Consider the following 144,179-nt stretch of genomic DNA (forward strand, 5'->3'; position numbering starts at 1 on the left):
TTCAATACGACTAAGCTTTTAGCTTTTTATAAGCCAAATGACTGCTGAGACTAAGAGGTAACTGGTGTAAATATAAGTGAGGCATGGGGCTCTCTTAGGGTCCTGACAGAAAAGGAAACTGATATGGAACTTTCTTCTCCAGGTGGTGAAGCTCAGGGGTGAGGACGAGAGGGTGGTGGATCCTAGAAGGAACTTGACAATCAGAGATATCTGGCCCCAACGTAAGCATATTACATCTTTTTTAAGCCCCAAAGGAACGAAATGGGTAGACTGAATCCTCCCTGCCCTACACACTGAGAGATTACAGAGGCCTGAGAGATATCAGGGATGTCCTTCAGGTACCTCAGCAAGGGACTGTCACTTCACTTTTCACTACTTGGAAGACTATTAACATGTAGGATATCCTGATATCTCAACAAACAGATCTGAATCCAACGAGCTGAAAAAGAAAAAATAACTCCTTTAAGGCATTTCAGCAACTAGAGAGGAAATCAGCAAAATAATTAAATACATACTCAGTAAAACAGAAATACTAGAGAAGATGAAAACATGAATGAAAATAAATCATATCATTTGAGATTCAACTGCAGTGCACACACACACATTTCTGAAAGCTTAGTAACATTTTTGAAACAAAATTTTATTTTATTATTGAAATAAAATTTTCAATGAATTGAAGAGGAGGTTGGTCACTGTAAGTGCAAGAAATATTTCAAAGTACAAAGCAAACACATAAATAGAAATCATGAGGGAGAAGATTTGAAAAATAGGTCAAGGAAATACAAAATGCAGATAATAGGAATTCTGAAAGGAGGAAAAAAAATGGAAAAGATAAAACTATTCAACAGAGAATAGTAAAAAATTTTACCTGAGTTATAGACCCTGAATTCTGCTATGTTCCAGGTTGTACCAATGAGAAAAGCACAAATTTGGGTATACTTGGCAAGTTCCTGAACTCTAAGGATAAAGAGACAATCTTATAAACAGAAAGAACAAGTTACTTAAAAGGAAAAAACTCAGACTGGCAATGAAATAGCTGGTCTATGCACCCTGAGACAAATAGCACCTACCACCCTGAAAGGAGAGGACTGTCTTCGAGGATCCTTTGCTCAGTAAACTTATTATTCACCTTTCAGAGCAAAAGTAAAAAAACAAACTAGAAAAGAGACCTCAAGATGGAATAAGAGAAACAGAAACACTGGTTAGCCATGTGAAATTAAATATAAATGGATGAGGATAGAGTCCTCAGTGTTGTGAAAATAGAGAATTTTCTGAAACAGAAGAGAAAGGTAGTAAAATCACTCTAAAGATCTTACAGTAAAGAAAGCTAAGTACAGTTTATTCTAAAGAGGGACAGGGAATTTTTCTCTGCCAGTTACCAGAACCCAGCATTAAAAAAGACACCCTCCCCCACTCCCACCCGCCGACAAAAAGTTAAACAGAACAGAGATTCCAGATGCAGATTGCAGAATACCTGAAATTTGATATATGACAAAAGTAGTATTCAGTTCTGTTGGACAAAGTATAGAATAATAAATTGGTGTTGGTATAACTGGCTATCCACTCTGGAAGAAGAGAGACACAGACTCCTACACTATAACATAAGCAAAAACAAATTTCAAGTGGATTAAAGATTTAATTAAATTGAAGTCTTAGTCCATTCCACAAAAAAATACCGCAGACTGGGTAGCTTATAAACTAACATTTATTGTTCATGGGTCTGGAGGCTAGAAGTCCAAGATCAGGATGCCAACCAACATGGTCAGATTGGAGTGGGGGGCCCTCTCACACGTCACAGATATTTCACGCTGTGGAAGGGGCTAGAGATCTTTTTGCAAAAGCACTAATCCTGTTCACGAGGGCTCCATCCTCATGACCTAATCAGCCCCAAAGGTCTCACCTACTCATACCATCGCCATCGGACGTTAGGATTTCAAAGTAAGAATTTGGTGGCAGGGGAGAGGAGGGGTACACAAAATAGAGACCATAGCAAAGACTTAATTTGAAAAAAATATATATTCCAAGAAAATCTAGAAAACTACCTGTATTAAAGGAAAGAGAGATTTTTCTTTGTCCTATATGACCTCAATACAAATATATATGTATAAAAAAATGAACAAAGTGGGGCGCCTGGGTAGCTTGGGCAGGTAAGCCTCCTCCTCTTGATTTTGGTTCAGGTCATCTCACAGTGGTGAGAATGAGCCCCAAGTTGGGCTTTGAGCTGGCAGCACAGAACGTGTTTGGGATTCTCTCTCTTCCTCTCTCTCTGCCCCTTCTGGACTTATGTGTTCTCTTTCTCTCAAAATAAATAAGTAAACTTAAAAAAATTAACAAAGAAAACTCAATTCAATAAAAGATAGGAAAGGAAAAGAAACATCAAGAAAGCACAATACATAGAAAGCGTAAGATAATATGGCAAGAATAAGTATAAATATATACATAAGCACAAAAATATGAATGGTTATATTCACCTATTCATCTCAAACTAGGTGTATTAGATAAGAAAATCCAGCTATATGTCATTGACGAGAGGAAAATCTAAAATAAAATGACATTAGAAAGGAGGGGGAAAATGCCTATCAGGTAAATAACAGAAATTAAAAATAGGGCTTTTTTCGTGCTTCTATTGAATCCAAGTAGATTCAGTAGTCATCGTGAACCTTCATATACTTAAGAACAATGACTGGAAACACAGGAAGCAAAAACTGAGGGTGAAGAGAAACAGGCACTGTGGCAACCATACTGGGATGCTAACATATCTTTCAGAGAATATGAAAGGTGAAGTACATATGAGTAAGATATAACTTAAATAGCATCATTTAAATCCTGAATATATATTTATCTATATAATTTATGTACATAGCATGTTTAATATATGATTTATATCACAAATATATCTATCTATAAAATTCTGTACCCCAAAACTCAGATTACACATTGTTTTTTCACACTTGAGACATTGCCAACAAGTAACCATGTATCTCAGGCCACACAAAATTTCAACAAATTCCCAAAAGGTAGAAATTGGCTAAAAAGGAAATCAAAGTTGGAATGTAAGGTAATAAACAAACGATAGCTCTATATACCTAAATCCATGGGAAATGGTCAAATCTGATATACATGTAAAAACATGTAGTCTTACATGTAGTTATTAGAAAACCAAAAGGCTGAAAATAAGCCTTAAATTGTGGAAGGTAGAAAAATAGAGTTGATGAAAAAAATACCAAGTGCGAGTTCCTGAAAAGACTAACAAAAACATAAAACCTTCAGTAAGTTTATGGAAAAAAGCTAATACAAGCTTGAAGTAAACATTAGTAATGTGAGGAAACAATAACTTGAAGGGAATAGTATGTACAAATTTTTCCAAAATTTTAGAAAATCTAGGAGAAACACATACTCTTGTAAGAGAATAAACTAAAATTGGTTCAGAGAGGGGGGAAAAAAAAATCTAACAACCTACGATTATAAAATAAATAGTGAAAGTAGTCAAAAGATGCGTCTCTCCAAGGCAACAGGCTCCTGAGTTTATGGATGAGGACTACCAAATCTTTAAGAAAGCAAAACTGTCCATGTTATGAAAACTCTTTCAGAGCATAGGTAAATTTAAACTTCCCAAATCATTTTATGAGGTTAACGTAATTTGGATACCAAATCCAGAGAGATATAGAAGAAAAGTCCATGATCACTAATAGGCATACATGAAAAAATTCTTTAATGAAATAAAAGCAAATTAAGTTCACAGTATGAAGAATCCATCAAGACTAAGGAAAAATTTAAGGATGGTTCAATGTTTAAAAGTCTATTAATGTTTTTTACTAACATCAATAGATTAAATGAGAAAAAGCACATTCAAATCTCAACAGAGGCTGGAGAAATGTGCTAATATTGAGAGTCTATTTTTTATTTAAAAGAAAATAAAGGGGCACCTGGGTGGCTCAGTTGTTAAAGCATCCAACTTCGGCTCAGGTCATGATTTCACAGTTCATGAATTCGAGCCCAGCGTGGAACTCTGTGCTGACAGCTCAGAGCCTGGAGCTTGCTTTGGATTCTGTGTCTCCCTCTTTCTCTGCCCCTCCCCCGCTCATGCTATCTCTCTCAAAAAAAAAAAAAAAAAAGTTGAAAAAAAATTTTTAAAGAAAATGAAAAACCCTTATCCAATAAGAAACAAACTCTTTTTAATTCAATAAACTGTGTCTACAAGTAACTCCCAGCAAATTATATTTAATGATGAAACAAAAGTTTCCATTATATGATCAGGAGCAGGAGAGCAATGCAAGCTATCACCATTAATATTCAATACTGTACTGGATATTCTTGATAATATAAGATCACAAGAAAAAGACTAAGAATAAGTATTGGAGAGCAAGAGACAAATATCACAATTTGCAGAGGATATGACTGGCTACATAAATTTCAAAAAATTAACCAAAAAAAGTATTAAAATAAGAGAGTTCAGCAATGTGACAGGATATAAATGACTGCTACACAGAGAATCCATAATTTCCCTTTATATCAGTAACGTTCAACTAAAAATTTTGGGAAAAATCTGTTCACAACAGCAGCAAAACTAAAATACAGAGAAATAAATTTTAAATGTGCAATTCTTCATAAAGAAAACTATAAGACTTACCTGTAAGACATGAAGATAAATGGAAAAACATACCATATCCCTAAAAGAGAAGACTCATATTTCCCATTTTCCACAATTTATAAATTCAGTGAAGTTCTAAAAACAAGATCTCAGAGTTCAAAGAGATTTTGACAAAGTAATCCTAAAATAGATCAGGAAGAGCAAAACACAAGAATACCATATGATTTCTCTCCTATGTGGAATTTAAGAAACAAAACAAATGAGGAAAGGGAAAAATAGAGAGGCAAACCAAGAAACAGACTTTTAACTATAGAGAACAAACTGATGGTTACCAGAGAGAAAGTGGGGGGCGGGGGAGGATGGGTTAAGTAGGTGGTGGGGATTAAGGAAGCACTCCGAGTGTTATATGGAAGTGTTCAATCACTCTACTGTACATCTGAACCTAATATTACACTGTATGTTAACTAACTAGAATTTAAATAAAAACTAAAAAAAAAAAGAACAACCACAATTTATTTTTAAGAAGAAAAACAAGGGGAACATATCCCATAAAGTATTTAAATAAGCTTTAAAATAATAGCTTATTCACTTAATCATTCAGTGAATATTGACTAGATGCATACTATATAACAGAACTCTTATAGGAAAATAGAACTGAACAAAACATATAAAATCCCCTCTCTCGAAAATTTATGTAAGGACTTTGGATTCTGATAATGGTGGACTACATAATCTCAATAATTTCTCTTACTGTGGTCAACTAAAAAGGTTGGGTTAATAAAAACAAAAACATCATATAAGCAGCAAAGAAATAACAAGATAGTAAAGAATTATCTGGTGAAACTCTTAAGAGAAGACAAGAAACCTTATGGGGTCACCCTGTAATAAAACCTTTTACTTTTGCAGAGGACACAGCGTATCTGGAAGAAATAGCTATGAAACTAAGTTGCAATTTCAATGGTCGCAGGGAACTTGTACAAAAAAAATTACATTCACAGGGTAAAACATGAACTAGGGGTGTATGGACCTTCCCATGATGTAGCTTTCATAGCCTGATTTGGGTCATCTGGTAGACCAGGAAAATATAAATCTTGAATTTGGAATTACAGTGTTACTGGTAGAACCCCTACTCATCTGGCAGAAGTAAATACTATGATACTATGATACCCTACTCTCTGGCAGAGAAAGATACTATGATACTACCCTAGGCTTCAAAATAGTTCTATTAACAGCTTCCAAATATAATATCTAGCATATTGTTAGATGTCTAGGCATGTAAGAAAACAAGATACCATGAACAAGATGCAGGGAAAACATCAGTAAGCTCAGACACGTAATTATTTGGAATTATCAGAAGAATATATAAATAACTATACAGACCACATTCAAAGAAATAACAGCCACATAGGCTACTGGAAACAATAAAAAGTGTATCCAAAAAAAGAACCAATGTAAATTCTAGATCTGAAAAATATTACAACCAAAATTAAGCCTTCAGTAAATGGGATTTAGTATACTGGAGCTTAGAAAATTAGTAAACTGGAAGATGGGTCAAAAGAAATTATTTGAAATGTAGCAAACACCAACAGAGAAAACTGAGAAGAAATGGTAAAAAACCTAGAGGACACAGTGAGAAGGATTTAAAACAGATTTGGTTGGGAGTTACAAAGGAAAGAGAGAATGAGGCGGAAGAAACAGCTGGGAGACAACAGCTAGGAAATTTCCAAAAGCCCATCAGAGATCCTAAACTTGACAATAATAAAAAAGAAATTCCCATCGGGGCGCCTGGGTGGCGCAGTCAGTTAAGCGTCCGACTTCAGCCAGGTCACGATCTCACGGTCCGTGAGTTCGAGCCCCGCGTCGGGCTCTGGGCTGATGGCTCAGAGCCTGGAGCCTGTTTCCGATTCTGTGTCTCCCTCTCTCTCTGCCCCTCCCCCGTTCATGCTCTGTCTCTCTCTGTCCCAAAAATAAATAAACGTTGAAAAAAAAAATTAAAAAAAAAAAAAAAAGAAAGAAAAAAAAATAATAAAAAAGAAATTCCCATCTAGAAATATGATAGTAAAACTTTAGAAAACTGGAGATAAAATTAAATATGTTAAAAAGGAGCCAGAACTACAGAACAGCTTATTTTAAAAGGAGCAACAGCTAAACTTGCAGGAATAATGAGATGAAACGGTGGCTTGGGACCCCTAAATAGCTTCAGGATGGGTACTGGTCACCAGAAAACCCAAAGCATGATTAAAGGATTGGAACTTTCAGCACCCCTTCTGACCCCGACCCCACCCTGGTCCCACCAACTCCTCCAGGGATGGGGAAAAGAGCTGGAGATTGAGCTAATCATCAGCATCCAATGATTAAAACAACCATACCTATGTAATGAAACTTCTATAATAACTTCTAAGCAATGGAGTTCAAAAAGCCTCCAGGTTGGTGAACACATCAAGATGCTGGGAGGCTGGTGCACTCAGAGAGGACATGGAAGTTCCATGCCACCCTCTTCCATGCATACCTTGCCCTATGCATCCCTTTCCATTTGTCTGTTTCTGAGTTACATCCTTTAAAATGAACTGGCAAAGTCAAGTATTTTCCTGAGTTCTATAAGGTTCTTCTAGCAAATCACTGAACTTGAACAGGATGTTGCAGGAACCCCCATTTATAGCCAGATTGTGAGAAGTACAAGTGAGCTGATACTTGTGACTGGCATCTGAAGTGTGGGTGTTGTGAGACTGAGCCTGAGGAGTCTGATGCTAACTCTAGGTAGTTAACGTTAGAATTGCATCAAATTCTTGGATACCCAGTTGATGTCTCAAGAATCAGAGAACTGGTTGTTTGTACTAGAAAATGCTCCAGATCTAATATTCAAAGGTTAGTCTACACAATGCACCACTCAAATTTAAAACTGAGAAAACATGGGGTGCCTGTGTGGTTCACTCAGTTAAGGGTCTGACTTGATTTCGGCTCAGGTCATGATTTCACTTTTGGGCCCACGTGGGGCTCTGTGCTGACAGCAGGAGTCTGCTCGGGATTCTATCTCTTGCAAAATAAGTAAATAAATAAGTAAATAAACATTGGAAAAAATTTGGAAAACAGTATACGTTATATAATACATAGAATCACAAGCTCACTGAAACAGTAAGAGAAAGAAATATAACAAGCTGTAAAAGTAAATGTCTTTGAGTGATTATACCAAGGTTATTTCCCCTTTTTACTGTTGCATTTTCATAATATTTCTAAAATGAGCATATATTACACTTTCTTAGTAAGGGGAAAAAGAAATCAAAGCTATTGTTTAGACTAATATGTTTTAACTGTATAGTTCCTGAGAGGTTATATGTATGTCCATAAGAAAAGTCTATCTATTAAATCACTACTGATGGGGAGTCTGGGCGGCTTAGTTGGTTGAGTGTCTGACTTTGGCTCAGGTCATGATCTCGCAGTTTATGAGTTCGAGCCCCACACTGGGCTCGCTGCTGTCAGCGCAGAGCCGGCTTCAGATCCTCTGTCCCTCTCTCTCTGCCCCTCCCCCACTTGTACTCTCAAAAATAAATAACACATTTAATAAATAAGTAAATTATTACTGAAAAACTATCATCTCCTTAACCCATAATTAAATACGTGAAATCCAAAATAGAGATATTAGCTACACCATTGTTCTAATATTCTAAAGAAGCATAGTAGAAAGTACTACTTTTAGAGAAGTTAACTTTTTTGTCTTGATGCTGTTAAATAAATAAACACTTTTCACCAGATTTTTAAAAAAAGAAAGTAAAGCTCTAATACTAAAGAAGCTCAAATATTTTAGGTAACAACAACAACAAAAAGAGTTAAAAGAAAATACGCAATACTCAATATTGAATCAGGCTATATTGTGATACCATAATTTGAGACAATATGAATTTTTTTTCTAGTAGAAGCCAAATGAAAATTATGTCTTAATTTCCTAGTTGTCAAATAATGGATAAACTTGGCTTCCTAAAGAATTTTTCAAATTTTGAAACCCAAATATCTTTACCATGAAAAATATTTTTTGTTTAATTTACTTTTTAGGAATCCCTATAGTTTACTGTTTTTAATTTGAATTACTCTGCTTAGATTGAATTCTATGTACATTAAGAAAAAGAAGTATTTATTTTAAATATAGCTTAACATAAAAATTATAATCCAGGTTTGCTTATAAAATTTGTGGTCAAACCACTTGTATTCTTACATCTTGACAGTTTGCTTAATAAGATAAAATCAGAGAACTATAAAAATGAGAGCTGAAAGAGACTCAACTCTAGTGATGCTAGTCTTCCCTTGAGGAATCCTCATTTTTTTAAATTTGTGAATTCTGCAGGCTATGTAATATGTCTTCCAATTTAAAAAAATATATTCATTTATAACTATCAATGAAACATGCTCAGTAAGAGTTGTCTCTCAGTAAGAGACAACTGGTATACACAGACTTGGTATATTTTGAGTCAGAAGTAAAGGAATCTGAAATTTTAGCTAGCCTCATCTTTACAGAGAAATACACAGTTTCTATCAGGGATTTCAAAGAACAAAAATAACTTGAAAGTACTTTCCCTCTATCTAGTACCCCAGAGATAAGGAGACCCTTGGTTGAAAATGTTCCACCTAAGCCCACTTCCTAATTTCACATATAAGGTATGTGAATAAAGTAGCCTGCTCAGTATAAACAATTTAAACAACATAAAACACAACCTCAAGTGGACTATTTCCACCAGTGATAAAAATAAGAAATGCTTCACAATATAGACGTTATAATTTTCTTTAAGTCTTTTTTTATTTAGAGATTTTTCTGGTAAGGAGATATACCATAGGAAAGCAATTCACTGGCAGTGAGGTATGTATATACTCTACCAAAATACTCCTTATTTTAACTGTTTTTAACTTTATTTACATACGAAGAAAATTATCAATGCATATCCTTGTTTCAACTATAGTATTAGCCATACTACATGAAATAAAATGAAATGGTGCTTGCATACAAAAACTGTTATTTGTAAAGGAATCTGATTGCAGGTTAAAAGAACTAATTTGTTTTTGGAAAGAGTTTAAAAGAATCACAATTTATCATGACCAAGACATCTGCACCATATTTTCCATTCCTCACAGCACATTTATTTCAGTAATTCCGTTATGTCGGTTCTTAGCATGAGCATAGTGTTACACGATTTTCGTACATATAGTCACATCCAAAACAAGTTCTAAAATTTAAATTGTAAACATTCTCATCATATGTAGAAATATTTCAATTGGTGTATTAAGTTTTGCTAACTGATCAAATTTGGGATATAAATGAGAAAGCCTATTCTAAATTGTGTAGTGAGCATTGTTCATTAATTACATTTCTACAATGTTAAATAAAGTAAGAGGCAAACCTGTCCTGTAAGCATGTCAAAATTTAAGTAAAACATTAAAAAGAAACAAATCTGTTAACAAAAGGGATGTCTTGCAATAAAGAACATTAGATTTTTTAAATCTATTATGATACAAAAATGTAAAGGGTAAATAGCATCTTTGTTGACAAAGTAGGAGGTAGCATGGATGCACCACTTTATTGTCTGAGAAATGCAACTGGAGTAAAGAATATTTCCTTACCACAAATAATTTCCAGGACTATGTACATATTTCTTTTAGAAATACTTGTTTAAACAAATCTCCCTCCACTTTTTAGTATAAAAAAAACCGTTCCATGTGATTTTAAAAAAACACTTACACATCTAGATAGAATAGTACTCTGCCCTATTTGAGTGAACAGTCTCAAACTATGAAGTACATGATATTTAATGCCCTAAGTTGAGTAAATTTAGTTTAGCGGTTCCTGGTATTATACAAAACACTAAATACATACAAACAAAATATAATATCTTATTTTTCAATGCAAGTCTTGTGGGGAATAAACAGAACTTTGATTCTGGTAACACTGCAGAAAATGTAATTTTCCAGTAAGTCTGTCTTTAAGTTATTCATGTGCAACAGTTTATTAATGACTGCTTACATGTCCTGATCTTTCATCGAGTGAACACCATTAACTGACAAAACTTAGTAAACCTTAAAAACACAGCTTCCGTCCTATATAAAATATATAGACTACTTACTGTTTGAAGTACTCAGTTTGCTCTGATGTCACTGTAATTCACTTTTCCCCATATTCCTGCTTTAGTATTTATAAACGGATAATTTAACGTGGCTTTAAAAAAAAAAGACAAAGAATTTCAAATGTACATCCAATTTAAATTTGCTATTTAAAAGGTTTCCTTGTTCTATGAAGCTGCTTCTGCCATTAGTAGAGAAAATGAAGTTTCTGTAATGGAGGCAGGCTTTTTAAGTAGTGACGTGACTTCCACCATGCCAGCTCCAGTCCGTGGAAGATTAGCGTTTACAATGTGTCGTTGTAAGTGCTTAATCCAGTCTTCCTGAACAGACAATGGTCCACGAAAGACTAGGCCACAAAACCTATAGAAGAAGTTGATAACAGTTCTCTTAACATGACCAATTCCCTTTATTTAAAACCAAGTCACATAAAATCCATACACATAGGAGGTAGAGTTTACCATAGCCTGGAGAAGCTACCATATACTGGAGCACTTGACAACAGTTTTTAAATACATACAAAGTCAAAATGATTTAATACAATATAAAACTGCCAATTCATAAGTTTAACAGCTATATTACCTCTAGTAATATTTGTAGAGGTGGGAACATTACTACTAAATTAAATTAATTAAAAGGTCTTAATGCCTATACATCTCAATACATTTAAAACAACTATAATTCCAAAATGGACCACTGTTTTCAAAAGACCCTTCCCCAATTCAGAACTCCTTAAACTGCATGAGGATGAGTATAGAAGGAGGTGGGAATGAGTTTGTATAGCTATACTTAGTTAGAAGTATGAGTGGAGAGAAAACGCATTCCCAAGAAGCAGAAACTCAAGACAATTAAGGAGAAAAAAAATCAAACCAAATCAAATTAAACCCAACAAAGCAAATAAATACCACAACAAAAAAAAGCTACTTTCATAAATCAACAGTATCACTGAGACTCTGAGATAAATATAAAAAATTTATTCATCAGTTGTTGAAATATAGTGTATTATGAGAAATACAGTGTATTATTCAGCCTGTCTCCAAAAGTTCATTTAGAACTTGATTGTTGAGAATGCACCTTCTGCCACAAATTAAAAATCCCAAATAAGTCAGCTAATATGTCTCAAAGCAAGTCTGAAGAAACTGAGCAGACTTGGCAAAATAGGCATATACCTGCATCGGAGAATGTAAACCTCGTCAGCACCATGAGGTAACGTTAGCATTTTCTTCTTACTTCCAGATCTTGACCTTGATTTCTTTTGCTTACAATCTAAGGCTAAAAAAGGGAAGAGAAAGACTTAACGTTTCTTATATATTCCAAAACATAAATACATACTTCTAGAGAGGTCAAGACCATCTAAATCAAGTTAGAAAAAGTCTACATCCTTTTGTGTACCCTGAAGCATGCACTAACTTGCAGTGGGGTCTTTAATTACAGTGATATTACCTGCATACATTCTTCTTGTACTACTTTTTCAAATAATGCTTTATCATACCAAACTAGAACTGAGAAAATGTAACTAAACTTAAAATTACTGAATTGGTCAATTATTACAATAGTAATCTTTCCTCTTATGGCCATAAGTCCATTATTTTAATATCTCATTGATCTTCCTTATTTTCAGGAAAATTATAATCTTTTACTTAATTAAGATCATGATATTAAATTTCCATTTGATTACTATTCCATTAAGTAGGTCTCACATGCTTTGAAAACCTAGTAAAAGATCATCACCAACAAATAAAAAGCTCAATGAGAAATCAATTTTAGGGCAAATACACTTTGAATTCTATTAATAGCAAATAGCTCTTAAAATTATATGCTGGCCCTATACATGAAAGGGCAAAAAAAGCTCAACTCTCAAATTTTAACTCAACCTGTATTGTATGTACAATAATATATGTTTAATTTTACTAAGAAATATAAATCCAGATTATCTCACAAAAGTTTACAAATGGACCAGAAATGTAATGCTAACTATTCTTCACATTTTTTTTCAATGTACATTATCTCCTATCTATATTTTTAAAACGTGACTAAAATGGGAAAAAAGATTTTTATATTAAAGTCGATCAAAATTGTAGTGCTGTTTTAAAAATTTTTCAATTACTTGACTTCTCCTTCAATCACTTATTCTATAAAATCTAACTTAATAAGGGGAAAAAAGGTATTTTTTATAGGGGGAATAGACAGAACGTAACATTTTATTGGTCTTTGAATACAACTACACCATTCCTTTGGACAAAGGGATGACAGTATTCCAGGGTGCTGCTGGTCAATTAGCAGGAAGAGAAGGTAAGAGTTATCTCTAGGGATCCAAGGGGAAGGGAAACAAATGTAACAGAAGAGTTACACAAATGGCTTTTCTTCTGTTAACCTGCCATGTGAAATCCCCTGGAAAAATTCTAGGTAAGAAAGAATAGGAACTGGCTATCCAATGACTCTGTGAAATGAGTTGTTCAAAGTCCAGATTCCAAAAGAATAGATGCTACTATTACAAAACCAGTAAACACAGTTCCTTACAGTCAAGTAGCAATGCTAACAGAAATGTCATATAGAAAATTAAAATCCATGAGAAGCCTAGACAAATCTCATTCAAGCCACTGGTTTCTGCTTCTTGTCACCTGCCTTTTAAAAAGTAAAATCCTGCTTGGGCCCAGAGTCTTCCTTTGCTTATGCTCAGAAGAAGAATCTAGTAAGTAAAGAACTGTAGGAAATCAAGTTAAGTATTAAAGAATGGCTAATTCAAAACTAAACAACCAAAATCTGGAATAGAAAAATCTCATTAGTTTTCTCAGTCAAGAGCCTGGCACATAGTAGAAACTCAACAAATACTCAAAGGAAAACCCAATAATTGAACCTTTGACATTTAGACAGCATATGAATGGAAATTTGTTCTACTATGCCATACAGATAGCATCCGGTAGCACACTTCTGCATCATTTGTTTAAATGAATATGTTGCTAGCAGTCATATTCTTCATTGATCAGTCTAGCTTATATGTTGAAACTAAGTTCTTCACAACCAGCAGAAAGAGTGAGGTATCAAGTGCTTTGCAAGTAGCACCTTTTTCCCCCTAGTTGCATTGGTGAACAATCTGAATTTAAATGGATTTTAAAGCAATTCATACACTAGACAGAAGTGAAGAGTTTAGGAAACTCAAAGGGCTAAGTGTTACTAGATGTCAGCTTTTCTTTCCCTATCTATAAGGTAAACCACACACAATCCCTGTCTTTGTTATGTGCAACAGAGTAAGCATTTGGTTTATCATGAGATTATAGGTAGAATCTTACTTTGATGAGCTTGCTGGTTGTCAAAATTGCCACACTGTATTCAAATTCCTTTTAAAATGTAAATAAATTACTGTAGGATACAAACAGAATGCATTATAACAATCCTTTACAAATTTGTTCACAGAATGCTAACGTTAAGGGTGTAAAGCAAATTGAGGGATAAGGGCAGAGGGTGATAGGCAAGTATGCAATACAATGTTTTATTATATATTTAGATGCTGTGGTTCTTTAAAAATGGAACTGGACATGTTTGCTTTGAGGTGTAGAAAGAATTTTGACTTTAATACAGGAAAAAGAATTTTTCTGACTTTTGATGTTATATGGACTCTAGAAACTGAGGTTCAGGCTATTTTATGAATGATCAGATCTAAATTTTAAATGAAAATGCCATAGTTTTTATAGTAATTAATATTTAAAGGAATTATGACTTCAGAAAGGACAACTCTCCCAGCATATGACAGAATCTCCATTACCCAGTGTTCTAAGTAAGTTCAGAGAACACATGCACTGAGCATCCCTTGGAAAACTTGTCCATAAAGTAAGTATATTAAAAAACCTAGGGCCTTTGGTAATTATACCTAAATACCTTGGTGTCTTAATATCTCCATGATCACTTTTACTCTTGTTTTTTCAAAAATTTATATTTGAGAGGGAGACAGCGCGAGTGGGAGAGGGGCAGAGAGAGAGGGAGGCACAGAATCCAAAGCAGGCTCCAGACTCTGAGTTGTCAGCACAGAGCTGGACACAAGGCTCGAACTCACAAACCATGAGATCATGACCTGAGCCAAAATCAGACGCTTAACCGAATGAGCCACCCAGATGCCCCTCCATGATCACTTTTAAATTTCTTATCCCTTGAAATGTCACTTATTTATCTTAGATGATAAAACATGAATACATTTTACAGGAATAGTTTTTTCTAATACCAACATCCAAACTTCACACCTGCATTACAGCCCAAACATTTTAGAAAAATCTGCAAAAAAAAAAAAAAATGAGTATTTAACATATTAATATGCACACAAAAGGGACACCCATATGGTATTCTCTACATGAAAAAGATGATTTACACAAAATGTTCCACTAAATGAAATAGATGATGTACAAACATATCTATTACACAAATGTTCTCATTCAACAGTTTTTATTATATCTAGAGGGAAAAGCAGTTTTATTCTGGACTGTACCAGGAGTCACTGGAACATTAAAACACAACACTAACACATTCAGTTTTAGTATAATGGGGCTTATCAATATTTGTGATAAATAGTCAAAAGTTTAACAAAGTTATTTACATTAATAATCTGCCAAATACATAAACTTACACAAAGTTTTTCTTTGTAATAGGATTTAAATTTTTTTTAATGTTTATTTATTATTGAGAGACAGAGACAGAGTATGAGCATGGGAGGGGCAGAGAGAGGGGAGACACAGAATCCGAAGCAGGCTCCAGGCTCTGAACTGTCTGCACAGAGCCCGACATGGGGCTCGAACCCACAAACCATGAGATTATAACCTGAGCCAAAGTCAGATGCCCAACCGACTGAGCCACCCAGGCACCCCTGTAATAGGATTTTATGTGTGTACTTACTTGTTAGTGTCAAAAAATAAAAACACAAACACTTTTATCTCTTCCAAAGTATTTTAAATCTAACATTGTTTCTGTACTTGAAATGTATTTACACAAAATACTACATTGGTTTTAGAAATTCTTAATTTTCTTCTCTTGAGTAAAACTGCATCTTCAGAAAGGAACAAATTCAGTCATTCAAACCTTCCTAAGGTTCCTATTCAGGGTGGTAAAAATTGTTTAAGTGATTGATTTTAACCAGAAAACTGTTAAAAACACCTTTGCAGTTATCTGATTTATAAAGGATCTAATTTGCTACTGGGAGTATTTAACTTACTTGTAAAGAGAGTGAATTATACTGTAAGGCCATATACAAAGTTTTAGAATATACCTTTCAGTATATAACAGAACAGCTGTTTGATCAAATAGGAATGAAAGAGAAATACAATAGATTTATGAACCCTCAAAAAGAACACCAAACTGCTATGCTACAAAATATAACAACAACAGCAACAATAGCAACAACAGCAACAACAACAACAACAGTGTGTCTAAAGCACTAAACCAAATCAGTGAGAAACAAATTAATAAATAACACAAGAGATACAAATTCAAGTTTGTTTTCTTGAGCATTATTTAGTTTTATACCCAGAAGAAAAAGAATTTACTTTAGGCTCTAACATTAAGGCTCTAACATTATTAAGTAAGTACTTTTGCCCTTTCCACCTTACTGCCCATTAAATACAATTGTTTCAATGAATTTCATGTTCTTTTTAGTTCACTACACAAATGATCTCAAAAAATGAGGATTTATTTCTTAGAAACATCTGAAGTTCAGTGTGGTAAAGGAGCACATTATAACTAAACTAAATTAACATTCACCTCCAAAATATTTTCATTTGCAATCATCCTCCCCTGCCCGTTTATTTAAAAGTCCCATTTCATCAGTTTTGCTCCTAACTGGTTGTTGGTATCTCTGGGGTAAAGTGAAACTTAATATAATGGCCAGGCTATACCTATCCAAAATAAGAGGTATGGTATAGCCCTACTAGAGGGAAGAAAAATTTCTTCTCCATCTAGTTGGTCTGTATAAGATGGGTAGGCAATAGCAGCTATGAGCTCATTCAGGAAGACAGGAGGGATAAAAAAAGACATAAATAGTTTAAATCATCATTCTACCACCATTAACACACTGGTAGTGGAGGAGGTAGGTAATGGCAGTGGAGAGGTGGGAGGAGAATGCATATGCCTGTCCCAAGGGATACACAAGTGTGAGCTGATAAACTCAATGCTAGTTGCCGTCATTAATCTTTCACAGTTCGTAAGTCCCAAGCACATAACAGACTGTGCAAAGAACATTTTCTTTCCCTCAGTCCCAACTGAAAAAGGAACATAGCATTTTGGGGGGGGGGGGGGGGAAGAATCGGGGAAGAAACCTGTTACCTTGGATAAAGTAGGGATGGGGGATAGAGAGAGCCAAATTCTTATTTCTTCAGTGTACACTCTTATCTTTGCATAAAGTACCTACAAAACAGCCTTCATGGGTATATGACTTGAGCAGTCACAAAGCAACCCACACTCAGTTTAACGCTCTTGTCGTATACAGTCTTAAAATTCTTAATTTTTTAACACAAGGCGCTACATCTGCATTTTGCACGGGACCCTACAAATTGTGTAACCAGTTCTGGGTCCTGAGTACCTACCACTCTAAATGAGAAAGGCAGCCCTCAGCTCCACTTCTTAATATCTTGGCTCATAAAAAAAAATAGCTATTAAGAGAAGAATTGTTAAATCTTACTCTCTACAACCCATTAAAATGGAAAAGGACTTCCCTACTCCCAATACCAATTTTTTTGTTTTTAGGTGTACTGCCATCATCAAACCAATCATTATTCCCAAGATACATATAAAGCAGTTTAAGTGGTTTATTTTTATGAAAAGCAATGTTCCCCTTCTAATCAGAATTAAGCATATAGATAAGATATACAATTAGCAACCTCTGAAGTGTATTTTCACCATTATTTTCTCCTGACATTTTCCCTCCAAAATTGGATATTTTTTCAGTACTCTAAGTTACTTTCACCAATTTTTAGAGTTTCCATTCTCAATGACTAAAAACAGTAACTAACATAGAATCACAGAACAATCATAGCAAAGTTAATTAGATCCTGCATGATTTAACATTTTGCCTAGAAGAGGATGGAATGCAAAAATACTTGAAAAGCAGATTTCCTTTGCTTTAAGTATGAGGTTTATTGCTTAAAGTATTAGTCTAGAAAAGGTAGGTACCTTGAGTTTGCCCTACAAATTAAGAGGTATATTAAGGGCAGCAATAGCCAGGCATCTATGTTTGGCCCAGAGAATGAGTGCAAGCAAATGAAGATAGCCTTTATTTAAACTTGGGTCTACTTGGAAGAAAAAAAGTATATTCAACTTGTAGAAGTCTCTGCTATTTCAAAGTAGAGGGGATATTAGTAAAAGAATATTTTGAGTACTATGTCCCTAAAACATAAAGGGAAAAGCTATACCTAAGTATGATACTTTATCACAGATTTCTATAAATAGAGAAACTGCAGGCATACAAGTTTTTCTAGCATGTCAAAAGTTACACACTAACAATACTCTGGCTACGAGTAGCTTACTAGTCAGTTAGGAGTTAAAGATAGCAAATTTATTATTTCTCTGTGGCAACAGGTAAAGAAAAAAACATTTAAAATTCCTCCTTAACGTGGGTTGAACTTGCATGCTGTTTTACTAAAGCCAAATAGGCACTTACCAACACTGACCACTTTCCTAAGACTAAGACACACCTGAAATTGGAATAGACATTAAAATACATAACTAATCTGCTATAAATCACTTTTGTTTAGAATTATTTGAATATAGCCACACTCCCTGACATCTGAAAGTCTCAGTATTTCCAAAATATCATTTCATATTTAGTAGGAGTAATTAACTGCTTCTGACTATAAAGTAAATTAGGTAAGGAATCTACCTTACTTTAATATTGCCACTAAATTATTTTCAACATAATCATGTTCAACTTACATAGGGCACACAATAATTATAATGGTAAATCTAAAGGTCACAAACACACAAACCCCAACAGATCTCTGATTCAGTTTTCTTATAATTTTCACATGTTTACACATTCCAGCCAAAATCCAAACTAAAATCATACATGGTGCTAACCAGGTATCCTCTACTTTGAGTTAACTTCCAGCTAAGGCCACAATTAAACAGACGCTCTAAACACTGCAGAGCAAGAATTAACCTTATCCCTTACATCCCAGACACAACAAAGAAATAGTGAGACCTATTTTTTCCAGTTCTTAGACACATGAGGGACCAGCAGAGTCTCCACAAGTCATCCTCTCACCTTAACCTCCAAAAGAGAGAGTCTGTGTATTGTTTTACTATTTCTATAAAGCCATTTAATGCTGATTACCTACATTCAGCTCTGCCTAGAACATGCCCTGTTACTCTAAGGTCTAACTATATCTTAACCCAGATTATAAACAGCATTAAAAAATTCATGTTAGAATGGAAATCATAACGAACACAAAAGATTATAACAAAGTTATGATATAAAGATATTAGACATGTTAAAAAATCCCAAAACATAACAGTCCAGGTTAGTTCAATTGTTAAAAAGATCAAAACAAGATATAAAAAGCAAAACTCAGAAAATTAGTAACAGCACCAATAGGAATGGTAGGGGGACTCGTTAGGATTTTTATGAAAAACAAGTGGCTGGACAAAAAAGATTATCAATCAAGGAGAATCCTAAAATTTATAACTAATGACATCTAAAGAGGGCATCGTAAAATGTAAATATTTTGTGCTACAAGGGTACAACATTTTTCGGGGTTCCATTTTCCTAACCACAAACTTAACCGATTCAGTACGTGTGGTTATTTGCTTTATTACAGTGGATAGCTGGATGATTAGGTGTTGCTGGATGAGTAATGAAGCCTAACCTTTTAGGAAACCCCCCACCGCAGCAGATTCATTAACTGTTTTAGTACAACCATCCTCCTAGTAACAAGATTTAAAACCTAAGCCATTTCTGTCTCTGTCCTCTTCTTCTACTTCTAATTAATCTGCCAAGTTCTGCTTACTTTACTTCCATAGTATTATCTGTGCATCTATTATCTTTCCTTTACATTCCTATTGTCATTGTCCTGGTTCAAGACTCCTAAAATGACCTCACTTATAATTTCTCCACCTCCCCACCAAATCCTTTAACGTTTCTCAAATTCTTAAAAAAAAAAAAAAAAAAAAAAAAAAAAAAAGAACAAAAACAAAAACAAAAAAAATCCTCCCTTGTTCCTCATTACAAAGCTAATTCCATCACCATAAGATTGGCATTCCATGTCCTTTACCTGTTCACCTCTACTCCTGTTATCTCCTACTTCTAAGTATTTGCAATAAACTTCCACACTGTCCCAAGCTGCTCCCTCCTATAGGTATGCTCCTTCCCTACCCCTAACCCCATTTCCATTTCAATTAGCTATCCTCAGGGTCCAAATCAAATGTGACTTCCTAAAACCTTGCTGAGTCTTGGTCTAGCCAAAAGTACCAATGGCACTTACGATTTGCCTTGTATTAAAGTTATATATTATGTGGTTCTACTCTAAGATGCAATTTATCTCTGCAGTAGTTACCACAATGCATAAACCACAGCATGAGCTAAAAGAACTGCTTGTTGAATTACTGAATCAATCAATTTTTTGTATTGTGGGCAAATGGCCAATCAATTTTTCGTATTGTGGGCAAATGGCCAATCAATTTTTCGTATTGTGGGCAAATAGCCCATTTCTTGTTGGCATAATAAAACACTTAGTATCCATAAGGATGACACTTATGTACTCAAATGGTTAAATTATACTCAGTCTACAGTTTCACAAGGCAGAAATAAGAACAACATTTTAGAAACATAACCATCAAAATGGTTAGGGTAAAATCAAGTTTGATACTAGTCTTCAATTACCTGGAAAATTTACTCAACTTGAACAATTTATTACTGTGCTAATCCCAAATAACGATACATTACTGTGCACATAAATATGTACAGATACAGACTTTTAATGAAGAATGGTACTACAGAGATAAGTTATAACCAAGAAAACACAGAAACCCATCTGTCTGACCACATTATTCCCTTATTTAAAAAAATTCTTCAATGATTTCCTAAATTTTTTAGCAAGCATCCAAAAGTATCAACCTTACCTTTCTGACATTACCATTTTCCCAAACACCCGCAACTGAATCTTTCAGTACCTCTTGAACTCGAAATTTCATCCCTTCGTGCCTAGACTACATTCTTTTCTCTACCGAGAACGTTCCACTTTGTCTCTTCTTCCTAAAACTACCCATCCTTCAAGCTCAGGGTCTAGCTGAAACCTTATAAAGTTTTTCCACCATAATAGTACCTTTGTACCTATCCCACAGGATCCTAAGTATGTTTATGCAGCTGAAGCGCAGTCTTTACAGCCTCTAGCACCGTCCTGGTATGATCAAAGAACTAAAAATTTTGTTGAATGAATGAAAATTTTCTTTGACTACTAGGTTTTACTTTCTCTCACTTCAAACATAATGACAAGAAACATATGTGCATGAACTATTCTCATTTTCCCCTTTTTCCTTCTTTTTGAGGCTCTATTTAGTAACGAGACAAATTATAATGGCAGCAGGAAAAAAGGACCCAACTTAATTCCCAGCTCCCCTCAAAAGAAGGTCTAGACTAAAATAAACACCTTTATCTCCTACAGCACTTAATACTTATTTCCATTTACTTGTATACTATCTCGCATAGGTCTCTAACTTTGATAGTTTTGTATGTGTTGCAATAATGCTTTCCTAAGTTCTTTGATGACAGGGACATGTTTCATGCTTCCCAGGTATCTTCCAGATAGCCTACTCTGGAGTAATTATCAAGGTATTTGCTTTAACTAGAAGCTAGTTTGCTCCTTTAAAGTTTAATCATAATAAGAAGATACAAATGTTCTCTTTGTACTCTTTCAGCCTCAATGCATCACTATAAGAGCATGCAATTTCCTCAAGATGCAACATTACAAAAATGTTTTAAAAGACACTGCAGAGACACTCATGAAAAGACAAGTAATTTAATGCATCTTGAGAGGCTTTCACAATACTATTTTTTTCTTTCCACCGCAGGAGAAAAGTGTTCCTATAGCACATTCCACAATATAAGAATTACTTTTCTGGTGGCTTATACACCCGCTCAGCACCTGGCACTGTGTTACACATTCATTAGCACTTGTTGTTGCAGGCCTCTGTGGCCAATTAGATCATTAAAGCTGAAAACAGGCAAAAGATCCTATTAAGTAACATGCAATCTACTATTCTATTTAAAAGTGGGTGGTATGAAAAAGAAAACACTGACTTTACTAAAAAAAGAATGTAGACATATTGCACTGGTAGTATTGACTGAAAGACTCTAGTGCCAAGTTTTTAAGTTCTCTTTTTCTCACTGGAAAAGTTATGCATTAATTATGATGGTGGTGAGTCTGTTGGTGTAGAATAGTAATAATTTTACTACTGCTTTACTTCTAAAATGCTTCACGGAAGTGTTCTGAAGATAATGAAATGAAACCCCTTCCCCAAATACATTTGCATATAAAAATGTTTTTCTTGCATTACTTTTTTAAATAACTAGGAATCTCTAATTTACTTTAAATATTACAGGTCAGCATTTTATTTAAAAAATATGATCTACTGATAAACACCTGAATACAGTGAGTAAAATAATTTTACATGCTGCCACAGAAGTAGTATTATGATTTCTAACATGTTACTATTGTTGATTCTGGTCAATACCAGTCCCTAAGCAAAAGAGTCACTTGAGGGGAGTGTTTCCAATCTGTGGGAAGTAACTTCTTGGTAAGTAGTAAATCAATTTACTGGGTCATGACCAGCATTATTTTTAATGAAAAAGAATAAAATAGAAATTATTAGAGTACATCACAATCACTTCAGGTGAGTAATGAGTGAGACCAAGTGAGTATGTGTATTAATGTGCATTTGTATTACAGGGTCAAGATGTAAAATGGAATTCCAATAAAAATGCTGAACACCACTGTTATTCTTTCTGCTTTTTAAGAGATAACATGGCTCTGCACCACTGTGCACCATTGGGCAAACATGCTTTCCTCTTAACTGATACATTTCCTTTCACAACAACCTACTCGGACTTTAATTATTTCCCCTTTCTTCACCTGTTGGAATTCACTTGCTTTGACCTCAAAATATTTTTCTTTTTTGGTTCCTAACTGCAGATTAAGTTGATAGAATATACTCTGCCTTAAATAATTTTAAATATTTTAGAAATTTTAATAACCAAGGTACCATATAACTTATCGTCCAATCCAGGACACCTATGAAAGAGGCACTTGTCTATTACTCGGCCGCTACAAAAGGGCTAACCCAGTCAGTACAGTTGCTCTATTAATAACTTAGTGATACTGTGTTTTTAATACTGCCAGTATAAAAAGGGCATCACTTAATTTAAATATTATTAAACACAAAAAAGTCAATAGTAAAATTAGAAGTCCAAAAGCATTTAATACGAACTACATGAAATTTCTGATTTTTAATGAAAATTATGCAATGTTCTTATTATTAGACTATGTAAAGAATTACCCAGGAAAAAGTCTGTATGACCACATAAAAAGTTAACCTAAAGAGAATAAATCTTGAAAAAGAAGTCTACCAATAGTGCAGTCTATGTTAACTATAATAAATTCTTAATAGGTATGCCTTAAAAAATAATAAGTATGCCTTGAATTTACAATACAGAATATAAAGTAAATCCTTTGGCACTAGCTTCTTTAGACAAAAATTCATTTTAAAAAAGGTAAAAAAAAAGTTTCATAAATGAGCATCTACCATGGAAGGCACATGGAAATTATTAAACAATTATTGGAACCTGCCCAATGGATGACAAACTGGGTCAGTTCTGGGCAAAATTTTAATCTGTGAAGTTTATTCTTTTTTGTCAACTGAACTCTGTCCCAGGTATGGCTACCCTTCTATGTCTTTAATTCCAAGCTTTCCTATTTTATTATTCATCATTTCCTTTTACTAAAGTTAGGAAGCATGTTGTTTATTTAATTAATTTATTTATTTATGTTTGTGACCATATACATTAGTTTTGGTGTTACACAGTTCTGGCATATTAAGCATTTTCTAACTCTTAGGGCTTAGATTTCTTAGATTTCCTGATTCCCAGTTCTGTCTGCTTCATTTTTATTTTGTCATCTCCCCTTTCTCAGCTTTCTGCTAGAGGAAGTGTCCACAGATGATAACCTTTAGGGGATATACCTAAATACAGAAACATATATATAGAAAACTTTTTATCTGTGGATGAAATAAGTGCATGTTTCTGGGATGGGGTCCACAGCTTTCATAAGACAGCTATTTGGGGAAGCAGAGGAGTATTCTTTTGGGTCTATTCAGGCTAGCTAGAATATTTCTCTCCCTCCAAAGACCACTAGTTCTCACAGAAGAGGCCAGGAGCCGGTGTCTTCTAAGGAAGCTTTGGGGTTTATTTGGGGTTTATCATAACCAAGCCGGCCTTTAGCATACTGTAGGGATACCTAAGCTTTTTCTTCAAGAGTAGGCCACATAAATAAAATCCACATGAATGAAGACTACTTGAATTAAGAACATGGGTACCGGACATTCTTATGGAGGCTTTAGTCCTACCTATTTTCCTTTTACATTGCTTCAGTCTTGTGATATACTTAGATTAAGGTAAAGATTTTTTCAAATGATTCTGTACTTTTTTCATGAAAACAACATCTACCTATTTTTGAGAAGTAATGCTTGTTACTCATATGAACTGATGAATCTCTTACAATAACCTGGTGGAACCCTCCAGAAACTACAGGTTGGGACCACTGACTTACACCACTGCAACTGATACGGAGGAAGAAAACAGGCATGTGGACTTTATAAATATAATACAGAATGTTTCATTTGGAAAACAAAAAATAAGAAAGCTTATTAAAAAAACTTTGTAGTTGGCATGAGCAAGCAGCAAAGACATCTTCTGTATAGCTCTACTGGTCAAGAAGCTTCCAAAAACGCGGGGGGATGTTTCAGAATTTCTAAGAAAAGGTGCATGAGTTTTTTATTTTTGTTAAAAGTGGTTATGTGCTGTGGAAAATACCACCCTAAGACTTTCTTCAGCTTTTCATTTCCCTTCTCTTTGCCTTAGGACTGCCAAACACACACCTTTTATTTTCTAACTCTTCTGACATTTTGGTTAGTATTTAATGATATTTAAAAAGTAATGTTTTCTTTTTTTTCTTGATGACCAAAGAAATCTATCCCCATTCATCCTATATGAACTTTTTCTTTAATAATGAAATTGTTTAGACAATAAAGTGTTCATTAGAATGCACCCCTGGTCAGTGGAGGGCTACAATTAGTTATTTATAAAGAATTAATCCTATGTTTTAAAAGATTTTCAGACGAAATAAAAGCATTTTTTAATGGCCTACAAAACCTGTACTGGAGAGATGCGCCTCACTGAATATTTGCAATTATCTGTCTGAATTGTCAGACTGAAATATTTTTTAAAGTCCTCGAAAATCTAATCCAGGCCTGTTTCTTGGGTCCTTGGCTCTTTGTAAGACTCATTTATTCAGTCTTCACCAGAATGCTCCCCACTTTAAACCTAACCTCTTTTAGGATTTTCAACGGCTTTTGTTCTGTATGTGGCAGACCATCGTGATTAAAAACAAAAGTCTAGGATAAGAAATCCTTGATTTTTCCACTCTGCTATTAATAACTACATAAATCTGGGTAACTTCACCTTAAGTCTTGACTTGTCTAAGACCTAGTGTTCTGTAAAACTGAGAGAATTACTGCACTTACAACTCATATGGCAGTGTGAAGGTTAAATGTTACGCAATTCGGCTGCACAGCACAGAGCCTGACACATAGTAAGTGTACAGTGAACGTCAGTGACTGTGGTAGCAATAATTATGAAGTTCTGTTTCTACAGTCTTTTATTTTCACTGCCTCCCTGCCGCTAATGTCTGCAATCCCCTTTCAAGCCTGATGAAGGTAGGAGTAATATTATAAAAACTAAAACCTCACCGTAGGAGGTTACTAATCCAGTAAAGTAAAACTCACTCTATTCTTCTTTTAATGCAGTCAACAGTCATCCCTGCTCATTTGTATATCAAGTCAAAGGATAAAGCAAAGAAGCAGAAGAAAGACATTAGTATGAATACAAGTGTTTCTTTGGTAGCAAGAACATATTGGATGTAAGCCAAGGGAAGACATGAGGAAGAACAAAAAAGTTGGGAAAACAGCAACTAGAAGGAAGCAGAAGGCAGTGATCTAAAAGAGCAAGAGAAATAAAAAGACTGGAAGGAGAGTTTTAGGCAAAAGGATTTATGTAGATATATTTAGAAAAGAGTATATTTTAAGACATGAGAGAAATGGGATTTGCTAAAGCAGGGTAGCTTGAAAGGCTACAAATGAAAAGAGCAAGGCGTTTTGTAGGGTAAGAAGCAGTATTACATATGAGTAAGCTAATACAATTTTTCACAGGCTGGCAATATGAAGAGTATCTGCAAGGCTGGGCTAACCAACCAAAAATAACACAGAAATGTGCATGTTGAGATTTATGTGTTGGCTGTATTTATTAATCCTAAACATAGTTTAGGAGTATTAAAAGAAAAATCTATTCAGTTGTCAACATGGGCCATTTTTAAGGCTTATCCCTTTAAAGATGTGATCTACAGACTAATGAAAACTCCTTAGTTTTAAGGTACATATTTGAAATTTCACAATAATTTTCTTTCCTAATAAAGCATTTCGTTAGGCTAGAACTACAATCCTTTTTACTAAAGAGAGGTTGCCTTACTGGAATCTACTCACAAAAATAAATTTAAAAATCAAAAAATAGTGTAATTTAAAAATCAATGGGAATTAGGCAGACTCAAAAGTCCCACACTTCTATTGGGTTATTTATTTATTTTTCCCAAATCAAGTCAATAGAAGCCAAATGAAAAAGAAGAACTTGCTTAAAATGGTATCTAACAGTTTACAAGTTGCTGAAATTTAATGTATATTCAGACTCAACTGTGCTTACCAAAGAAAGCTATAAATATCATCTGAATTAGCACCAGTCTGGTGGGAAAAAAAGTGTACTGAATCAAGCAGACTTGCTGTGTTATCTGTTCAAACATACCTGTACCAGTCAAAAGTCCAGCACTCTTCTTTCGTGCATAAGCGCGTAAGTGGTTGGACAGGCTAACAGCACTTGTAAACGTCGTATTGCAATGCACACATGTTCTAAGCTTCACAGGCATACCTATCATTCAAAAGAAAACTATAATCCAGTTCTCACTTCAAAAAGTGAAATTTTCTTAGCTAAAAGCGTGAAGAAAAGTACCACAATAAAGATGGTTTAAAAAACGTTCATTGAATTAGCTTAACTTAAAATAAGGAGGGGGGGGGGTTAAGTTAAATGTTATTAGTTTGTAGTTAGTATTTAGAGCCAACCCATGCTCTTTGGAAAGGTGGAAGAGGAGTGCCTTGAACCTCTAAGCTCCTCTGGATTTAACACCTATTATCACTTTCTTGCAGATTTCTGTGTTACGCAGATCATTTCCTAAACCTAAATACAATCCTGTGATTTGAAGAGCACTGTTCAGTTGAGAAGTTTCAAAGCTTGCAACTTACCAATACAAAGAATTAAAAAGTCTAGTTGACAAAGTGGTAATTAAAGTGTTTTACCCACAAAACCGTAAAAGGCTCAATACTAAATTAGGCTTTCTGATGAAGGCTGGGAGAAAAGGTGGTAAAACACACCACTGAGCAGCTGTTAGACACAACATTTTATTCAGGGCATTTTATGTTCATTACTCTGAATGCGCAATCAATAATGAAAGTTAATGATTTGAAGTTTTTTGCTAAAATCTTTGTGCTAAATAAATGATCAACAAGCTAACATCTTAATCATCACAGGAAAGAAAACATGTTGAAAACAATAAGAAACTCCTAACTTCTAAGACAATTCTCACTCCCCCAACTCGTGTCAGTTGGTTTCTTCAACATGAGCTATGATAGCCACAAATACGGTTTCCATCTCTCAAGTGTACTACACCTCAGTCAACACAGCTGACACACCTTTCTTACATTTTCTTCTTCTGAAAAATGTTCAAAATTTGATTTTGAAAGACTCTCTTCGTACAAAAGAACCGTATTAACCAGAAATTCATACAGGACCATTTTTCAGACCACTTACAACACAAGGTAATCTTTCCTTAAATCAAAACTGCAAACAAATATCTGGGCTGTCCCAAGTAAACAAATCAACATTATAGTAATTGTATTCATTATTAACCCACTGACCAGTTACTTTTACCTCAGACACGTTCAACTCAGGGCTAAAATTACGAGACCACAAAGTTAATCAATCATCGACATTCTTAACCTCCAAAAGAAACCGACAAAGACACTTAAAATTTCTCTAATCTAAAAGTATAAACCAGACTTAGCAATAACAAATATAGTTAGGCTATTTTATCTGCTACATCATTTGCCAATACAAACTGTTCTTTTGAAAAGGAAAAACTATTGGTGCACAAGCACTAACCTCAACATCTGTTCTGTTCCATTAGACCACCGCTGCAAAACCCCAAACAAATATTTTATACTCACAACAGTTCTCCAAAACCGAACTATCCCACAATACAACGAGGAACTGGAGGAGAAGTTTCTTTGGGTTAATCACAACACACAACAGACACCAATCCATTTTTGTTTGTTTGTTTGACCTAAGCAGAAGGAAAACCAATAGCTAAATCTTGAAACCATTATAATCTTGGAGCACTGGCAAATAGAGAACAGGTTTGCCATTCCAGTAATGCTATGCTTCTGAACAACGTCAACCTCCCATCCATAGGACCATTCCCCAGCCATAGCAGATTTTATTTTTACAGATCAGCTTTTTGGTTTTTATTTTGTTTTTTTGTTCTCACCTTACATTCTGACCAAGAAATGAGGCACAGAGAATTCAGTGCTGATGAGCATCAACTGATGATTTATATAGAAATGACAGTATAACCAATCTCTGCTCTGCAAAAAAAGCAGCTTAAGTAAAAACATTCTAAGAAGTATTTCCTACAAATATTCCATAAAAGTAAGCATAATTAAACTGTTTAAATTATACACAATAGTCATAAACATCCTCTTACCTGAGTGCATAGTCAAGTCCATTCTTTGTGGCTGATACATCAACGGACTGTCTTCACTTAATGGAAGAACACACTTCTGAACAAATCTCTTTCTTGCAGTTTGATTATGAATTTTTTGAGGAGAAATAGCAGAATTCCTTTCTTCTCCCATCCTTTTATTTTTAAGTAGTTCTATCAGTGTAAGAGACTGATTCTTTTTTCCACTGGGCAGTTCTGGTTTTGTTTCATCATATTCATTTAAGAAACTCAGCCCTTCCTCTTCTGATGCAGACACTGATAAAGCTTCAGTCTTTAGGCCATTACGGTATGCTTCAAGAGGTATAACATTTTGAGATAGAAAGTCATCACTTGATGCAAGTTTTTGAGCTACAAATGGTCTGGGAATAATACGACGACTGTTCAATGCTTTTAAGATTTTTTCATATTTTTCTTCATTTTGCATCATTTCATTCAAAACACAGATTGGAGATTTATGAGCATCCCATTTGGTCTTTCCAAGTCTTTTCAGATGGCCTCTAACATGATTCGATAATCCAATTTTAGTATCAAACCAACCACCACAGAGCTGACAAGTGTGTTCAGAAGTGGTTTCAGACTTCTCTATAGCTAAAAAAAAATTTTTTAAGAGTAACATCAGAATTTTTTGTAAAGTGATCATCTTAAAGCCAATTAACTCTGAAAAATAAAATTATTTTTTCTTTATTCTAATAAAGACCAAATTTGAACAAAACCTTCAAATTCTTTCAATCTGAATAGACATAGTAACCCAAATTATCCACGTGGAAACTTACCTTTTCTAACTCGCTTAACAGGTGTCCCTGTGCCAGTTCTTTTGAAATGTTGCATTTTGTCGCTTGTGGCTATTTGTTCCGGTGATACAACATGACGGGCTTCATAGCTTAATCCAGCTCTGTGAAGATGTCCTCGAACATGATTTGATAACCCAACACCTGTTTCAAATGTTGCTGGGCAGTAAGGACATGATTTCTTCTCAAGAGACAGATCAGTCCAGTGAAAAACAGAACTATGCTTTGACAATGAAGTTTCTGCATTTTCTAAATGCTGAGGATCATGTATCTCATGCAAAAAGTTATTAGTTCCAGCATCTTCATAATATTCAAAATAAAAGCCATCATTCTGGTCATAACTGAGGGTAGCATTTTCTCCAGGCTCTTGACCTTCTACCTTGCTTTTAAAAAGCGGGAATAAGTTTACATGTTCTTGATTAATATCATTATAGGTTTCATCTTCTATGGCCTGTGTAGTGTAGTCACCTAGCTCAACATTATCCCAGGAACTTTCATCTTCTGTTTCATAGCTATCTTTCTTTTCAGCAGAATTAAGTTTCTGCAAAACAACAACAGTCATTTTATGCAAGAAATCTGGATAGCTATCCAAGTCTTCTCCTCCAACAGAACTTTCCTTCTTGGATTCCTTAACTACTCTCTTTACAGCTACACGCCTGTGTTCTCTGAAGCTTTCTGGCCTTTTCGTGTCAGAGTTTTGAGGGTCTGAAATAAAACTATTGTTGTGAGAATTACTTGATGATGAGAACAGATGTAAAGAGTTTAGTGAACTGGCTTCTTCTTTTTTGAAATGTAGAGGATATGATTCACCTGATTTTTTGATCATTCTGTAGTTTTCATATTTGTGTCTATATAAATAGTTGCTATTCGCCTTGGCATTAGATTTTTCTTTTGCTGTTTGATGGAAATACTTAGGTTTTTGGTCAGTGCTGCTTTTAATCATAACAGTCTTGTGAGAATTGTTTTGATTGCACACATTTACACCTGACTGGGCAATGCTTTTCCGAGCTTTTTGTACTCTGTGTGGCCGCTTATGGAATTTGGAAAAATTACCTGATTGTGAGGATGATCCAAATGTTCGCTTTACATCTTGTTTTAAAGCAGAGTTCTTTGGAAATGTGGTTGACTGTTGTTTAATTAAAGGTTTAGTGCTATCAATATCTATAGGTTCTTCAAGAATGTCACTTTTTCTTTTATCAAGTCCAAGTGGACTACCATATGAATCAACACATGATGATGAATGCAAGTACTCCATGTGTTTTTTTAAAATACTTCTGGCTGAAGTCGTAAAAGGACACATCTTACATATGTAGGTAGCTGATTTTTTGGATGATCCTATAACAGAGTCTTTCATGAAAGTCTTTTTTTGCGTTTTTCTCTGGGCTATATCAGAACTGACAATAGGGCATTTTACCACCGCTCCATGGGCAATGCCTCGATGGCATTCTAATTCATTTTCTGTCACTGCCATGAAGTTACACTCTTCACAGCAGTAGTACCTTTTATCTTTTTCATGGGTTTTAGCATGCTGCACAAATGTTTTAGGGCAATTGGTACCAAACACACACTGAGGGCACTGTAATCGTGCACTTCTTCCTTCATCCTGAAGTTCTTTCAATTCGCGAATTTCCTCCATCAACTTCTGTCTTCTTTCTTGGTGAATAATCATATGCTTTAGAAGTGAGTTACGATCTCGAAATGTCCGTCCACATTCTCTACAAGCATATGGCCTTGGGACATTAAGATGACGAAAGTGGCTATTCCCATCTAAATGATACATCATATGCCTGTGGAGGTGCTTCTTCTCCCTAAAATTCACATTGCACTTTGTACAGGGGTAAAATGATGGCTCTTCGGTGCTGAAAGTAGCAGGTGACTCGGAATCACTTTCTTCACATTTCTTTTTTAAGGTATTAGAAAGAAAAGTGCTAGTATGAACGGGTGAACTGTCTTCGCCACACTTATCTGGGTTATAAATTAGATGCTGAAAAGCATCCACAGATTCCAAGTCTTCATCAGTTGATTCAGGCTTCACTTTTGATAATGCATATTTCTGTGAGTCTATTGCTTGTAGTTCTTCATTCTGTTCTAGAAAGTCTACTTCTAGCATTTTTGACTTATTGGGTACACAATTTGAATCACTAAAGCAATCTTCAGTGTAACGAGTTATCTTGCTTACATCCATTTTCCGCTTTCTCTTTTTTTCTAGACCTACTTTGGAGTGAACTGGAGCTTTATCCGCTGTGTCTTCATTAGTCATAAGAAACTGAATAAACTCTTTTTGGGGATCCCAGTTTGTCTCATTTTCTGACCTAAATTCATCTGTACCTGAGGAGATTCCTGTTAATGTATCGACACAATCATCTTTTACCAATAAATCATCACTATCCTCACCCACCTCTACTTGGTTTATTAAAGTGCTATCTGACTTTATACTACTCCCTACTGAATTCTGAATGTCACAACCAACGGAAGCAGAGGTAGGTAGTTTTTTAATGGAATGGGTTGGATTCTTAGCATGTGCTACATCTGATAACAAAAATAAAACTTGGTGTTGATTTGCTTTCTGTGGTGTAGATAGCTGAAGATCAGGTGCCACCTTCAAAGCTGAACAAGATTCTGTTGTTGGCTGATCCACAGGTTGTCCAGTGGTTAATGAAACACTGCCTTTATTCATACTGGAAGTCTTAGCTAAGGAGGAGTGTGAAACTGGTCCATTAACAGCAGCTCCTTTAGGCAAGATAAAGTTTTCACTAGAAACAGTAGGAGCACCAGCATGTATAAATAGAGTAGACTGGCCTCCACTTAAGGCTTTTTCAGATTTGTCCTTTGACAGTTCTTCAGGCAGAGTGAGTGTATTATTTTTCTGAAATGATGTCTGACAATCTTTTGGTTTATGAACTCCACTCTCTTTGTCTGAGATAAAACTGTTGTTATCTAGGAGTTCTTCTTTAGCACCAGTAATATCGGTGTTTGTCTTCAAATCATCCATATTGTTGGCAAGCCCATTTAACACATTTAGTCTAGAAAATGGAAGAAAAAAAATTTAGATTTGCATGAAAAAAAATTCTAGTAGAATGTATGGAGAGTTCAAAGTACACATTTTTATTAGCATAATTCCATTCTTTTTATGTGGAGGTCCTAATAATTTTCCAAGAATGAAGAAAAACTTTAAAAAAGGTTAGGTAAATTTTTTTCTTTGTGCTAAGCAACAACAACCAATATTGAATATATACAAAACATCTAGAGAAGAGCAATATTAGAAATGGGCACATTATACTGGAACTACCTGTCTCCCTGGTAGGGAGGATGTAAACTCTTTGAGGGCAGGGACTATACCTAGTCACCTTCATATCTTTAGAAGCTAGCACAGTGCTTGGCAAAGGTGCTCAGGCAGTATTTGGTGAATAAAGGACTAACATGTTGAGTGAATAAAAACATAGCTGTAAAATCAAAGCAAAAGTGTGTAGGAGGAGACAATTTTCTTCCCATGAAACTTAGATACCCCATTCAACTAATGCAAATTCCACCATGGTTCTGACTTCTTGACTCGGCAATTATAGCAAGGCCTTCAAAATATCCAATAATCCTCAAGTACAATTTAAAGAATCTGAAATTCGGCAACCCTAGGTATGAACTATCTGAAGTACTGGCATAAAATTCCATTATTTCTCTTCCTTTTGCACATGGTAGTAAGTACAGTTTATTCATTCTCCAAATATTTATTGAGCCCTTACCATGTGCCAGGAACTGCTCTATTATTCGGAAAACCGCAAACAAGACATGCTAGGTTTCTGCTCTCTTCTTCTCCTTCATAGTACTTAAATTTGTACTTGTATATTACTTGAATGACAAGTAATAATACTATTTTAAGACAGCATGAACTTAATCTGATATTTAGAAATTAAAACATTTTCAATACAGTTCATTATTTCTAATCTCTTACGGTACCAACTACATGGGCTGTAAAACATTAAGTCTAGTTAAAGAATAAAAGAATTATTTCTAATTACTTTCATATTTCACAACTGAGAACAAGCGCTTATAACGAGCTTATTCTTTCCACAAGATGTGTTCTTTAATACAACAAATATTATAAATAATACTGCAAATATCTTTTCTTTGGCATTATTATGTATACCAACAATTTTTCTGCCCCTCATAGGTCTCAGAATTCTGTTCTGAGATTGGCAGACATCCACAGCAATAAAAATAGACTTCCAATAAGATCATATTCAATGCTATCACCCCAAAATGGTGCTAATGCAGCACCCAGCAGGAGTCTCTACATCACATACACAGAAGTTAAAAATGGGCAGCACATAAACATGTGTTAGGGAAGAGTGTGTAAATGTCAATGAAAAGAAAAGCAAATCTTGACGCTATACTATTACCCATTCCTGACATTTCTCATTAAACTACATAAAAAGGTAAAATGTCCAAATAGGAACGATCTCATAAATCTGAAATGGACAACAGAATTTTTAAAAAACTAGCCTGAAAGACACTTAGTGTTCCTACTTATTATAATCACAGGGGTAGACAAATATATGCTCAGTCAATTTGAAAGCCTATATTAGCTTTTCTCAACAGGAAGCAATGTTGCTAACGAAGTGGTAAATTCAGTGTTAATGAGTGGCTTCACTGTTACCACCTCAGAGGTACAACCTTCTATGTTCCATGTTCCACCCATCTGTTCTGGTGTTAGAGGTTCAGAGATGGAACAGACGCTTCCCATTTAAAGCAACTTCATTGGTACCCCCTGAACAGCAGGGTGACAAACTATGAGAATATCATGTCTGCTTGGAGACTGCATTCTCATTACCAGAATGGCCTTAATATGAGCCTTCCATAAGTTCACATTCTAAAGATACCAAACTGTTTTGCCACAAAAACACGGGAAGAATATATGTATGTGATATATCCTCTATCTCTAAACACATCTAGCGGAAGGAAAAAAACAAAAGATCAGATTAGATATTGTTAAAATATAAAATGAAGACTTCAACAAAGTTTTCCTTCACACCTAAAGAAATATGCCTAACGTGTCCCCAAATTAATGATCTCTCTACTCAAAAACAGAGGTTGTTCTTTTTTAGAAAATTTCTTTTTAGCACATTGATATTAAAAAATCTACTCCATCAGTTTAAAAAATATGCTATAAGAAACTGTTTCAGTAAGCTAGTATTTTAGCAATAATAAAAAAATTTTCCTGGTTTAATTTTCAGAATATATCTTAACCAAAACATGTTCCAAGTACATTTTTTCTTAACAATATTCTAAAATCATAGCTGTTGCATTGAGATATAATGCAGAGCGCTGAATCATCAAAATCTGTTACAGTGAATAATGGATCTAGAATTTTGACACCAAAATTTATTTCCGTACATTCACGGATGGTTATCTGGCATCTAGGCAAGAAAGCATTTGACCAATAACCTAATTTCACACTGTTTCAAAGTTCTTCCAACTATCTTTGTATAGTCAAATATATGTAACAGAGCCATCAACACCAGTTTATGTTAATGTAACTAAGTAGGGGACACATTTGAAGGTAGACATCATTCATAAAGTTCAAAAAAGGGAAGCTAATAAATTAAAATAATCAAACTAATGTTATATTGTTTGGACTCCTCAAATTTCAGTGAATTTGCTATTATCAAATAGGATATTTTAATAAAATGCTTAGACAGTATTACTATGTCCTCCTCCATGTCATCATATAACCACAGAATTTTTCTTTTAAATGAATTTTAAAATGTTCTTGAAAAAAATTCACACACTTATAAAAAGCTGCAAATGGAACTTTAAATCTACATAAAACATATTTCGGTTTCTGGAAAATCATAATGAGTTCTACAGCTATAACTGCCTGTAGTTATACACTGTGAGCATTAAAAAAAAAAACAGTACAAAGGTCAGATCTGTCTTCAAGATGACAGATCATCACTTTTATGCCTCAAGCTAGACTTATTGTCTTAGAAATTTCAAACATCAGTATTTTTGCAAACTATCAGCACTTGCTATAACACCCTCACTACACTACATCTTGAGGTTACTACAGAAGAAATGAGGTGATAATTGCATATTAACATAATTATTCTGTAATCCCTCTAAGCAAGCTTCCTAGGTCACTCAGTAATTCAGATTAGATACAACCTTCCTGTCATCAAATCTATGCTGTCCACTTTCTGTTCATGAATAATTTTTGATAAAATTAGCTTAATTTCATTCTTTTATGTACATTATTAATTGTATTTATTGCAAATAGGTTAATACTTTGTGGGTACTTATTACATAATACCAACCTTTGTCATGTAGTATAATTTCATACAAAGATATAATACGATTTGCCCTCATTCTACATTAGCTCATTAATAGCTATATTACACAGCTATAAATAAATTATAATGTTGCCCACTAGCTGAGTTATAGTTAAGATCTGTCAGATTTTCACAAACCCCATGTTCATTTAAATTATCCTTGAGAACACATGACAACTTCAGTTAGTCATATAGGAGATTGGGTCAAGAAGAAAAAAACATTCACAACTGTCATTCTAATTGCAAAAACAAATCTTAATTAACTGAAATACTACATCTACAATTACTGTGATAGTTAAGTCTATATATACCGTACACAATGTTCAAACATATATATATACCCAAGCCTCACCTAGTATACAATGCAAGTGAAGACAGAGTATACTGTATAACCATACCACCCCAGTAGTATCCTACTCTGGATGTCACTGAGAGGAAACACTAAAAAAATACAGAAATTCATAAGGGTATCCAGCACACCATGTAATGAAATAAAGAGAAAATTTGGTATGCTTAATCTAATAATTAGTCAATACAATTAATAGTCTTCTAATGTTTGAAGACATGCCATACAAAAGATGGTATGTTTGAATTATAAAGATATGGATTTCAACTCAAGATTAAGAAAAAACTAAAAACAGGAACCACTCAACTCAACAATGCAAAGGGTTGTCTCACACAACAGTGAACTGAATGGCTCAGCAGGTTGGACTATTGTCAAGAACACAGTAGAAGGAACTATGGCACTGGAGATTGGGTAAGATTTTTTTTTTTTTTTTAATGTCTCTTGAACAAATCCTTTTCTTTTTTTTTTTCAACGTTTATTTATTTTGGGGACAGAGAGAGACAGAGCATGAACGGGGGAGGGGCAGACAGAGAGGGAGACACAGAATCGGAAACAGGCTCCAGGCTCTGAGCCATCAGCCCAGAGCCTGACGCGGGGCTCGAACTCCCGGACCGCGAGATCGTGACCTGGCTGAAGTCGGACGCTTAACCGACTGCGCCACCCAGGCGCCCCGGGTAAGATGTTTTCTAACATCCTCTCTGATATCTACTCTATATGTTAAATGCTTGGTTATTATATTATTAACATTTAATGTTATTTGAAATAATGAGCTAAAAATGGGAGTGCAAATTATACTACTGGGACTTTAATTTAAAAAAGATTCTCTAAATCAAAAATTACTTCAAATAATCCTTTGGGTGGGGCTCCTGGGTGGCTTAGTTGGTTAAGCATCTGACTTTGGCTCAGGTCATGATCTCACAGCTCCTGAGTCTGAGCCCCTCGTCAGGCTCTGTGCTGACAACTCCAGAGCCTGGAGCCTATTTTTGGATTCTGCCTCCCTCTCTCTCTGCTCTTCCCTTGCATGCACTCTTGATCCCTCTCAAAAATAAACAAACATTTAAAAAAATTAAAAAAGAAAAGAAATAATCCTTTAGTTAACTTGTAGTATGTTGATAAGCTGATTCTTGAACAATGAAAATATGGCATTAAATGACTAACACACAGGCCACAGAGCTATCTGCATCATGAAAACTACATACAAAGGTTTTTTGTATGGGTAATATCCCCCTCAAAAATTTTCAATGAGTTCAAACAAACAGAAAATACATAAATAATGAGCAGAAAAATAAAACGAGAATAAAATACATTCGGCACATAATGATTTCTTCCAGCAGCATGTGGCCATCATTACTGTCATTACAAACCAAGATCTGTATGTGATTTTACCACCTACCATAAAATTATATTGAACTTGTCCAGTAGTTTTATTCCTGATGCCATATATGATCCTCATTATTTAATAGGAAGATGTTACAAATAGTAAGATCATAAACACCTAATAACACAAAGTGATTCTTACTGCCGGATATACTAAATAGTAAACATAATCTAACCTACCTCAAGAGGCAGGTAACTACAAGAAGGACAAAAGGTGGTGGGGAAGTTATAAAGGCCTAACTTTAACAACATGGCAAAATTATAAAATAATGAAAACCAACAGTAGTAGAAAAACAAATGGATATTCACTAATCAAAGGCTAATTTCCTAACGAAGAGTTTGTAACAGAAGAGGCAACGCAATAAATTACAGTTGCAACCAAACGAGAATGCTAAATCCTACTCAGCTACGGAATGACTGCTTGCTGCATTGTTTACACGTTCATATAGTGAGAACAAGATAAGAGTGACCATCACAGCTTTGAAAGGATATATGATGTGCATATGCACATAGCTCCAACAAGAACGATTCATGTTTTTTTTTAAAAAAAATTAAAATGAGTGATAACCTCTTTATATATTTTTTCAAACAGACCAAATTTTTGACCACAATTGTATAATTAACATGAACATAAATGTGTCAGCTCTACACTCCAAAGGTAGTGTGTCAACTCTGCTCTCAACCAATTAACTGCCATTAATCGTTATTTTACTTTGGCTTTTCTAGTGTTCTTCAGTCTGTGATGAATTTACTCCTTGCGCTTAGTTTTTAGTTATTTTATAAACATTAACCCATCGTGTCCAATAAATGCAAAAGAAGTGCAAGTGTTAAAAGTCTTAGGAAGACAAAACACAATTGTATTAGAAGTGAAGATAGATAATAAAAACACCTAAAGTGGTAATATAAATATTATATATGCATATGAAATGAACTGCTTGAGAGCTGAAATAATTCTGAAGAGCAAAGAAATTTTGCCATTAAGAAATTACTGTGCTTACACATTTAACAATAATCAGCAAGAGATACAAAGAAATGTGACAAAGGAAGTTTTTAAGTACAAAATCAGCATCAATGTCTACTTGCCTAATGGTTTTCAGAAAAGGCTAGGAATTTGTTCAAGCACTTAAAAGATAAGAATGTTCAAAGTGCTGTGGATAAAACTTCTTCCCCAAACACATGACGATTCCACAGGACCAAGGTCCAGTAGAATACGCACATCAAAGTAAGTGACAGGACAGCAAATGCAAACAACTGGGCTTTGAAGGAATTCCTTACAACAGTTGAAGAGATAATCTGGCCTTAGAAGACTGCGTGAAACATAATAAATGGTTCCTTCTAATACTCACACAATTTTGCTCTTTCAAATTCAAAACTTTACGTACTGAATTGTATGTACATTTATTTTAATTTTTAAAAATGTTTATTTATTTTTGAGAGAGACAGACAGAATGTGAGCAGGGGAGAGGCAGAGAGAGGAGACACAGAATCTGAAGCAGGCTCCAGGCTCCGAGCTGTCAGCACAAAGCCCGACGTAGGGCCAGGACTCACAAACCATGAGATCATGACCTGAGCCAAAGTTGGTCGTTTAACCGACTAAGCCACTCAGGCGCCCTGAAACTATGTACGTTAAAAAAAAATTTGGTAGATTTTATAGTTAAAGTAAAACTCTTATTATAAAGGTGCCATTAATTCATTTGGTAGTCATATTATTAGTCATATTTTGAAAATACGAAATTGTCTATAGTCTAATGAGAAATAAACTTGAACATTATGACATCAAGAAAACAAATTGTTTCACTGAGCGAGCTATAATTTTATTGAAAACGGCTCAGATTGTAGAAAGAAAAATTCTGTAATTCTACAATAATCTGTAACAAGTACTTAACCATTTACCTGTATTATGTACATTTAAACTGTAGTATGTAAATTTAAACTTCTATATATTTAGATGGATAAGTTTGATACTCATTGAGAACTAGAAAACTGAAACAAAACCAGTTTTATTTTCTGTAAAATATTTTCATTATATGTGAACCCTCTTACTGCTATCATTTACTCAACTTACCTTTTTTTCTTTCTCTAAAATCAGCCTCCCAAATACAATTATCTCCTAAGACAAATATTCCAAAGTAATCACTATTGTACAATTATCTTCATTCAGGAAGGTAAAAATTCAAATACAAGAAATCTGCTCTCCTTGAAGCAAATCACACAGGAAGATGCATCTCTCTTGCACCAATGTCTTAAAAACAACAACAACAACAACAACAGCAACAAAAAGGAACATATTTTTGTGATGGAAAATCACAAACCAGCCACTACTTTTTTCTGATTTAACAAGTTTTCCTTATTAAATATTCAATTCTGGAGTTTCATTTATAAAACCAAAGATATTTATCTGTTGTGAATTTAAATAATTACAAAATTTCACCAAAATGTTAAACACTATGTAATATTTAGAAAATGCAAATACTTATTAATAATCAAATGTACACAGCTCTATTCAAACAAGTGTCATTTAAAAGTAGCAATTTTGAACCATAAGAGACTTATAGAACACATACTTTACAATTTACCCAATATCTGTAAAACCAAATTGTTATGAATATTATACTATTGTTTTATAAAAGGAGACTAAAGCTATTTAAAACTGAGATCATTTCAGGGAAAATTTTAATTATTCTTAAGATTAATAAAATGGTATTGCTGGTAGTTTTTTTTTTAATTGTATTTCTACCTAAAATACAGGACACATATGTATAAAAAACTGCTATCAATAAAAAGCAATACATTATGTCCCAAGTGAGTAATATGGATTATAAATTCTATAGTTCAGAGAAAGTAGAAGGTCCTATAAAATACCATGGATAAGAAAAGCCTCAGAAAAATGAGGGTTTTAGCTAAATTTTATAGTGCACTATGCCAAGATAATCACTTTTTGGTCGCACACATGCCTGGGTTTGAAAAATGGTTCCACAGCTTCCACCTGGGGGCAAAGTTATTCCAACTTTCCTTAAATTTCAGTTGCTTCATCAATAAAATATGTATGAAACCTACTAAGAGGATTGTGTGGATTAAATAAGACAACATAAAACATATAGCACAGGGCCTAGCATTTAGTAATGACTCATGAAATGTTAATTCTTTATGATGCTTGCCATTAACTTGTTTCATTTATGGAATGATGATGCTGAGTTTGTATACTGCTCCTACTGAATGAAGCAGGAGACCCTTACAAGCAGAAATTTATTCTGGTACCTGGTACCTTACTACCACTCCTAAGGTATAAACAGGATAAACAGGCAGAAGCTAAAGAGTCAGAAAGAAGCAGTATGTCTTAAGAGTTGCTGGGGCTTTAAGAATAACACTCTTGCAGGGATAAAGCAGGGTTTCAGTAAAACAATATTAAATGAGCAATAAAGAGGGGAATCACAGTGCTTGACCCAGTGCGCCAAGGAAAAAGGACATGAAGTGGCCACTCAGGATTTAAGAGTTTCTGATTCCTTAGGGTCTATCAGGGACATGCATTTATTTTTCCTCTCTCATAAAATGCCAATGAAATGAAAAGAGATGAACAAGAACAGAGAGGCACACCAAGGTGGATAAAACCATAAATGAGAACGGTAATAGGTGAGGACTGCTGGAAAGAATGGAGATGACAATCCCCCCCCACCAAAAAAAACAACATCAAAAAAAAAAAAAAACCACCAAAGACTAAAAATAGGTTTTATGCCAAAAAATATGAATCAGAAAAGCAACAGACTTTTTAGTGTCAAGACTTAAATGTTCAGTGAAAGGTGGTATAACTTCAAAGTTTGGGGTTAAAATTATTTTGACTGTAGAATCTTATACAGAGACAGATAACATAGTATTCAAGAGTAAAGGCATACAGTCCATAAGTTTACCACTTACTCACCACTCAGAAAAGTTTTTCCAAAGGCTGAATGTGGAGGGGAGGTATGTCCTAAAAATGGCTAAAATTGGTGTGGTAAGTGTGTTTCTTATTATTTTATACAAGTGATTGAAATATATAAATTTAAATGTATTATAAGGTTAATCACTAGAATAAAAAGAAGTAAATATTCATAATATCTTCAATTTCTATAAACTATTGCGGCTTCTTTTTATGATTTTAAGTAATCTCTACATCCAACGTGGGGCTCAAACTCACAACCCCAACATCAAGAGTTGTGCGCTCCACCAAACTGAGCCAGCCAGGTGCCCCTAAACTATTGTGTCTGAAGTATAGAAGTCCAATATGCTCTAAGTGAAAGGGTGACAAAGAACTCTGAAATAAAAAAAAAAATACTAAGCAACAACAACTATTAACAACAAAACAACTCTCAATAGAGGAGTTGAAGAGCAGAGTGAATATGGCTAATGAAATGGGAGGTATTCTTAAAGAACAAAGACTTCTTAAAAAGAGAGCAAGAAGAGAAAATAAATATGAAACCTACATCCATAAATTATATCATGTAGGAACTATAGAAAAGCACCCCAGGGGAATGAAGAAGAGGACACAATAGAAAAAAAAAAATGTCAGAGCTCAAGAAATGCAGTAATCTTCAGATTAACAGGGCTCAATCAGTGCTCAGCGGATGAAGAAAAAGACATGCTTCTTGACAAGTCCTGGGGAAATTTCAGATCTCTAGGAATAAGAGGTAGAACTCTGCTCATTTTCAGAAAACAAGACAAAAACAAAAACTAGACTATCTACAAAAACAAGAATACACAATTCCTCATCACTGTCATCAGATTTTTGAGGAAAAATGGTATTTTAAAATCAAATCTGTCTGAAAATATTGCCTCCTCTACGTTTCCCACTCTCTCCCACTTCAGTTACCAATGTAAGAGTCTGGTATATCCTTCCACTCCTTTTTCTTATTCATACAAGCATACACATATATGTATTTGTTTTGTGATTATCTTTATAGAAATGGGATCATACAATATACATGTTACAGTAAATAACCTTGAATAGACAGCCTTATAGTACTGTTTTTATCTCAATAGTATAGATTTTTCAAAGCTGCATGTGTATTTTGGCTTAATACACATTTCTAGATCATTTCCCCAAATTTCTATCAATATGCATATCTACTTCTAGTCTGTAAGAATGCCTATTTCCTTATAGTCTTACCATTTTTGCCAGCATCATGGTGAAAGATGTGAAAATACTTTTCAACCCAGAATTCTATAGCTACCACTCAAGCATAACAACAACAAAAAAGACATTTTGGACAAACAAGGATTCCAAAAGTTTACCATGCACAGATTACTCATAGAGTAATTCTCAGGCATAGAGACACAAGAACATATAAAAAGAAAGAGCTAAGAATCAATAAGCATTAATGAGCAACCAAACCACTGAAAATGGCAACTAAACGTCTTAACTGTTGATAATTGTTCAAAAAGGATTCCTAAGAAAAGAGGGTTATATGGTATTTAATAATATGGGAACAAAGAAGCCTAAAAGAGTTCAAACTGGTAGATACTGATTCAAAGAAAACCTTTTTTTTTTTTAATGTTTATTTACTTTTGAGAGAGAGAGAGAGAGTGCAAGCAGGGGAGGGGCAGAGAGAGAGGGGAATAGAGGATCCGAAGTGGGCTCTGTGCTGACAGCAGAGAGCCCAATGTGGGGCTCGAACTCACAAACCATGAGATCATGACCTAAGCTGAAGTCAGATGCTTAATTGACTGAGCTACCCAGGTGCCCCTCAAAGAAAAAAAATTTTTTAATGTATTAAAATGTTAAGGGTAACCAAGTAAAATGGTGAAATAAAATATATAATTTCAAATCTGGAATTGTAAAGAAAATTTGACTGATTAAATTAAAAAGTAACAATAAAAGATAGCAAAGAGAAAGTAACAAGAAAGCAGAATGAAGTCCAAACACATCAATCCTCTTAATAAATATAAAAAGTTTATGGGGGACCTGGGTGGCTCAGTCAGTTAAGTGTCTGACTTTGGCTCAGGTCATGATCTTGCAGTCCATGAGTTCGAGACCCGCGCTGGGCTCTGTGCTGACAGTTTGGGAGCCTGGAACCTGCTTCAGAGCCTGTCCCTCTCTTTCTGCTCCTCCCCCGCTCGCACTCTGTCTCTCCCTCAAAAATAAACGTTAAAAAAAATTCTTAAATACTTTGTTTAAAAAGAAAGTTTGTAAGTTAAGAAAAAGGTATTTGTATTTGTTTTGTTTTAAAGTATGCTATATATGGCACAAAAACAGACACATAGACCAATGGAATAGAATAGAAACCCCAGAACTAGACCCACAAACGTATGGCCAACTCATCTTTGACAAAGCAGGAAAGAACACCCAATGGAAAAAAGACAGCCTCTTTAACAAATGGTGCTGGGAGAACTGGACAGCAACATGCAGAAGGTTGAAACTAGACCACTTTCTCACACCATTCACAAAAATAAACTCAAAATGGATAAAGGACCTAAATGTGAGACAGGAAACCATCAAAACCTTAGAGGAGAAAGCAGGAAAAGACCTCTCTGACCTCAGCCGTAGCAATCTCTTACTCGACACATCCCCAAAGGCAAGGGAATTAAAAGCAAAAGTGAATTACTGGGACCTTATGAAGATAAAAAGCTTCTGCACAGCAAAGGAAACAACCAACAAAACTAAAAGGCAACCAACGGAATGGGAAAAGATATTCGCAAATGACATATCGGACAAAGGGCTAGTATCCAAAATCTATAAAGAGCTCACCAAACTCCACACCCGAAAAACAAATAACCCAGTGAAGAAATGGGCAGAAAACATGAATAGACACTTCTCTAAAGAAGACATCCGGATGGCCAACAGGCACATGAAAAGATGTTCAGCGTCGCTCCTTATCAGGGAAATACAAATCAAAACCACACTCAGGTATCACCTCACGCCAGTCAGAGTGGCCAAAATGAACAAATCAGGAGACTATAGATGCTGGCGAGGATGTGGAGAAACGGGAACCCTCTTGCACTGTTGGTGGGAATGCAAATTGGTGCAGCCGCTCTGGAAAGCAGTGTGGAGGTTCCTCAGAAAATTAAAAATAGACCTACCCTATGACCCAGCAATAGCACTGCTAGGAATTTATCCAAGGGATACAGGAGCACTGATGCATAGGGCCACTTGTACCCCAATGTTCATAGCAGCACTCTCAACAATCGCCAAATTATGGAAAGAGCCTAAATGTCCATCAACTGATGAATGGATAAAGAAATTGTGGTTTATATACACAATGGAATATTACATGGCAATGAGAAAAAATGAAATATGGCCTTTTGTAGCAACGTGGATGGAACTGGAGAGTGTGATGCTAAGTGAAATAAGCCATACAGAGAAAGACAGATACCATATGGTCTCACTCTTATGTGGATCCTGAGAAACTTAACAGGAACCCATGGGGGAGGGGAAGGAAAAAAAAAAAAAAAAAGAGGTTAGAATGGGAGAGAGCCAAAGCATAAGAGACTGTTAAAAACTGAGAACAAACTGAGGGTTGATGGGGGGTGGGAGGGAGGAGAGGGTGGGTGATGGGTATTGAGGAGGGCACCTTTTGGGATGAGCACTGGGTGTTGTATGGAAACCAATTTGTCAATAAATTTCAGAAAAAAAAAATAAATAAAGTATGCTATATATTGTTTATAAAGGAAATGTTAAGGTTAAAAATAAGATGATGAAAAGATAAACTAAGCAAATGTTAATAATAAGAAAATAGATGTCTTCACTATCAGAAAAATCAAATGGAATTTAAGGCAAAAAAGCACTACACCTGCTAAATATGAATATTGTATATAATAAAGTATACAAGTCACCGAGAAGATATAATGTTCACAAACCCCTTTGCACACAACAAAATGGCTACAAAATACATAAATTGTGAACATCTACAAGTATTAAAAGAAACTGACCGTCACAGAGGGAGGCTTGAAACACTTCTCCCCAAAAGTCAACACACCGAGAATATTCCAGTTTTCTTTGCCCATCTCCTCTTTCAAGATCACCCTTCTCTCGCTTTACAAAAGAAAGGTTACCAAATACAAATCTGCAACCTTCCCCACCTCCATCACTTGTTCAGCTCAATAACCTTGGGTCAATCTTCCTTATTCATTTATGCATACTTCATATCAAAACCATCAAGAAATCCTACAGCCACCATCTTTAAATTGCATCCAGAATCCAATCACTTCTCACTACTGCTACATCCAGCTCCACTATTATCTCTCCCCTATACTCATTCAACAGCCTCCTAATCTGGTCTTAGGGCATCTACCCTTGCCCAGCTACTGTCTATTCTCAACACCACAACCAGAGGGATCGTTTTAAAACTTAAGACAGATAATGCTCCTCAAAATCCTTCAATGGCTCCCTGTCTTTCCCTCTTAGAGAAAAAACCAATGTCATTATAATAGCCTGTAATGCCCTACGAAGATCCTTTTCAGCAACATTTTGACCTCATTCCTTACTCCCCTCCCCAATTCACTCAGTTCTAGTCACGTTGGCTTCCTTACTATTTCCTGAACACATTCTCTCCCATGCTAAGGTCTTAGTATTATTAACCATTCCCCAGCTGGAATACTCTGTCTCCCAGATACTCATGACAAATTCCCTAATTCAAGCCTTTGATCAACCATTTTCTTTTGAATAATGCCTACCTGGACCACTTTGATTAAGATTACATCCCAAACTCCCTCACTTTCTCTATTCTGCTGGCACTCTCAAGTAAACTTACACTGGTTCACCCCTTTTTACTCCAAAACACTTACACCTTCTAACATACTGTGTAATGTATTTATTTATTATGGTTATCGTTTGTGTATCCCTCCTGTAGAACTAAGTCACAAGGGCATAGATCATTGTATTTATTAACTGAATCTCTCAAAGGTCTAGAAGAATGCCATCATCCAGAACCTTGGTATCGTACACTGCTCTGGTAATACTCTGTGTAAAAGCCTCTGGCAACCAAATAAAAGGAAGTTTGGGAAATACGAATTTCCTTGCTATGGCAGCAAAGCAAACAATATAGAAAGGCTACATAGTCTTAGTTCATTGAAAAACAACTCAAGATTCCAGTGTCTTGTCTCTCTCACTATGCCTTCAACCTCTCTATACCTACTTTCCTTTCTCTCATACCCCTCTCATTCCATTTCTCAGTTTTAGAATTAAAATTCAGAAATGAAAAGGTTGTCAACAGTGGCAGGTCTGATAGTTAAATCTAAAAAAGTGAAGCCACCTTGTTACTGACACTTTGATTTAGCTATGAAGACTTGGCTTCGTTAAATTGTTATACGGCCAACATTTTCTGTAAGCTAATGAATTAAATCAATAGTAGAAAGGTTTTGAAGAAATTAGATTTACAGCATGTACACACGTATAAATGCTGATAATTATTTTCACTCATGACAAAAAATCCAAATGCCAGTTTTCCAAAATTCTCTTAGGAGATACAAAAGATAAATGTCTGTAAAGACAATGATCAAATAGCCCTATACAACAAGAAATAGACATTCTTATTTTATAACGTAAGTGGAACATTATATAAAGTCTGACTATATATTATAATGACCATGGAGAAATTTCCAACAGAGACAGAAATCATGTAGACCATATTCTCTGGTCACCATGCAATAAAACTAAAAATTAGATACAATTAAAGAGTTAAAATGTCAATTATATCTCAGTAAAACTGGGAGAAAAAGAGTATCTACAAAAACAAAACAAAGAGTGAACTGGAAAGGGTCAGAACAAAGAAAAAATGAAGAAAGGAGATACAAAAGGATAGAAAATGGAGGAAAGAACAGAGCCAAAAGAGGACCCAGGAAAAAGATCTAGCATATATTTAATGGGAATCCCAGAAGTAAAGGAGAGAGAAAACAGGACAGAAGCAATACTAGAAGAGATAATGGCTGAGAATTTTCTAAAACTGACAAAAAACATCGAACCACAGTTTCTGGAAGCACCAGGAACTCTTAAGATGGATATAATAAAAAGAAAAATACACTTAGATACATCACAGTAAAAGTGATGACAATGCAAAACAATGAGAAAATCTTAAAAATTGCAGCAGCAAAAAGGATACAAAAAGACAATAATTAGACTGGGGGGGGGGGGGAAGCAGCTAGCTCCTGAAGTCCAAGAACTACTCTGATGCTTTCAGCTAAATCATACTGTTCTCTTGTTGAACATAAAAATATCTTAGAATAATCACTTCGGACAAGGTTACTGTGTAACACAAAGTAATCAAATATGACCTTCTGCCACTAAATGAATTGACTGCTATTATCAATTCTTTACCAATTATAAGTTTATCCCAGCTTCAATGTGCCTTCCCTATTAATTAGTTAATAATTAATTTATTAAGATGGCAATCCTGAGATGAATGAAAACAAAACACAACATACAAAAACATGGAATGCAGCAAAAGCATACTGAGAAGGAAATTTATAGCTATAAATGCTTACATTAAAAAGGACAGCAAATCAATAACTTAATTTTACACCTTAAGGAACTAGAAAAATGAAGAGCAAACTAAACCCAAAGCCAGCAGAAGGAAGGAATAAGTATTAGAGCACAGATAAGCAAATATAAAAATAGAATAAAACAAATAAAAAGTTGATTCTTTTAAAAAATCAACAAAATTAACAAGTTGACTAAGAAGAAAAAAAGAGACGATGCAAATAATTACAATCAGAAACAAAGGTAAGGACATTAATACAGACCTTAGAGAAATTAAAAGGATTTTAAGAGAATACCATGAACAACTAGATATCAACAAATCAGATAATCTAGATGAAATGGACAAATTCCTAGAAACACAAACCTGACTCAAAAATAAATAGAAAATCTGAACATATCTGTAACAGGTAAAGAAACTGAATCAGTAATCAAAAACCTCTCAAAAAGGAAAAGTCCAGGATCAGATGGTTTCACTAATAAATTCTACCATGTGGAGAATTAACACAAATCCTTCACAAACTTCCAAATGTGGAAGAGGAGACACTTCTTTTTTTTTCCTTTAATGTTTATTTATTTTTTGAGACAGACAGAATGTGAGCTGGGAGGGGCAAAGTGGGAGACAAAGAATCTGAAGCGGGCTCTGCATTGACAGCAGACAGTCCAGTGTGGGGCTCGAACTCATAGAACCATGAGATCGTGACCTGAGCTAAAGTCACTCAACTGACTGAGCCACCTAGGTGCCCCGTGGAAGAAGAAACACTTTTTAACACATTTTATAAGTCAGCATTACCCTAAAATCAAAACCAGACAAAGATACTGAAAGAAAATTACACCCCCTTATGAATACAGATGTAAAAATTTCAACAAAATGCTACCAAACTGAATCCAATGGCACATTAAAGGGATTATATATTATAACCAAGTGGGATTTATCCCAGGAATGCAAAGACAGTTCAATATAAGAAAAGCAACCAATGTAATACATCATATTAACAGGCCAAAGGGAAAAAAAAAAAAATACATGAAGATTTCAACAGACACAGACCACTTACTAAAATCCAACACTGTTTCATGACAAAATCACTCAGCAAACTAGGAAAAGAAAGGAGTTTCCCTAAATAATAAAAGGCATCCATGAAAAACCCAGAGTTAACATCACAGTCATCAAAGGTGAAAACCAAACTTTCACTCCGAGTAAAAGACTGCCTGTTTTCACCACTGCTATTTAACACTGTACTGGAAGTCCCAGCCACAACAATTATACACGAAAAATAAATAAAAAGCATCCAAATTGGAAAGGGAGAAATAAAACTATCTCTATTTACAGATGACATGATTTTATATGTTTGGAAAATACCACAGACTCCACATACACACACACAAAAACCCTACCAGAGATAATATAATAAACAAAATCAAGCAAATTTGCAGTTGTAAGATCAACACACAAAAATCCGTTGTGTTTCTCTAAGCCATCAATGAATGATCTGATGAATGATCTCAAAAGAAACTAAAATCCCATCTACAAAAGCATCCAAAATAAAATACCTAAGAATAAATGTAACTATGGAGGTAAAAGGCTTACATACTTAAAACGACAAAACAATGGTGAAAGAAATTAAAGGAGGTATAAATAAATGAAAAGACATCCCATGTTCATGGATTTGAAGATGAAATATTGTTAAAATGACAAAACTTCCCAAAGTGAACGACAGATTCAGTACGATCACTATGAAAATTCTAACGGCCTTTTTTTTCTTTCAGAAATGGATAAGCTGATACTCAAATTCATATGGAACTGCAAAAGTTTCTGAAAAGCAAAGGCAATATTGAAAAGAAATAAAGTAGGGGTACTCCCTCTGATTTAAAAACTTATTACAAAGCTAGTAACCAGTGTGGTACTGGCATTAGGGTAGACATAGAGACCAATGGAATAGATTTGAGAATCCAGAAATAAACCCAAACAGCTGTGGCCAACCGATTTTCAACAAAGGTGCCAACACCATTCAATGGGGAAAGAACAGTCTTTTCAACAAATGGTGCTGGGACAAATGGACAATCACACGCAAAATAATGAAGTTGGATCCCTGCCTCATATCACATACAAATACAAAAACTAAATCAAAATCGATCAACACTATATATATAACAGCTGAAAACAATAAAGCTCTTTGAAGAAGGCCTAGGGATGGATCTTCATGATGTTGGATTTGGCAATAAATTCTTAGATTTCACACCAAAAGCATGATGAACAAAAGAAAAAAACAGATAATCTGGACTCATTAAAATAAAAGTTTTGTCCATCAAAGGACATTATTGAGATATATTTAATACGGGTTTAGAATACAGAATACAGGGGCGCCTGGGTGGCGCAGTCGGTTAAGCGTCCGACTTCAGCCAGGTCACGATCTCGCGGTCCGTGAGTTCGAGCCCCGCGTCGGGCTCTGGGCTGATGGCTCAGAGCCTGGAGCCTGTTTCCGATTCTGTGTCTCCCTCTCTCTCTGCCCCTCCCCCGTTCATGCTCTGCCTCTCTCTGTCCCAAAAATAAATAAACGTTGAAAAAAAATAATTAAAAAAAAAAAAAGAATACAGAATACATAAACAACCGGACAACAAAAAGACAACCCAGTTTTAAAAATGGACAAAGGCTCAGCCAAGAACTAAGGTGTTAAGATGGCAAAGGAGGAGGATCCTAGGGTCACTGTGTCCAATGCATACAACTAGATAACACCCACATCAGTGTAGATAACCCAAAAAATTATCCGAAGACTAGCAGAACAGACTCTCCACAGCTAAATATAGAGAAGAGGGTAGGTAGGGTGGAGACACAATTGGGAGCCAAACTGACCAATCTGAGGGATCCATGCATGGGAGGGATGTTGCAGGCATGAGGAAAAGACCCTATGCCAAGCACTCCAGACACTGGGGGACTTGTACTGGAAAGATGAATCTCTGTAACATTTGGCTTTGAAAACCAGAAGGACTGGAACTTTAAAACTCAGCAGGCTTGGTGCTGAGAGAGCTGGAGGACAAAAGGGAACTGAGTCCCTTCCCTAAAAGAGACAGCACAACAAACAGTCCTGATAGGATACAACATAGAACCAGCAGTTTGAAAAATGCCTAGGGCATACAGGAAAGAGATTTGTTTACTAATTTCAAAGAATGTCTTGGAGGAGCAGGGATCTTTGGGAGACTTCTCCAGCAACAAAAGAGCTGGCAGGCACCATTTCCCTCTTCCCTCCCCCGACTCCCAGCCTGGAAAGTAAACCTGTGGGGACCAGTGTAGCACAAATACTCTCAACCTAAGCTTGCTAACAGGGTGCCCTACCCCTGCATTCTTCTCTAGACTCGGCCCCTCCATCCCAGCCTGGACAAGTGTTTTCCTTGGCAGCTGTTAAGTTCTCTCCTGCAGTAGACTGGCATGGACCTGGCTGGCACCCCTGTCCCCACGCTCTCCTGCAGACCTGAAGGAGTCCATCCAAAGCAATACCACAAGGGTGGCAGTGTGCAAGCAGCCCCGCCAGGGACAAGCACCACTCTAAAATGACTCATGACCCAGGGAGAGGGGAAGATAAACCACACATACCAGTCTGTCTGTGGCCCCAGCATGGGCTGCCAGCAGACATCTGGTCTGACTGTAGGCTCCTCCCACCAATGAAAGCTTCTCAGGGGCAACACAGGGAAACCCCGCAGATTGGTGCTCCCACAGCTCTGGCAAACACCTGGTCGGACTCAACTCAAGTGCAAGGTGGCCGAGACTGGCCCACTAACACCACAGGGACCAAACCCTGCCCAAAACAGGCAAAGAGCAATATTGCAGATGACTGGACTGAAGGCAAACGTGGCTCAGCCACAGTAGGATGCAAGCAACACACACAGGAGACATTCCTCAAGTGTCAGCTTCTGGTGAACTGGGGACACTGCACTGCAGGACACAAGACCTCTTCTTCATAATGCCACTACTTTTAAGAGCAGAAGATATAGATCACTTTCCTAACACACAGAAACATATACAGAAGTTAATCAAAATGAGGAGACAGAGGACTATGACCCAAATGAAAAAATAGGACAGAATCCCAGCAAGAAAGATAAACAAAAGAGAGATAATATGCTTGATAGAGAATTTAAAGTAATGGTCATAAAGACAGTCACTGGACTTGAGAAAAGAGTGGAAGACCTCAGTGAAAGCTTCAACAAACAGAAAACATAAAGAACAATCAGAGATGACTAACTCTATTAGCTGAAATTCAAAATACCCTAGAGGGAATAAATAGACTAAAAAAAGCAGAAGAATAGATCAGCAATCTGGAGAAGAGAGTAAGGGAAAGCAATCAAGTGGAAAAATGTGACGAGATTAAGGGAACTCCACAACACCCAGTGTAATAACATTCATATTATAGGGATCCCAGAAGGACAGAGAAAAAAGGAGGCAGAAAATTTATATGAAGAAATAATAAAGCTTCATGAATCTAGGGAAGGATACAGAAATACAGATCCAGGAAGCACAGAGTCCCCAACAAAATCAACCCAAGGAGGTCCATACCAAGAAAAAGCATAGTAATTAAAATGGCAGAGTGATAAAGAGAGAATTTTAAAAGAAGCAAGAGAAAAGAAAACAGTTACATACAAGGGAAACCCCAAAAAGCTATCAGTGTATTCTTCAGCACAAATTTTGCAGACCAGAAGGGAGAGGCAGGATCTATTCAAAATGCTGAAAGAAAAAAACTCTGCAACCAAGAATACTCTATCCAGCAATCCATCATTCACAACAGAAGGAGAGTTAGGCAAAAGTTCCCTGACACGCAAAAGTTAAAGCAATTTATCACCACTACACCAGCCTTACAAAAAATGTTAAAGGGGACTCTTTGAGTGGAAAGGAAAGAATATAAGCAAGAGTAAGAAAAGTAAGAAGCATAAGAAAATGGACAAACGATGTGAACAGACAGTTCTCAAAAGATATACAAAGGGCCAAGAAATCTGTGAGAAGATGTTCAACATCTTGGTCATTAAGAAAATACAAATGCAAACCACAAACAGATACCACTTCACACCCATTAGGATTTTTTTTTTTTAAAGTAGGCTTCACACCCAGTATGGAGCCCAACATGGGGCTTGAACTCATGACCCTAAGATTAAGAACTGAGAGGAGATTAAGAGTCAGATGGTTAACTGACTGAGTCACCAGGCACCCCCATTAAGATATTTTTAATTAAAAAAAGAAAAACATGAAAAATAACAAGTGTTGATGAGAATATGGAAAAATAGAGACCCTTATCAATTGTGGTAAGACTGTAAAATGGTGCATCCACTATGGAAAACCAGTTTGGTGTTTCCTAAAAATAGGTAACAGAGAATTACCAATCGACCCAGCGACTCAACTTCTAGATATATACACAGGAAAAATGAAAACTTATGTATACACAGAAACTGGTACATGAGTGTTTACAGCATCATTATTCATAATAGCAAAAAAGAAACAAAGTACATGCTACAACTTGGATGAACCTTGAAAACATTATGCTCAGTAAAAGAAGTCAGACATGAAGGTCATGTATTGCATGATTCCTTTCATATGAAATATCCAGAATAGGCAAACTGATGCAGATAGTAAGTAAAGAGTATCAGGTGATAGTGGAAGGAGAAAATAGGAAATATTACATAATAGCTACAGGATACTGAAAAAGTTCTGAAACAAGAGAGCTGGAGGTTGTGTAATATTATGAATATACTACCACTGAACTGTGCATTTAAAATGATTGTGTGCTACATAAATTTCACCTGAATTTAAAAAAAGATAGCAATATTAAAATGTTCCCATGTTCTGACAACAATCAATTCACAGCAAACCTCTACTTCCTTAGACTCTCAAACCAAAGTCCAAATCCTATAATAGGTTCTTTCTAATACCCTCTTAAAAAAAACACCCAAAGGTTTCCTATAAATACGTGTAGAATCCTTCACTGCAACAAGTATAAAAAACTGTGTTCTTACTGGTCTTTTTGGCTGGAAGGCATTGACAGGAGTAACAACCAATTTCTCAACAGAAATAAAAGAAGCCCAAACACAAAGGGATAATATTGTAGTTAGAAGAAAACAACTGCCTACCCTGAATTCTAACTAGTAAAAAAACTATCATTCAAAAGTGAAGGTGAAATACAGAACATAACAAGACAACAAAAACTGACAATTTCTCAGTACAAGTGTTCTTCAAAAAAAGGAAGTGATTATAGATGGGAGAACTGAAGATGCAGGAAAGAATAAAAAGCAACAAAAATGGTTACTATGTGGGTAAATCTAAAATAATGACATAAAACAATGATGATTTTTTATGGGGCTTAAAACACATATGCAGTCAAAAATACGTATTCTAGGAAATAAACTGAGAAGGGGAGGAAGTTAATGGAATCTTCAATGTTTTAGTTTCCTTGTATTGTCTAAAAAATATAAAATAACTTAATTAGACTTACAGGTCAACAGTGCATGTTGCAAACTCTAGGGCAGCTGTTCCCAAAAGTGCAATCTACAAGCCTCTAGGGATCCCTGGGACCTTATTAGGGGATCTTTAAAATCACAATTATTTTCATAATAACACGAAGACCTTATCTGTCTTTTTCACTCCCATTTTCTCAAAATTGTAAAATGGAGTTGTCCAGAGTCTACAGGACTCATGCTATTCCAACAGATTAAAGCAGAAGCACGTGTAAGAATCCAGCTGTTTTCTATTAAGTGAGATATTAAAGAAATGTGCAAAAATGTAAAAAACAATGCTACTCTTCCCACTAAGTTTTGTTTTGGAAAGTATGCTCTTCACAAAATTATGTTATTTATAATGGCATTTAATGGGAAACTCTTCCTCCAAACAATAAATTATCTGACCCAAAGTGTCAACTGTGCTAAGGCTGAGAAACACTGATATAACCAAATAAAGTTCTTTTTAAGAGTTTAAATGGGGGGCGCCTGGGTGGCTCAGTTGGCTAAGCGTCCGACTTCAGCTCAGGTCACGATCTCGGGGTCCGTGAGTTCGAGCCCCGCATCGGGCTCTGGGCTGATGGCTCAGAGCCTGGAGCCTGTTTCCGATTCTGTGTCTCCCTCTCTCTCTGCCCCTCCCCCGTTCATGCTCTGTCTCTCTCTGTCTCAAAAATAAATAAACGTTAAAAAAAATAAAAAAAATAAAAAAGAGTATAAATGGGTCTTGAGAATGCAGAATTTGAGACTCCTGACCTAAATAAATGAAAGGATAATATGACATTCATGGACTGGAAGACATTACCATAAAGATGTCAACTCTATCTCAAATTAATGAATAAATTCAATTTTTGTAAAACTGACCACGTGACTACAAAAATTTATATGGAAGCGCAAAGAGTCAAGAAGAACAAGGTGGAAAGATCTGTCTTACTAAATACAAAGACTTGCTATAATGCCACATAAATTAAAGCAGCATGATTTTGGTGTAAGGGTAGATACAGTAAACCAACAAAATAAAATAGAGCCCCAAAGCAGACCCAAGTATATATGGTCACCTGATTTATGACAAAGGTGATCCTGTAGAGCAGAGGCAAGACAATCTTTTCAATAAATGGTGCCTCATAAAATGCGTACCCTTAAGAAAAAAAAAAGGTGACCTCTATACTTTACATTTAGTTGGCCCCTGAACAACATGGATTTGAATGGCAAAGAGGTCCACTCATTACATGGATTTTTTTCAGTAAATATACTACAGTACTATGAATGTATTTTTCTTATGATTTTCTTATTAACATTTTCTTTTCTCTAGCTAACTTTTAATATAAGAATGCAGTATATAATACATATATAAAATGTGTGTTAATTGACTATCTTATTTTATTAAGGCTTCCAATCAACAGTAGGCTATTAGTAGCTAAGTTTTTTGGGAGTCAAAAGTTATATAGCAATTTTCAACAATGCAGGGGTCAGTGCCCCAAACTCCCATGTTGTTCAAGGGTCAAGTGTACATAGAATCAGTTTTAGGTAATAAAGTCTCTAGCACAGTGTCTTAACAACCTCAGCACTAGTGACGCTCTGGGCTACGTAACTGTTTTGTGCATTGCTGGACGTTTAGCATTCTGCGCACTGTAAGATGCTTAGCAAGCATCCCTAGCCAACCCACTAGACACCAGGAATACCCCAGTCACCTAGCTGTGAAAACTAAAAATGTGAATGTTACCAAATTTCCTGCACAGGTAGGGAAGGTGTGGGGTGAGGGAAGGGAGAATTGCCTTAGTTAAGAACCACTGTTCTAGAAGGTAACGTAAGAGATGTCTTCACCTCCTTGCAGCAGGGAAAGATTTCTTAAACAGAACGCAAGAAACATTGACTATAAAGGAAAACAATGATAAACTGAACTACATTAAAATTTAGACCTTCCTTTCATCAAAAGATATTAACAGTAAAGATCAAGTCAAAGTGGGTATATATTTTTCTAACAAACCTAACTAAATGAAGGTCTTATATCTACCACATATGAAAACAGGGGTGTGCCTAGGTGGCTCAGTTGGTTATGTGTCTGACTTTGGCTCAGGTCATGATCTCACAATTTGTTGAGTTCAGGCCCCACGTCACGCTCTGTGCTGACAGCTCAGAGCCTAGAGCCTGCTTCAAATTCTGTGTCTCCCTCTCTCTCTGTCCCTCTTCCACTTGTGCTTGCTCTCTCTCTCTCTTTCTCTCAAAAATAAACATTAATAAAATTTTTAAATTAAAAAAAAAAAACTCTTAAAAAGGACAGAAACTCCAAAAGGAAAAAAAAAAAGGGCTCATATCCATAAACCATGTAACTCGTATAAATTAGGAATATATTAGGAATATAATAATAATAATTATAGTAATAATAAAAAGATGGGGGAAAGAAGAAGCCTCACAACAAAGGATATACGAACAGCCAAAAAATTTGTGAAAAAGTACTCAATCTTATTTGAAATCAGGGAAATACACCCACCAGAAGGGCTAAAATTAAAGAGGCTATTGATACCAGATGCTGGTGAAAATTCAGAGCAACATGAACACTCATATCCTACTAACAGGACAGGTACAACTATGTTGAAAACAATTCTCATGTTATCTTCTAAATTTAAACACACATACACCAATCACCCAGCTAATCTACCCCTGGTATGTACTCAACATAAATGTACATGTGCCCCAAGAAACACATACAAGAATGTTATGACAGTATTATTCAATCCAAATGTCCAAAAGTAAAAAAGATACTGATGAAATACAAGTGAGCTATAACTACATCTGATAATGAAAACATCCATGAACCTCCCAAATATAATGTTAAGCAAAATAAGCAAAAACAAAATAATACTATTATATAATTCTATTTATATAAAAGCACAAAGGCGGGGTTAAAAAAACAAAAACACAAACATATTCTTTGAAGTCAAGCCAGTGGTTACTCCAAGTAAGAGTGATCGGGAAAGGAAACACAGGCTGCTGGGTTGCTGGCAGTATTCTATTTCTTGATCTCTGGTGGCTGTGGGGTGTTTACTTTGTAATTCACTGAGCTGTATACTTACACTTTGTGCACTTTCTTGATGTATCATATTTGAATTTTAAAGACCTGGATCACCATCTTTTATATGCTGTATATGCAACTTAGAACACAATAATTACACAAATATCTTAGCTACTAAGATATTAGGTATCAATTGCTTAGGAGAAAAGTCATGTCTGGGGTGTAATAACTTTCCACATCTTACATTTCTAGATCCTCTGCATATTGGCTGCAGAAAGACATAATGAAACACCTTTATATTTTCTGTTTTCCTATACATTTAATTTACCTTGATCACCTGAAAAAAAAATCCAATTTCATAGCTTTATATAAGACAAAATAAAATACACATCTTAGAAAATGCTAACACTAGGGGCACCTGGGTGGCTCAGTCGGTTAAGCGGCCGACTTCGGCTCAGGTCATGATCTCGCGGTCCGTGAGTTCGAGCCCTGCGTCGGGCTCTGTGCTGACAGCTCAGAGCCTGGAGCCTGTTTCAGATTCTGTGTCTCCCTCTCTCTCTGCCCCTCCCCTGTTCAAGCTTTGTCTCTCTCTGTCTCAAAAATAAATAAATGTAAAAACAGAAAATGCTAACACTAAAGAAAAGTTGAAGATGTTTGTTTCTAATATTAAAAATATTTTTCTGACATTTAGACACAAAGATGATTAAGGCAAAAAATAAAGATGATGCCTGAACTAAAAGACAATCCTATCAAAAATTCGTAGGCTTCCCTCTCTACCAAACTAAGCCTTGGTTTATATTTTTATATTCCATATGACATTTTAATACAATTCAATTTTACAACACCTATTATTATTTTGTTTACAAAATAAGAATCAAATATTTATAATATTAAGTTGCTTAATATCAAGCTGCTCCCCTCTGAATTTAATGATTTATGCAGAACAGCAGTTAATAGCAGAAGCAGACCATCTGATTCATTTTTAAGCCAAGTAGTGCCACCAAGTGGTGGCAATTTTTTTTCATAAAACACCACTCTGAAGCAACAGAAAGTTACATTGAAATACATTATTAGAATGGAAAAAAAAATCAATCTGAGAATAAATTTTAAGTAAATAAGTTTGTGAAATATTTTGGTACAAAGTCTGAAAACAAACCGAAAAGGCCAATCTTTTTGGAAAACAGCTGTATGTATTACCCTAAAGAAACCTACAGTTTCAAAGTTAAGTTTTTTTTAGAAAGCAAACAATGAATATAATGCCACATTGTTTACTTTTCGTTGCTTGTTTTTTAGTTCCAGATTTTCTTAAAAAGACTTACATTGCTTTAGAAATTAATGAAACACATGCAGGGGAGGCACCTGAGTTTTACAACAGTATTACCCTCATTAAAGACAGGGAGACAGTAAGGAGAGTAGTAAATGATCTGTTTCAGGCCTCTCCTTGGCTTGTGGATCATCTTCCTATGTCTCTTCAAACTGTCTTCCTCTATATGCATGTCTGCGTCGAAATATCCCTTTTTTATTTATTTTTATTTATTTATTTTTAATTTTTTTTTCAACGTTTATTTATTTTTGGGACAGAGAGAGACAGAGCATGAACGGGGGAGGGGCAGAGAGAGAGGGAGACACAGAATCGGAAACAGGCTCCAGGCTCTGAGCCATCAGCCCAGAGCCCGATGCGGGGCTGGAACTCACGGACCACGAGATCGTGACCTGGCTGAAGTCGGACGCTTAACCGACTGCGCCACCCAGGCGCCCCGAAATATCCCTTTTTTAATAAGGACATCAGTTATAAGTGGATTTGCGCCATCCTCCTTAGTGACCTACCTTTAACTTGATTCCCCCTGTAAATACCCTATCACCAAATAAGGTTTACTCTGAGGTATTCCGAGATACCTACCTCAGGTCCTACTCTGCAGTGATGGGGATTAGGACTTCAAAAGTGAACTGGGGATTGGGAGAGCAGTAACACTAACCCTTTGTATTTGAATATTTTTGATGACTATTTTTCTTACTTAAAAAGAAGAAAAATAGCTCTTAGAAATTATTAAATGATGAATACCTGTGATATTGTGATATATGAGAAACATTTGGTCTTCCTCCCAGTTTCTGGCACTCCTAAAACCCTTAGGAATTTCCTAAGTATAAGGAGTTATAAAAAAATTCTTTCGTTATGTTAATGAGGTGACTTTTGGAAATCACCTAAGACTGGGGACTGCTTGCCAGAGGTTGCCATGCTAACCATGTGTCCCACCTACCTGACCTCTGGAGGGGAGAAGGGTTAGAGGTTAGATCAATTGCTGATGATTTAATCAATCCTGTAAATATAATGAAGCTGTCATAAAACCTCAAAAGGATGGGGCTCAGAGAGTTTGTGGGTTCGTGAACACAGGGATGTGCTGCGAGGGTGGTGTGCCTGGAGAGGACAATGGAAACTGCACACTTCTTCCTGAGTTATTTCCTTTTATAATAAACTGGAAATCTAGTAAGTAAACTGGTTTCCTGAGTTCTGTGAGCTGCTCTAGCAAATTAATCAACCCCAAAGAGGGGATCATGGGAACTTGTGATTTAGAGCCAGTAGGTTTGAAGTACAAGTAACAAGGTAACAACCCAGACTTGTAACTTGCATCCTAAATTCAAGGAGAGGGTCATGGGAACCTCTAACTAGTAACCAGTTGATCAGAAGCAGCCCACAACCTGGGCTTGCAACTGGCACCTGAAGTTTAGGGGTGGGGGGAGTCTTAGAGGGCTGTAACACTAACCTGTGAAATAGTATCAGAATTGAGCTGAATTGTTTTTTTAATGTTTATTATTTTTTAGAGAGAGAAAGAGAAGGTGGGAGAGAAAGAGAAAGAGAGAGAGAGCACGCATGAGCAGACAGGGGAGGGGCAGAAGGAGAGAAAGAATTGCCAAGCATGCTCCATGCTGTCAGTGCAGAGCCTGACACAGGGCCCTATCTCACAAACCATGAGGTCATGACCTGAGCTGAAATCAAGTCTATCTAATGCTTAACCAACTGAACCACCCAGGCGCCCCAGAATGAGCTGAATTGTAGGACACGAAGCTGATATCTGGAGAACTGCATGGTGGTGTGCATAGAAATCAACCCTCCATATACTGGAAATGGTTCCAGAACCTAATAATACTATTTTACTTTGGTAAACTATTACCAGCAAAATAAATGGCTAAATTTTAGTAGAAAGCTATACACGCGCGTGCGCGCGCACGCGCACACACATACACACACATACACACACACTCTTTGATATTAGTAGTAAGTGTCATTTGGTTAATGTACAACCCAATTATAATGTACACAGTCCTAGGCCTCATCTCCTAACACTCTTCTTATCACTGTACCCCAACCATGCTGGCCTCCTTGCTATTTCTTGACCAGGCCCCACACACTTTGTATTTAATGTTTTCTGCCTAGAGTTCTTCCTCCACAGATTCTTCGGTTCCAGTGATCTTCTCAGTTCCTAAATAAAACAGCACCCTTAGTCACTCTTCATCCCCCTCTCTGGTCTTATTTGTCTTCACATTACTTATTAGTAGCTGACAGATTATATAGTTATATGATTATCTGTTTCCTCTCCCCTACCACAAAGTAAGCTTGAGAGCAGAGACTAACGTTTCGTTCACTGATGCACCTCTAGCACCTAATACAGTACCAGTGTGACTGCTTTTTTGTGTATGATCATAAGCAGAAATAATTTTTAAAAATTAATCCATCTGCTTTCTCATTGGATCTGTTGGTTTCTTTCTAATCACTTCTTCATGCCTAGAGGCAGAGTGACCTTTTCAAGCTTACCCTCCTCTATGTAACACAACATTTTCCTCTATTTCAGGACAAAGTCCCAAATCTTTATCACAGCTGAAAAGGCTTTTTTTAAAAAAAATGTTTTTATTTATTTTTGAAGGAGAGAGAGACAGAGCATGAGCTAGGGAGGACCAGAGAGAGAGGGAGACATAGAATTTGAAGCAGGCTCCAGGCTCTGAGCTGCCAGTACAGAGCCCGACGCGGGGCTCGAACTCACGAACTGTGAGATCATGACCTGAGCCGAAGTCGGACGCTCAACCGACTGAGCCACCCAGGCGCCCCTGAAAAGGCTTTTTGCTGGGCCCTGCCTACCTTCCCATCTCTTTACTCCTCACAGTTCTCAGGGAATTCAACTACTCAGGCCCTCTCTCAAATTCCCCATTGTGTTCCTTCTCATCACAGGGACTCTGCACATGCAGTTCTTTTGGTCTGGAATCCTCTGTTCCCCTCCATCACATAAATTAGCTAACCTTAACTCCTAAGCTTCCTTCAGATCACAGCTCTAAATGTCACTTACTCTGGGAAGCCCTCCTTGAAAACTCTGTGTCAAGTTCCTCTGTCATATGCTTTTGTTTCTTTCAGAGCTCTGTCTTTCAAATATTTGATATAATTTTTGAAAAACGTATTTCTCCCAATGAATAGGAACCATGTTTTTGCTGTATATACTGTGTTTTAAGCAACTAGAAGGTGCTTGAATACCTAAATGAAGGGACACAGACAAAGCAGGCTAACTATAAGTGAATAATAAAGCCTGCAATTATTATGGGAATTCAACAAAGCAAACTTTCTTTTTTATTAACGTTAACTGTTTTATCCAGACACACTTCTTATTTCTGGGTAACTGCCTCTCCCTAGCCATCAGTGTGTACACAAAAGATAAAAACTTATTTAATATTTCCACTAATTGGAAAGTAAGAGTAATATAAATCTTTGCAACATTTATCATTATATCATTAGCTTTCAGGTGCTTTAAACAACAGAAGAACACACTTTTACTGTTTCTATACTGTTAATTATTAATATCACAGTAATTAAAATGGGTCATAATGAATTTTTCAAACAAATTCATATCATAAATGATATAAAGTAAGGCTACAATATCCTCCCAGATTTATGACATTTTTTCTAAATACTTTAAAATACCTTCAGATGGCAAAGGTGCACACCTACCTGCCACAGTAAACCAAAGTTGTTTATTGGACTTGGTTGGTATTGCACTCTAAGGATATGGTAAAATGTTGACTGCAAAAAACAATTCCAAATAATTTCATTCAACTCACTAATTCATTCAGTTACACAGAACATCTTGAACCCACTTAATGTTACAGACTGAATTGTGCCCTCACCCCCATCATATACTGAAGCCCTAACCCCAAGTATTCAGACTGTGACTCTATTTAGAGACAAGGCCTTTAAACAGGTAACTAAAATGAGGCAGTTAGGGTAAGTCTTAATCCAAGTTGACTGGTGTCCTTAAAAGGAGGGATTAGGACATACAGAGAGACAACAAGGATGTATGCACACAGAGAAAACGCCACATAAGGACACAGCAAGAAAATGGCCATCTAAAGCCAAGGAGAGAGGCGTCGGGAGAAACCAAACCTGCCTTGGACTTCCAGCCCTCAAAACTGTAAGAAAATAAATTTCTGTTGTTTAAGCCACCCAGTCCATGATATGTTCTTATGGCAGCCCTAGTAGACGAATACACTTATACTGTATTTGAAGGATCTATTGCAATATATGTGAATAACTAGTTATTTTTGCCCTATGAATACACCAAACTGAGGTTACCTCCGCCATGCTTTACACTAAATGTTGGGGCTTAAAAAAAAGAATATCTGTTTGGGCATATGAGCACCCTTGCCTAAGAAAAAATTTGGTCCTGCCTACTCATATTATTGCACCCCATGCAGCAGAGATACATTTCTACCTAGATATCGACAGCAATTTCCTTAATGGTCAGAAGAGAACAACTTAGTTATTATTACCTGATATATTAAACATATGGATCTCTTTTGAGTCCATAATATAAAAAGCTTTACATAAGAAGTCCCTGTAAATGACCTTAATTAAAACAGTTTGCTAACTGTCCTTTTCTATGGCTGAGAAAATTGTGAACTAGTGGTCAAAACCGTAAACGTGCTTTGGAAAAATTGAGACTTTTCAAAAACAGACTGCCAGAACTTCTTCCCTAGAGTTTCTGATTCAACTTTGCTATAGTTTTCCATTTTTCATAGTAGCTCTAATATGTAGTCAGAATCATCTAAAACAGGTTTCTCAACCACGTCTGCACCTGGAGACCTTTTAAAAATTACTGACACTTAGTCTCCTTCTGAAGAATTTAGGAATGTGGCTCTGGCACTGTTAGTTTTAAATATATATATTTAAAGAATTATTAAAAGAATACACATATGTATTAAAGAAACTCCTAGGGAGCTAAAGGTGCAACCATGATTGAAAAACATAGTGTGGAATCCAGGTAGCATATGACTATATGTTGTGATTAATGTGAGGCATGTGCAACAGAATATTGGTATGTATGAATGATTATTGAAAGATATATTATCACATTCCACTGAACATATTTTCCTTAATAGTAAAGACAGAGTAAATAATACTATATACTGTAGCATGTCTTCATTATGAAAGGCAACTGTGTGCCTTCAATTATCTAAGTAGAAAAGGAAATGAGAACATCAACAAAACACAGCAAACAGAATTCAACAATACATTAAAAAGTATACACACCGTGACCACGGGGAGGGGGCAGGGGATGGTTTATTTCTGGAATGCAAGGATAGTTTAACATAAGACAATCAATCAATGTAATATACATTAACAAAAAATGAGGATGAAAACAACATGATCATCTCAGTTGATGCAGAAAAAAACATTTGAAAAAATTCAACATTATTTCATGATAAAAACATTCAATGAACTAGGAATAGAATGAAATCACCTCAACATAATAAAGGCAATATATGGAAAGCCCAGAATTCACATTGCACTCAAGGGCAAAAGACAGAAACCTTTCCTCGAAGATCAGAAACAGGACAAGGATGCCCATTTTTATTGTATCTATTTACACAGTACTGAAATTCGTATCCAGAGCAACTAGGCAAGACACAGAAATAAAAGGCATTCAATTTAGAATGAAAGGGAGTTATCTTTGTTTGCAGATGACATGATCTTATAGGCAGAAAATTCTAAAGATGCCACAAAAAACCTGTCAGAAATAAATAAATTCAGCAAAGTTGCAGCATTCAAAAATCAACATACCCCCTACCTTACACCACTTAACAACAATTAACTCAAAATGGATTTAAGACTTGAATGTAAACATGAAACTCCTAGAAATAAACATGGTATTGACATGGGTATTGGCAAAGGCTTTTTTTTTTTTTTAATTTTTTTTTAATGTTTATTTATGTTTGACAGAGAGAGAGAGACAGGGCACGAGTTGGGGAGGGGCAGAGAGAGGGAGACAGAATCTGAAGTAGGCTCCAGGCTCCGGGCTGTTAGCACAGAGCCCAACACGGGGCTCGAACCCACAGACTGCGAGATCATGACCTGAGCCAAAGTCAGACGCTCAACCGACTGAGCCACCCAGGCGCCCCAAGGGCTTTTTGAATATGACACCTTAACAAGCAACAAAATAGTAAGAGGGATTATATAAAATTAAAAGGCTTCTGTAAACCAAAGGAAACAATCAGAAAGTAAAAAGACACCCTACAGAATGGGAAAAAAATATTTCCAAACCATAAATATAAAAAGGGATTAACACCTCAAACGTATAAACGTACAACTGAATAGCTGGAAAACAAATAATACAATTAGAAATGGTGCAAAGGATCTGAATAGACACTTTTCTTAAAAGATGTATAAATGGCCAACAGGTACATGAAAAGATGCTCAATACCACTAGTGAGTAGAGGTATGCAAATCAAAACCACAATGAGAGAGGGGTGCCTGGATGGTTCAGTCAGTTACGTCTCTGACTTCGGCTCAGGTCATGATCTCCTGGTTAGAGGGTTCGAGCCCCATGTCGGGCTCTCTTCTGTCAGCATGAAGCCCACTTTGAATCCTCTGTCTCCCCCTCTCTCTGCCCCTACCCCATGCACACGCATGTGCTCTCTCTCAAGAATAAATGAACATTAAACAAAAAATTTAAAAACCACATGAGGTATCACCTCACTCCTGTTAGGATGGTCATGATCAAAAAGACAAGTAACAAATGCTGATAAAGACATAGAGAAAAGGAACCCCTGTATACTGGTGGTGGAAATGTAACTGGCCTAGCCACTACGGAAAACAGCATTTTGGTCCTCAAAAAATAGACCTACCCTAGGATCCAGCAATTCCTGGGCATTTACCCAAAGAAAACAAAAACACTAACTTGAAAAGCTATCTGCTACCTATGTTCATAGCAGATTATTTACAATAACTAACACATAGAAACAACCTAAGTGTCCAATGACAGATGAACAGATGAAGAAGTTGTGGTAAATATATACAACAGAATATTATTCAGCTGTAAAAAATGAGGAAATCCTGCCATTTACAACATGGGTGGACCCTGAAGGCATTATACTACGTGAAGTAAGTCAGAGAAAGGCAAATAATGTATGACCTCATCTACATGTGGAATCTAAAAGGAGAAGAAACCCCACAAATTCATGAAGAGACCAAATTTATGGTTACCACAGGTGAGGTGGTGGTGGGAGGAGGGTACTGGAGAAAGGTGGCTAAAAAATACAACTTCCAGTTACAAGATAAATAAGTACTACAGACAGAAGGTACAACATGACGACTATAATTAACACCACCTTAAGACATACAGGAATGGTGTTAAGAGAGTAAAAAAAAAAAAAAAAAAAAAAAAAGAGGTTAGAATGGGAGAGAGCCAAAGCATAAGAGACTGTTAAAAACTGAGAACAAACTGAGGGTTGATGGGGGGTGGGAGGGAGGAGAGGGTGGGTGATGGGTATTGAGGAGGGCACCTTTTGGGATGAGCACTGGGTGTTGTATGGAAACCAATTTGTCAATAAATTTCATAAAAATAAATAAATAAATTAATTAATTAATTAAAAAAAAATAAAATAAAATTTCAAAAAAAAAAGAGAGTAAACCCTAAGAGTTCTCATCACAAGGAAAAAAATTCTTTCTCATGTTTTGCTTTTTCTATTTTATCTATATGATGATGGACACTAACTAAACTAATGGCAGTAATCATTTGACAATGCAGCTGACCCTTGAACAACAGAGGTTTGAACTGTGTGGGCCCAGTTATAAGCAGATTTTTCACAGTACAATACTGTAAATGTATTTTCTCTTCCTCATGATTTTCCTAATAACATTCTCTTTTCTCTAGCTTATTTTATTGCAAGAATGGTACCTAACACATGTCACACAAAATGTGTGTTAATCAACTCTCCATGTTATCGGTAAGTCTTCTGATCAACAGTTGGCTATTAGAATTAAGTTGCTGGGGAGTCAAAAGGTATATATGTGGATTTCTACTGTGGACAGGGTCAGCACCCCTCACTCCCATGTTATTCAAGGATCAACTGGATATGTAAGTAAAACCATTATGCTGCACACCTTAAGTTTATATAGTGATGCATGCAAATTATATCTCAATAAAACTAAGAAAAAATTAAAAATAACAATAGAGGGGGGAAAAACAACATGCAAAGGTTGACTGCATTTCTCAAAATAAACAATGACCAATCTGAAAAAAAAAACCACTTAAAATGATACCATTTAAAAAACCATCAAAAAGAATACAGTATTTAGGAATAAACCTAATCAAAGAGGCTAAAGACTTACTACTGAAAAAACTACATTGCCAAAAGAAATTGAAGATGATAAAAATAAAAGACATCCAGTATTCATGGATTAGGAGACTTAATAACATTAAAATATTAATACTACTCAAGGTAGATTTAATCCAATCCTTATCAATATCCCAATGGCATTTTTGCAGACAAAAAATTTCATTCTAAAACTTACATGGAATTTCAAGGGACCTTAAATAGCAAAAACAATCTTGAAAAAGAACAAAGTTACAAGTCACACTTACTGATTTTAAAACTTACACAAAGCTACAGTAATCAAAACAGTGTGGTAGTGGTACAGACTACAGACTACACTCCCACATATAAGATCATACGATTTTTTGACAAGGATGTCAAGAACATTCCAAAGGGATAGACAGTCTTCCCAAAAAATAATGCTGAGAAATCTGAATTAACGTGAAAAAGGATGAACTCTTGGACTCTTACTTTCAAATGTTCAATCAACATCATATACCTGGAATAAATACCACCTGCTTGTACTATGTAATTGTTTTTACACATTATTTGGTTCAATTTGCTAATATTTTCTTGAGAATTTTTTGTGTCTAAGGTTAGAGATGTTAAGTCTACAGTTTTCTTGTTTTTGTACTTTCTCTGCCTAGTTTTGGTATCAGTGTAATACTAGCTTCATAAAATGAAATGGAAAGTGTTCCCTCTTCCATTTTCTGGAAAAGATTAGATATAATTGGTGTTAATTCTTCTTAAATTTGTTTAAAATAATTCTCCAGTTTGGAATTTTCCAGTTAAACTTCCATCTTGGCCTAAAAATTTCTTTTCTGGAAGTTTCACAATTCTAAATTCAATGTCCTTACTAGTTATTGGTCTATTAAACATTAATTGTGTATTGAGTAAGTTGCAGTTGGTTGTGTTTTTAAGATATTGGGCCATTTCATACTAATTGTTAAATTTATGTCCGTAAAATTGTTCATAGTAAGCTCTTATCATCCCTGTAATATCTATAGGGTCTACAGTGATATCCACCATTACATTATTAAATAGGTAATTTTTATCTACTTTCTATCTTTACCAGTCCTGCTAGTTTATCAAGCTTATTGATTTTTCATATAAGTAGCTTTCCATTTCAGTGATTTTTCTCTCTTTAATTTCATTTATTTCTACTCTTAAATTTATTATTTTCATCTTCTGTTTACTTTGGGCTTAGTTTGCTTTTCATTCTCTATTATATGAAATCTTTCCCTTTTCAAATGTAACATTTTAACACTATAAATTTCTCAACATTGCTTCAGCTGCATTCCTTGTATTTTGTTATGTCGTATTTTCATTTCCATTAAATTTCTTTTTCTGAGAATTTTTAAGCCATGGATTATTTAGAAGCAGGTTTAATTTTCAATAGACAGATATTCTCCTATTACTGACCTCTAATTTGATTCCATTATGGTCACAGAACACTCTCTATGATTTAGATTCTTATACATTTCTTCAGGCTTGTTTCATTGCTGAAAGGGGTTGTCTATCTTCATGAGTGTTTCATGGGCACTTGATTAAAATGTGTATTCCTATGTGGTTAGGTAGAATGTTCTATATGTGTCATTTAGATCCTGTTGGTTTATCGTATTCAGATTTTTTATATTCTTGCTGGTTTTAGGTCTAATAGTTTTATCAGTTGCTGAGAGGAGAATGTTAAAGTGTTCAATTATAACTGTGGATTTATCTCTTCCTTTTTCAACTTTATCTTCTTTTTTATTTTATTTTTTTAGTGTAGATTAGGGCTCTATCATTTGGTATATACACATTTAGGATCATTATGTCTTCCTGGTAGATTGATGCTTTTATCATTATTTAATGTACCTCTTGGTCTCTAGTAATTTTTTCTATTCTGAAGTCAACTTAACAGAAATTAATGTAACCATTCTTGCCTCTTTATTAAGTTAATATTTCCATGGTATATCCTTTTTCATCTTTTTGTTTCCAGCCTACTTATGTCATTGAATTTGAAGTAAATTTCTCGTAAGCTACATATAATAGAGTTGTGTCTTTTATCTACTCTGTCATTTTCTTTTTTTTGATTGATATATTTATACCATTGACATTTAAAGTAATTTCCAACCTGCAAATTAAATGTTCCTATTTACTTGTGGCAGGCATGACAGTGTTAGAAGAGCCACTTAAAAACCAGAAGAATAATGACTCAATATAGAGAACCTCACTAAACAGATATAAAAGGGATCAGACAAAACTTTATAAAACACAACCAAATAAATATTCTGGTGCTGAACAACAATTAAAATGAAAAATTCATTAGTGTATTTCAAAAGGAGATCTGAGCAAGTAGAAGAGACTATCAGTGAACATGAAAGTAGATCAATTGAAATTACACAGTCTGAGAAGTAGAAAGACTACAGAATGAAACAAAATGAGGCTAAGAGACCTGTGGACACCATCAAATGTACCAATCTATTTATAATGAGAGATGAAGAAAGAGAGAAAGAGGTAGAAAGAATATTTCAACAAATAATGGACATATATATCCAAAATCTGATTAAAGACATGAAACTGAACAGCCAACAAATTTAACAAACTCCAAGAAAGATAAACTCCAAACAGATCCAGACTAAGTCACATTAACATAAAATGGTCAAAACACAAACACAATGAATGAATAATTAAAGAAACAGGAGAGAAGTCATATACATTGGGCTGTAAGTAAGATTACAAGCTAATTTCTCAGGGTACCTGGGTGGCTCAGTCAGTTAAGTATTGGACTCTTGATTTCGGCTCAGGTCATGATCTCATTAGATCTCATTAGATCAAACCCTATGTAGGGCTCCACACTGGGCACGGAGCCTGCTTAAGATATTCTCTCTCTCGGGGGCTCCTGGGTGGCTCAGTCGGTTAAGCGTCCGACTTCAGCTCAGGTCATGATCTCACAGTCTGTGAGTTCGAGCCCCACGTCGGGCTCTGTGCTGACGGCTCAGAGCCTGGAGCCTGCTTCAGATGCTGTGTCTCCCTCTCTCTCTGCCCCTCCCCTGCTCATGCTCTGTCTCTCTCTGTCTCAAAAATAAATAAAAACATTTAAAAAAATAAAATTAAATTAAAAAAAAATCATATTATAAAAAAAAAAGATATTCTCTCTCTCTCCCCCCCACCCTTGCCGCTCCCCTGCTTGAACATGCTCTCCTCCTCTCTCTCTAAAAAAAAAAAAAAAAAAAAAAAAAAAAAAAGCTAGTTTCTCATCCTATACCATGGAGGCCACAAAGCACTGACATAATAAAGTAGAGAAAGAAAGAGGGGCACCTGGGTGGCTAGTTGGTTAAGCATCTTACTCTCGATTTTGGCTCAGGTCATAATCTCATGGTTTGTGAGATGGAGCCTCTTGTTGGGCTCTGCACTGACAGAGTAGAGCCTGCTTAGGATTCACTCTCTTCCTCCCTCCCTCTCTGCCTCTCCCCTGCTCACACTCTCCCACTCTCTCTCAAAATAAATAAACTTAAAAAAAAAAGTGCTGAAAGAAAAAAAATTGACCAAAAATTCTATACCCAGCAAAATTATCCTTAAAAAAAAAAAAAAAAAAAAAGGAGGATTACAACAGTCTCAGACAAATAAAAGCTGAAGATAGTTGACCACTAGTAGACCTGCCCCACAAGAAATGTTAAAGGGAATCATTCAGCTACAATGAAAGGACATTATATCATAACTCAAAGCTATCAAAAAAATAACAATGATAAAGGCAACTACATGTGTAAACATAAAAGCCAGTACTACTGTATAAAGTAACTTAGGACAGTAACAACAAAACAGAAGAACGATGGAGCTGTATAAGAACAGTTTTTACACTACTGATACAGAGCTGGTATTAATTCAAACTAGAATGTTATAATCTTAAGATATTAATTGAAATTGCCAAAGTAAACACAAGAGAACAACTAAAAAATACACATAAAAGGAAATGAGAGGAAATGAAAATGATGCACAACACAAAGACCAATTAACACAAAAAAGGCAATAATGGACAGAACTACACAGATTATCAATAAGACGAATTGGACGTACCAGACATATACAGAATAATCTACCCAACAACAGCAGAATATACATTCTTTTCAAGTACATATGGAACATTCTTCAGGACAGACCACGTGTTAGGCCACAAAACAAGTCATAAATATTCAAGAATGAAATGATACAAATACCTTTTCTGACCAAAATGGAATGAAACTAGAAATCAATAGCACAAAGAAAACTGGAAATCCACAAATCTGTGAAAATTTAACAACACCCAAACCACCAAAGGGTCAAAACAAAGAGAAAAAGGGAAATTAGAAAATACCTTGAGACAAAGAAAAATGAAAACACAACATAACAAAACTTGTGGAACACAATGAAAGCAATGCTAACAGGGGAAATGTATAGTTGTAAATAAGTTTAAAAAAAGAAAAAATCTTAAATCAACAACCTCACTTTACAACTCTAGAAATTATAAATGGAAAACATTAACACAAAGCTAGAAGAAAGAAGGAAATAATACACATTACAGCAGAGATAAGTGGATAGAGAACACAAAAACAACAGTAAAAACAATGAAACAAAAGGTCGGCTTTATGAAAAGATCAACAAAATTGACAAGTCCTCAGCGAGCTAATTAAGGAAAAACAGAAGACTCGAATTAACATCAATTCTCTTAAAACTCTTCCAAAAAATTGAAGAGGGGGAACATTTCCAATCTCATTCAATGAGGCCAACATTACTTATTCTGGTACCGAAGCTAGACAAAGACACAAGAAAACTACAGACCAGTATCTCTGATGAATACAGATACAAAAAATCCTGAACATAATAAAAGCAAACTGATTCAATAGCACACTGAAAGGATTATTACACCATGACCAAGTGGGATTTATTCCCAGAAGGCAAAGATGATTGAACACAAGAAATCAATCAGTGTAATATACCACATTAACACAATGAACAAACACTATATAACCACTCAATTGATGCAGAAGAAACATTTAACAAAATGCAACACCATTTCATGATATAAAAACATGGTAAAAAACTAGGAATAGAAGAAAACTACCTCAATATAATAAGGCCCATTTATGAAAAGCACACAAGTAAAAATCCCACTTAATGGAAAAGAAAGCTTTTCCTCTAACATCAGGAATAAGACAAGGTTGTATGCTCTTGCTACTCCCATCAAACATAGTACTAGAAATCCTCACAAGAGCAGTTAGGCAAGAAAAAAATAAAGCCATTCAAATTGGAAAGGAAAAAATAAAACTATCTCTCTTCATAGACAACCTTATGCAGAAAACCCAAAAGACACCAAAAAAAAAAAAAACAAAAAAAAAAAACAACCCCAAAACTATTATAACTAAATAAACAAATTCACCAATGTTGTAGGATATAAAATTAACGCACAAAAATCAGTTGTGTTGGGGCGCCTGGGTGGTTCAGTCGGCTAAGTGTCCAACTTCAGCTCAGGTCATGATCTCATGGTTCGTGGGTTCAAGCCCCACATCGGGCTCTGTGCTGACAGCTCAGAGCCTGGAGCCTGCTTCAGATTTTGTGTCTCCCTCTTTTTCTGCCCCTCCCCCACTCATGCTCTGTCTTTCTCTCTCTTAAAAATAAATAAATGCTTAAAAAAATCAGTTGTGTCTATACATTAACAATAAACAACCTTGAAACAAATTAACAATCTCATTTACAAAAGCATCAATAAGAATAAAAAAACAGGAATAAACTTAACCAAGGAGATGAAAGACTTGTGCACTGAAAATCATAATACATTGCTGAAGAAAATTAGGGAAAACACAAACGGAAAAATAACCAGTGTTCAAGGACTGGGAGACTTAATATTAATAAGTCCATATTATCCATATTATCCAAAGCAATCAACAGATTCAACATAATGACTATCAAATTCCCAATGGCATTTTTTGGGGGAAAAGTTGATAAATTTACCCTAAATTTCATATGAAATCTCAAGGGATCTCAAAAGTCAAAGCAATTTTGAAAAGGAAGAACAAAATTGCATGTCTTACATTTCTTAATTTCAAAATAAATTTGCAAAGCTATAGTAATCAAAACATTCTGGTACTGGCATAAAGACAAACAGACCAAAGGAACTGAAAAGAGAGTCTGGAAATACACTCACAAAACAGTGAAATGATCTCTGCCAAGGATGCCAAAACCTTTCCACAAAAACTGGATACTCTCTTCAACAAATGATGCTGGGAAAATGGGATAAACACATACAAAAGGGTGAAGCTGGATCCTTATTTTATACCATAAACAAAAATTAAACTCAAAATGAGCCACAGACCTAAATGTAGGATCTAAAACTATAAAACTCTTAGGAGAAAACATAGAGGAAAAGTCTTCGTGACATTTAACTTGACAATAATTTCTTGAATATGATACCAAAAACACAGACAACAAAAGCAAAAACAGACAAATGGAAGTACATCAAACTTAAAAACTTCCATGCATCAAAAGGCACAATCAGCAGAGTGAACAGGCAGGTAATCTACAGGATGGGAGAAAATATTACCAAATGTAGACATGGTAACTAGTTAATGTCTAAAATGTATTTTAAAAATTCTTGCAGAACAAAAAAACAAATAATTAAAAAATGGGCAAAGGACTTGAAAAGATGTTTCTCTAAATATAATCTACAAATGCCAACAAGCATATGAAAAAAATGCTCATCATCATTAATCATCAGAGAAAAGCAAATCAAAACCATAATGAAGTATCACTGCCATCCATTAGGATAGTTCCCTCAAAGAAATGACAGAAAATGACAAATGTTGGTGAAGATGTGGACAACCTAGAACCCTGTGAACTATTTGGGGGACTGTAAAGTGGTGCAAAAACAGGATGGAGGCTCCTAGAAAACTTAGAAATAAAACTATCATATGATCCAGCCATAACAACACTTTGAGGTATATATTCAAAAAAATTTAAGGAAGACTCTTGAAAAATATTTGCATACTCATGTTTATAACAGCACTATTCACAATAGCCAAGAGGTGGAAGCAACCCAAACATCTACTGATGGATAAATCAATAAAGGAAATGTGGTATATAAATACAATGAAATACTATACAGCCTTAAACAGGAAGAAAATCCTGTCACAAGCTACCAAATGGATGAAGCTTAAGAACATTATGCTAAGTGAAATAAGTCAGTCACAAAAAGGCAAATATTATATGATTCCACTTATATGAGGTATCTAAAATAGTCAAATTCATGAGAACACAAAGTTGAATGTGGTCACCAGGGGCTGGGAGGAAGGGCAAAATGGGAAGCTGTTGTTTAATCGGTATCGAGTTTCAGATTTACAAAATGAAAAAGTTCTGGATATCTGTTTCACAAAATATACTTCATAAGTATACTGTGAATATACTTAATACTACTGAACCATAAACTTGAAAATGATTAAGATGTGCATAGCAGCACTATTCACAAGAGCCTGAAGTTTTAAGCAACCCAAATGTCCATCCACAGGTGAATGGATAAAGAAACTATAGCACAGCCATACAACAGAATGTTATTCTTATTCAGGCATAAAAAGAAATGAAGTACTCATATGGTACAACATGGATCAGCCTCAAAAACATTATGCTAAGTGAAAGAAGCCAGACACAAAAGGTTACATACTATACAAGGCATTTCATATGAAATATCCAGGATAAGCAAAGTCATAGAGATAATAAGCAGATTAGTGGTTGCCAAGGGCTGTGGGTAGAGGGAAGAACGAGGACTGACTGCTTACTGGGTACAGGGTTTCCTTGCGTGTGATGAAACATAATGAAACTGATTACAGGTATAACTGCACAATATTGTAAATCTAAAAGGTCACTAAATTTTATACTTTAAAATTAATAATATATTTTAGGTTAATTGTACCTTCAAGAAAAAAAATCAATTGCATTTCCATATACTAACAATGAACATACAAAACCTGAAGTTAAAATCACAATACTATCTCCTTAATGAAACATAAAATACCTGTGTGCTGAAATTACAAACGCTAATGAAAGAAATAAAGACCTAAATAATGGAGAGACAGATTGGAAGATCAATCAATATAGTATAGACTTATTCTTCCCAAACTGATCTATAGGTTTATTACAAATCCTATCAAACCCTGGGAATGATTTGATAGACATAAACAAGCTTATTTTAAACTTTATATGAAAAGGTACAGGCTTAGATTAGCTAAAATAAACTTGAAAAGAATAAAGTGGGAAAATCATTACAGCATATTATATCACAGTATACTACAACATACTATACACTTAAATTACAACACAGTGTACACCTATAATCGTCAAAACAGCATGGTACTAGATAGACATATAGACCAAAGGAACAGAATAGGAACCCAGAAACAGATCCACACAAATATGCCCGACTAATTTTTGACAAAGCTCCAAAAGCAGTTCATAGAGGAAAGATAGCCTTTGCAACAAAATGGTGCTAGAGAAATTAAATGTCCATAGGACAAAAAAGAACCACAAACTGAATCTTACAACTCATAAAAAACTAACTCAGAATGGATCACCACAGACTTGAATGTAAAAAGCAAATCTACAAATTTTTTAGAAAAAAAAAAAATAAGGAAATCTCTTCAGGATTTAGAGCAAAGAATTCCTAGACCCTGACAACGAAAGCACAATTGAAAAAAAAAAAAAAAAGATAAACCGAATATCATCAAAATTTGAAAATTTAAAGACCTTGTTAAGAGGATAAAAACACAACTTACAGACTGGGAGAAAGTACTTAGAAACCCCTTATCTGACAAAGGACCAGTAGCTCTAATATATAACTCTCAAAACAACAGTAAAATAAATAAATAAGCAATCCAATTAGAAACTGAGCAAAAGACATGAACAGACATTTCATTTAAGAGGAGATAAAAAATGCAAAAAAATCACTTGAAAAGATGTTGAGTATCATAAGCCATTAGGGAAATCCAAATTAAAAACACAATGAGACATCACTACACACTTTTCAGAATGGCTACAGTAGAAAAAAATTCAAAATTACTTCTAGCACCTAATGCTTGCAAGAATATGGAGAAACTGGATCACTTATTTACTACTGAAAAACAATTTGGCCAGTTGTGATAAAACTAAACATGTAGCTAGCATTTGTACTCAGCAACTGCACTCTGGGGCATTTATTCTAGAGAAATCGGAACTGATGTTTATACACAAACCTGTACACAAATGTTCATATGAGCTTTATTTGTAACAGCCCCCAAATGGAAATAATCTTGACTTTTGTCCTTCCATAGGTGAAGAGTTAAACTGTGAAACACTGACACCATGGAATACTACTTAGCAAAAAAACAAATGAACTAATCAACGTATATATACAACTTGGATGAATCTTGAGGGAACGGTCCTGATAGAAAAAAACAACACCAAAATGTTGTACATTTGTATATACATATGATTCCATTTATATAACATTCCTGAAATGAAAAAAAATTACAGAAATTGCAAACATTATTGCTTACAAGGGATTAGGGAATGGGGAGAGAGGAAGCAAGTAAGTTATGACATGGCATCATTAGGCACTGTTGGAAGGGAAGAACATAGAAGGAATGAAGTATAAATATGTATGGTTATAGGGAAATTTAAGGGGGAGAATATTACTTAAATAAAAGTATAACCTTTTATAAGGCTAGAAAAACTAACTTGTCTGCCACTCTTGTCATCTAACTAAAAATAAAATTTGATTAGATATTAAATATTATATGTAAGTAGTGACATTATTCAACAAATATTTATTGAGTATCTCTGTAAGAAGAACTACTCTAGATGGTGAGTATACAATGGTGAACAAAGCAGGCAAGGTCCTACTCATATATAACTTTTCTCCAAATGATTTTCTCTACCTGCCCCCCCCCCCCTACATACCCCTCCAAATGATTTTCTGAATCATGAGTAACCTTAAATCTTCAGGACAGTTTTAACCTAAACTTTGCTACTCAGACTGAAAAATGTCTCCATCACCAAATATTATCAGAATTCATATTTAGCTACTATGTATTAGACAATGTTAATGGAAATCCAAGACTTAACACATTTAACATACTCTTAGCAACTCAAGTATCTTTGGTAAGATTCCTGCCATCAATAGTATGATTATTTATTCATTAATGGTATTAAATCTTGTTTAATTAATAAGGAGAGGCCAGAAACTCTAATAAAAACAGCATCGCATAAATCTGTAAGGAGCAAACCATTTTTCAATAATCTTTAAGTCTTTTTATTCCCCCCTACCACCACTCTGAAGTCAGGCCAGTATTCTCCTGCTATTAACTGGTCGTCCTGAATCCATCTAGCTTCTCCAATCTGTTCTCCACATGTTTTTTTTTTTTTAATCTTTATTTATTTTTGAGAAAGAGAGACAGAGCATGAGAGGTGGAGGGGCAGAGACAGAGGGTGACACAGAATCGGAAGCAGACTCCAGGCTCTGAGCTGTCAGCCCAGAGCCCCACGCATGGCTTGAATTCATGAACCATGAGATCATGACCTGAGGTGAAGTCAGATGCTCAACCGACTGAGCCACCCAGGTGCCCCTATTCTCCACATTTTAATTAGGGATGTTTTTCTTTTGTTGCTGTTTTTTTTTTTTGTTTTTTTTTTTAATTTGAGAGAGAGAGTGAGAGAGCGAGAGAAGAGCGAGAGAGCACACGTGGGAAAGAGGGGCAGAGGGAGAGAGAGATTCAAACACAGAGTTTGATCCCATAACCCTGGGATCACGACCTGAGCCAAAACCAAGAGTTGGATGCTCAACCAGCTAAGCTACCCAGGTGCCCCAATTAGGGACGTTTTTTCTAAAAAACAGATCTGATCATGTTACTTCTTCACATTTTAACTCCTTAAAATGATGTCTCATTAGAGTTAATCCAACTCCTTTATTTTTTTTTAATGTCTATTTGCATGTCTATTTTTGTCTTTAATGTCTATTTAATGTCTATTGACAGAGAGCAACAGATCATTAGCGGGGGAGGGGCAGAGAGAGAGGGAGACAGAATCTGAAGGAGACTCCAGGCTCTAAACTGTCAGCACAGAGCTTGATGTGGGGCTTGAATTCACCAACAGTGAGATCATGACCTGAGCCAAAGTTGGATGCTTAACCGACTGAACCACCCAGGCAACCCAATGCAAACTTCTTAAAATGGTTTATAAAGCCCTCAATAAAATATCTTAAGACTTACTCTCCCTTTTATGTCTTGACACTACCAGCTCCCCCCCCCTCCATGTAGGACTCTACACCCAAGATATGCCACATTTTTGGGGTGCCTGGGTGGCTCAGTCAGTTAAGCCTCTGACTTGATTTCAGTGGGGTCATGATCTCATAGCTTGTGGGATTCTCTCTCCCTCTCTCTTTGCCCCTCCCCCACATACTCTCCTTCTCTATCAAAGTAAACATAAACAATTTTTTTAAAAAAGATACACATTTTTTTTTCAGTTGCTCCAATCTTCCCTTTTTTCTCTCATCTTTTCCACATGTTATTTCTTTTGCTAACAACAGTCCTTCCCCAAATTTTTATCTAGATAAATCATTAATAGTTCTTCCAGGTTTTAGTTTAAATGTCACTTCTTGGCATATTTCCATTCAATCATTCAATAAATCTTTACTAAATGCTTATTGAGAGTCAAGTGCTATACTCCGTGCTTACATACTAGTAAATAAAACAGACGTGGTCCTTGTCATCCAGGAACACAAACTCTAACAACACTAATCACATTTTATTGTAATACATGTTTCGTCATCTTTCCTCTTCATACTAATAACTAGTATCAGTTACAAGCCAAAACCAATGTAGCTGTAATAACCAACTCAGAAAACAATGAATAAATCAATAAAATCTTAAGTATACTGATAACTGATCATATGACAGATATACCCATAGTTCCCAGCCTTGATAGAAGACCCTAAAATGTTTCAAATATCTCTTTAATGGTCAGTCATCTCAAAAGAACAGTAGATTAGAGGTCAGAAGACTTAGGTTCTAATTCTTCTATCTCTGCAATTCTCTATCTGACTTCACACTAGTCTTTTATTATTTACAAATCACATACTCTTAAGTACAACAGTGTAATATGTAAGCGAATGATCAGTATGGAGTCTTTCACAGTATAATTTATTTCTTGACTGGTTCAAAATTAGACTTGTTAAAAAAGTTTAGGGGCAGCTGGGTGGCTCAGTCGGTTAAGCATCTGACTCACGATATTGGCTCAGGTCATGATCTCACAGTTCATGAGTTTGAGCCCCACATCGGGTTCTGTGCTGATGGTGCAGAGTCTGCTTGGGATTCTGTCTCTCCATCTCTCTGTCCCTGCCCTACTTTGTACACGCACACTCTCTCTCTCTCAAAATAAATAAATAAACTTAAAAAAAATTAAAAAATAAAAATAAAGTTTGAAAAACAGAACAAGGAAACCATTTAAATAATGACTTCCAAAACTATAATAAATTATAAACTTTAGTACACTTAAGAAAATGCCAGTAACTTTGATAACACGGACATCCAGTTAAATGAAACCATTTTATAAAATAATTTCTAGCAACTAAAATAAGACTTTTAGTTCATACTCCCTCTGCCCACATTTTCCCAAGGCCATCCTACAATCAAAATCCTACTCTTGTCTTCAAGGCCCAACTCAAACACCACCTTCCTTCAACAAAGCCCCTCCTGATCTTTCCCTTCAAAATTCCCTTGTTAGTGCAACTATACTCCCCTATATACACCTGACAGTATTATGTTCATGAGCTATAATTAGCTATATGGCACTGAGAATTCAAATTACCAATGCACACTTAACATATAGCAAAGTGCCTAGAACATTATGTTTCAGTTAAGGCTTACTGAATATCTTGTTTTATTTTGGCACCTCTATTTATAGTTTAGACCTACCACAGAAGGTTAAACTATAGTAATATCAAAATTCTTTGGTTTGACAGGGCAGTTTTATGGTTCCCTGTTCACACACTGGAATGACATTCGCCACTTAGCCTTTAACTGTCAAGTTGAAAACCACTTCAGATTTGAGGATAAACTTTTATAACAAGTACAGGTCTAGATGAAACTTTCTTTGAAAAAATAGAATGAGAAAATAGGTTCCAAAACAAATCAATGCAGCCTACTTAACCTTTTAGACAAATTAAAAGACAAAGTGAAACCAAGGATGAGTTTTTCAGAGGTATAGGCAAACAGATATAATCATATCCAGGAGAAAAGGCATCACACTGGAAAATACTACACAAAAAAATACACCCCAAAGAAGGCAATAAAAACAATTCAGAGAAAGCCATCATAATGTTATGGATTTTCTCAGCTCTTTTTTTTTTTTTTTAATCTTAAATTTAGTAATTTCTACAAGCTAGATAAGAGACATTTACAGCTTATCACACATGCTGAGGGTGGTAAACACACACATATACATACACACACATACACACACACAGTTTTCTAAAGCTTTAGTTACAAGAGACAACAGCTTTTGAGCAGCATGTTATTAATCTAAATTTAATTAACCTAATATTTAGTAATGGTTTTTGTTTTTATTTTATTTACAGACTACACTAGCATTAGTTGGGAGCAAATTGCAAAGAAATCCATCACAAGGAAATATGTGTTCTAAGTAAACAGTATGAAGGTAACAAGACAAACAATCTGATTATTCAATAGTAAATAACTGAATGCAACACATAAAACACAATAGTATGTTAATTGGTGGATTTAACAATAAAGGAGAAAAATTTTTGCCAATTATATATTCTTTGATGGAATTAAGTTACGATGAAGGGGACATAGCACACCTTTGAGCAATCTCACAACTAAAGGAATACACCAGCCTTCTCTAGGCTCAGACCTCGTTTGTGGCAACATAGCTTAGCACGCCAAGAAAGTCAGAATTGTCATAAATACAGGGCCCATTATGGTGCCTCTCTCAGGAAAATGGTGAAGAATAATGAAATAAGCCAGCACATCAAGTACACTTGCTCCTTCTGGGGCAAAACCAAGATAAAAAGACAAGCTGTGGGGATCTGGCGTTGGGATTCCTGCGTGAAAATGGTAGTTGGTAGTGCCTGGACCTGCAACACCACCTCCACTGCCACAGTAAAGTCTGCCATCAGAAGAATGAAGGAGCTCAATGACCACAGAAACTCTACCATTTGAAACACTGCTACACTATAATGAGTGGGTTTGTTTTGTAGCAAAATTACTTTGGCTTGTTGTTAAATTTATTAATTTGATGTTTCAATTTGTGTCCCATTAATTTTGCTTTCCCAAAAGACCTAGAAATTTAAAATCCTTCTAATTAAAAAAAAAATGCACCAATAAATACACTTTTCACTGATTAGACTGACATGGATTAAAACACAAGTTAAGGGGCGCCTGGGTGGCGCAGTCGGTTAAGCGTCCGACTTCAGCCAGGTCACTATCTCGCGGTCCGGGAGTTCGAGCCCCGCGTCAGGCTCTGGGCTGATGGCTCAGAGCCTGGAGCCTGTTTCCGATTCTGTGTCTCCCTCTCTCTCTGCCCCTCCCCCGTTCATGCTCTGTCTCTCTCTGTCCCAAAAAAAAATAAACATTGAAAAAAAAAAATTAAAAAAAAAAAACAAAAAAACCCCACAAGTTAATATTCAGTGGGGTGTGGGGAAAGAGATATTCTCAAACACTGCTAACAAAAATGTTGTGATACAATCTTATTGCAATTTTGCAATATATATCAGAAATTAAAATGCACATATACACTCACCTGCAATCCACTGCTACAAATTATCCTACATTCTCACACAATTCCAATAATTTAGTGAAATATATATACAGTGAAGAATATTGATTACAGCATTATATAAACAGGAAAAAACCCTGAGATTTACCCAAGTATCTCTATCAGTAAGGAAACAATTATATTAAATGTAATACATATATGGAAAAATGTCCAAGATATAACTGGCAAGTGGAAAGAGAAAGATGCAGAATATATACCTGTTCTTTCTGATGATTTATGGGGAGTACAGAGCTGGGTGAGAGAGGGAAGTTTTACTTATTGGAAACATTTCTATATTATTTGCTCTTATGCAAATAAGCTTATGTGACTTCTTTAAAAAATAACATTTCCAAAATCCTAAATGTTACTTGGCAATATATTTGAAAAAGGTAAAATGCACATTGTGCAATCTCATCTAGAATGAAGAACATATATTTTTGTTAATTTAAAAGTTTTCTTTTTCACATTACAACAAAGGGCAGCACAACTACACTGCTACTAAAGTGAAGCATAGAGAGATTAATTTGAAAATTAAGGAAATTAGCTAACATAAGATAAATATTCATAAAGAAATTCAAATCCTTGGACTTAGGAACTCTGCGAAATGAAAAAAGCAGCTGCTGACCATATAAAATATTGAAGGGCAAAACGAAGGGGAAGAATCTGAAACTGAGGTATACCTATCAGCTTCTGAGAAGAAAAACTAGTCTAAAATCTTTCAAATACATGTTAAGTCAAACAACCTCAAGGTTAAATTTCTCCGAATACTCAAATTTTATCAACAAGAAAACTAAACACACTTCACATCCATGATAAAATAAAACAAATAACTGAAGTTCTACATTTGATAAGATCTATGTCTATGAAAATCCTTGTAGGGATCAGAAGAAACAGCAGGAGATGGGGTCAATGTCCAACTCTGTGTTCAACCTTTATGGCAGAAGCTGCAGAGAGGAAAAGCAACAAATTGATCCCAGTGGGGAAGAACCTCTCCTTGCTTTGGACTTGCTAGAAGGCATAAAAATCCCCCAGGTGACTACAACAGCCAACCCAACTAGCCAAATTTCAAACATGGAAGAAAAAAAAAACTAGTATAAAATGCTTTAAAATATTCTAAAAGCTTCATTTCTTAAGAAAGTGTATTATTTATATATATTATAGACCTACAAAGGTAAAACAAAATTTTTAAAAATATTTTTCCTCAAACAGCAAGCTTCCTAAGCTACAGAAATCAAAAATGTTATCATAGTTCCAGACTATGATTCAATTTCCTTCTCTACTCCAATATTGTTTTTTACCCTCAGGAAAATGAGAAAAAGTTTTCTTTATTAGATGTGACCAGTCTTCCTAATCTTCTGCTTGTATTAGTCCAATACATCTTTAAAAATCTTTAAAGAAGTAAGTAGCACAAACTCACAAAATGAATACCATTAGTACTAAACACTCCAATTGCCATAACATGGATTAATAGCTTCATTTGAAAAGAATAATCAAAACTAACACGGTTTTCCTTAAGGTCTCAACTAAGAACATTACGAGCCATTTTCTTCAACTGGACTGAAAGAAGACTCGAGGGAGGTTTTATTTCTCCTTCCAAAATGTCTATAATGCTGCTTCTGTATTGCCTCATTGGCTCCTTCATACAGCGCAATAGCAATTGAAGTGCCAATGTCCTCACCCCATTCCAGCCAGTATTCTCAATCCCTACTTGTCCGAGACAGAACTCTATTCAGTGTTCTATGTTTTACAAACATTCATTAAGTACACACAGTACTCTGGCACTGTGCTACTAAGATAAGTAAGACATTGGTGGTGTCTCCCCTCAAAGAGCTCACCAAAGTCCAGTAAAGAAAACATACTACTGCGGAAGTGTTACGTCTGGCTCAAAGGACAAGATAATGCTTCAGATGGACTATTTCAGGAGATAACCTGACAACGAGGAGGAAGGACAATGGCAGCTAGGGAGACAAGGGGCTGGGGAAGAGTGACAACATTTAATCAGGACTAAAACTAAATATATGAAACATCATACTTATTTTACTCAGATAATTCTAGCATTCTGGAATAGCTGCAGTGAGACCATTGTCTGCCATATTACAGAGCCTACATTTTCTTGCGCAGGTGACAGGGGAACAATGAAGGGGACAACTAGAGGGGAAAAAAGCAATGTAGAATGCTGGCAAGTGAGGTCAGAGACTTGGAGAATAAAAAAAAATTATAGAGAAAAAAATATGTAGCATGGAATATTACTCAGCAATAAAAAGTAATGAACTTCCGATACAACCACATGGAGAAAACTCAAAAATACTGTTGATTGGAAAAAGCCATACAAAAGAGTATAATGTCATAGAATTCTATATACATAAAATTCAAGAACAAGCAAAATTAAGCTATGCTGATAAAATTCAGAAAGATGCTTACCTCAGGGGGAAAGGCACTGGATTGGAAAGGCAAGAGTATGAGGAATTTTCTGGGCAATGAAAATGTTCTGTACCTTGACCTCTATGGTAGTTACATGTGTGAACATATATGTAAAAACCCCATTCAGCTCTATACTTTAAATTTTACCACATATAAATTACAACTTAATCTATGTAAAAATGTACATATTTTACTAAAAATGCATACATAATTGTGGTAGAATAAGGCCAGAATAAATTAAACCAGTGTCATCCCTTAAGCAATATCTGACTTTTAAGAAATCAGAATAAAGGTTCTAACAGACACTGTATATTCAATTAGCAAACAAAATCCCTATAAGACGTTATGTAAAAAAGTCTAGCTTCTTTTCCCCTACAAGAAGATATACAGGCAAGTATTCTTTATAATAAATGCTGTGAAAACAGTGTACTTTTCCCAAAGAAAAGAAATAGCTCACTATAAACAAAAAAAATAAAAATTTTCTATACAGCAATACCTACCTTACAAGAAGTACTATAAAGATTAATAAGGCATGAGAAGCAGTTAACACAATATAGAGCACAGTAAGAACTCTTCACACTGTCATTACAATTATTATGTAATAGCAATAAAAGTGAAACTCTCCTTCCAATTATGCCTAAACCACTTACTGAGAATACACTGTTTAACTGCATATTACTCAACTACAGCACTTCTCACTCTGGGCTTTTTTTTTTCTTTTTTTAACTTTGAAATCAGCAAGTTTCTGACAGCTGAAACATCTGGTTAGATTGGAGAAAGACCAAATTAACTACAATTTATCAAAGTATTCTTTTTAATCTGCTTATATCCTGAAGCCATGTTCACTTACCAAAAGACAGCAAATGTATCCTTTTAACATCTCAACAGCTTATATTATTGAAAACCCATATACCAAACCAAACAAGTACATGATCACAATTCAATTTCCTGAAAATCAACAGTCTTAAAAAATTAAAGCAAAGCACAATGCTAAATTAGAAAGTCATTCAGTACAAATATTCATAAGAAAAATATTATCATTTACAGTTCTGAACATTATACTAACATAAAAAAAACACAATTTGGCAAATTTAATCCATTTGTAGAAGGGCTTCGTTAATAGAAACAAAAAAGTAAAATTCACAAAGGCAAAAACTACTCAAGTACTATCATCCACTAAGAAAACATTGAAACAATCTAGCAAATCTCTTACTGAACTGGTTTCTGAATAGCTAAACCAAATGCCAACTCAATTTTCTATGTTTAATAGTCACTGGAAACTGCATTAAACTCAACATAAAAGAAGGAAAATGAAGAATTTAGTTCCACAATTTCATAGCTCTACTGTTACTTCCACCAAATCAACTGGAGCAAGTACATCTAAGTCAGTTCTTCATATTTCAAAATTTTATTGAAAAACTCATTAATTCTGAACTTGAAGACACATTTTTAAAACATAAGATTTTGTATTATTCCTACTTTGATACGTAACACTTAACAAAATCTTCTACTTACCTAGATTTTGTCTTATTAACATCTCGTTGCAAAAACAATCTCATTCGAAATTAACTCAAACCTGAAAAATACATGCAAAGACCATCATTTAGTTTTCTGCTTCAGACAGAAATAAGTACATTTCTATGACACACTTATTGTTTTAAATTAAAAACTGCAAATATAATTATTTTCTTTATATAACATCTATCTGAAAAAGTCATTCAACTAAAACACGATCACTTTAAACTTTTAGGAAACTTGCTAAATACTACCTTTTTGATGAACTGAAATATATTCAAATGAGAAACTTAATCTTTCTAGTTATCTTTAAAAAAGATTTACAACATGGGGCACCTGGGTGGCTCAGTTGGTTAAGCATCCGACTTCAACTCATGTGATGATCTTGCAATCCGTGAGTTCGAGCCCTGCATGGAGCTCTGGGCTGACAGCTCAGAGCCTGGAGCCTGCTTTGGATTCTGTGTCACCCTCTCTCTCTCTCTGCCCCTCCCCTGCTCACACTCTGTCTGTCTGTCTGTCTGTCTGTCTCTCTCTCTCAAAAATAAATAAACAATAAATAAAATTTTTTAAAGATTTACAATAACTTATTTTGATTAATTTTAATAGCATAGCAATAATTAAAATCAGTATTTGTTAAAACACACACTTCTATCTAGATGTTTGTCTAATACTATTACATACATGCCAAAAAGTACACCAAAAAGCTGAAGATAAAAATACAGTATGAGATGGCATAAAAGTATACACTAATAATAACTGTAATAACTAACAACGATTATTTGCTAAATGCCATGGGCCATTATTCTAGAAGGCAGTATATACTGATACTCTCTTACTTCCTCAATTTAACCTACAATCTAGCATAATGTGACCGCCACCCCAACATTCCCTTATACTTGAAAAATTATGTACCTCTAATTTTTCACATTTCACAAATTCTGAAAACTCAGTATGTCTTATTCTGTACTCTACACATCTCCTCTCCTTACCTGAAACAAGCTTGTTACTCTTTTAAATTCTTATTCCCCCAAAATGGCACTACCATACCTACTGCCATTCTCACCTAGATTACTGTAACTGCTCTATTTCCAGACTATCATCTCAAATTCATCCTTCTCAGAATCATATAAGTCCTCATTTTCAAACAGCTATCCTGAAGATGTCACATCTATGCTTCAAGTCCTTCAACACTACTCATCAATGATCTTATCCTTATCGATTTATCCTCAATCTTTACTCTCCCATTCACTCCAGGTTTCTAATACTAAACCCCTTCAACTCCCAGAACAGCTCCCACGCACACTCAACTTTCATGCTTTTTAACATGGCAAACTACACTTACGGTCTCTAACTTTGGTAACATATTTTTTACTAGTTTTGCAATATTCAAATATTAGTTTGAATATTAGTTATCCTGAAAGATCCTTCTCTAATTTCTTCAGCGATGTTGTGTTTCTCAATTGCTATTAACAACTGGTGATAGCTCTGTATCAATTGTTTACTTGTGTGTTTTTCTGAACTACAGTGTGGACACACTGAGGCCAAGAAGTCATTCAGCTTATTTCAGCATTTTCACTGGATGGTACGTGGTAAAAGTACAACAATGTAGGCTGAATGAAAGATAAGAAATTTTGTGTTGTATCCCAAAATGTACATAGGGGAATAAGTAAAATTCAGGCTAATGAGTTTAATTCACATTTCCAGGACTAGAGAAAAAAAGTTCGTATCACTTCTGAATACAGTAACATTACTTTATGAAATAACTACATCTAAGTAAGATACAACTGACAAAAATCAGACCAATGCAAACTTCTATAGAGTAAATTAATTAATTTCACTGATCATCAGTACCAAGATTTTGGTTCTAAATGTTTGCATCCCTACTGAAAACAAAGTTTGTGGACTATAATTCCCGGACTAATTAAAGTATTGGACTTAAGCAAAAAAGAGTTGGAGAAGAAGGTGAATATGGTTTTAATACTAATAATGTCAACAAACTAGAAAGGTGGTTCACAAACTTTAGCATACATCAGAATCACCTAGAGAGCATGTTATACAGACTGCCAGCCCCCACCCTCAGAGCTCCTGATTCAGTAGTTCTAAGTTGGAGCCTAATAATTTGGATTTCTACTAAGTTCCTAAGATCATGCTGCTATTTCCAGGGCCACAACTGAGAATCACAGGCCTGGAGTTTTCTACATAATGTCTAGAAGAGACAAGAATATTCTCTCTGCCATCCACTACCACCAATCTTTACCTACCCAGAACTGGATACTGTGACCTATTGCAAACTAAACTATAAATCAAAGTGAGAGGACTAAAAGTCCACTAGGAGTTGCTGAGTGTGAAAGGATGAAAAACAATGGCCCTGCAAAAGAGAATGCACATCCTAATACCTGTGAATATTACCTTGTATGACCACTCCTCCCAAAAGAAAAGTCTTTACAGATGTAATTAGTTAAAAATTTGAGATGGAGAGAATACCCTGGATTATCTGGGTGGGCCCTAAGTACAGTCACATATATTCCTGAAAGAGGGGAGACAGGGAAATGTGACTATACAAAGAGAAGGTGAAGACAGAGTAGAGATTTGAAACACTGGCTTTGAAGATTGCAGCCACAGTCAGGAATGTCAGTAGCCACCAGAACTGAAAGAGAACTTTGTAGAAAGTTTCACCATTTCTTAAAGTGTCAAATATACAACTACTACACGTATGATCCAGTCATTCCACTTCTAGGTATCTACCCAAAGAAATGAAAGCATATGCTCATATAAAAACTTACAAACGTTCACCTTTATTTGTAATAACCAAAAGTTGAAGGAAAAATTGTCCACCAACATGTGAACCCTTACAGTTTTACAATGGAATAAGTAGGAGTGAACTAATGACACATGCAATGTATATGAATTTGAAAATAATTATGCTGACTGAAAAAAATATAGACAAAAAGATTATATACTGCATAAGGGAGGAGCAATAAATATGAAAGGATTAAAAGGGGCACAAGTAAAGTTTGAGGGTAAAGGATAAGTTTATAATCTTCATTGTGGTGATGATTTCATGGGTATACACAGATACGAAATGTATTCAAATTGTACACATAAAACATGATTTATTACATACCAATTACACTTCAATAAAACGGATTATAAGATCACAATATACAAATATTAATAAACTTGGGAAAACAATGAAATCTCTAATTAAAGAAGTTAGAGTAACAATAATGAATACAAAAAGAATATTGTCATTTATAACCAAAAAAGAGTAGAGGTGAAAATAAATCCTCTTTCAACATCTACAACTGGTACTACAATTTTGGTAATTCAATGCATGAACGATGCTTCCAGAATGTCATTAGATATATCCAATGAAACATACGTAACTAGAATCATCTGGACCTCTGAACAGATTGACATATTTAATTTATACTTGCCTAAACTTCTATACACAAACACAATTCCTCCTGAAATATAATAAAGGTCAACCTGGAACTAAACAAATATAGAATGTTAATTTTACATCATGAATCAAAAATCTGTCTGCAAAAACAGCTCCAATTCTACACTTCCCCGTTATTCATGCATTTGACAATGAGGCTTTGCAGTTTCTCCCATCAAGAGGTAGAGTGTTTTCCCCTACCCTTAAATCTAGGCTTCCTTATAAGGAAGACCAATAGAATGTAACAGACGTCAGTTCACAAATTCTGAGCTAGACCTCAGGAGACCTTGCATGGTTCTTCTTAGAATCCTGCTACCATCATGAGAACAAGCCTCCTCTAATCTGCTGGAGGATAAAAGGACAGCCCAAATGTCCCACCACAGGCCACCCTAGGGAACTCAGTCAAGAGCACCAACGCCACCTTCCTGACCTGCTGCTGAATGCAGACTCATAAATGAGTCCAGGCAAGACCAGAAATACTGCCCAGCTGACTTACAGACTTGTTTTAACAATAAAGGTTTGTCTTAAACCACCAAGTTTTAGAGTACAAGTAAAACCCTGAATTGCAAGTAACTTGGTCTGTGAGTGTTCCGCAAGACCAGCAAACATTTCTAATAAATTTTAAAACAAGTGATGTCTTGCAATTTGAGTAGTAGGTGACACCGAATGTCACATGATCAGAACTGAGGCAATGGTTCTTGAATTTGCTTTGCTATACAAGTGCTTTGGATTATAAGCATTTCCACAACAAATTATACTCACAAACCAAGGTTTTACTGTAGTCTATTACACAGTAACAGCAAACTGATACAACTCAATCCTAAAGAAACCAAATTAAATTATTCTTATCCCTAGAAGGGTTATTTTTATTTTTCTTAAGCATTTAAAAGGATTTTTAATGTTTATTTTGTGGGTGAGGGGCCGAGAGAGAAGAAGACACAGAATCTGAACAGGGGCTTAAACTCACGAACTGTGAGATCATGACTTGAACCGAAGTTGAACACTCAACCAACTGAGCCACCCAGGAGTCGCTAGAAGAGTTATTTTAGATTAACAATTGACCTCAATTTTTGAAGGCAAGGAAAAAAGAGACATAAAAGTCTTTTTTATTCTTTTATTAGCAGTGACTCTACAAAACATCTTGTGAGTTTGTCAATTTCAAGAGACATATAAACTGAGCAAAATCCTTTTTACAAGTAATGTTACCAGTCAACTATTATTTTTTGTGAAATTCTGTTGCGAGACAGCTTTACTAGATATAACCATATAATGAAAATTTTCAGGGTCCTCCAAAATGATCTATGAAAACTATTAACGAGCAATCTGCTATCTTACCTAACATCTTTTTCCGATTTATGTTAATGGCACCCTGCCTGCCCATTAATAAAACACTCTTCACTCAACTGTTAAAGTGGCACCATAGGCCTCCGGACTGAGGGATGAACAAGTGGCATCCAGGCTGATGAGAATTCCTCAGGCAGCCGCAGCAATTTGTTCATAGATGAGGAGGCAGGCCAGTGTGGGAAATTGGGAATCCTTCCCAGGATGTTTCCAAGTACTAGGAAAGATACACTCTTCAGTGGAAATAATAGCCATGAGAATTACGTATGTCAGAGCAGCCAGCAGCATCTCTGCCAGGTCACAACATACTTAGTAATGAAGCCACCATAGAAAAAACCCAAGCCAAAAGCTTTAATCATTACCATAATGACACTATATGCACCCATCAATCCAAACATTCTCGAAATAACTGTAGTAATAGCAGAATAGTAAATAACATCAATCCTCCTACTGAAGTACCTACTAGAGAAACTGAACAAAATATTTTAAAAAACTATCAATTTGAAGGCACCAAAAAGTTAGCACAACAGTAAAGAATGACCTGGCCAAGATCCAAGATGGGATGGAAACCTACTGATACAAACCCAGCATCCAAGGATGTTTCTTTGCCTTGGGGGTTTTTACCAATACAGATGAGGCAGCTGAGAAACTGATCATAATTTCTGACGTTGTTTTAGAGCTAAGGGGACCAAAACAGGAATGCAAGGTTCAGAAATGGTGGGAGCCATACTGAATACTGCCCGCTATTAAACTGAGACTCCAAAGGACTAAACTCTAGTGAGCCAGAAGTAAACAAGTCCTTGCATGTACTGCAGCCTTACCTAAAGACTTTAGCTGAGCAAATTAAAACAAAAACAAACAAACAAAACAAACTCAATCCCTAAAATTTAAATAAAGTAATCCCAGATTGCTGGTCACCCCAGGTGAGGCACAAGCAAACAAAAATTATCTCTGGAAAAAGATAATACAGAATTATTATCAGATTTTAGGCCTGGAGAAGCAGCTGAAAATAGAAATAGAAATTTAAGTGAGAGAACTAGCAGTGAGAGAACCAGAGAAGTAGTGAAAAAATTATCAGCATAAACTTTGCTCAAATCACCAGATGACTGATGAACGAAGTATGCAAAGAGAACTGCAGGGGTCAAGGGAAAAAAATCTGGCAGAGGCCAGTATTTTTACACTTGAAAAACAGAGCTGTACTACTGATGCTTTTTCAACAGAGTGCATTTCTCAAGTGTGCACCATTTGGGCAACAAGAAGGTGAAGCCCTACAAGGCTGAAGTGCCAGAGGACAGAACCATAGCTCAGGAGAACAGATGAAAACTAGTGGAATCCCTAGAAGAAAACCACAGGGCAAGCATCAAAATCAGACTATAAACCTCACCCAACAAATCTCAGAAAAACACTAACAGAAACCGGAGTCACTAAAACATGTTAATATAATGTCCAGTTTTCAAGCAAAATTATATCCTACACAAAGAAAGAGGAGATTGTGATCCATACTCAGGAAAAAAAGGGGAGTCAATTGATACATTTGGAAACTGGCAAATGGGAACTAAAACCACTACACACTTTCTAAAATGACTAAAATTAAAGATTAACAATATAAAGTGTTGGTAAAATTGAAATGCAAAAGTGTTGATGAGATTGTAAATTGTTACAAAACACTTTGGAAAAAAATTTAGTATCTTCTGACATTAAACATAAATGTACCCTAAAACCAAGCTATTAAACTCCTGGATATTTACTCAATATAAATGTGTGCATGAGTACACGAGGAGACATGCACAAGTAAATACATAGCAGCATTATCCATAAAAGCCTAAAAAGCCTAAAAAGTAGAAACAATCCAAGTTTCCACAAATAACAAAATGGATAAATTGTAGGATATTCATATAATGTACTGTACTATACAGGCATACCTGACAAGCAGCATGGGTTCAGTTCCAGACCATCACAATAAAGCAAAATAGTAAAGTGAGTAAAATGATTTTTTGGTTTCCCAGTACATATAAAAGTTATGTATACACTATACTATAGTCTATTAAGTGTGCAATAGCATTACGTCTAAAAAAAGTACATACCTTAATTTTATATTATATTATATTATTATATTTTTAATATTTTATTGCTAAAAAATACTAACCATTTTCTGAGTTATCAATGAGTCATAATCTTTTTGCTGGTCTTGCCTCAGAGTTGATAGATGCTGACTGATTAGGGTGGTGGCTACTGAAGGTTGGGTGGCTGCGGCAATTTCTTAAAATAAGACAAGTTTGCCACATCAAATGAGTCTTCCTTTCATGAACTATTTCTCTGTAGCAAGTGATGCTGTTTGAAAACAATTTAGCCACAGTAAAATTTCTTTGAAAATTGGAGCCAGTCCTCTCAAACCCTGCTGTTGCTTTATCAAGTTTATATAATATGTAAATCCTTTGTTGTCATTTCAACAATCTGCACAGCATCTTCACCAGGACTGGAGTGCATCTTTAAAAAGCACTTTCCTTGCTCATCAACTCTTCACCTGTTCAAGCTTTATCATGAGATTGCAACCATTCAGTCACACCTTCAGGCTCCACTTCTAGTTGTCTTGCTATTTCCACCACACCTGAAGTTACTTCCTCCACTGAAGTCATGAACCTCTCTCCAAGTCATCCATGAGGGTTGAATTCAGCTTCTTCCAAATTGCTGTCCACGTTGTTATTATGACCGCTTCTCATGAATTATGAATGTTCTTAATGGCATCTAAAATGGTGAATCCAGGTTTTATTTTTTATTTTAGAGACAGGTAAGAGAGAGTACACACGCAAGCAGGGGAGAGGTGCAGAGGGAGAGAAAGAATCTTAAGCAGACTACAGGCTCAGTGCAGAGCCCAATGCAGGGCCCGATTCCATGATGCTGGGATCATGACCTGTGCTGAAATCAAGAGTCGTATGCTTAATTGACTGAGCTACCCCGGCGCCCCTGAATCTAGGTTTTCAATTTACTTTGTTCATATCTATCTTTGGAATCACTATGGCATCTACAGTCTTACAAAATGTACTTTTTAAATAAGACTTGAAATTACTCCTTGATCCATGGGCTGCAGAATGGATACTGTGTTAACAAACCTGAAAACAACATTCACCTCATTACACATCTTTGTCAGAGCTCTTGACCAGGTGTATTGTCAGTAATATTTACAAAGGAATCTTTTTTCCTAGGAGTAGGTCAAACAGTAGGCTTAACATAGTCAATGAAACATGTTATAAAAAGATGTGCTGTCAACCATGCTTTGTTATTGCATTTATAGAGCACAGGCAGAGTAGATGTAGTGTAATTCTTAAGGGCCTTAGGATTTTTAGAATGATAAATGAGCACTGGTTTCACCAGCTGCATTAGCCCCCAACAAGAGTCAACCAGTTCTTTGACGTTTGAAGCCAGGCAATGGCTTTTCCTCTCTAGCTATGCAAGCCCTAGACGGCATCTTCTTCCACTAGAAGGCTGCTTTGTCAATAATGACAATCTGTTGTTTAGTGTAGCCACCTTTGTTAATTATCTTACCTAGATATCTTCTGAATAACTTGCTGCAGCTTCTATATCAGCGCTTGCTGCTTCACCTTGCACTTTTATGTTCTAAAGAAGGCTTCTTTCTTTAAACCTCACAAACCAAAATCTGCTAGCTCCAAACAGTTTTTCTGCAGCCTTTCACCTCTCAGCCTTTCCAGAATTGAAGAGAGGGATTTGCTCTGTAATTAAATGCTCTATCCCTGAGCTATCTCCCCTGAAGGGCCTTGCTCTGGATAAGGCTTTGGCTTAAGGGAATGTTGTGGCTGATTTGATCTTCTATCCAAACCACTAAAACTTTCAACCATATCAGCAATAAGGCTGTTTCATTTTCTCATTATTCATGTGTTCACTGATGTAGCACTTTTAATTTCTTTCAAGAACTTTTCCTGTGCATTCACACATTAACTGACACAAGAGGCCTAGCTTTCAGTCTATCTCAGCTTTTGACATGCCTTCCTTACTAAGCCTAATCATTTCCAGGTTCTGAGTTAAAGTGAGAGACGTGCAACTCTTCCTTTCACTTAAAAACTTAGAAGCCATTGTAGGATTATTAATTGGCCTATTTTCAATATTGTGTCTCAGGGAATAGGGAGGCTCAAATAAAGGGAGAGAAACGGGAACAGCCAGCCAGTCACTGGAGCAATCAGAACACAACCAACATTTATTACGTTTACCATGCCATCGTGGTTTCTGGCACCCCAAAGCAATTATAGTAGTGACATCAACAATAACTGGTCACAGATCATCGTAAGAAATATAGCAATAAAATGTGTGAAATGTTGTGGGAATTACCAAAATGTGACACAAAAACATGACGTAAAGCAAATGCTGTTGGAAAACTGGTGCCGACAGACTTGCAGATACAGGGTTGCCACAAACCTGAAATTTGTAAAATAAATAAATAAAAAAAAATGCACTTGCATGGCTCAACAAAGTCTGATAAAATGAGGTATGCCTGTAGAGCAACGAAACTGAATGAACTACAATTTTATGTGAAAATATAAATGACTCTCCCAAATAATGCTGAAAAAAGCCAAGATCCAATTATGCAAATTTCATTAATAGGAAAAAATATGTACCTCAAAAATGTATTTTTAAGTAATAAAAATATAAAACAAAAAAGTGACTACCATAAAAGGTGGGATGGTAGCCTCCCAAAGACAAGGGGGGAGGCTGATTGGGAGGGAACAGAGTGGAAGGACTGGCAATGTGTTAAATTCTTGACTAGGGTTAAGAAGGTATGCACTTCTGAATTCTAAAGTTGTACATTTTTACCATGTGTTATTCTGAGTATTTTTTTCCACATTAAAAACATTACAATATTAAAAATATAGACATTTAAGGCTTTGAATTTTCCCCTGAGTAAAGCATTGGCATTATACTATTTTGTTTTTACTTTAATTAAAATTATTCAAATACATTCTTTTAAGATTTCAATTAAAGCTTGTTATGAAAATCAAGACTACCCACCACCCCTTCTCTAACCATCCCTCCCCTACCCCTGATTTCTAAACAATGTAGTTATACTTGTATGTGGATTTTTCACTTTGGATCTGACCGAACCCTACATGAGAAAATGAATTAACTCCCTGTATTCCTTCTATATTTTCTAAAACCTCCTCAAAGCCCTATTGAGGATGGCTAGCTGAATTTTTCACAAAAGTGTAAAAGCAACTCAATGGAGAAAAAATGTCTTTTTAACAGTTGGTGCTACAGCAACTGAATATACAGACAGAAGAAAAAAGAGGATACCAACTTAAATCTTACACTCTATACCAATATTAACTCAAAATGGATTATAGATTTAAACATAAAATGTAAAACTATTAATCCTGTATAAGACAAAAAAATCATCAGGATCTAGACCTAGAAAAAGAGTTCTTAGAAATAACACCAAAAGCATGACCCACAAAAGAAAAAAACTTGATAAACTGGACTTCATCAAAACAAAAATCTTTTACCCTTCGAAAGATCCTGTTAAGATGATTAAAAAGTGACAGAGTTGGAGAAAGTATTTGTAAACTACATTAACAAAAGACTGCCATCTAAAACAGAATATAGAACTCTCAAAACTCAACAGTAAGACATAAGCAAAAATATCAAAATAAGGACATTTGAAAAGCATCATCTCCATTAAACCAAGAACACTGGCAAAAATAGTGTCAACATTTTCCAAACTAGAAATTAACCAAAGGCTCACAGCAATCTGGGGAGAATTTATTCAAGAAAGATAGCTATATTTTAGTAAGACCAGCAAACTGTGGCATTTTTATTTTGCCCTATTCTCAGCCTCCCACTCCAGCTTTATAGTAGCTTTGAAAGTCAACAGTCCACAAACCTGGTGAAAACTAACAGCCTGGCAGTTCTATCAGGGGGGCAGAAGAAGGTGGACTGCCTCTACTACTACATTCCCAGAGGACTGTCATTATTTGACATGTCTGGTAGTTTCCTGGAAGACCCCACTCCTAAAGCTATCTTAATTTGACCTCAGAGCTCCCTCCATGCAAAACAAAACAAAACAAAACTCTTTGCCCCAAGGGTATTTGTCACAAACTATCAGAGGCAATTGATTCATATTGCAGCTGACCAAGGCAGTGACTAACACTTGAGACAAACAATAGGCTAACCAAAAGAGCTTAAAAAGAAAAACTGGGTGCTTCGAAAAGTTCCAAAATATTCCTGAGAATCTAGATGGTCATATGTAAGCACAGGTATGTGCACAAGCTCAGGAAAAAACTGAGAAGGCCCTAAGCACTCACCTCTGGCTAGCGTGAAGCTCTACACAAGCAGCAAGTTAAGAGTAAGGCAAAGTTACAAAATTCTCTTCTGAATGCTGAAGGCCCCAACACACACAGACCTTCTAAACAAAAACTGGGAGACTCACTGATTCCAGGTATTTAAGGACACCTCTACTGAATTATTAGTTGAACACTAAGCTCACTGAGTAGAGACTTCAGTGGTCACCCATGTTAAAGAAAGCAGATTTTACTCAATTCAATTTTATTAGTTCAGAATAAACAAACAGAAACAAACAGTAACAACAACAAACACTGGGGAAGGGAGAATATCTATTATCAAAGCTTCCACATTATTAAAAATTTAGTTTTCAACAAAAAAACAGTAACACTTAAAAAAAAAAGGCTTAAAAGAAAATCATTCATATACATGGGAAAACAAAGACACTCAATAAAAAGTGTCCAAGGAAACACAGACATTAGACTTAACAACCACATTCACAAATCGCTTATTTTAAACATGTCCAAAGAACTAAAGGAAATCTATGTCTAACAAACCAAAGGAAAGTTATGAGATAGATGTCCCACAAATAGAAAATATAAATAGATATAAATCATGATAAAGAATTAAAAAATTCTGGAGTTGAAATGTAAAAAATTTTAGTGAAATTAAAACTTCACTAGAAATTTTCACCAGATTTGAACAGGCAGAAAAAGAAATCAGTGAATATGAAGATAAGTCAATTGTGATTACTTCTCTGAAAACAGAAAGAAAAACAAATCAAAGATTTAAAAAAAAAAAAAAAAAAGATGAGTCTAAGATACCTGGGGGACACCATTAAGCATGTCAACATACACATAATGGGAGTCTCAGAGAGAGGGGGAGGGAGGGGGGGAGAGAGAGAGAGAGAGAGAAGTGAAAAGGGCAGAAAAAATATCTGGGGTGCCTGAATGGCTCAGTTAGTTAAGTGTCTGACTTTTCATTTTGGCTCAGGTCATGATCTCATGGTTTGAGCCCATGGTTCGAGCCCATGTTGTGCTCAGTACTGACAGTGTGGAGCCTGCTTGGAATTCTCTCTCCCCCTCTCTCTGCTCCTCCCCTACTTGCTATCTCTCTCTCTCTAAATAAACATTAAAAAAAACACCAATATCTAAATAAATGACTGAAAAGTTCCCTAAATATTAACCTAACATCCAAAAAACTCAACGAACTACTATAAATAAACTAAAAAACCAGAGAATCCTGAAATAACCAAGAGATAAGTGACTTGTCATGTATAGAGATCCTCCATAAAATTAATAATTTCTCACCAGAAACCATGGAAGCCAGAAAGGCAAAGGGAAGACATATTCAAAGTACTGAAAAAGTAATACTATCAACCAAGAATTCTTTAACTACTTTTCAAAAAATGAAGGTGAAATTAAGACATTCCCAGATAAACAAAAACTGACAGAACTGGTTGCCAGGAGACCTAATATACAAGAAATACTGAAAGGTGTCCTTAAGGCTGAAATGAAAGGATGCTACACCATAACTTGAATCCACCTGAAGAATAATGAGCACAGTAAAGGTAGCTAGGTAAGTAAATATTAAAGATACAATATAAAATATACATAAAATATATTATATAAAATATAGAACATTAAATAACTTTTAATTTTGTAACTTTTTTCTTCTGATTTAAGAGACATATAGAGACATAATTTGCATGAGAATAATAGCACAAAGGACAGAGAAGAAATGGAGCTATACAGGAGAAAAACTTTTGTATATTATTGAAATTAAGTTGCTATTAATCTGAACTAGATTGAAGTAAAGTTATTAATTGCAATTCCCAGGACAACCACAATGAAAAAATATATAGTGAAAAAAAACTAATAAGGGATTTAAATGGTACTACAAAATAATCTTTAGAACAAAGGAAGGTAACAGTAGAGGAAAAAAGAACAACAGAAAAAAACCTTAAGACAAACACAAAACAAGTAACAAAATAGTGGACATAAATCCTCCCTTATCAGTAACTATATTAAATGCAAATAAACTTGACGTTCCAATCAAAAAGAAGTGACTGACAGAATGTGTAAAAAAAGACAACCCAATTATACATTATCTAAAAGAGATGATACACCGTAGGTTCAAAGACACTTTTGATTCAAATAAACTGCAAGTAAAAGGATGGAAAAAGATATACCAAGCAATCTATAACCAAGAAAAAGAGCTGGAATGGCTATACTCTTTTTTTTTCTTTAGAGAGACAGAAGGGAAGGGGTAGAATCTTAAGCAAGCTCCACGCTCAGCACAGAACCTGAAACAGGGCTCAATCCCATGATACTGGGATCATGACTGAGCCCAAATCAAGAGTTGGACACTCAACTGATTGAGCTACTCAGGTACCCCAGGAATGGCTGTACTCTTATCACACAAAATAGACATTAAAAAAAATGTTACTAGAGAAGACAAAGAAGGACATTTTATAATGATAAAAGGGTCAATTCATCAAAAATTATAGATCAGCTATAAACATATATACTCCTAAGAATAAAGACTCAAACATATGAAACAGAAACATAAAACTGAAAGGAAAAATAGACAACAGACAAAAACAAACAAAAATAGTTGGGAGACTTATTTAACTCACTTCCAATAATGGATAGAGCCAGACCAAAAAAAAAAAAAAAAAAAAAGCAAACAAAACAACACAAGGAGACAGAAGACTTTAACACTATAAACTAACTAGACTTGACAGGTACAGGATTCTCCGCTCAAAACAGCAGAACACTTCCTTCTCAAGTGTACATGAACATTCTCCAGTATAAGCTATATGTTAGGCAATAATACAAGTCTCAAGAACTTTAAAGGAATAAAATAATACAAAGTATGTTCTCCAAACACCAGGGAATGAAACTAGAAAGCAGTTACAGAAGGAAATTTGGGAAATGAATATGTGGAAATTAAGCAACAAACTCCTAAAAAACAAGAAGTCAAGGAAATCACACAGGAAAATTATAAAATACGTTAAGATTAAAACAAAAGCACAGGGGCGCCTGGGTGGCGCAGTCGGTTAAGCGTCCGACTTCAGCCAGGTCACGATCTCACGGTCCCGGAGTTCGAGCCCCGCGTCTGGCTCTGGGCTGATGGCTCAGAGCCTGGAGCCTGTTTCCGATTCTGTGTCTCCCTCTCTCTCTGCCCCTCCCCCGTTCATGCTCTGTCTCTCTCTGACCCAAAAATAAATAAACGTTGAAAAAAAAAATTTTTAAAAAAACAAAAGCACAACACACCAAAATTTAAATGATGAAATGAAAGCAGTGTTTAAAGGGAAATTTATAGCTATATATGCCTACATTTAAAAAGATCTCAATTCAAAAACCTAAACTTTGACCTTAAAAAAAAACAGAAAAAGGGGCGCCTGGGTGGCGCAGTCGGTTAAGCGTCCGACTTCAGCCAGGTCACGATCTCGCGGTCCGTGAGTTCGAGCCCCGCGTCAGGCCCTGGGCTGATGGCTCAGAGCCTGGAGCCTGTTTCTGATTCTGTGTCTCCCTCTCTCTCTGCCCCTCCCCCGTTCATGCTCTGTCTCTCTCTGTCCCAAAAATAAATAAACGTTGAAAAAAAAAATTAAAAAAAAAAAACACAGAAAAAGAACAAACTAAACGCAAAACAGGCAGACGAAGAAAACAAAGATTACAGCATAAATAAATGAAACAGAGAACAGAAAAATAATACAGAACAATCAATGAAACCAAAAGTTGGTTCTTTGAAAACATCAATGAAGTTTACAAGCCTTCAGCTAGGCTGCCAAGAAAAAAAAAAAAAAAAGACAAATTATTATAATCAAGAATGATAAAGGGATCATTACTATTGGTGTTATAATAATAAAAATGATTATATGGGAACATTAGGAACAACTGTATAGCAACACATTAAATAACCTACATAAAACGGACAAATTTTTAGGGGGAAAAACTACTGAAACTGATTCAAGAAGGGGTAGAAAATCCAAATAGCATTATAAGTTAAAGAGATTAAATAAGGAAAAAATTTACCAAAAGTAAACCAGGATTAGATGGATTCTCTGGTACAATCTACCTTTAAACCAAATGTTTTAAGAATTGACACCAATCCTCCACAAACTCTTCCTCAAAAAAGAAGAGGAAGGAACATTTGCTAATTCATTTTATGAAGCCATTATTACCTTCATACCAAAACCAAGACATCACAGGAAAAGAAAACTACATATAAACGTCCCTTTTGAATAAAATCACAAAAATCCCCTCTATTTTGTGTGCATGCACACACACGTTTCTCAAGACATACCATCTAGATCCCCTTTGCTTCTCGTTCCAATCTAAATTAATAACTCTCAGACCTGCTGCACAGCCACACTCCTTGGATCTCCCTTCACCATTATTTTAGGTATGCATTCTTTTTACTTATCTCCTGTACTGGATCCTATTTCCTCGATAATCTCTCTTTTTGATTTACCTCATCATTTTGATAAAGTCCACGTCCTCTAGTAACTTCCTGAGATAGAGTGCAATTGAAATAAATATTCCAACGACCTCATACGTTTCATAACTTTAGCCTACTCCCACACTTGACAGCTTGGCAAGGTATAGAATTAGTTTGGAAATACCTTTCCTTCAAATGCTTTGAAGGCATTATTCCATTAACAATTACTTTCCATTGTTACTGATTCCTAATCCCTTTTATATATTCAAACGAGAAAGCTCTTAGGAACTTCCTTTTATTTCTAATGTCTGAAATTTCACCATGATGTACTTTGACGTGGGTTCTTCCCCCCTAGTCACTATGCAGAGCATTCCGTGCGCCCTGTCAGTGTGAAAACCCAAGTTTTTTGTTCAATTATTAATTTCCTCCACACATTTCTTTCCCCATTCTGTAATTCTCATTTTTTACATGTTGAATTCACCAAGTATGATCCTCTCATATTCTTACCTTCTATTTTGTATCTCTTTTTGTCCTGCTTTCTGGAAGATTTCCTCAACTTTATCTTCCAACCTTCTACTAAGTATTTAACATTCTAAATTTCTAGCTTTTCTATTAATGTCATATCCTGTACTTCCAATCCTTCTATTATTTCATATTCTAAATGTCTAAGAGCTTTTCTTTGTTTTCTGAGTATTCTTTTTAAAGCAAGCATCCTTTCTTGCTTCAAAGATAGAATTTATCTTACTTCCAAACATACTCCAGTAACTTTTTTTCTTCTTGAACTGTTTCTATTTCTTTCTCTTTCATACTGAGGTTATCTTCAAATGATCCTTAATGTCATATTTGAAAATGAAACATTTAAAGGCTGTCTATAAATTGTGTTAATGGGTAGGTGTCAGTGTAGGATGTGGACCAGTCTGGGCCATTTCTCTGGGTGAATCCACATCTGTTATTATCTGTTGGCCTTTTTTCCTGATCATTAGTTTGCTATAACAGGATTAATCTTCCAACCTCACATCTGGGGTTATAAGCCTAACACCCAGTATTCTCAGGACCAGTAGAGAAAAAGAGGCTGGGGAGGATTCCTGGATGTAGATTTCTAGTCAATACTATTTAGTATGACACCCTTAACCCAAGCTGTGTGTAGAGTTCTCCAGTACAGAGAAGAAACTTGAGGGTAAGAAACCCTCTCCTGGTACCATGAGTGTTCCTTATTTTTTATCATAGACTTTTGGACAATTCTTTCAAAAGTACCTGAAGCTACCAATTTCTGAAGAACCCCAGGATCTACGGCACCAATTCTAGGCCTTCCCCAAAAATAAGCGGAAAATTCAGTTTTCTCAGATCTACAAAATTAGTTACTACGTGTTGCTTTTCAGCCTCCAGAGTTTTCTGTGATTAACTTTTCAGTTTTCTTTGTCCCTGACACCCTATGCCTTTAAAAAAACAAACGAAAACCACTATTCCAATTCTAGTAGGGATAGCAAAGTAAATGAAAGTTTTTTAACCCATCATGTTTAAATGAATATTAACCTCATCTGTTTTTTCATGTCGTATACTCGTTGTTCATTTCTAAATAGTACGAAATTGAAGCTTAAATCCCAACAGGACACAGTTTTCATCATCCAAGCAAGTAGTTAACATCATTTTGGCTTTAATATCTAGTTTTATTGTTTAATAAAAAAAAAAAATACTGGCCTACGCCATTCCTCTTATTTAGAACCCCAAATTCTCTTTGAAACTCAAAACACGATTTTTTAAAAAATTCACAGGAATTTGAAAAGAATGTTGTATGCTCTGTTTGGAACAAAGGTTGACATACATCTTTTAAATAAAATCTATTGCTATTCAAATCTTCATATCCTTAATTTATTTGATCTATTAATTTCTGAGAGGTAAATTAAACTCTCGTAAAAAGACTGGTGTTACTAATTTCTCTAACGAAACATTACTTACTCTACTTCATGTTTCAATGCTGTTTATCACACACAATTTCAAGCTGATAGAGTTTAGTTCTAACTTTTTATTAATTAAAAATTTTTTTCACTCATTTTACTCTAGAAAAGGTTTTATCCTTTGCTTGATAGTGATGAACTTGTTTTAGTATTTTTGCCATTCCTTTTTTTTTTTTTTTTAATTTATTTGTTTTCAGAGAGAGAGCGTGTGCACACTACAGCATGCAAGCTGGGGAGGGGCAGATGAGAGAGGGAGAGAGAATTCCAAGCAGGCTCTGCACTGGTAGTACAGAGTCTGATATGGGGCTCTAACTTGTGAACTGTGACACCATGATTTGAGCCAAAATGCAGAGTCGAACGCTTAACAGACTGAGCTACCCAGGCACCCTGCCGTTCCTTTATTTTTAATGATTTGGATTTCCTACTATGTCTTAGATACAACTCATAAAACTACACACCAAAAATTTTTAATCCAATCTGCAAAGGCAGAGAGTGAGGAGGACCAATTCCTGTTAAATTAAGAAAAAGCTGCTGGAAGGCTATCAGTTAATCAAACTTGACAGGGAGTTGGTAAGTCTTGGAAAATAAGATGAACCAGGAGGAAGGAGGACAAGCAATATCACACTAAAGGACATCTTCTTAGAATGCCATTTCTACCACTCTTAATGGCAGAGTCACCATTAAGGCATTCAATGCCATAGCACAAGATTTTTGATCCTATCATAGCCACAAATTATCTCTATCTCCTCCACCTCTTTTCTGTATGAGCTTTTCAGGAGGTTCAATGTATACGGAATAGTCAATCTGGCCTTTCAAACTGCAGCCTCTTCTCAAGCATGTGATGATTTTTCATTGCTTCTCAGCTTACGTAGACCCAAGCAGTGCACAAAGGTGGAAACAGGTCTATTTCTAAGAAGTTTCCAGGCACAAATGGGTAGAGACAGGGAAATATTTAAGAGGTTCAGGGGAGGGCTTTCATGCAAGCTTCCTATTCTCATATCAATAGTTCAGGATAATCAGAGAAGAGTAAATAGTTCTACTGTCATCCCATCTCACCCATACTCTTTATACCAAAATACCAATTTCAGAGATGATGGATGGATCTCTACTTCCAGTGACAATAGGGGACAGCCTATTCTCTTTTACTTTAGTTGATGTCTTAACAGGTAACTTGGACACAGTCAAATGTACTTGCCTATTTTATCATGTTGCCAGAAATCTCACTAACTTCTTTACTGAAATTAAGTCTTTATTAACTGTGAGAACAGTTAAAATGTAAACTTGTTAAACTAAGACTAACATATTACCTTAAGTTCCTAGGCTCTATAAACTCCCAAATTCTGTTCTATTTAATAACTCTAAAAAAGGGAGATAAAAAATTTTAATTATTTTACTTCTAAACTTTTTCATATTTTTCTAATTCTTTTAAGAATAATCTTGGGGCACCTGGGTGGCTCAGGCGGTTGAGTGTCCAACTTCGGCTCAGGTCACGATCTCGCGGTTTGTGGGTTAGAGTCCTGCGTCGGGCTCTGTGCTGACAGCTCAGAGCCTGGAGCCTGCTTCAGAGTCTGTGTCTCCCTCTCTCTCTCTGCACCCCCCCTCCCCCACCTCACACTCTGTCTCTCTCTCATTCAAAAATAAATAAACATAAAAAAATTTTTTTAAATAAAAAAACAAGAATCTTACTGTAAGACACAGTATCCATTCCATTTAAACACCCTTAAAAACCCGAATAAAGACAAACATCTTACATCTTAAATATCAAAAAATGCTACTGCTCAGAGGGAACTATAAGGATTATTTTTTCCCCTACCAACACACTTGTTCTCAACTATTCCTAAATTTTGAAATAAGTATTTATTTTAAAACAAATTTAAACACTGGTACTCCAGGTTATTAATTTTATTATCTGTTTTCCCACCAACTCCTATACCAATCAGAATGTCTCTTAAACCATGTCTAAAATATACTATTATAACTCAGAATACAACATTACAATTACAAGCTCTTCTTAATATTCAAGTAATTTTTTTTTAGTTCAAAGTAGTAGCAATTCAGAAAATACCACTACAGCATAACTTCCTTGGGTGTTACTTCGTTTTCAAACCAAACTTAAAAGCTCATCAGTTTTTTAATAGAACAAGGTGAATGTATCCCAGTTAGTGTTAATAATTTATTTGCAAATTGTGTGTCCAAGTAAATTTATTTTCAATGAGACGATAAAAGTGTTCCATTCTTATTTTAACTTTGCATGACAAACAGGAGCCACATAGTTCACTTGCTTGATTTTAAAACTACCCATCCTTACTCTTCCCTCTCACCCACCAAGATAATAACCTCCAACTGGCCTTCCTCACTTCAATCTCTTCTCAAATCATGTTCTATCTGGCTACTAATCTTTCTTTATTTTTATTCATTTATTTCTGTTCAGTGGCCTTAAGGAGTATCCCTTATCTCTAATTTCTAATCCAAACTTCTTTAGATTCCCCCAGCTCGGGCCACATCTTATCAAATTTATTCTTCTTTACATTCATTTAAAATAGACTCTATTTTGAGTAAGGGAAACGCTTACATTCCACAATTTCCATCTCTGTGCTTTTTTCACATAACTTTTCCCCTACCTCTCCACCAATATTCCTTCCCTCTCCACCAATCTTCATACTACTTCTTCAAAACCTAGATTAGAAAAATATTTTTGCCAAGGAGCTTAATTAATTAGTCCAGTCTTACTAGATACCATTCATTTTATTTTCTGTCAACTCAGTAATTCAAATGCTTCATTATTAAGTCCTCTTCAAGTTGTGTCTTAAATCATAAGTTCTTCAGAGCAGGAACCATATCCTTTACTCCATATATTAGCATTCTTACCCTAGTAAGATACTAAGTGAATTCTGTATAATAACTACCCCAGTGAAAACAAGCAAAGGTTGAAGAACATACAACCACAAAAATAAGGTTTTTCTGCATACAAAAAAAATCCAATCTCCCAAAACTAAATACAAATATAACAATCATTTTCATCCAAACAACACAAAAACATAGAACATACCCTTAAAAATATTTTTTTCTAGCTGGAGAAGTCAGCTCTTAAAGCTCTTAAGGCTGTTAATTAATAACATTCTAGTTGTTTTTGTTTGTGGTTTTCTAAATCTGGCCCAAAAGATATTATATAAAGTCTTAATATTTTGTAGATAATAACCACACTTTTTCAATGTCTAATCTAACCAATTTGCTTTAGCCTTCTGTACTTCATAAATGCAAAACCTACATAAGAGAAGTTGATATGTAAGGTTTTATTTCAAGACAACTATAAAATTCTTAGGGCTACAGTATATTAAGCAAGCTTACTACATATTTTAAAAAAACAAAACTTTATATATTCTCATTCATAAGTTCAAAAGCATTCATAATCCAAATGTTAATGAGAAAGTATTTTCATGTCCACTTCTGTACAAATTTACGAAACGTATCTATTCTTCAAAACTAGGCATACTAGGATGTAAAGATACATATTTTCATTGTTAGGTACTGTTTCAACTTTATAAAATACATATTTGAGAAATAAAAATATTTCTCCCAAAAGCACCAATTGTTGCAGTAGTAAACAAGGCTTCTGCTGCTCAGTATTTATAAAAAACAATGTTGTAACCATTAATTCCGTTTGAAAAACAGAATTGATTCAAGCAGTAGAAGTCAAAATCATGATGAATAATTCCACTTCAGTTTTCATTTTGTAAAGTGTCTCTCATGGATTTTAACCATTCAAATGTTTGTGTAACTGTCCTTAAGGTAACATTCTAGGTTCTTTACACATAAATAAATGTCAAAATCTTTCAGGTTAAGAATGCATACTTAGCTGTAAACAGAAGTACACCAATTTACTCTTATCCCTACAATCACAATCAGAAACACTCAAATACCTTATTAAGTAACCTGCAATGCCTGAAAGCTAACTTACATAATGCCTAGAAGCTACTATTAAAAAGGTTCCAAAAGACCTCTATATTAGGAGGCAATCCAAGACCTCGTCTACCTACTTCTTGGCTATATGCCTAGAGAATACTGTAATGAAAGCAAGCCAGATAACTATGTTATCTGCAGAAGCAATTCAAATCTCTGCATTCTAAACAAATTTCTAGTCATAAAACTACCTTCTGAAGAATCAATATTAATGAAAACTAAGAAACACCTCTCTGATCTTGGTATAAACCACACTGGAAAAAAAAAGTAGAGCTATGGTACCAACCACCTATCAACTGATTACCTCCAAATTCACATAATGCCAAACAAGGACAGAGATTCAAGTCATCAACTCTCACTACCCTTGGAAAGGAGGACAAATATGCCATAATCAAGTTCAAATATAAGCTAAACTTATTTATGGTGATAGAGACCAAAACAGTAGTCACTTTTGGAGGGGGAATTGGAAATTTTTTCCATATAGAAAATGTTTACTGTCTTTATCTGAGAAGTCGCGTGTGTATGCTTCTATGAAAAATTTCACTGAGGTGTTGTCATAAGACGTGTGCACTTCACTGTATGTAAGTTATACCTAAATCAAACATATAAAAATAACTTCAAAAAATGGTCAAATCTAAAAACCTTTTCTCAATTCAATTCCTTTTTGATCATTCTCCATCATACGGCTAATCAGAGAATACCAATATTCCCTAAGCACACTTTTTCCCCTTAGAAGACCTACAAGACTTTGTGAGTACTCTTCTGCATTTTTCCTGTTCTGCCTCGTGTGTGTGTGTGTGTGTGCGCACACATGCGTGTGTGTGTGTGTGCACGTGTGCATATTTGAGAGAGAGAGAGAGAGAGAGAGAGAGAACGTAAGCAGGGTTGAGATGGGCAGGGGGAGGGGGGTGGGAATCCCAAGCAGGCTCCACACACAGCATGGAGTCCACCATGAGGCTTGATCCCATGACCTTAGGGTCATCACCTGAGCCAAAATCAAGTCAGAAGCTCAACCCACTGAGTCACCCAAGTGCCCCTCGTTCTGCCTCATATTAACTCACTTAAATATTAATTTGATATTAACTGCTCATGTACAAGACATGATTAGGCACCCTCCAACATACAATATCTCATACACACACATCCCCCATACTAAACAAATTCCTTAAACTAGATTCAAGTCACTCTATTATCTGATTTCAAATTATGTCTCCTATTTTAATTCCCATCACTTTACAGATTTGTTCTCCAGCAGACTCTTTTCTTAGCTACCCTTTAAGGCTCATTTCAATTCCTACTTTATCCTTTCTCCATACGTGTACAGAACTAACTATATCTGCACTGTCCAATACAAAAGCCACGTCGCTACTAAGCACTTGTAGTCCGGCTAGTCTGAATTGAGATGTGCTTTAATTACAGAACACACACTTCTGATTCTGAGACCTGACGTGAAAAAAATGAATGCAGAATAGCTCAATTATTGGAATAATGTTTTGAATATACTGGGTTAAATAAAATACATTAATAAATTTAATTTTACCTATTTCTTTTCATTAAAAATTTTTTTTTAATGTTTATTTATTTTTGAAAGAAAGAGTGACACAGAGTGTGAGTGGAGGAGGGACAGAGAGGGACACACGGAATCTGAAGCAGGCTCCAGGCTCTGAGCTGTCAGCAGAGTCCGACGTGGGGCCCGAACTCAAGAACCATAGGATCATGGCCTGAGCCCAAGTCCGACACTTAACTGACTGAGCCACCCAGGCACCCCTCTTTTCATTTTTTAACATAGCTACAGAAAAATTTAAATCACATTTGTAGCACAACAACATATTCTTATTGGTCAGTGCTGCCCTGCACAATTTATTTATAAAAGCCCCACAAATTATCTTTAAATATATGTCATCCACCCAATTAAAGTATAAGAATTCAGTATTTTCCCTTTTATAAAGGTTATTACATTAGGAATTACAAATAGTAACCAAACAAAATTAAGTGCCTATTTAATTTTAATATCACTTTTTAAATATTTCTAACAGGGAAACTCACAGCATTTCAAAGTATAAAAATATAGGAAAAGTTGTTTTCACATGCCTAAACTGAAAACGTCATCTACATTTTACATATATCCAATTTTGAGTTAAATGTCTCACCAGGTAGGTATTATTAAACCTGTAGCATTTCTAATCCCAGAGAGTATTAGTTCTGATTAACCTTCATTATTTTTCTTCTTGGTCACTCAGTAAAGAAAAAAGGCAGTCTCCACTTTGACCAATATCACTGTACCAATATCCAGCAGCCAAGACAAAGAGCCTTTATATGGTGGTATGAATAAACAATGTGGGCAATATGACACCGCTTAAAATAAGAGTAGGCAGAAAAATGCTTTTATAATGTTTTATAAGTAGGAAATAAAACTTACAAATTGCATAATTAGGTTAAAGTACAGATAGAAAGGAGGGGAAAGCAGAGTAGAAAGATTTCATCTATAGAATCAAGATATACCTAAGATTCAAACTTGGCTGCTGTACTAGTTACTATCTACATGACCTGAGTTTGAGTTTGTTTCCTTGCATATAAAACGGGAATATATACATCAAACATTATTATAAGGAATACAGAGTAGATGCTTAATGTTGGTCTCATCTCCCTTAACTTAAAAAAAAAATTTTTTTTAATATTTATTTTTGACAGAGAGAGAGAGAGAGAGAGAGAGAGAGAGCGCGAGCATGAGCAGGCGAGGAGCAGAGAAAACAGGAGACACAGAATCCAAAGCAGGCTCCAGGCTCCAAGCTGACAGCAGAGAGCCCAGCAGAGAGCCCGATGTAGGGCTCGAACCCACAAACCACAAGATCATGACCTGAGCCGAAGTCAGATGCTTAATTGACTGCGCCACCCCGGCGCCCCTCATCTCCCTTTCCTTTAATACTAATGATTATATAATGGTGATAAGAAATGGGTGACTTTTCTCTCCTTCATTTTCCAAACTGCTGAAAATACTAAGCATATCTGAAACAGAATTCTAACTTTTCATGCTCACACCTCTCTGCCACATGAACTTAAAATTACTTTTACTAGCTTTTAAATAAAAAGCTTAAAATCTATGTTGGTGGTGGGGGACATAGGTGGCAGAAGAAAAATTAAAGATACAAGTAAGTTTAAGACCATACCAGCCCAAATACAAAACAAAGAAAAGTATGGAGAGGAAAACAGCAAAAGGAAATGCTGTTTGAGGAGATTCTCCTGACTCAGACAAAGCAGCAAAATGACAACATACCTCTCCTCAATCTAGCTGCAGTTGAAGCTATTCTCTCTTGGCTGGGGTTTAAAAGTATATCATATACAAATACATACAGCCACGCACCCTCTTCCCGCCACTAATGGTCAAAAATTTAAAGGCCAGTAAAGAAATTCAGGATGTTTTAACCAAGATAAATCAACACACTGGCTGGGAAACAACTTCACATTAAAATGCACTCATTCCCAAGTGCATTTATTCATCAGCTGACAGTACTAAAAGGGAATGTGTTCCTGAAATACTGAACCTGGTTAATAGCTTCTGCTGCTAGAACTGGAGAAGGCACACTTTGATGCCTGCATCTAACTTCCTTTATCAACAACCCTCCCTTTGTAGACATGGGTCTAAAAAAGGAACACTAGCAAAAGTATGTAATTCCAAATCACTCGCAGGTGAAAATTTCAAGTTATTATAAAAAAATTAAACAATAATAGTAACTATTACTATTATTATAAAAGCTAACATTTGCTCAGCACCCATTGTGTACCAGAAAGCTAAGGACTTTACATGAATTATGTAATGTAAACTTTAAGCCTCTATGAAGATTATTATTGTTAAATCCTCTTGCCTAATGCTCACAGAGCTAGATTTTTTAAAGCGATCTCTATGCCCAGCGTGGGCCTGAACTCACAACCCTGAGAGCGAGTCTCAAGAGTCACATGCACATGCTCTACTGACTGAGCCAGCCAGGTACCCCCCCACAGCTAGATTTTAACCCCATCAGCTTTACTTCAAAGCTTATACTTTTAAACCTTAGCTCATCTTATCTCTTTATTCATATACAATTATAAATGCAACTATGATCTCCTGTGTGTGTATAAATACACATTTGTCTGTGTGTGTATGTGTGTAATACTCAGCAAATCAACAGTAAGCAACAGGCAAGGCTTTTATCCACCTTCACAAACCATTCAACAAACAAATGGCCATCATTCTCTTTCCAATAAGTGGTGTTTTGAAAATACTAGTTATATCATCATCTTCCTCAAGAAACTGATGAAAAAAATATGCATTCAGCTTTCAAATAAAAGGATAAACACCATAGAAGAAAGGATAAAAGTGTTAATCTTTTAGAAAAGATATATAATTGATAGAATACAGATAAACATGCTTTGTAAGCTGTAAAGTACTTTCATCCTAACGCTTCATTACATTTTTTTTATTTTAAATTATTCGTTTCACTCCTGACTTATTTAAGTTTCTGAACTTTGTACAAAAAGTCTTTTAAAAGCTTTTAAAAGCTGTATTTTCAACTTCAATGAAAGATATACATACTAAAGGCTTAATACCTAAAATCATATTTATCACTCCAACCAACTTCAACTGTACCACAATCTAGACTAATAGAATTAAATTACAAGGAAAAAAACCACTTATCTATACTTTTCACAAAGTTACTTACAAGATCACAGTTCCAAGAATCCCAAATGAAATGGGAAGGCTACAGCTTGCAAACAGAAGAGGTAAAGCAAAGATTAGTAGAGGGAGAGTATAAAGGAAATATCTTAGAAACACTAATCTCAATCCAGCCTCACTTTCCTCCATCCAGAAGTGTGCACTGCTGCTTCTGTCCTGGCATGCTTCTTTTCTTCCCCCTGAGATCCTCTGCTTTTCTCCTCCTGGAAAGTTATGTCACAGGACCTTTTGTTTTTCTTGCTAACATTTCTCAATTGTCAAAGGATGTCCTATCTTGAACCTTGTCCTTGAAAAGGACAAAAACATAGTATCTCCCCATAATTAAGAGTTCCTCCTAAATTCAAAGATAGTAGCTCCATAGTTCAAATTTGGCAGATCTTAGAAAAAAATTAACAGTAGAGCAACTACGACCCTAGAGATGAGAAACACCCTTTTCATGGAGACCCCCACCTTCCTGAAGAAAGACCATGAATTTAATTTGCTATTCTACCTTCTAGATCTCAAGTGATCTTTACACTTGTTTTTAAAAGAAGAACAGAAATTCTTCAGCCAACCAGCAGGGTGAGCTAGTGCTAGAATCAGATTGATTACTGTCAATTTTCTGAAAATTCAAAGATGTAAATGGTCTGTAATATTAAAAGCAACTATTTCTATTAACAGACAATACATCTAGAACTGCCTTAATTGTTGCTGTATCTCATAACTTTGTAAACATTTACAGATTCCATCTATGAGACAGTCTTTATAGGGATTAATGATAATAAGTGTAAAAAACTAGAACTCATTTGAATACCTACCCAAAATATCATAATTGCTATTCTTTATTCTCATGTTTTATTGTATACAGCTATCAATTAAATTAAAAACACTTTTTTAAAAGGACTGGTATAAAATTAGGACTGGATAATTCAGCATACCTATTTCTGAATTCAGGGCAAACTGCTGCCTTTAAGGCTGCCTGAAAAGCAATCATGAGAAAAGCATTCCTACAAAAATAAGATCCACTCTTTTCCTTTGGTCCCACACCCTGAGAAGAGTCTAAAGAGGTAACCCTAACACTAACAGTATATCTGGCATAAACCTGATCTTTTCTGACAACCAATCTGTCTAAATTTTAGGTATCCTCACCACTTCTAGTGACTGTCCTTGAGTCTCTCCTCTTCTCATGCTACCCAATACAGTCTCAATTCAACCACACCCAAACTCTTCCTCATATAACTTGAATAACAAATTAAAACTGCAAAATATTTAAGGTTTGCAGATAACAGACTCACTTTGTAATTACTAATAATCTGAGAATAATCCGATTTATCACATGACTAAAATGTAATTAAATCTACTCAGTGTTCAAAATTAAGAAGTAGTTCTTAGAAAAATCAATAATTTAAATGTACCCTAAATGACCAATAAAAGCTTTAAAACCTCAATATGATTTAATAGTTTTTGTTATATTTGATATCCAAAGAAGTTAAAGAACTGAGGGATCCCACCATAAGTGATTTTGCTACTTTTTTTTTTTCTTTTTTTTTTTTTTTAAATTTTTTTTTCAACGTTTATTTATTTTTGGGACAGAGAGAGACAGAGCATGAACGGAGGAGGGGCAGAGAGAGAGGGAGACACAGAATCGGAAACAGGTTCCAGGCTCTGAGCCATCAGCCCAGAGCCCGACGCGGGGCTCGAACTCACAGACCGCGAGATCGTGACCTGGCTGAAGTCGGACGCTTAACCGACTGCGCCACCCAGGCGCCCCGATTTTGCTACTTTTGAATTTCCTAACAGATCTTACAGATCTACTACTATTCAGTAGTAGTAAATCTTAAAAAGTTGCTTTTAACAAGGGCTAATCTAAGTGTCATGGCCATTCACCCAATAAAAAAGCTACCATTACAAAATGAAGGCACTAGCATCACTGTTTTCAGCATCGCATTTCTTATGTAATAATTTGTAGTAATGGCAATTACTTCAAATCTTCCAAGAAGTTCATCAAGCTGGTTTTTTGTTTTTGTTTTTGTTTTAATTTCTGGGTCAAGGCTGCTTTTTGAAAACCTCACAATTCAAAAGCAACATTGGCCCCAAATTATCTGTATTTTGTATCTGAAACTATTTCACTGAAAGTCACTTTCACAACTGTATCACCATATCATGTTAATTGAAACTTTTTAACTTCTTGTCACAGAAGTTCTCATTAATATAATAGTATCTAATAAGTGTTTTCAAGCACACTTATTTAAATGTTTTATTTTAACCATTAGCTGCAGACAGTCACCTTTTCATCCCACCAACGTGATCAACGAAAAGAGCAATGAGGTAGAAGTTGAAAAGACGATTTTCCATTATTCACTAACTTAATCATACTTGGTCATTAATATATTATAAAACAGTGGGTAAAACTAGGTGTTCCCTGAGATTCCTTCCACTCCAAAACCACATGATTCAGTAACACATTTTGTCAATGTTGATGTATCTCCTATTCGTTAATACAGTAAGAGTGTTCTCTATTAAAAGATGAAAAGTTAAAGGGGGAAAATCTGTATCTCAAAGAAGCAAGGAAAATGAAAGTTTTAAGTCATATTAAAAAATTCAAATTTTAATTTGAACAGAGATCTAAAGTTAACAATCCAAATGTGCTTTAACCCTGCAATCACATAACTTACTCTTGTTAACGTGACCCGGCCAAAACATTAGTTGTTCCCAAATTCTGTACTTCAAACATTAGTTAATACCAATATACAAAGTATGAGGTAGCCGTAAGTGCAGTGTCACAATTCTAAAATCCACACTACAGAGGTTTTAACAGGGATATACATATCACTGCATCAACAGTGGTCAAGCCTTCATGTTTCACCTATTAAAATGTCGAAATTCTAACTTCCTCATAAAAACCAATTTTTTCTCACCAAAGCTACCAAAGCAGTATTACTGCCATCAACTTCCCTGGATACTTACACATGACACTGAAGGCAAACAGCAGGTTTCCTTTGAGTAACTTGAGTTGTCTATTTTTTGAAATGCTTTCCTTCTTCTTGGACCAAAGAAATGTAACTAAACTACTGCAGAGAGGCAATATACTATTAAGGCAAATCTAATCTATCATCCAGATGCAACAAGCCTGGCATTAGTCAGAACTGGCCAGAAGAGATGATGGTGTTTTGGTATTCCTGTTGTAATTATTGACTTGTATACAAAACAGGACCATCATTTAGGCCCCCATTGTGTTTACCCCCTTGTGGAGTACTTCTCAATGACCACACAAAATGTGAAGTCTAGACATGAAAGTTTTATAACAACTAAATTTATGTCAATATTACTTAGGCAGTTCAAGGAAAGTTTTCCACTAATGCTGCTAAACCATGGATGGATCCCAACACGAGAGTCGTCTGTGGAAGTCTCGTAACAAGAAACCTTTAGCTCCACCACCTAAGTTTCCAATCACTGAGAAGGGTCTGGGACAACTCATCTTCAGGTTCACGGGAGAAGTGGAGCACACCTGCTTTCCTCTGGCAGAGATTAAGCTCCCAGGGACACAAAGGCCAGGGAATCAGACCTGGAGAAGCAAAAAGCTTTAGCTGGACACCCACCAAGCCCCCGGCAACCCAAACACTTTGGGCGATTTACCTCTTGCTGTTACTTCCCAGGCACCTAGCGGCATAAGATCTTGCAGAACAGGGGGAGGGGAGGTCTATGCGGTCCCGGTCCCACGTAAGGGGAGGGGTGTGTGCAGTTAATGCCAGAGCTGGCGCTTCTGGCCCAAACCGAGCAGCCCCGGAGAGGGGTTGGTGACTGCTCTCGGACCGCCCCGTTACTCAGTGCGTTGCAATGGCGACCGCCAGGCTCCCCAAGCCGCCGGATCTCGGCCCCTTCCCCCTACTGCTCACTGGCTGCTCGGCTTCATGTGACTAAACAAAACCCCCAAGTCTAGTGCCCAGCTCAGCCCCTTTGTGTCCGCTACCGGATCCTCCGACGCCGCCGCGGAAAGGTTTCCCCCCCCCCCACCCACCCACTCTCCGCCGAGTCCCGCCCCGCGGCGGCGGCCGCCGCTCACCTCAGGCTCCGCCGCCCCCCGCGGCCGCCGCGGCCGCCGCCTCCCCGAACCCGGGGCCCGGGCTCCTTGTGTAGCACCAACTCCGCCTCCTCGGCCGCCGCCGCCATCTTAGCCTGTGCGGCAAAACGCGTCCTTTTGGATGGCTGGGACCCAGCCTAGGGCGTAGCTCCCCGGGCCCGAGCGCCGAAGGTCGGGTCCCCCAAGTTCTTCCGCCACCCTCAATCCCGCCGCCGCCACAGCCCAGAGGCCCGAAACCCACTCGAGTCCCGGAGAATCCGACCAAATAACCCCTGAAACTCACAGTTTGGTGCCGTGTGCGTCAAACCGGGGCGACGTTGGGAGCGCGCGGCGTCCCCGCGTCACACGCCGCTCTGTACGCTACTCGGCTCCAACGGCCCCCCTCCGCTCCCCGCTTTTCGCCTCCGGCCCCGGTTCCCACGGCGCAGGCGCGCTGCTTTCCCGCCTCTACCGAGCTGCGAGCCGCGGGGGCGGCCAGCGAGGAGTTCTAGGGCGGCTTTGCTCTGGTGGAGCGCCTGGGCCAATTAGGCAAACGGGGGCAGCAGAAACAGTGCACCACTGTTCTCGGGTGCCAGAAACCAAACAAGGTCACCTCCCCCAGCGCTGACCTAATCACTCTCAAGGAGGTTCCCGCCCCAAAGTAGGCACGCTCCAAATATGGTGGTGCCCAAACTCTGCAAGACCCAAGCACTTAGGCAAGCCTAGGCCCTTTAAGGTGGAACAGGCCCGTATTTGATTTCCATAATCACTAGAGTGCCAAAATTCCTTTTCTTGTCCTACTGTTGACGAAAAGAGCAAAGGAACTCAAGATTGCCAGTCACAACTGTAATGGCAGAGGAAGGTTTGGATCTTAAGGGAGCCAATTGTTGGGAGATGCTTGATGGCCAGGCGAAGCATCAAATGTGGCAACTCGATTAGCGGAGCAGGCTGCCCTAAAAGGTGCCCTGGGTTTGGCCCAATTTGATTCTTTCAAATCTCAAGTGCAGGGAGGATACTTTGTCCCTGTGTTACTCATTATGCCAGAAGTCTCCAAATTAAGGTTATATAAGAAGCACTTGAGATACTGGTTAACCCTTCAAAGAATCAGTAGGTCCCAAAAGAGTTCTGGAAATCATCCTTTTTAACAAGCATCCACCCCAAGAGTCTGAGGACAGAGTTTCACACACTACACTTTGAGAAACACTGACTTGGGGCTATTCTCTTGCTTTCGAACTGAGCAAACAAGAAGTTGCTAACATGTTTGACATGAACCAAAAGTTCCCAAGGAATCTACTAGTCCTGTCTTAATAAATTTTTCATCTTTTCTGAATCTGTTTTCTTCTTTAAACAACAACAACAACAACAACAACAACAAACCTTTCATTAGCTTAGCAACCATCATACACTGTGCTTCTCCAAACCCTCAAGATGTTATTGGCATTCAGAGAAATACACCATATTTGTGCTTATTTGACAAGAATGAGGGACATTCTCTTTCCTGTATGATCATGACTATCAGCAGCAGCAGACATAGATCCCCAAGAACAGATATTTACACTTGCTGCATTAATTAATAATAAAAATGGCTAACACTTTTGAGTGCTTACTAGGTACCAAACATTGCTCCAACTCATTTAATTTCATTACAACCTAATGAGGCAAAGGGAGGCTAGGTAATTTTCTCAAAGTCACGAAGCTCTTTAGACTCTTTAAAATGTGAATTTTCCTTCTTTATTTACACAAGTGGGTAGATAATACTATATAAATGAAAATGGTTTTTCAGCCAATTGAGAGGGGTGCCCTCTGGGTCATTTCATCTGCGGGATCATTAAAATCAGACAGTCTCCATTTACTATTAGACTTACAATTAATAAAAATCCTATGTACTATGAAAATTTTCATGACATTGTATCCGTACAGAAGCAGTTAACATAAAAACAAAAAAAACAAAAACAAAAACAAAAAAAGCCAACAAACTCTGTTGCTTCCGTTGTGAACATACACTATCAATTAACTGATGGGCAGGCGGATCTTGCCACAAGCAAACAGAACCACTTAGAAGTCAACCATGATCAGGAACTTGTCTCACTAATGATGCTGTTTGTGGATACTAGAATCCAGCAACTAAATTGTAATGCTATAGATATGGTAGTACAAGTAATAGTGGTAATTATAATAGTAAAAGTAGTACTAGTTGATGAAATTATTTACAAAATAGATGTCAAAAAGCTTGATAAGGTTGGAAAGCTTGAATAAGGTAATGCAAAAAGAACACAAATATGTAAGCAACTGGAAAAATCCAAGGACGAGGTATGTAGTACAGTGCCAAAATAGTTAAAGACATTGAAAGGAAATGGCAGTTGAGAATAAACATCAAGATGTTGTAAACAGTTTGACCCTGGGAGAAAATTCACAAAGCACCTCTACTCACTGTAATAAAATAATGCTCTGATAAGTGCATCTGACTAAGAATCTTTTAAAAGAAAGAGAGAAAGAGGAAAGTTATTCCAGTGAATGGAATTACCCAAGAAAAGATCCGAAGTAAGCTGTAGTCTCAAATGATACAGGTGCGAAGAAAATGCAGTTTGATGTTGGATAAAAGCAGGTAGTTCTCCACATTCTAGTACTTCCAAATTCCAGGCAAAAAGAAAAAGTAAAAACCTTGATTAATCTACTATCATAGTAATAAAGTCAAGTTTTGGATTTATATTAGGGCCTCACTAGTTCTGGACTCCCCTCTGAGTACCGAGACTATAAGGCAGTCTTATTTGTAGAACTGCAAATATTAGAATGTTTGTCAATTGGAGTGGAGGTAGAAGGATGTTTGGCATAGAGAAAGATGAGGTCAATAGAAATCAAGTCTTATATTTAATTTTGTCTCACATTAACATCAGCACAGAGCCTTATACAGAGCAAGCATGAAATAAATAATTGTGCTCAACCAACATTCACCAATTGCTTACTCCATGAAAAGCACCGTACGGGCACTGCAGCGAAAAGAAGAAGACCGTTTGTCATACATATTTAATAAACAGTAGTTGAATGCAGGAGGAGTTTTTACGGTCCAATAAAAGAACTAGACAAAAAATATAATCAACTCTCAACTTACCAGGGAGGGGGAAGTTGAGGAAAGAGATAACAAAGATTTCAAAATCATAGTTATAACAAAACCTTGTAAAACATGGTACAATAGACAGATAGATAGTATACATGTATTTTTTAACATTTAGTAAAAATTACATCTAATATTGAGAAACACATTTACTACTCTATCCCATCAACATATTAGAAGTAGACCATGAAAGTATATAAGCTTGTTCACAGAACACATGTAGAGAAAGAAAACAGTGGACCGTGGAAACTTAAATAAAAAATATTTAAGGAATAAGTAGAGAAGTCCAAGAAACAAGAAATGGAGGGAGAGGGGTGCCTGGGTGGCTCAGATGGTTAAGTGTCCAACTCTAGATTTCAGCTCGGGTCATGATCTCATGGCTCATGAGATAGAGCCCTGTGTGGGGCTCTGTGGAGACAGCACGGAGCCTGCTTAAGATTCTTTCTCTCCCTCTCTTTCTGCCCCTACCCCACCTCTCTCAAAGGAAAAAAAAAAAAAAAAAGAAAGAAATGGAGGGACAGAGGCATAAAAGGAGATTCAGGCACAAGTGTAACATCACCAAAGCCAAGGAAATATTGGTAACGGCTTACCACCATTACAAATAACCTCAATGGCTTCACACAGTAAAGTTTCATTATTATTCAGGTCACACTCCACTTCAGTGAGTGGGAAGGAGAGGGGAGGCCTCAAAGCAGTTATTCTGGCACCTAAGTTCCTTCCACCATTTGGCTTTGCCATCGGCGAAGGTCTTAGAGTCTCCTACTAGATCCTCTGCAAAGAGACAGAGAGTACACATGGAGAATCATGAGTGCAGTAAGTTGAAGTGGCCAAGCCCAGAAGTGGCACAAATCACTTCTCACTTTCCACTAGTCAGCAATTTAATCACATGGTCCCACTTAACTGCAGGCGGAGCCTAGGAAATGTAGTTAGGCAGTGTGCCCTGGAGGAAAAGGAAATGGGACTGGCGAACACAAAGCAGAGGCTCTGCACATCCTGCAAAGATGTAGCAAAGAGGTTATGAAAGATAAGTGGTGTCCACTGGGTATACAAGATCATTGGTGACCTTGGTAAGAGCAAGGTCAGTGGAGTGACTCAGCCACGGCAGTGGGTTCAGTAACAAACGAAAAGGAAAGAAGGGGAAATCGCAACTGAGCCACTGGACTCCTAAGGCTGACGGACTAATCTGAGGCTATAGGTAAATGCCACTGTTCAAGGATTCTTGGCAACAGACCAGCCAGCCTTCTCCTGGTTAGAAGAAAGCCCTCAGTAGGACTTCATCAAATTTCCACACACATTAAATTTGAGAAATGCCTTTATTGTTTATTTTTTCCACAGTGAAAGATTCCAGATGTTCTGGGATATTTGGTTGAGATCCATCCAAGGAAAAAGGGCATCTGCAATTTCAGCCATCCCATGTGCTTTACTATAGAAAATGAACATAAAATAGTAAGCCAATATAGTGCATTACACGTGTTGATTTCTTTAGTAATCAATAATTAGGAGATATAACTGTATAAATCTGTTCCTTTTTACTATATTCTAATAATTAGAACTTTCACTCTGATATCTCTAGCTCAATTTGTAAATGAAATTACATATCTTCAAAATAAACCTTAAAATCTCTATTGTATATTACTTAAATTTTATAAGTATATTGAAGAAGGAAAAGAACAGTAGTTACAACCTTTATTTAATTTTTAAAATATTATTTATTTTTGACAGGTGGGGGGAAGGAGCAGAGAGAGAGGGAGACAGAGGAGCGGAAGCAGGCTCTGAGCAGAGAGCCTGATGCAGGGCTCAAACTCAGGAACTGTGAGATCATGACCTGAGCTAAAGTCAGACGCTTAACTAACTGGGCCACCCAGGCACCCCAGTAGTTACAACCTTTAAACATTTTTTTTAATGTTTTACTTATTTTTGAAAGAGAGACAGAGTGCGAGTGGGGGAGGGGCAGCGAGAGAGGGAGACACAGAATTGGAAGCAGGCTCCAGGCTCTGAGCTGTCAGCACAGAGCCTGACACAGGGCTCAAACTCACGAACCGAAGTTGGACGCTTAACTGACTGAGCCACCCAGGTGCCTCCAGTACCTATCTATCTTTAAAATATCTTTAATCTATCTTTAAAAAATAGATTTAGGAAAAATTTAGTCTGAAATTAAAATACAGGTTAAAAATATGACACAATAATGTCATCTTCATTTTTCTTATCCATTTCTCTTTTTATTCCAGAACATTAAATTTTTTCTTGCAAACTGTCAGATGCATTCCTGATTGACATACCTCACTTCAACATAGAAGAATGGTTTTGGTCTCCAGGTAGCTAATGAATTTAATCCTTTTCTACTAGGACCTGAATGGTGTATTGAAAATATAGAGCCATTCTCTTTTCTAATATTCACATGGTGCCTACAATGTTCCAGGTATGTACTGGGCTCCTTGGAAGATATGACAGTAAACAGAACACTCTCGACTCTCAAAAATGCCTTATGGTCAAACAGATCAAAAGTCACATGCTCAAAGTGCTGCTTGCATTTTAAAGTTGACAAAGAAAGAGGTCAGCTTATTGTTCAACTAGTGCCTCATGTGATAACGATAATGCCATGGAGTCATTTTCCTCTGGGTTTGGCTCTTAGCTTTGCAGGTTGGGAATCAATTAGACCATAATTGATCAAGCTCAGGTCCATGAAATATATGAGACAAGTGCATAAATCACCTGTTAATATATTAATTTACAGTAAAAGTTTTGACTGCCAACCATAATAGAATTCTCAGACAGATTGATCAACACATTCCCTCCCCTGTAGAGAAGGGTGCCAGGAACACCAAATTACTTGCTCAGTGAGCATGGAATGATATGAAAATGATCTTAACAGATGGTGTCATGAAACTTTGATAGCAAACTGCACTCTGCCATGAAGATGTACCTGTCAAGGGAACTTGAACTGTTAGTCTGTTCTCACCAAGAAAATCACTTATTTTCCTTAAAGATATATAACAATATCTTAAAACAAAACAAAACAAAGATGGATGGGCACCTGGCTGGTTCAGTCAGTGGAGCATACAACTTTTGATCTTGGGGTTGTAAGTTTGAGGCCCATGTTGGATATAGAGACTACTTAAAAATAAAATCTTAAAAAAAAAAAAAAGATGGAGGGGCAACTGGGTGGCTCAGTCAGTTGAGCGTCCGACTTCGGCTCAGGTCACAATCTCACGGTTTATGAATCCAAGCCCCCATTCGGGCTCTGTGCTGACAGCTCAGAGTCTGGAGCCCGCTTCAGATTCTGTGTCTCCCTCTCCCTACCCTCCGTTGCTCACGTGCACACACAGACACACACACTCTCTCTCTCTCAAAAAAAAATATATAACATCAAAAAATTTTTTAATAAAAAATAAAAAAAAGTTTAAAAGATGAAGTGTTTTGTAATCCATATTCCATCAGTTCTATAGCACTTTCTTTTAAATATTGTAACAGCTCTGAAATCAAAATGTTTTACAAATCTTAGATTGTAAGTGGCATTTTTTTCTTTTTTAGGGGTTCATAAAATAATGGCATACCTTTCAACTGGCAATGCCTTAGAATAACTGACATTTTTAGAAACTCCTCAAATTCTGTTTTGGTAAGGTGACTTTCATAAACTCAGTTGCCCTAGTATATCATTACTTACTAAGTTTAAAACCTATGTCAAGCTTTTGTCTTCTCAATTCATTTGATCAGTTATAATTGGGCTATGTTCCCAAAAGATACAGAATATTGAAGGACAGTTCATACACAAGCACTTTCTTTGCTACTAAAGTAACCCAGAAGTAACCTTCATGGGTTTTGTTACCACTTTCTGCTGCAGGACAGATAAAACTGCCGGCAAAGTTCCTTAAGGGATGCTTAAGAACAGGTCCTACCAACTACCCATCACTCCCCTGATATGACGAGCTATCTTCAGTGGTTATAGTGAGCCTTCTGCTGGAAGTGACTGCCTTCCACACAGCACCACCATTTTTTTGCCAGGCACCTCCATAGCCTAGCTGTCAATCTGGAATACACATGGTGCTAAGGCAGCGCTGGGACCCCTAGTCTAAGCTTCCATTTCCATGGACTATTTTTTTTTTTAAATACCTACCACATGTCAGGCCTTTTACTAGTCACTGCAGAGACTGTAGTGAAAAATCCACATGCTCACTACGTACAGCTGTGGAGTTTGTGCACTACACAAAGATACTCAGCCAAGCAGGAAGTGGAGGCTAAAATCCAGCCTGTTTTCCACTCACCAAATCGTGCCCATAGTGCAGGGCTGAATTTTTCTTCAGGAAAGGATGCTGCTTTCCTCCTACAAAAGTGCCTTTCCTTGTGGAGCAATCCTCACACCTGTGGGTCTGCACTACACATTTATAATTCTTCTGCACAAAGCATCACCTATTTTTTTTAAGTATTTATTTATTTATTTATTTATTTATTTATTTATTTATTTATTTTTTGAGAGAGAGAAAGTGAAAATGGAGGAAGGGCAAAGAGAGGGAGGGAGGGGGAGAGAGAGAGAGAGAGAGAGACAGAGACACACACAGAGAGAGAATTCCAAGTAAACTCCATTCTGTCAGTGTAGAGCCAGACCCAGGGTTTGAACCGTAAACCATGAGATCATTACCTGAACCAATCTCAAGAATCAGATGCTTAACTGACTGAGCCACCCAGGCACCTCTAGAGCATCACCTTTTTAACCTCTCTGCCAGAGAGTCTTTCTTGGTGTTTCCACTTCACACAAAGGGAATTGATAGGCTACTTGGTCCTAAATACTCAGTCTCTGCCCTCAAGGAGCTAACAGTCTAATGGAGGGAGATGAACCAAGAAAAAGACCATTGGGGTGTGTGTGATAAATGTAAGACAGGAGTAAGCACACAGTAGGGCCTTGGAAACACGAAGGAGGAGGACCTAAGCTAGTCTGGGGGATCAGAGAAGGCTCTCCTTGCCTGGAACCATCTTTCTACTCCTTCACCTGGTCTAACTCCTATTCATCCTTCAAGTTGCAGTTGAGTATCCCTGTCTCAGAGAGGCTTTGCCCCACTCCCTTACTTCACACCCACATACCTCTTTGTTTTCCCTTTGTTATACTTGTCTTCTACACACAGTAACCCCCACCACGACTGAACAAATAGAGCCCCCAAATACGATTTCATAAATTACAAGTTCATATAATTATGAGATTAATGAAACAACTGGAGTGAGCCTGTATAATTTGCTGGCTAGAGTTCCAGAGGTCTGGCTGTGTGATTAAAATTCATCCTCGGCTCAGCTAGAGTTTGGAGCAATCTGCTGGTACTTAACCTCTCCAGCTTAAATATAGTAGGAGTGATTCTAGGTCCTGGAACTAGCCAGGAATTCCAAAATGACAGCACTGATTCTAGGAATCTTTCAGTTACTTTCAGTTACTCGGCACCCATTTCACTTGCTTAATCCAGGAAGATTGGGTTGAGAGAATATTGGGAATACAGAATCCCACTTCTTCCACTTCACCTTGTCTCTCTCCATCTCAATTTAAGAATGTTAGTCTAACTTATTTGAAAATGGAAACTGGGCAGAGGACAGGATTAATGGCCAGATGTATTACACTGGTTTTGTATTATCAGGGAACATGATTTTATTAGATGTTATTTTCTACATCATCGTAGATATGGATTTTACTTACTAAGACTCACAAGATAAATACTTGTTTATGTCCTTTTCCTCCTGTAGACTCTATGCTACATGAGGGTGTTAGATATCCATATTGTATCTCTTACTCATAGTGCAGTTTTTAACTTATAGTAGTTGTTTAACAAACATTTGCTGAACTGAGCTGATGTTATAGCTAAGCTAAGATTTACAAGACTTCTAAAAGCTAGCTTGCGGAACAGAGCTGGAGGGAAATTTTCTATGTAGAAGGAGCATATGAAAAATACCTAAGAAGAGCAAGAGAGGGTGGTATGTTTGGGGAATGGCACGTAATTCACACGGCTAGAATATAGCACACAACTGGAGAGTGGGGAATGCTAAGAATTGAAACTGAAAGGGAAAGCAGACGTTGGATCTCAAAGGTCAAGAACCTTAGATTTTACCCTAAAGGCAATTATAAGATTAGAAAGGTCTACTATGTAAAAAAAAAATATTTTATTATTTCTATCAGGATAGAACGTGGTGCCCATATAACCATAGCACATGTTAAAGGAAACTGTCCTGCCCTCAGCCCACATGGATAGTTCTCAGCAACTCTCCTTTGTACTTTGTGAGCCTGCTCCCTCTAACACTTGGCTGCAGTGACTGGCCAATTCATAGGCTGGCAAGTGGTCTATGATGTAACCAGCATGGAAAATACTAATCGCGATAGTGTGGCAGTGTGGCATTGTGATAGACAAATAGATAAATGGAAGAGAATAGAGGGCCCAGATATAGACCCACAAATACATGGTCAATTAATTTTCAGCAAAGGAGAAAAGGTAATTCAGTTAAGAATCATCTTTTCAACAAATGATACTGGAAAAAATGAATATCCATATGCAAACTTTGAATCCATATATAAAAATTAACTCAAAACAAATCATAGACCTCATGTAAAACCTAAATTGGAAAACTTCTAGGAAGAAAAAAACCTTTGTGAACTCAAGTTAGGCAAGGATTTCTGAAATAATGACACCAAACACACTACTCATAAAAAGAAAAAAATGATAAAATGAACTTCATCAAAATTAAGAATTTTTGTTCTTTGAGAGACTGTTAAGAGAATGAAAAGACAACCCACAGATGGGCAGAAATTTTTTGCAAACTTCCTAATTGTTAAAGGACTTACATTCATAACATATAAAGAATTCTCAAAACTCAATAAGTAAACAAACAACCTGATAAAAAGTAGACAAAAGAGTTAACAGTTACTTTGCCAACAAAAGATATACTGACACCAAATAAGCCCAGGAAAAATGTTCATTAGTCATTAGTGAAATACAAAGTAAAACCACAAAAGAGATACCACAACATACCTGGAAGATGGCTAAAATTGACAAGACTGACCATGCCAAGTGTGGCCCAGGATACATAGCAACTAGAATTCTACTACACTGCTTGTGGAAACGTAAAATCATACAACAACCTTGGGAAAAAGCTTGGTGGTTTCTTTAAGAAATTAAACATACACACCATGTAGTTAATATGGTTCATCCCTTTCACCCCTGAGTATTTACCCAAGATAGAAGAAACATACATCCACACAAAGACTTATACAAGAATGTTCATGCTAGCTTTATCTGTAATAGCCCCAAAAGTCCATCAGTAGTTGAGTGCATAAACCCAGCCACCCAAAAGAATATTTAATGTATGATTTTCTTTAGGCACAACTCTAGAAAATGCAAACTAATCTGTAGTGACAGAAAGCGGATCAGTGTTTGCCTGCCATGGAAGAGGAAAAAGAGACAAGGGTGGAGGTAAGGGGTTATAGAGGGACACAAGGATATGTTTGGAGGTGATGGATATGTTCATTTCATTATCTTGATTGCAACGATGGCTTCGGAGGCTTACCAAATTGTATACTTTAAAGATGTACAGTTTATTGCTTCAATAAAAGAGTTTCAATAAAGAGATTCCATGAAAAACTTTAAAAATTTTCTAAGAGATAATGGAAGGAGTGAGTTCCTTGAAGGAATGGAATAGAAGGGTATTAAGATTAGACTTGGACAGGGAGAGATAACACCCCCATTTGACACATTTCTACATGAGGTGTCAGGCAGATGAGATTATTTCTTTTGCTAGATGTTATCCAATTTCTCTGTAAAGTTGGCAGCAAGACTTTCCATACTAAGTGACCTGAAGGAGGCAGGCAGAAGGCTGGAGGATAGTGGAGCAAGTCCGAAACAGCTGCTGCAGAGAGTGAGTGAGCCCAGACATTAACATTTGGACATCATCGGGGTTTCCGTTGATATTAGAGAACAAGAATGTCTACTTCTGTATAATTATGTAATTTTCTCTAGCACAAGTCAGCAGTACAAGTGAAGGAACAGTTCTCTCACTTCTCTGAACACATCTTTCAGAAACTTCAGAAATCTTTTGAGCACTCAGATTTCTATGGCATCTGTTCCACCATTTTGTCAGGCATATCAAGACATTTTTCGTTCATTCATCCGTTCACCCAGAAAATATATATTGAGTCTTTTGACTCAGGTATGAGGCGTCTAATGGCAGTGAAGATACAATAGTCTAAATAAATATGGTCCCTGCTTTCAGGCTTCCATGCCTAAATAAGCAATGTGCTCCCCCAGGCTCTACTGTGATCCCTTGCAGACTTCAGGAGACCACACACTACCTAAGTATATAGGTCACCATGGGACTCACACCAGTTACAGATCACTTGACCATCCATGATCAAGGTGACTCCATCACATGACCCCATTTTCAAACTGGACTCAATTATGTTCCTTCTTTCTAGGGTGAGTATTGTGAGCTGGGAGAAGTATATGGCCAATACTGAATTCCTAGGATCTATAGCTAGAGACCCAACGGTGAAAGCAAGTATACACAGCCATGTAGTACACTGTCAGCAACAGCTCCAGGTATTTTCTTCCCTTAAAATGCAATAAACTTTCACAATGACCTTCCACTAAAGATGAATGCTAACCTGGTATCTCACTCAGTTTGGATAACAGATTATTGAGAAATCTTTACATATTAAATAATGTGGCTCTACTGCATAAAATGAAAGTGACACATTAAATCAGTTTCTTTGCCTTCTGAAAAGAGAGATATCAGATGTATAATAGTCAAATGCATACAAGTGTGTATTTAGACATATTGAACATTGGGTTAGGAATCCCTTCACACCGCTTTGAAGGAAGACAGAAAAGCAAGAGTTTCTTCCTACTTTTGTAAATCTGTTTTCAGTAGAGTAAGAAATCTTACATGAGCTCATGTTTTGGGGCCAGAATCCAGGGCACAGTGGTCACCTAGCTGACTGTCAATATTCTGTCTGTGAGAGCACTAAGAAGAGACAGTTAACAGTAATAAAAGAAAAAACAAGATATAAAAAGATATATGCATGTTATTTCCTCTACTGTTGTGATCCAAAAAATTAAAATTAAAAATATACACAGATGCATAAGGGATGTTTCTTTTAGTGAAAAGGGGAAAAAATGAATCCCCAAGGGTTGAAGATACAAATTGATGAGTTTGGCAGTAGGTTTTGGAAAAGAGCAGTGATAGCCAACCTGACTAATAAGAAAAAAATGTTGCAAAGAAGCACTAGGACCAAAAAAGCAACTTTTTTTTTTTAATTGCACAGGAAGACAAAATGGTCTTGTAATTGCCCCTGAGGGAAGCTTTCTTGTGACAATGAAAATTTTCCAAAGGAACAAAATGGAAAAAGGGGACTCTTCCACAATATCCCTAAAGAGATCAAGTATTAATCTCTTTATCCCTATGGGTAATAATAAAGTTTTTAAGTTTAAAACTTTTTTTTATGTTTATTTATTTTTGAGAGACAGGGAAAGAGAGAGGGTGAGCAAGGGAGGGGCAGAGAGAGAGGGAGACACAGAATCCGAAGCAGGCTCCAGGCTCTGAGCTGTCAGCATAGAGCCTGATGCGGGGCTCGAACTCACGAACCGCGAGATCATGACCTGATTCGAAGTCGGACGCTCAGCCGACTGAGACACCCAGGCGCCCCAATAAAGTTTTTTAAGTTTATTTTTATTTATTTTGAGAGAGAAAGAGAGAGAGAGAGAGAGAGAGAGAGAGAGAGAGAGAGAGAGGAGAGAGAATCCCAAGCAGTCTCCATGCTGTCAGTGCTGGGGCTGACACAGGGCTCAAACTCACAACTGTGAGATCATGACCTGAACCACAATCAAGAGTCAGATGCTTAACTGACTGAGTCACCCAGGCGCCCCAATAATGAATTTTTTTATAGGAAAAGTAATCGTGTACCAGATATTTCCCTAAATCAGGTCAATGCACAAATTCTCCACGTAGCCATCTGTGGTAAGGAATCTTGCGTAGATTCCAGGATGATCACCATTCATAAATGGGTGTAAAGGTCATATCTAGCCAACTATTAATATTTTGCCTGCAAATCTATGTGGCAGAAGAAATTTCTGAAATGGTAATAGAAAACAAGAGATGATCCACGAATTAACTGTAATTTGATCAGCATCCACCTGCCCCACCAAATGAAGAAGATTGGTGCTGGGATTCATCATTTCCCCCAGCTTTTTGAAACCTTAACTATTGAGATAGTGAATTCTGAGAAGTTTATTATTATAAGTATGTTCTTAGTATTTTTGTTTAGATAAATAATCAGAGAATACTTATATAAATAATTCTGAAACATTCTTTTTTAAATATGTTTTTTAATGTTTATTTTTATTTTTGAAGGAGAGAGAGACACAGTGTGAGCAGGGAGGGCCACAGAGAGAGGGAGACACAGAATCTGAAGCAGGCTCCAGGCTCTGAGCTGTCAGCACAGGGCCTGACGTGGGGCTCAAACTCACAAATGGTGAGATCAAGATCTGAGCCGAAGTCAGACGCTTAACCAACTGAACCACCCAGGCGCCCCAATTCTAAAACGTTCTTAAGACGATTACTTTGTGAATTCTTTATGATGACTTGTGAAGAATTTCCCTTTCTCCCATAGACAACTTGCTGTGTCTCTCCTCACTCATTCATTGGTTTGTGTCCAGAAGGACTGGCCTGCAGGGCCTTTAGGCAACCTTCATGAAAATGGTCTTACTCAGCTGAGCTTCTGATGGGTACTTGACATCCGTGAATTTATGATTTTCTTCTCTGTCAAGTGCCAGAGTACAAATATCTGTGTTGCTGTGATTGTCAGCCAAGTTTGGGGCTACATCACCATCAAATGAATTCAGTCAACTATTACCTACCAAGTGCTACTGGATGCTGGGAATCACACTGTTCCTGACACTGGGCATAATTCTGCAAACAAGATCAACAAGGTCCTGTCTTCATGAAGCTTTCACTCTAGTATGTTGACTATAACTCAACACAAGGGGTTGATGTGTAAGAAATCACTCTGGCCTTTCAAGCAAAGACTTCAGAGGTAATCCTATGAGTAAAGTGGGATAAGAACTGTTTGGAAAAGAAAAAAAAAATGAAATTAGAGTATTGAACCCAAGACAGACCTCCTGCTTGGGAAGCCAAGGTTTGCTCAGGCAGGCAGGCTTAGGGGAGGGAATGAAGAAAAAAAACCTATTGTTTGGCAGGTTGGGTGGGCAACTCAGTGGGGGCTCAATCGGACCCAGAATAAAGCATTCTTGGAGTGAGAGCATATTGTTGCTTATGTGCTATGATTTGAGATGAATTGGGAATGCTGCCAGTTCAAAAACGTCTCTTCCACAGATGTCTGGAAAATGTGAATGTTTACTTCTCTTGGGAGAAGTGGTGGTTAAAAGCATGGACTTTGGAATCAAGCAGATTTATTTGTGAATTGCAGCTGTGTAATTTACTGACTATGTAATTTTGGAGAACTTACTTTTCTCTCTTAGCCTCAGTTTTTTCATCTATAAGATGGGAACAGTCATGCCCCATCATAGGGTTTTTGTAAGGCTTAAAAGAGTTATTATAAATCAAGTACCAACACAGCTCCCAGACACAGAAAAATATTCAATAAATGATAGATATTCTTAATCATATTTCTATTGATTAATTTACTCATTCATTCAACAAACATTTATTGAACTCCCACGATGTGCCAGGTTTTGTGCTGGTCATGATATACCAGGAAAGATACTCATGGAAGCAACAGACTATAGTAAAATGTGAAAGGTGTCCTAGGAGACAGTAATACATTGAAACTTTTTTTTCTCTTTCCCAAAGCAGAGAGGAGAGAGAGGACATTCCAGGGAGATGGGACATAAAAGGCTCAGTAAATGAAAAATGTTTTAGATCATTTCTTCCTAGAAACAGATGTAGATGTTAGAAATTGGACTATCAGTATAAGGGGATACTTGCTCCTAAAAACACTGGCTTTGGTGACACCTTACTCTCCTGGTTTTTCTGTAGTCTCTCTGGTAGGTCTGTCTCAGTCTCCTTTGTGGTGTCTTTCTCCTTTACCATTATATGTTGGAGTTCCTTAAGATTGTCTGAGATGATTTTCTCACTCTGTATACTCCTCCCCTTAGGCATCTCATCCATTACTGATAATATCCTAAGGATTTTAATTACCACCCAAATGATAACTCTCAAATTTGTGTATCCATGTCAGATCTCTCTTATAAACTTCTCCTATTTCTGACTCATATTTCCAGTTATTTAGTGAATATCTTCACCCGGTTGTCTTAAAAATTAGAATATGCACAAAATTAGAATACCCAGAACTAACTTATCTCTTTTTTTCTTTGATGTTTTTATTTTTATTTTTTTTGAGAGAGAGAGACGGAGAATGAGAGAGAGAGAGAGAGAGAGAGAGAGAGAGAGAGAGAGCATGAGTGGGGGAGGGGCAGAGGGAGAGAGGGAGACACAGAATCCAAAGCAGGCTCCAGGTTCTGGGCTGTCAGCACAGGGCCTGACATGGGGCTCCAACTCACAAGCCATGAAATCATGACCTGAGCCAAAGTTGGACACTTAACCAACTGAGCCAACCAGGCGCCCCTAACTTACCTCTCTTCTAAAGCCCTTCCCAGTGTTCTCTATCTCAGTATGTGCACCATTATCCACTCAAGTACTGTCCAAGTTAAAAACTTGGCAGTCATTCCTGACTCCACCCTCTCCTTCATCACAATTAATCAGTCATCAAGTCTATTCCTTCTACCATCTTCAATATGGGCCTCAAGTCTACCTTGCCAAGTTCATTGCAACCACCATAGTCTACCTAGACCTTCAGGTCATCTCCCCACATTTAGCCTCCTACAACCCCACCCAATCCAGTCTCTAACAGCAGACAAGAAGTGCAAATATATAGGCCACTGCCTTGCTTAAACACTTTAAAGTCTCCTCACTGTCCTTAGGATAAATTCCAAACTCTTTACCAAGCTCCAGTCATTCTGTGACTTTCATTTTCTGGGATACACTATCCAGGGTATTGCTTGCCTCATAGGTTTCCTCACTTGTTGTGCCCTCTGCCTTGAATGCTTTGCTCTCCTTCTCTTCACCTGACTGCTTAGTCATCCTCCATGTCTCACTTAAAGATCACTTTCCTCCCTGAAACCTCACAACCCTCATTCTAGGGTCTAACTCCCCTCTGACTCTGGTGTTTCAATATCGTGGATACTTATCAAGAACCTTCTATGGGCCAGATACTGGAACTGGAACCCAAGGTACATGTTAGCAAGGGAAAAGAGACATAGTACCTTCCTTACATAGCTCAGAGCCTTATGGGAGAGACAGAAATTACCAAACAATCATACACGTAAATGTAAAACTGTAACAATGAAAAGGGCTACGAAATAGAGGTACATGATACTTTGAGAGGACTTGGCAGGACAGGAAAGCATCCCCAAGGCAATGATGATTGATCCAGATGTGAAGGTTGAAGAGGAGCTAACAGTGAGCTGGATGGAGGAAGTGAGTTGCCTTCCTGAAGACAGCATATCCCTGAGGGAGGAGGGATTTAGATGCATTTAAAAACAGAAAGAAGGCCAGAATAATTGGAGAGCAAAGAGCAAGAGGACACCCATCAAATGTCCCAAAGCAGAAGATGGGGCCAGACTTTGCAAGACTGTCAGGGCTATGCAAGAGATTTGAGTTTTTAACACTAAGAGCTAAGAATAAGGGGGAAAGTAGAAAGGATGAGAAGAAAAATTATGATCAGATTTGCATTGTGAAAATGATCAATATGGATAATGTGTGGAGAACAGGTAGGAAATAGGTTGTCCTATAAGAAAGAGATTGTCCTTCTGAGGGGAGGGCTGCAGTGGTGTGGTGCTCCCTGGGACCGGATAGGTAAATCCCCCTAAAGCTGGGATTCAGAGTTGTGAAACTCATTTTTGCCATGTACCTAAGTCACATTCTTCAACCTGGTCTTTATCAGTACTAAAGCTGATCTCTGTCTTTCTGAGTCTTAATCTACTTCTTAATTTATTCAGATCTCAGACGGGGTTTGGGGGAGGGAGTAGACAATGAACAATGATGACTCCTCAATTTCTAGCTTAATACAACTGCATGATTTATGGTGCCATTCTTTTTCCTTCTTCTTTCCTTCCTTCCTTCCTTCCTTCCTTCCTTCCTTCCTTCCTTCCTCCCTTCTTTCCTTCCTCCCTTCTTTCCTTCCTTCTTTCCTTCCCTCCTCCTTTTCTTTTTTTCAAATGGGACAGTCAGAACTCACAAATTCAAATTTGGGGACATGTTGAACTTGAGATAACTTTAAAATGTGATATGGAAATGTCAAGTAGGCAACTGTATATACAGGTCTGGGGCTTAAGGACACAGCCTAGACCAGAGATAGAAATTTGGGTGCTGTCAGCACATAGGTCAATCATGGGCATGGATGAACTCACCCGGGGAGAGATTATAGAGAAGAGAAGGAAGTTAGGCCTGAGCGTCAGTGAACTAGAATATTAAATATCCAGCTTGAGGTAGACAAGTCTGGGAATATAGGCCAGTTTGTTGATATTGGAGCAGTTCCAGACCCCAGAGAGGAAGGATTTAGAAGATGAGCAATGGGGAAGGACTGAACAAGGGGCAAGAAAACACAGAGCCTTATGAAGATGACAATGCATAGAGATAGAAGACCAAAGGTGGGTTTATATTTTGGGCAGTGAACACAGGGCTCAGATTTAGTCTCAGAGCTTATAATAATGTAATTATTTATCATTATTTGCATAATGCATGGCTTCCCCTCCAGATGAAGACCTTGAAAGACTCTCATTTCTTGGTCGCTGATAAATCCTCAGCCATATCCAACAGCACAATTCCTAAAATAAAGTAGTAACTCAATATCCTATTCCTACCCCTTTATTTACTGATAAGATCTGAGAAAGAGAAACCCTACTAGCATTTCTTAGGGTAAGCACTAATTACAGGCATAAAGAGAAAGGGGCTGGTGAGAAGAAATACATGTTTGTTACTTAGTGTATTCCATACTGACTAAATGTACGTTCTTACCCATTAGTATTAGCCAGAACTATTCTCCTTTGGTGTTATAATTATTTGAATGCATGGATCCCCTCATCAAATAATTTGAAATAAATCTTCAGGCTCCCCCAAATAAATCTTACTCAAAAAATCATAATTGCAACTATGTCAAAATATGCATTAAAACAAGACTGGAAGGGGGTGCCTGGGTGGCTCAGTCGGTTATGGGTCAGACTCTTGATTTCAGCTCAGGGTTTGCGAGATCAAGCCCTGCATTGGGCTCTGTGCCGACAGCACCAAGGCTGCCTCATATTTTCTCTCCCCCTCTTTCTGTCTTTCTCTTTCTCAAAATAACTAAATAAACTTTAAGGAAACTGCTAAATTGTTCCTAAGTAGCTGTAACAATGTGAGAGGGTTTCAGTTTCTTCAAATCCTTGTCATCTCTTAGTATTGTCAGTCTGAGATTTTAGCCACTCTTTGAGTGTGTACTGAAATCTCATTGTGCTTTTAATTTGCACTTACCTAATCACTAATGATTCTGGGCATCTTTTCATGTCCTTATTGTCATCTGTGTATGTTTTCAAGGAAGTAACTAAACAAACCTTTTGCCCGTGTCTTTTACTGGGTTGTCTGTCTTTATTATTGAGTTGTAGGAGTTTTTTTAAATATATTCTGGATACAACTCTTTTCTGAAATACGTGTCTTGCAAATACTTCCTCTCAGTCTGTGGCTTATCTTTTAGTTTTTTAAATGGTACTCTTACAAGAATAAGCCTATTTAATTTTAGTAAATTTAAATTTATCAATTTAAACATTTTATTGTTTGGGGCACCTGAGTAGTTCAGCAGTTAAGCTCCTGACTCTTGATCTCAGCTAGATCTTGACCTCAGGGTCGTAAGTTCAAGCCCTGTGTTTGGCTCTGTGCTGGTCAAGAAGTCTACTTAAAAAAAGAAAAAAATTACTCTTTGTGCTTTTTGTGTCATGTCTAAGAAATCTTTGCTTACCCAAGATCACAAAGATTTTTCTCATGTTTTCCAAAAGTTCCAGAGTTTTGGCTCTTATATTTTGGTGTATTATATATTACAAACCATTCTATTTTGACTCAAGTTATGTGTATAAGTGAGGTAAGAGCCACAGTTTTGTTTTGTTTCTATAAAGATGTCCAATTATACTAGCGCCAGTATTTGAAAAAAAATTCCTTCCATGATTTATCTTGGCACCTTGCCAAAAAAATCAATTAGCCTCAAATGTATGTCTGAATTTTCTATTTTATTTCCTTAATCTGTATGTCTATCCTTACACCCAAACCATATTGTTTTGGTTACTATAGCTTTAAGGTATGTTCTGAAATCGGGTGTAAAAGTCCTCCAGCCTGTTTCTTCTTTTTCAAAATTGTTGTGGTTATTCTAGGCTCTTTGTGTTTTCAACATAAGTTTTAGAACCAGTTTCAATACCTACAAACAACAAAATGCGCAAACACACATACACATACACACACACACAACAAAACAAAAAACAAAAACACCCGCTAACTTATTAAGTATTGCATCGAACCTACAGATCAATCTAGGAAGAATTGCCATTTACAATATTTAGTGTTCTAATTCTTGAACATGGTATAGCTCTCCAACTATTTAGATATCTATGTGCATTATTTTTATTATCAGAAAAAAAAAAATCAACAACACTTCTCCCCCTTTCCTCCAATAGCTTTTTGTTGTTGTTTTTGGTACCATGTATTCTTAAAAGAGAATGGATTTCTCCTATAGCTACTAGTTACAGGTGAAGGTAAGTGTCACAGGCAGGTGGGGAGGTTGCTCTCAGGGAAGTACTCTAAGCTATTCAGAATGTCGCTGACACTGGTAATTTGCTACAGAAGAAAGAGATGCAGTGAAAGTGTGGTGAGTGGGCTGCAGAGGTCAATCGGTCAAAATCATTCTCTGCTCTGCTTCTTTTCCACTTGTTTGCAATACTTTTAAGAAAGAGTCATTTAGTTTGCCCATTTTCATGAAGACTAAATATGTAATCTTATAGAAAGTAAGTACCCGATAATTTTTAGTTATTGAAAAATCCTTAGAAAATTCTGGAACAATTGCTCATGATAGTATTTTCAACACAAGAAGAATAACAGGTGAATACATTGCTGTTTTTTAGGGATCATTATTTAAGACTTTTCTTGCTGCATTTTGTTCATAAAGTAAATTACCTTGAAATGCATATTCTTATCCAAACCAGACAATTTAAGGAATGTCACTCAAATATCAATCCCAATATAAGTAAATTGTAAATGTGGTAAACCTACTGGAAGATTTTCTTAAAATGCTATTACCTGTGAATATATTAAAAATACTAGATGTATGTATAAAGTAACTTTAATAAATGAAAAGGAAACAACAGCAAACCTTCCTTTACACAGAGTGAGAACAATTTTTTTCTTTACAATTTTCCTATTTGAGGAAGCAAAATACATTTGCACTAAGATAGAATAAACTAAAAAAAGAGCAAGCAGTAGCCTGCAGAAAATAAAATGTAACACTTGGTAGCTCCAATTACAGAACTGTAGAATAAGACAGAAATAAATGAGATGCAACAAATATAAACACTTTGTATCTTTCATATTCAATGCTTCATATTATCAGCTTCAATCATAAGGAAAACATAAAAAGACTGCAGTAAAAAAAAAAAAGGAGAAAGATACAAAGCTAACCCAACTGCATTCTTAAATCTGTAAATTTTCCTCAAATATAAAAAGACACACTTCTAAACAATCAACTATGATAATGCTACTTAGAGTAGAAAATATTAGGATTCAAATATTTCTACATATTTAATAATTTATTAATACTAAATGGCTTTATTAATGGCCCAGTGGTAACTAAATATATAGGTCAAAAAGAAATGTTGTACATAGGAAGGAGATAGGCAACAGATATAAATTTTTGTGACACTTCTACTTAGGTATGTTTTTTCACTGTATTTTATATTTCTGGAGGATCATTTTGTAGGCCCTTAATAATGTTTCTGAATGGATGGATGAATTAATCTGTCCTGATTTCTTCATTTTGCATTTGACAGATTGGTGGTCCAGAAAAGTAAAGTGACTGGTGCTCATTCATTCATAAATGAGCAAATAATTTTTGAGCACCTACTATGTGCCAAGTCCTGAGCTAAAAACTGGGAATTCAAGGGTAAACCACAACCCACAAAGTACTTGACCTAACTTACTGTATAGTGGAGGAGACAGACATTAATTAAACAAATCAATTACAACTGTGGAAAGTGCCCCAAGAGGTATGTGTGGAGCTCTGCCGAAATAGAAGATGATGTCATCAGGTACATCAAGGAAGAGTCCCCAAGGTGAAGTCATATGAAATAGTAGTTTGGAAGGTGCCTTTTCTCCACGAGTTTCAGAGTGAGGTCCTGGAGCTCCAAGTAAAGAGCAGAAAGTTTGGAATCAGAAAGTCTGGGGTTTGAAGTCTCTCTACTACTTACTAGCTACGGGATTTAGAACAACTTACATAACTTACCTCAGATTTAGTTTCCTCTTCTGGAACATGGGATTTATAAAATCCCTACTTCTCTGGTTTATTATAAAGATTAAGGGAGATGTTTGTTAAGAATAAATGTCGAGTAAAATATAGCTATTCTTGAAAACAAACACACATACCTGTGCTAGAACCTACAGGTCCTTTCTGGATAGATATCACTTCCACATCAAGCTTGCAATCCTTTCCTGGATTGGTCTTGCTTTTCCTTGAAACACAGTGACCAGCTTTAAGTATGCTCTGATAAATCAGCTATTGTGTAATGCAAACCTGTTATGACCCTCAAAGACCAGGACAAAGGTCAAGGCTAGGAAGGATTGTGCCTTTTTCTTTGCACCTATGGTACCCTTCAGTCATTTGTGTGCTATTGTAATTATTTGTCCTCTTAAATAGAGGATAGAAATAAAACATTATACAACGCCATTTACAAATATCTAGAAAAAATTTCTTACAGACTACGCCAAAAAAAAAAAAATCGGGGCTGTTAGCACATCGGAAAGGAGTGAATAAATACCGTTAATTGTGCTTTAAAATAATTTCTTTTTAATATGCTAAGAATCCCCACAAAGGATACTATGTTGAAAATCATCCACATAGTTATTTGAGTTAATTTGCTCATTTAATGACTCAGCAGAAAAATGCAAGGGTATCTTCAATGCCTCAGGAAATCCATCATCTTCCCCTTAAGCCTGCTCTTCTACCCTATTCCACCAAATGTCACTACTAGAGAGCTGTTTCTGAGTCTGCCTGGCCACAACATACATCCACATGTAATCAGTTACCAAAGCCATTTGATTACTAACTGGTCTTAGCCCCTTCTATTCTAGTTAGATTACCGCATACAGCCTGCTGAGTAGCCTAGCAAAAAAATATGATCACAAAACATGGAAGTAGAGTTCTCTCCCTCACCACTCTGAAAAGTGCCCTGATCCCTGGAACCTTTGAATGTCACACTACATGGCAGAGTAATTAAGGCTCGAAGCCTCATTATAGGGAGTTTGTCCTGGAGTATCTGTGTGGGCCCAATCTTGTCACATTAGTCCTTAAAAGTAGAGAACTTTCTCCAACCAGAGTCAGAGAAATGTAGAGTGGGAGAGGAAGAAGAGAGATATGGCCAAAGGGGAAGTCAGAGAGATACCAAGGGAGAGAAGGATTTGACATGTTGTTAGTTACTGGCTCTGAGAGTAGGCGCCTATGAGAGGCCTCTAGGGGCTAAGAATAGCCCCCAGGTAACAGCAGCAAAGAACTGGATACCTTGGTCCCTGTAACCATAAAGGGCTAAATTTTGGCCAAAACCATGAATGAGCTTAAGAACAGATTCTTCCCAGGAATCTCTAATAAGAAACACAGCTCAACTGGCACCTTTATTTTAGCTTGATGAGACTTAGGTTGGAGTTCTAACTTTCAGGTGTCATTTTAAAGTGTTTTTTTTCCCCCTAAGTTGTATTTATTTATTTATTTATTTGGGAGAGACAGAGACAGCGTCAGTGGGGAAGAGGCAGAGAGGGAGGGAGAGAGAGAATCCCAAGCAGGTTCCATGCTGCCAGCAGAAAGCCTGATGCGGGGCTCGAACTCACAAAACTGCAAGATCATAACCTGAGCCAAAACCAAGAGTCAGATGGTTACCTGAGTGAGCCACCCAGGCACCCCTCAGGTGTCATTTCAAATTGTGGTCATTTTGCTACAGTATCAATAGAGAACTAATACACAAGAGTTCACTGTTCAAAGTTAACGAGTGGTTCCAGTCATACAAAGGATAAAATCTAAGCCCCTTAGCATAATGTAAAAGTGTCAGCATTCTCTGTTTCCAGCTTACCCACCTCGCATGCTCTCCCAACATTACCTCTCTCCCCATTCTTGTTCTTCTTATACCCCAATTCTCTGAACACATGTTGTTTATTCACATTCTGAATGTGTCAACCTGGCAGACTTTAGCTTATTCATGTCCTGACCAGAAGTTCCCTTCTCGGTGAAGATTTCAGTGACACTCCTGGGAAGTTTCTCTTTTATTCACTTAATAAATATTTATTTAACACCTACTATGCCAGGCACTGTTCTAGGTGCTGTGAACCAGACATTAATTAAAAGCCTAGGGGTACCTGGCTGGCTCAATGAGTAGAGCATGTGACTCTTCTTTTTTTAATGTTTATTTTTGAGAGACAGAGAGAGACAGAGCGTGAGTGGGGGAAGGACAGAGAGAGAGGGAGACACAGAATCTGAAGCAGGCTCCAGGCTCTGAGCTGTCAGCACAGAGCCTGACGTGGGGTTTGAACTCATGAACCACGAATTCATGACCTGAGCTGAAGTCTGATGGTTAACTGACTGAGCCACCCAGGCACCCCAAGCATGTGATTCTTGATCTCAAGGGCTGTAAATTCAAGCCCCATGTTGGGTGTAGAGATTATATTAAAAAATGAAATCTTAAAAAAAAAAAGTCTTAGTTTTCATGGAGCTGCCACTCCAGTTGAAAGAAGGGGAGAAAGAATGTAAAATAAACACGCAAGCAAACACATAATTAAGTTCACATCTTGATAAATGTTATGAAGGAAATGAATAGGTTGACATGATAGTGTTTTGATGCAGAAACAGTAACTTTAGGTACGGAGGCCCCAAAAGGATTTGAAGGCAGATCTGTAGGACTTGATGAGCTGACCATATAGATGAGCTATGGAAGGGCAGTCCAGTCAGAGGAACCTCGAGTGAGAAGGTCCTGGAACATAGCCTGTTCCAAGGAAAGAAAAGCTACCAATGTAGGGGGAGAGCTGCGCTGAGAGGAATTATAGACCAAGATGAGGCTCCTCTGTGAAGAGCAGACTGTAGAAATATAAACATAGGAGTAGGAAGAGCCATGCTAGTGGTTGAGTGGGAGAAAGAGAAGGTCTGGCTGAGAGTGGTACCCATGGAGAATAAGCAAAGCAGACAGACTGGAAAGATACCCTGGAAGTGAGATCAAGGGCATTTGTTGTTAGATGAGCCTGAAGATAAAAATCTGTTAAATATTCCTTAGTTCCAGCCCTTATTCTTGGTTTCCTGATTTTTTGATTCCTTTCCCAGAGCTCGGTCCAAGTTTTTGTTCTGGATGGTTGGTGGTGCCATTTACTAAGACAAGGAAACCATGGAGAGGAACAGGTTTGGGATAAAAAATCAATAGTTCTGTTTATATTGTGTTAAATTTATGCCTCTTAGGCATCAAAGAGGAAATATCAAATAGTTTTTGTATATGTCTGGAAGCAAGAGAGAGGTCAAGGTTAGAAATGTAAAACTTGAAGTCATTGGTTTGCAGATGGTATACAGACTCAGGCACTCTTTTCCATGCTCTAACCGAACTGTGTAGAGATCTCTCTTTCAACAACTATCACACCATCTTGTTAAGTGTCTTTGCATGAATGTCTTCTCATTGTAACCCTTTTAGGCAAGGAATTGTGTTATGTCTGTATTCTCCTTTGTTATATGATGGTTCCCTCAAGTGATAGATAGAATATATATATATATATATATATATATATATATGTACACACACGCATATATATACATGTATGTACATACACACATATATATACATATATGTACACACACATATATATACATATATATATATATATATATGATCATTTAATCCTCACAAAGAACCTCATAGAGCAAATATTATCAGCATCCTGATTTTCTTGAATTTATAGAAAAGGATACTGGGGAACAGGGAGGTAAGTAACTTGCCCAAGATCACATAGATAATAAGTGATAGAGGAGGGATCTAAACCTAGCACACTGGCTCCTGGGGCTCCAACTTGTAACCATATTCTCCAGGAATGCGGTATTGTTCAATACTGTTCAAAGCACAACATACTGTGTTAGAACAAAATTATGAAACCATTATTGCAACTTTACAATTCTCACAAATGGAACTCTATCTCAGACCTGTACTCTAAAGGGCCACTGTGATGGGCAACTCCAAATGTACTCCTCTGCATAGAAGAGGACGTGAATGCTGTGCTTCCCAGAATTGTGCAAAGTGGTAGACCCTCTTGGCTGATAATTAAGTTAACTATTTCCACACAGGTTTGGGTTTGAGTAATTATTAAAAAGAACCTCATTTAGGGTCAAGATTTTTCTTTTTAAGTAGGCTCCACACCCAGCATGGAGCCTGACACAGGGCTTGAACTCACAACCCTGAGATCAAGACCTGAGCTGAGATCAAGAGTAGGATGCTTAACTGACTGAGCCACCCATGCACCCCTAAAGTTAAGATTCTTGGTGTCTAACTTATTCTAACTTCCTGACTTGGTTAAAGTTTAATATTTAAACTTGGATATTCCTCAAATCCATAAGCGCACAGGAAAGGGAGAAATCAAGTAGAAGCAATAGAGCATGTAGCACTATTAAACACTTTTCTATTTATTAAGCAGTGAGTATGGACCAAGCACAGTGCTGAACACTCATTTCACTTTCCATCAGCAGTATAGTTAGACAAAAAATGGGAAGTAATTCACCCCAGAGAAACCCTAATGGAGACGATTCAGCTAAGCCATGCCCAGATCCACAGAAATAGGGAGATGATAAATGCGTGGGTTTTAAGCCATTAAATTTGTGCTAATTTGTTATACATCAATAGATTACTCTCTTAGGATATGAACAGGCAATTTATAAAGGAAAATATACCAATGATTAACAAATATACTTTAAAAATGCTTAATCTCACAAGTGATTAGAAAAAGCAGAGGAAAAGAGTTCTCTTATACAGTGTTGGAAACAGTGTGAATTGGTACAATATCCTTTTTGGAAAATACTTTGGCAGCACCTTTGAAAGGTTTAAACACATAGACTGTCAACTTGTTTAAATCTATCTCTTGGAATCTATGCCACAGAAAGAATAGAGACATGTATCTCAATGTACATTGCAGCATTTGATGTAGCAAAATATTGGAAATTATATAAATATCCATTAATGGGGCAAGTGACTGAATAAATTATGACATATTCATATAATCAATGGTAGTCAATAAAAGTGGATCTGTGTGTAATAACCTGGAAATGTATTCATGATTTACTAGTGGGTTAAAAATCAAGTTGCAAAACAATCTGTTTAGTATGATACCATTTCAATGATATAGATATACTCATATATATGTTCATATATGCACACATATGTATGTGCATAGGAAAAAGTCTAGAAGAATCCACACCAGCCGTTATCGATGGTTACTCCTAGGAAGTAGGAATAGAGCAGATGAGAGAGGTGCTTTCACTTTGTACTGCCTATTGTTTGGATTTTTTTCAGGGAGCAGTTCATCCTTTTTATATAATATTTGTAACTTTTAAACCAGTGAAAATAAATAAAAGGAAATATAAAGCAAAACTAAAGCATTCTTTTCTTGTTGAAGGAGGAGAACTTTGATATTCCACTTTGTCGTGTAACAAAAGAAGACTGAAAACAGAAACAGATGTCCCTCATTCAAGCATAGAGAAGGAAGCAAAAATAAGAGAACTGTTTAGGAAAGAAAGGTTTTAAAACAAAAGTAATCTCTTAGAATTTAATCTACACAAGCGCATATGGCTTACATTTAAAAAAATCGGTTTATAAACGTAAAGGAGAAACAGAAATAACTTGTTCATTTTACCACTAAGAACAAAAAATACATTTGATAGCCATGAAAACTTTACCAAATAGAAAGTGTCCAAGAAAAGACAGATAAAACAAACAAAACAATGGAAACTATTTCTCAAAGAAACCAAGATTATATGTGATTAAATGAGGAAACTTTTAGGTTGAACAATATGAAATTGCCATTTCTGTAAGTCAAAAATAGTAGACAATCAGAGTTTTATATCGTTCAACCAAATATACAGGAGAGTTTCTGCCTTAAACAAGACTTCAGGAAAACAGCAAAAGTAAAGAAAAATTTAAATCTCAAGGGCTTTTCACCCTTTTTTTTTTAAATATACCATTAAACTTTATGGGACAAACCGGAGACCCCTCTTTATTTTCCAGACAGGACAAGTCACTTTTTTCATACTAAATTCTAAGTATAAAGGCTAATGTTTAAGGGGATCACTCAGATATCTTTCGTGCCTAATTAGTGCTCAAAGAAGAAAAGAAATAAATAATTTAAAAAGTCATCCTTCAAAACAAGAACAACAACAAACACAAAAAGTTATCTTTCATAAAACTCTGGTTGAGAATAAGAGATAAAGTTTAGACAAAGCTTTTCCACCGACAGCTAAACTTTGAAACAATCTCTAGATAAAGAGAAAGCATCAAAATTCAGATTGTTCCAAATCTAAATTATTTTTTTTAAGCAAAGGAAAACAAAAACCCACTTAGCTGTAGACAAATAGATTGCTTTTACAGTGTAACCTGTAGATAATTGGTTCAGA

The 144,179-nt window shown here is 36.2% G+C and overlaps 1 protein-coding gene across 6 annotated transcripts; it reads right to left on the reverse strand.

Moving 5' to 3' along the window:
• Positions 1 to 9,355: 9,355 nt before the first annotated feature.
• On the reverse strand, positions 9,356 to 116,768 carry ZNF644 (zinc finger protein 644). Of its 6 annotated transcripts, none has more exons than XM_043575539.1 (9): positions 116,432 to 116,727; positions 115,035 to 115,632; positions 92,878 to 93,476; positions 85,949 to 86,009; positions 29,586 to 32,623; positions 28,795 to 29,400; positions 26,784 to 26,906; positions 11,860 to 11,962; positions 9,356 to 11,053 (listed from the first exon to the last, which is right to left on the reverse strand). In XM_043575539.1, the coding sequence occupies exons 4-9, from the start codon at positions 85,990 to 85,992 to the stop codon at positions 10,861 to 10,863; spliced, it is 4,107 nt and encodes a 1,368-aa protein (XP_043431474.1). In that variant the 5' UTR covers positions 85,993 to 86,009; positions 92,878 to 93,476; positions 115,035 to 115,632; positions 116,432 to 116,727; the 3' UTR covers positions 9,356 to 10,860. The 6 variants fall into 6 exon arrangements, with proteins under 6 accessions (XP_043431474.1, XP_043431477.1, XP_043431475.1 ...); XM_043575542.1 differs by lacking the exon at positions 92,878 to 93,476 and adding an exon at positions 112,075 to 112,119; XM_043575540.1 differs by lacking the exon at positions 92,878 to 93,476.
• Positions 116,769 to 144,179: the final 27,411 nt, after the last annotated feature.

Source organism: Prionailurus bengalensis, chromosome C1, assembly GCF_016509475.1.
Source record: "Prionailurus bengalensis isolate Pbe53 chromosome C1, Fcat_Pben_1.1_paternal_pri, whole genome shotgun sequence".
NCBI classification, from domain to species: domain Eukaryota; kingdom Metazoa; phylum Chordata; class Mammalia; order Carnivora; family Felidae; genus Prionailurus; species Prionailurus bengalensis.

Bases quoted from the DNA above. Each gene is read 5' to 3' on its own strand.
- ZNF644 (XM_043575541.1), bottom strand. From the start codon at position 85,992: ATGAGATTGTTTTTGCAACGAGATGTTAATAAGACAAAATCTAG. The intron at 29,401-29,585 runs GTAAGTTTCCAC...ATTTTTTTTTAG, and splicing joins TGTTAAGCGAGTTAGAAAAG to CTATAGAGAAGTCTGAAACC. The intron at 11,963-26,783 runs GTATGTTTGAAC...TCCCTTTTTTAG, and splicing joins TGGACTTTTGACTGGTACAG to CCTTAGATTGTAAGCAAAAG.